Below are 118,508 nucleotides of genomic sequence, written 5' to 3' on the forward strand. Positions count from 1 at the left end.
GTGCAGCGGCAGACGCACCATTATATATGGTACTTTGACAAATAGGGTGCAGGGGTAGGTGTTTTGACGGGGAAGAAGAACAAACTATGTTTTTTTCCCTTTTCTTTTCTTTTCTTTTTGGATTATTTTTTTATCACCTTTTCTACTTTTTGGAACAAGAGCACTTAATTAAAAAAATAAATCCTTACTTTTTGTATAACTAATATATTTTTTCTCAACAAAACTTATTTTCAAAACGTAAAACTCTCTGATATATGATATATATAGATACCTAAATTACCTCTAACTCCTTGAAACCCTAATTCCCCAATTTTATGATTAAAATTATAATTTAGCTTAATTTCACTTCATAATGAACTTTGACCGTCACCGGCGTTGACTTTTTTTTTTGAAAGCATTTTAGAAAAAACAAATTCCGGCCGGTCGTTGCCATTGACCGCTGGTCTCCGGCATTAACTATTTTTTTAATTTTTGTTCTGGCCGATTTCCGGCTTTAACTTTTATTGAAACTTTTTTTTCGGTCGGCCGTCGTTGTTGAACCGTTAGTCTCCGGCATTGATTTTTTTTTTTTTTTACTGACTATCGCTGGCATTGTCTCTTTTTTTTTGCCGAACTCTTTTACCGCCGTAAAATAATATTAGAGTTAACACAATAATATTGGATTGCAATATTATTTTCTTAGACAATAATATTGTTATTAACACAGTAATATTACGGTGTTGGCCTACAATATTACTGCCCGAGACAAAAATATTGTTGTTAGCATACTAATATTATTGTATTAGCCTGCAATATTACTGTCCGAGACAGTAATATTGTTGTTAACAAAGTAATATTACACTTTTAATAATAATAGTATTGTTTTGACTTGCAATATTACTATTAGCACAATAATTTTACAGTGTTGGTTGTTTTAAATAAAAAAAAAAAAGACAAAAATATTTAATATTACTGTGAACACATTAATATTAATTACTGTGTAAGACAACAAGATTATTGTAATGTGTTCTTAGTAATCTTACTGTGTTGACCGGTCAACAGTGTGAACATAAAAGAATAAAAAAAAATCAGAAAGATAGTCAACGCCGGTGGCAGGAAAAAGTTGAAAAAAAAATATTTTTCATAAAAAAGAGAATAAAAATTAGCGCCGATCAGTGGCCGGAAAAGAAAATTCAAATACAAAAACATATTTCTTAAAAACAATGTGAAAGTGGGGGTTAATGTGATATATTTATTAAAATTTGAGGTTAATGTGCAATAGTTTTTAAGTTTAGACGTTATGGATGAAATAGATGTAAATTATAATGTGAGGGTATTTTGGGTGATTTTTGTAGAGGAGTGCAAATAAGTCTTTACCCCCCAGTCTATATCCAATTCGCCCTATTTTATTGGACCTCTGAAGATCTAATTAGTTACTCCCAATTAGTCATGATAAGCTATGATAAAATTATTTTTGCGGGTCAACCCGAGAAATAATGGGATTAACCAAATATCAAACTAGAACTTATTATTTAATGAATCCTAACAATCTTTCCAACCAAAGAGAGTCAAAAAGTATAAGCTTAGATCAAATAGCGTGTGCAGAAAGATGAAACAATCATTTTGTGTTAAATAACACATGAACCGATTCACCCAGTTTGTGTTGACGAACACGGAATTCCAACAAGGATATCATGCATAACAACAAGAAATGGCTAAAAAAAATGTAATATTTACCTCAAATTTGAAAACCTCTTCAACCAATTAAATGTTTTAAGACATGTCTCATTTTTGTACCACTGGTCACAAAATCCTCTTCTTTGTATGCATAGGCATAGGGGTACCTGTTCAACTGGAATGACACACAAGTGCAAGTCTTAGCATCCAAATGCAAAACATATTTTGCCATGAAACATTCAACCTCAAATGCTTCCTCACCACACCATATTGGGAAGCAATTTCTTGTTGTTTCATTGGTACTTGCTGATTTTCTTCAAAATGTTAGGACACATTGAACCATCATAATTCTCCATTCCTATTCTTTTTATTTATTGTCTACTTGTCATCCTTGTCCTAATCCACTCAAATATATTGATTATGGGCTTCTCCCTTATTTGAAGTTTCATGTTATTGAAGGACTCACACAAATTGCTCACTAAGTATCAGACTTGCAACTTGTAGTGAAATGTGATCTCGTTCAATGACCTAGTGGTATATTTCTTAAGCATGTTGCTGTTGCTCCATCCAATCTTTGGATTTCTGCCATCACTCTTTCAAAATCATTTCTATTTCGAGTTGAAGCAACTTTCCACAACAGATTCTTCTAGTCATAGGAATACCATTTATGCTTGAAATTTTGGGATACATGTCCGACACAAAATCTATGAGCACAACCAAGAGCCAAATCTTTTAGTGTCTCAAGAAGGTTTTTTTGTCTTTCATAAATAAAAGTCTACTTGCTTTCCTCTACCCCACCAAAATCTTCAAGCAATGAAGCCACAAACCAACTCCACATTTACCTATTCCCAACAGGGATAACAACAAGTGCAATAGGAAATAGATTGTCTTTTCCATATCTACCAATTGCCAAAGAAGTTGTCCCCCATGCAACGTTTTAAGAAAACATCCATCGGATCCTAACAGTGGTCTACATCCGTTAAAAAAAACCTTATCATTGCATCAAGATGAAAATACATTCTCTCAAAACAGGTGGCTCGAAGTACGGTACTCTTTTCAGCAGTATTTGTGATTCAGGATTTGTGCTCCTTATTGTTTCACAATGATCCCATAATAACTTGTATTATGCTGCATCTTACCCTCTTATCCTATCAGATGCTGCCTTTTTAGCTCTCATTGTCTTTCAATATTCAGCAGCAACACCAATTTTTCTTAAAATTGCATTTTGATGCTTCACTATAGGTACATATGGATTATCTTTTACCCCCTACTCCAGTTTTTAATCAATGTATATGACTTTAGCATGCTTGTTAATGTTTGTCCTGGAACATGTGTGCTCACCTTTTATTATTTTGAACTGCTAAATAAATAATGTATACGTTGTAAACAATATGCATGCTAAAAATATATTAAAAAAAACTAAAATATATATTGTACATGTTATAAATAATCTACATGCTGAGCATATATGAAACATTAAAAGATATAGTGTACAGGTTGTAAATAATGTAGATGGAACTTAGTGATTATATATATATATATATAAACTAAAACATATCATGTACAAGTTGAAAATGCCATTATACTTGAAACAGTGGACCACCTTGAATTATATAAGCGTGACTTCTCCAATTGCATCCATTTGCATTGCATTTTACAATCACTCATTTCCTTTCATTTTTCAGACACTCTAAATCATAGTCATTCCTCACAACCCAATCTTTCAGAGCATCTATGTAGAGATCAACATTTGGAAACTTCATACGAACCTCCAAGTTTTTGTTCTTCATACCTTGTCTCTTAGTATATACAGAAAATCTCTCATCAAAATCATCAAGGTTCTCAATATCATCTTCATCTTCTTTACTAATTCTACACTTTTGAATTGCTGGTGTAGGCCTCTTAACTTTTCTCAACATAGCCTTCAGTTTGTTGAATTGGTTTTTCTTGGTAGTATTTTTTCGAAAAATAATATATCATCACCCGAAGAGCCTTCAATGTCTTCCAGTTCTTTAGAAGGATTATCTGACTCAATGTTCCCATCATCCTCATGATTATGGTGGATGTAGTCGTCATCTGTTGAATCATCAAATTCCGAAGAACTTTGACGGACTTCATTTTTTTGGAGGCACGTCTATTGTTACAGGCTCTGGAGTTCTTAGAGCATCATCATCTACTTGAGTGTTGTACTGTTGTGAAATGCTAATAAAAATCAAATTGTGATACCCGTGCATTAAAACAATCTTGCTCCGGATCCTCATTCGTTGAAGGTGGTCTACATATGTGATTTATCCTACATAAACAACAAGAAAAATTAATTAAAAATGGACCACATTTATAGTTTAACGTAAATAACATTATTAAAACTTCAAAGTAACTAATTTAACTTTCAAAGCACCGTCCCACTGTAATCAACACAACACAATAAACTATTGTTCTTCATTCGGTTGGATAGGAACACATACGCTTTTTTTTTTTTTTCTTCCTTATGTTTTCTTTGCGAAAGAGATAGAATTAGACACGTTAAACTCAAATAATTGTCCCTTCTTTTTACTTGAGGGCATTTTAGCCTTTGTATGTCGGCTCAAAGCATAACTAGGTAATGGGTCGTGTGTGTTAATTATATTATTTCACAATGAAGGTTTTTCTAGTTTATTTATCGTAGGGTTTTTTTTTTGCTATTTTAAGATAACACAGGGGTACTTTTCACCATTAACTCATTCAACTTGTTTACAAACTTCTTTTTTGGACAATTTTTTTTATGCCATTAAATACTTATGAAAGTACAAGGGGAGATCGTTAATAACCTGGTGGGCCTAACACAAGGAAAAGATTACTCTTAATAAGACCCGAAAAAAACCGGACATAAAAGCCTTATTTTAATCTACTACAAAAAAGCTCCATAAATTAAACGTAAAAGCTCCATAAATTAAATACCAGTAATAGCTCCCATAACCGATTTAATTCTTATGACTATGTACATCACACTCCAATGCATTCTCATATCGGGTGTCAATAATTTTATAACCAATTGAGAATTCTCCAAAGTTACATTGGAACACATGCAGATTCGAGTAGCTTCATAAATCGCTTCCGATTATGTACTAAGAACGTCTTAATTATTGACTATCACAATTGACACTGCAAGTCCTAATGATGGCTGTTGGTCGAAAACCTACACGCAAGTGCACGTATCGTACAAGTAATATAGTGGACAATTAAGTCCGGATATCGAACCCACAGGGAATATTTAATTATCTAATCCTAGACGCGAAATTCTACCAATTATTATCAAGTCCACCCTACACAGTCGACTTTAGAGAGAATTAACTAAAATAAATTAAAAAGCAAATTAAAACGACAAAGAAAGAAAGCAAATTAAACACGAAGATTTATCAGAGTAAACGAGCCTAGGATTTTATTCTTCCCCCTATGTGATTATTATTCCCCCAATTCCTTCAATTATGCAAGCAATTAACCCGGATTATTAACCTGAGATGCTAAAATAATCATAACCCGCTTCCGCGTGTATTACAATTCTAATATTCTAGATTCAATTACTATATTCCTATGCAATTAATTCTAGAACACAGCATTAAGCACAAATCTCAATAATGGCTACCTAAGAGATTAACTATATTCCTATGTTAATACCACAAAGGCTCTTCTACCACAGTTCTAATTATTAACCCAATCTTCCGATTCATGCGATTAACAATAACATAAAAGCGCATAAAGTGGCCAGTTTCATGAACTTAATAAAACAAGTAGAAGAAATAATCCGGAATTAAAACTTGCATAAAATCATAGAATTGGGTTCATAAATCCCACATAGGGTTCCAAATAAAATCCTAGAAATAAGTAATTTAGCTACTCATGATTAAAGCAAAAACGCAAATAAAATAAATCATAGACGGTAAATCTATGCTTGAAGTCTTCGCATTCTTCGTCTTCGTTATTGCTTTGTTGCTCTCCAAATTGCGTAAAAAAAATCCCTAATTGTGTGCTTGGCTTGGTCTTATATAGGGTGAATAACTTGGGGAAGAAGGCAGTTTCCTTGTGCAATTAAAATTCCTTTACTGCGCAACTTCGGAGTCTCGGACGGGGGTCTCACAATTTGAACTAAAACTGGGACGGGGGTCTCAGCTATAAATCTTCAGAATTTTGATATTTTCACTTTTGACCCATATTTTCACCAAAATTGCAGTTTTGACCCCATATTTTTCCAATTCTTCAATTTGTACCTATAATACAATAAATCAACTTTTTAAGCACCAATTATCGTTAAAACACACCAACAGCTCAAATAAAAAGATATGATAAAGTGTAAAAATATACACTTAACACACCCCCAAACTTGAACTTTTGCTTGTCCTCAAGCAAAATTTACCAATAAGCAAATAACTCAACGATAACATCTCATCACATAGATCAATGACCAACTTCACGTTTTCAGAACTTGTAATTATAATGACAATTCTTAGACATTCGCAAGCTCAAAATTCAACAACACTTAGTCACTCACCATTACCAAAAACCACAATTCATACAATTGCTTCAAGCATCCAATATTTGCAAATTAAAGATAGAAAAAATTTATACTTACATGCATATGCTTGACTCCAAATACTCACCAAATTATTCTACTCTACTAATATCAAATATTAAGCTATTGGGATCATTGGGGCTTTGTGGCTTTCAATTGTTAGGCTCTTTGGTTCGAGGTAGGAAATATGAGTATGTGTGGCTATTCTTCTTGAAATTAGGTGATTACGCCAAAATTTGCAAGATAGGCGTTTGAAACAATGAATTCACCTCTACGGACTTTAATAAACTCGATTCTCAAAAGTTCAAAAGTCTCCACTTTTGCTTTTGAGGCAATGGATCGAGTTTTCAAAAATAATTCAACAACTAGTCCTTATTTCTCCCTTCTTGTCTCTTCTTCTTCTTCTTTTTCTTTTTTTTTTTTTGTTTTTTTTTTTTTGTTTTTTTTTTTTTTGAAGAAGAAGAAGGACCTTATAAAAATTTTCGACCGAACTCCAAGGGATAATTTTTTCAAGAATCTCCACCTATTCTACCTTACACATTGGCTAAAAGAAAGAACACATTTTCTCCGAGGCTCAAAACAAGGTTCTAAGGATAATTTCGATAAAAAGGTCGGCTTGAAAGGCTCAAACCGTTCAAAGAAGGCCCAAATCATATCCCAAATCACTCACTACTCAATACTTCGTATCATAACATTCCTAAGGTGAGTCTTAAAACCGAACATAGCATGATCTAGCACAAATTAATTCCAGATTTAAAATACAAAACATTCAACAAAAGCAATGCACAAAATGTGATTCCTAGCAATAATTCGCTTCTAAGTCACGTTGAATCGAAAGCTAAACAAACATCAAATCCTTATCACACAAAACAAGCAATCTCATCATCAAACATTGATCATCTCTCATCATCATAAATCATCGATGCATTCGACTCAAGCAATTTTTTTTTTTTTTTTTTTTTTTTTTTAATTAATCCGGAAAAACGAGAAAAACAATAAAAATGAATAAAATCTAATGCATGCAAACTAAAACAAATAAGCACAAAAATAACATGTTTTTCACCCCCAAACTTAAAATTTTCGTTGCCCTCAACGAAATTAGCACAAAGTTTAAGGATAGAAAACACCTGATTTATTCGGAGTCGATGTGATCGGGGTGCTCCTCTCTCGCTCTCTCACGCTCGTCCTCATCGGAAAGCTCGGGTACGGGCTCAAGAATGGGTGCCGGTAAAAATTAGACGAGAATCGACCCCCAAACTTGGTTGGAGCAATTTGTCGAACACCTTGTGGGCGTGCCTTGAATGAGTAGATTTTGTAGAGGTTGGCTTGATTCTCTAGCCTCCCTGTCAATACCAACACAAAATAAGAATCGGAGAGTGTGTGAGTGAATTATGTGTGTGGAATCGAAGAATTTTTGGAAGAGAAATTCAAAAAAATTTGAAAATTCGTGTGTGGAGTTAGGGAGAACGAAAGAGGAGAATTTAAGAAATAATGGGGGAGAAAATATAATTTTTGAAAATTTAAACGCCTCCTATTGAGGTCGGACGGCCGTCCCACGTATTTGCCTAATTCTCGGACGGCCGTCCGAGAATTAGTTTGCTGTCACTGGTTTGGGGACGGCCGTCCCGGTTTCAAGGCTAAAACTCGGACGGCCGTCTGAGGCTGCTGGTTCTCTTCTGGTTGTGGGACGGCCGTCCCATTTTTAAGGTATATTTTGGGACGGCCGTCTCAAATGCAGTGCTGCAATTTTTTTTTTTTTTTTTTTTTTTTTTTTTTTTTTTTTTGCGGACAGCCGACTCGACCCCCGATCATGTATTCGACCCTGAAAAGTAAAATTCAAATGAATAAATTAGAATGCATGCTTACGATATTAAAAACGAAACGAAAAAACAAAGAAAACTACGAAAACAATAAAGCTCGGGTTGCCTCCCGAGAAACGCTAAGTTTAAAGTCTTCAGCCGGACATTGCTTTGTTATTTTCAAGCAAAAGTGACCGAGGTCACTTGGCATTCTTCACTCGCTTCCCAATACGATTTGAGCCGGCTCCGCTTCACGTTGAACGTACGATTTGAATCGCGCTCCTTTATTTTGACCACCTCGTGAGGAAGAATTTCTTGGACAATAAACGGCCGCGACCACTTTGATTTGCGCTTCCTTGGAAATAACCAAAGACGGGATTTGCACAATAACACCAATTGTTCATTGTGCAATTCCTTTTTGATTTTCTTCTTACGACCACAATAGCTTGACTCATCCTTCTCTCGTGATTTGCTCGAGTCTTTGGGTGGCAACATCTTCCTTGCACTCTCATCGCCGTTAAGACTCAAACTCGTATGACTTTCTCTCGGAGGAGTTGAAATTGAGTCCATGAAGTAAACTTGCTCCTTCCGATTTTCGTTTCCGCCATCATCTCCTGCACTCAAAGATGCTTTCCCATTATCCAAGATCGAAACATCAAATTTTTCATTATTTGTAAAATCCATCAGCTCAATAGCAAAACAATCATTATTATCACATGGATTTTTATTAACACTAAAAACATTGAATTTGATTGTTTGATCATGCACAGTCATTGTAAGATCACCACTAGCACAATCAATGAGAGTTTTCGACGTGGCTAAAAACGGTCTCCCTACGATAAGAGGTATCTCCCTATCCTCATCTATATCTAGTATCACGAAATCAACAGGGAAGATAAATTTATTGACTTTCACTAGCACATTCTCTAAAATACCTTTTGGGTAAACTAAAGATCTATCGGCTAATTGAAGAGTTATAGCCGTCGGTTCAATTTCTCCTAACCCAAGATTTTTAAAGGTTGAATAAGGCATAAGATTAATGCTAGCGCCTAAATCAATGAGCGATCTAAAATTTTTACCTCCTATAGTACAAGGAATAGTAAACTTACCTGGATCGCCGAGTTTTTGTGGAAGAGGCCGAGTAAGAATTGCACTAATTTGCTCTGTGAGTTGGATCATCTCGTTCCCTTGCAATTTCTTACTTTTCTTCACGAGGTCCTTGAGGAACTTCACCCACTTTGGCATCTTTTGAAGTGCTTCACTGAAAGGAATATTTATGCGAATTTCCTTCAACTTGTCCAAAAATCTTTGATATTCGGCATCGAGCTTCTTCATTATAAACTTTTGAGGATAAGGAATTGGAGGGACTCGTGAAGGCACCGTTGATGGTGGCTCTTCATGAGTTGATTCTTTTTCCTCATTTACTTTCGGCTTCTCGATTACCGTGTTTCTCTTCTCTTTTCGTGGGGCTTCCTCCAATTGCTTCCCATTCTTCAAGGTGACTGCTGGGCACGTCTCGACCTCGATCTTTTTTGTTAGCAATCTTTGTGGATATGGGATTGGCTCAACCCATTCGGCTACAGTGTCTTGCGGCTTGACTTGAATTTCTTTCTTTTTCTCGATTTTGAAATCGATAGCTTGGCACGTCTCGAACTTTTGCTTTCGAGGATCTTCCGTATTCGATGGCAATGCTCCTTGCGGACGGTTCTCATGATTCAAAGCTAATTGAGCGAGTTGATTCTCCAAATTTCGCAACGAGGCTTGGGTAGCTGTCATGAATTGGGCCAATATCTCATCCGTGTTTGATTTTTGGGCCGGTGGATTGTTGCCTTGATAGCTTTGTTGAGGAGGGGCTTGATTTTGGAATTGACCTTGAGGTCTTTGATATCCTTGGCCTTGTTGATTTCCTCCATATTGCCCTTGTGATCTCCACCCTTGATTTTGGAATTGGCGAGGCGCGTTGTTGACATAGTTGAGCGACTCCACATCTTGTTGGCATTGGAGTGTGTAATGATTTCCCCCGCAAATTTCACAACATGGAGACTCAACGGCATGGACTTGTTGTGGTGGACTTGCTTTGATGTGCTTAAGAAGGAGTTGATTTTGTTGAGCAATTTGGGTCACTTGAGCTTGAAGGGCCGTAATTGCATCTAACTCCAACACTCCGGGAACTTTCTTGGCACCACTAACCGTCCTCTCGCTTGACTTGGCAAACCGATTTTGTGCAATTTGATCCAACATGATGAAAGCATCTGGTATCGATTGACTCATAAAATTTCCCCCGGTTGATGCATCTAAGACCGTTCGTGCATTCTCGTTAATCCCTTGGTAGAAGATGTGGATTTGCCGCCATTGTTCGACTCCATGTGTTGGACATTGCTGCAAAAGAGTTTTAAATCTCTCCCATGCCTCATATAATTGCTCGCCTTGCTCTTGGACAAAATTATGAATTTCTCGTCGGATTCTCTCGTCCTTCTCGGGTGAGCTATAGACTTTCATGAAAAGGTTGAGGAGTTGAGGCCACGACGAGATAGAGTGGGGGGCTTGGGACATCAACCACTGGCGAGCTCTTCCTTGTAGGGAGTGCTTGAAGAGAATTAATTGAAGCGCCTCTTGGGAAACGCTGTTTTAACGGTGGGAATTACAGGTATCTAGAAAATTGACAATGTGAAGATGGGGATCTTCACCTGCCAACCCACTAAATAGCCCGTTATTTTGGAGCATCGTCAAAAGGCCTTGCTTGATCTCAAAATTGTGCGCCTCAATGGGTGGATATTGGATGCTCGGGCGGAATCCGTCTAGAGTTGGGATTATGTAGTCTTGAAGTGCCCGTGGACGAACTGCTGGCTGTGCTGGAAGTTGAGGGGGAGGGTCTTGGACTTGGTTTCCGTTGGCCTCGAGTAAATTACCCGCGGCCCTGCGTTCTTCGTCCTCCATTATATTGTTTTCGCGTTGAAGTCTCCTAGCCGCTCGAAAAGTACGTTCGATTTCGGGATCAAACGGTTCTCTAGCAAGATCGAGTCTTCTACGCATACATAGTACCTTAAAAAAAATAAAACAAAAATTAAATGGGTGAATCGTGAAAATTGTTCAAATCTAGAGCTAGAATAAAATAAATAATTAAAATATTCTCCGGCAACGGTGCCAAAAACTTGTTGGTCGAAAACCTACACACAAGTGCACGTATCGTACAAGTAATATAGTCGACAATTAAGTCCGGATATCGAACCCACAGGGAATATTTAATTATCTAATCCTAGACGCGAAATTCTACCAATTATTATCAAGTCCACCCTACACAGTCGACTTTAGAGAGAATTAACTAAAATAAATTAAAAAGCAAATTAAAACGACAAAGCAAGAAAGCAAATTAAACACGAAGATTTATCAGAGTAAACGAGCCTAGGATTTTATTCTTCCCCATATGTGATTATTATTCCCCCAATTCCTTCAATTATGCAAGCAATTAACCCGGATTATTAACCCGAGATGCTAAAATAATCATAACCCGCTTCCGCGTGTATTACAATTCTAATATTCTAGATTCAATTACTATATTCCTATGCAATTAATTCTAGAACACAACATTAAGCACAAATCTCAATAATGGCTACCTAAGAGATTAACTATATTCCTATGTTAATACCACAAAGGCTCTTCTACCACAATTCTAATTATTAACCCGATCTTCCGATTCATGCGATTAACAATAATATAAAAGCGCATAAAGTTGCCAGTTTCATGAACTTAATAAAACAAGTAGAAGAAATAATCCGGAATTAAAACTTGCATAAAATCATAGAATTGGGTTCATAAATCCCACATAGGGTTCCAAATAAAATCCTAGAAATAAGTAATTTAGCTACTCATGATTAAAGCAAAAACGCAAATAAAATAAATCATAGACGGTAAATCTATGCTTGAAGTCTTCGCATTCTTCGTCTTCGTTATTGCTTTGTTGCTCTCCAAATTGCGTAAAAAAAATCCCTAATTGTGTGCTTGGCTTGGTCTTATATAGGGTGAATAACTTGGGGAAGAAGGCAGTTTCCTTGTGCAATTAAAATTCCTTTACTGCGCAACTTCGGAGTCTCGGACGGGGGTCTCACAAATTGAACTAAAACTGGGACGGGGGTCTCAGCTTTAAATCTTCAGAATTTTGATATTTTCACTTTTGACCCATATTTTCGCCAAAATTGCAGTTTTGACCCCATATTTTTCCAATCTTCAATTTGTACCTAAAATACAATAAATCAACTTTTTAAGCACCAATTATCGTTAAAACACACCAAAAGCTCAAATAAAAAGATATGATAAAGTGTAAAAATATACACTTAACAATGGCGCAATTAATTATACCAGGAAGAACACTAAAGGGTGGAAATCGACTATCTTAGATCATGAATTTTTGTATGTTAGATGTGTTGAAACTATTACATTTAGTATTCATGCATTTTAATATTCATGTACTTGGTAGTTTGAAAGTCCATTTTAGTTATCTAGGCAAGAGTTTTAACAGTCATTTTATTATCTATTTAAAGGGTCTTCACCTTTGCAATTATAACAAAAGAAATCAAGAATTCACTAGAAATAAAATTACTAGTAAGAGTTTTCCATAGCAACTCTTTCCTATATTTTTCTTGGTTTTCTTTTCATGCATTTCCGAAAAATATCCAACAAGATGTTGTGCGCATATTTTGAATCTCATTGTGTAGGATGGTTTAAAAGAACAAAATGATTCAATTCTAAAGATTCGAAATGCCATAAGATATGTGCGTTCATGTCCGATGTCTTGATATTGAAACTAGATGGACTTCTACTTATTTAATGCTAGAAGCTGCTACCAAGATAAACCTTTGAGAGGCTAAGAGAAGATGACCCAAGCTATTGGATGTACTTTACACTCAGTGACAAAGATAATGATGACGGGACCGAAATCCAAATGTTGAGAATGAAGAAACTTGTGAAAGAAGAAAAGCAAAAGATATAGAGAAAATATATTGGCCCGCCTGATGAAGATGATTGGAGTGTTGAGAACTTTTATACAGATTTTGAAACTTTTCTATGATGTTATTTTGCAAGTAATATCTAATATATTTTTTTTCAAAAACTTGTGGCAGTCAAAACTAGATTGAAGTTTTTGTCTAAACACCCCGATCCAAAAATATGTCTTATGGCACTTGAGATGCAGAAAAAATCAGGAAATACTAGGAAAGTCTTGATAACTTGAATTTTCTTGTATATTCTGCTATTGTATTGGATCCACGCTATAAACTGAGGTTTGTGAGGTTTTGTCTTAATCAAGTTTATGAGAAAGACACTACATCGGTTAGTGTTATGGAAAGTGTTGATTCGCTTGTACGAGTGTTATCAAAATTGTTCTCCCCGTCAAAATTCTAAAAGTAGGGTTGCAACCTCAAGTCAGGCTCCAACTGACGTGACGAACATGGATGATGATGTGGAGTCAGGTAACTCTTTAGCTTTTCAATTTGCAAAACAAATGGAGAAAGATCAATGTGTGCAGAGTTAGTCAGAACTTACTAGATATTAGGAAAAACAAATGGAGAAAGATCAATGTGTGCAGAGTTATTCAGAACTTACTAGATATTAGGAAGAGAATTGTAAAGAGAGTGTTGAGTCCTTCGATTTATTGAGGTGTTGGAAGAAAAATTCTATTAGATTTCCTATTCTCTCTCAATTAGCTAGAGATATTTTGGCTACCCCGGTCTATACAATGGCATCCGAGTCAGCCTGTAGTACAGGTGGTTGTATTCTTAATTCATATCAAAGTTCTCTTAATCCTTAAATGGTTGAGCCTCTTATATGTTTGCAAAGCTGGTTAAGATCAAAACCCGTCATGATTGAAATCCAAAAACTCATGATAGAAGTATCTTTTAAAAAAGTGGGGAAATATGATGAAATTGTAAAAGGTAAATTTATTGTTATTTAATTTGAAATTTTGATTATCATGCTTTTAGATTGTATTATAATTGTTGGCACCAGGTTTCTGTTAGTGAAGATTGAAGAAATCCGCCATACGTGGAAATTAAAGATTGGAAAAAAATTGTTTTCCATGTTTATTTTAGAATTAATTAGAGTCCTATTCTTGTAATATTTTTATTAGGACTTAGATTTATTTTCATGTATTATATTCTAGTTAGGTATCTTTTGTACTTATCTAGAATTGAAGTAGAAATCGACTAGGATTCTGTTACCTAGTTAAATCGATTTCTTAGGGCCCAAGTTAGGTTTAGGGTGGTTATTTCATGCCTATATAAGGCTCTCAACCTCATATGAGTCCTATGGAGCTTTAATAAGAAAAATCCCAGCATAAAGGCTTTGAAGGGTGCAACCCGTGTTGTAGCCCTGTCGGCACATCAGGTGTGGCAGCATAACAGGTTTCTTCTACCAAGCTAATTAAAAAGTCAAAGCAAGAAAGCAAATTAAACACGAAGATTTAATCAAAGTAAACATATGCCCCCTATGTGATTATTACACCCCCAATTCCTTCAATTATGCAAGCAATTAACCCGGATTGTTAACCTGAGATGCTAATTTAATCATAACCCGCTTCCGCGTGTATTACGATTCTAATACCCTAGATTCAATTATTGTATTCCTACGCAATTAATTCTAGAACATAGCATTAAGCATAAATCTCAATAATGGTTACCTAAGAGATTAACTATATTTCTATGTTAATACCACAAAGGCTCTTCTACCACAGTTCTAATTATTAACCCGATCTTCCGATTCATGCGATTAACAATAACATAAAAGCACATAAGGCGATCAAGTTGATGCACTTAATAAACAAGTAGAAGAAATAATCCGGAATTAAAACTTGCATAAAATCATTGAATAAGGTTCATAAATCTCACATAGGGTTCCAAATAACATCATAGAAATAAAGACTTAGCTACTCGTGATTCTTATGATAAAGAAAATAAAATAAATAAATTAAAGAAGAAAAACTATGCTTGAGTCTTCGTTGATCTTCGTTCCTCGCTTTTTGTGGTGTCAATTTTCGTGCTTATGGTGTAGAGACTTGTTGCTTTCATAGGCTTTTCTTGATAAGGAAGTAGTGGAAAGCTAATAGGAATCAATTTGCGCCACTTTCCCTCATCAGGATTTGTTCTTCTATTTACGCCACGTTGGAGTCCGAATTTTGGAATGTTGCGTAAATAAGAATTGTAGCCCTTGAAATTAGCTTTCCAATGCCGCCAAAATCAGCTGATTTGGAGTTCGTGTGAGAGAGATATGCTTGAAATTGTGGACACTGCCAAAGCTGTGGCGAGATTCCTTCTTCCAATTTGATTTATTTCCTTATTTGCAACTTTTTCCTTTTTTGATCTTTTTTCCTTCATGAACACCTAATTCTCGTTTTCACCTATAAAACACAAAATCAATCAATTAAAGCACAAATATAATTAAATCTAAACAAAAGATCTACGTAAAGTAAACGTATTGAGCGTAAAATCTACACTCAACACACCCCCAAACTTGAACTTTTGCTTCTCCTCAAGCAAAATCTAATCGTAAGCAAATAACTCAACTACCGCCTCATCACATAGATTAATGACCAACTTCACGTTTTCAGATCTTGTAATTATAATGAAAATTCTTAGGCATTCGCAAGCTAAAAATTCAAAAGCACTTAGTTACTTCCATAGCCAAAAACCACAAATCATGCAATTGCTTCAAGCATCCAATATTATATTTGACTCAAAATACTCACCAAATTATTCTACTCTACTAATATCGAACATTAAGCTATTGGGACCATTGGGGCTTTTTGGCTTTCAATTGTTAGGCTCTTTGGTTCGAGGTAGGAAATATGGGTATATCTGGCTATTTTTCTTGAATTGAGGTGATTACGCTGAAATTTGAAAGATAGGCGTTAGAAACAATGAATTCACTTAAGAGTTCAAAAGTCTCCACTTTTGCTCTTAAGACAATTAATCGAACTTTCAAAACAATTCAATAACTAGTCCTTACTTCTCTCTTCTAATCTCTTTTTTTTTTTTTTTTTCTTTTTAATATATATATATATATATATATATATATATATATATATATATATATAAGCATATATATATTGGTCTCTTTTTTTTTCTTTTTTTCTTTTTTTTTTAAATGAGAAGAAGAAGAAGGACCTTATAAAATTTCTCGACCGAACTCCAAGGGGTAATTTTTCAAGAATCTCCATCTATTCTACCTTATACACATTGGCTAAAATAAAGAACACCTTTTTTTCGAGGCTCTAATCAAGGTTCAAAGGAAAATTTCGATAAGAAGGTCGGCTTGAAAGGCTCAAACGGATCAAAGAAGACCCAAATCATATCCCAAATCATTCACTACTCAATACTTCGTATCATAAATTTCCTAAAGTGAGTTTAAAAAACCGAACATATAGCATGATCTAACACAAATTAATTCCAAATTTAAAATACAAAACATTCAACCAAAGCAATGCACAAAGTGTGATTCCTAGAAATAATTCGTTTCTAAGTTCCGTTGAATCGAAAGCTAAACAAACATTTAATCCTTAGCACAACAAAACAAGCAATTGCATCATTATAACTCATCGATGCGTTCGACTCAAGCAAATTTTTTTTTTATAAAGAAAACAATAAATAAACAAAAACGACTAAAAAAAATCCTAAAGCATGCATGCAATCTGAAACATATAAAGCACATAAAAAGTGTTTTTCCACCCCCAAACTTAAAATTTACATTGTCCTCAATGTAATTAAAACGAAGTTTAATGATAGAATACACCTTGATTAGTCGAAACGTCCTTCACGTGTTGCACTCCTCCATCTCTTCCTCTTCCAAGCAAACTCTTTTTTTTCTTTTTATGAACAGATGCAATTTGCAATTTTATGAACTCGCCATTGTTGGGTTGGGTTGATTTTTTCATAAACCCGCCCAAACCCGCTCGTGTTCTAATCTTCATAGACGCATTTAATGCCCTGATAGGCGCATTTATAGTACTGTCACGAAGATTTAATCCTTGGGTACGGTGTTCGCCAACAACAGAAAAATCGGAGCAACACTGATTCAGTACTTAGGGGTTTTACCTAAAACCATGGCCAGCGGTGTGTCACGCGCTAATTAGTTAGTCTATTCATGATGATTGCCCGAATTACCGTGAGACATTCGACGAGTGTACATGAACGGTGAGTTGACATATTTCAATCCGATTTTAGGGGGGCATTTGGGTGCTATTGAGGTAAGTATAAATAGGGGCCCACCCCTCCTACCCAGGGTAAGATTTACTAACACATATAACGCATTTTCATAAACACAGTATTACAAATCCTCTGACCAACACATCCTGATATCTACTGACTTGACCGTCGGAGTGCTAATTCCAGCGTCATTTTTGTTGTCTCTCAGTCGTCCCTTAAAAGGGGCCCCCATTACAATCGGTGTTTGGCGGACGGATTAGGTAGCAAAAGAACTTGTTCAAACGAGTCTAAAGAAAAAACTACGTCGCAACACACATTTGATTTATTTTCCAAAAGAACAAGCAACATTCATAAATATTTACTTGGATTTTTTTTAAGTTAAAGCAACGTTCATATTCATAAGAAAAAAAAAAATTGCACCACAAAGAAAGAAGGCATGATGTAACAAGTAATTCAATCATAAGAAACTAAGTTTAATAAAAGCAAAAGACAAATTTATTTTTGAACTTCACAAGGAAATCCAGAACAAGCTATTCTATATATGCAGCTATATATATATATATATCTAATTATTATGAATCTCATCATCCCATTAAATTAAAATTAATCTCAACTCAAGGTGTCCATTAGGACAAAAGAAGGGTCTCCCTTAATGCAATCTTCTTCGACAATGATCATATATAAGAAGCAGAAATCGAGCAAAAAGCGCGTTCTTTATCAACCTTCTGTGACCTCTTACAATGAGCAATCGCCGCCTGTATCGAACTGTCAATCTCCGAGCTCGAGCCACCACCGCACCTCTTCGAATCCGCAGTGCCCGAATTCGTCGAAGAAGAAGACGATTTTTTCGTCTTGGTCTTCGATTTCCTCTTGAAAGCTCCGGAAAACGATCTCCGATGATGATGACCCTCCACTAAATTATTAGTAGTGTTTTCTTTCTTGGCAATATTATTATTATTATTATTATTATAATCAGATGATGATGTTTTTTTCTTGGACTTAATTTGCCCAAACGCTTGCGGCGGCGGCGGCGCGTGAGTGTCGACCTTGGCGGAGGATTTGTGAGAGTAGTGTTTGACTTTTGGGAGGTGCTGGCTTTGGTCAACTGCAGCACAGCCGGAAGTGGTGAACAGAGATTTGAGGTAAGCCCACTTGAGCTTCGACCCAATGCCGATGCTGCTCGAAGAGCTGTTACTATTTTTGCTCTGCTTCGGCGGCCGAGATTTCTTCATCTGTTGGCCGAGTAATTCCGGCGACAAATTATTATTATTATTGTTATTATTGTTATAGTCGGCGAAATATTGTGCCGGGTTAAGTTCTCTGCTGACGTGGCAGGATTCCGCGGGGGAGATGTTGCATGATTGGAAAGGTGTGTTGGCCGTGGGAGTACTAAAGAGCGGGGTGCCGCCGCCGAAGGGATATTCTTCTTCTTGTTGTTGTTGTTGTTGTTCTTGTTGGTTGTTTGGGATTTGGTGGTGGAGAGGGAGGAGCTTGCCCATGTAGAAGAGGTCGTCGGCGGGGGAAGTGGTGGTGTGGCGGTCGGAGGAGCTGTTTGAGAAGCTTTGGAACTCGAATTCTTTATTATTAATAAGAAAGCTTTGGAAGGAGGAGGAGGAGGATGAATCCCGGTCGGGTTCCATGTTTATGTAACTATCTTCTGATTCCGATTCCGAAGAAGAAGATTCTGATTCTGTTTCTGTGTATGAGGTGTAAATGTTTGCTTCCATTTTGTTTCTCACTCTTTGTTTTCTGTAGGATTTGTTTGTTTGTTTGTTTGTTTGTTTAGGTAGGATGTCTGTAGCTGGTATGTGTAAGAAAATTAAGAGGGATGAAATGAAAGCTTTAAGTTTGGAATACTGCGTTCGAGCTTTCTTTATATATACTCGAAGATACCAATTTTTTTTTAATATTTATTTATTTATTATTATTATTTGTTTTTTCTCCTAGATTTTATGGGTTGGTTCAATTGATATTGGCCAAATTCAACAAACCAATTTTATTATTATAAGTGTGCTTTCTTATTTTAAATAAATTTTAATATTTGGTTTAATAAATTAATTTTTAAAAAAATCAAAATTTATGCTTACAAGTAGTGGTTGAACAAATATTATTGGTTAATAGTTTTTTTTTTCATGATCTTAGCAGCTATCTGCATATCCAAATATATATGAGATACGAAAGTATAAATTTACTCAGCAAAGGTTGGCTCAAGTCAGGAGTAGATCTAGAACTTAAAAAACAATCAATTTTTATTATACATAGTACAATAAAAAACAATCAATTTCTTTTTTTGGGGAGGAGGCGGCTGCCCCCTTGGCATAGCATAGGTACGCCTTGGGTTGGCTGCCGGGTCCCTTTGTTATACCCAAAAAAAAAAAAAAAAAAAAAAATTAAGTAACGAATTATTGAATTTTTTTCTTGGAAATTGTTTTCCGTGAAAAAAGATGAGATAGTTTGGGTAAAAATTTGCTATCAAACCTTAAGTCGTTCAAATCATTATATTAGTGAATCATATTTTCTTGTGATTGGTCCTAAACTCGATGATAATTCATATCGAAATTTCATAAACATATGCTTAGTTGAGCTCAACCGAATTAATTACTCATGTAGAAGAAATTCTCAAAATCACATAAACATTTTGTGAATTCAACTTGATGTAATCTACTTGCAATTTAGGCCAATGAGGTTTAAACTAATTACTTTTATGAAAAGCTTAATTAAAGGCTTCATTTAAAGTTTATTATTCTCAAAATTCACTATTTTGAGGGTTTATCCTATATTACATCGGGTGAAACAGATTGTGTAGATCTTTACCATTCATAAGTACACAAACACAAACCCATATTAGTGAGTTTGGACCAATGGTAAAAGTTTATGCGCTGTAATATTGACCGCATGTAGTATAAAAATTAAGCCTATTTTGAGATGTGTTTCTAGAGAACATTTTATTCTACTAGATATTTTGTTGTCGGCTTGAACATCGAAGGCAAATTATCAGAATAACTCCGACGAGTCATTTAGTGTTTATACTTTTTTATAAGCTTGCTTCTACATTTTTACTTGACACGTGAATTTCTACCCGAGATGCATGATATTGGACTTGGGCTTAGAAATTTGTAAGTTTTGTAAATATTTTTATAGTAACATCAACACTTAATTTTATTTTATTAAAACTATTTGAGCACGAGCCTTTACGAAGAAAACAGATCCAAATTATTATATACGAATTAAATCGCACAATGCTATTTACTTAAGTATTCTAAATAGAATTATTAGATGAAATTATTATAATCATCATTAGCACAACGTTATTCGTTGACAACTTGTATCGCTATAAATAAATGTATTTTGTGGTTTAATAATTGGGGTGTGCGGAGACCCGCAACTGTCCAGTAGCATCTCTAAAATTAAACCTACTAATATATAATGGTAGCAAGAACCCAGGATTCAAGGGACCAAAATAAAGTTATTCTATACTTTGGCATTTTTTATCAATTCAAAATTGTATATAGAGAGAGAGAGAGAGAGAGAGAGAGAGAGAGAGAGAGAGAGAGAGAGAGAGAGAGAGAGAGAGAGAGAGAGAGAGAGAGAGAGAGAGAGAGAGAGAGAGAGTAGATAGTCTGAAATTTCTTTTTTAGTTTTTTTATTAAATCTATGGTACGATGTAAATGTTGAATTTACTAATTGTTTTATAGGGTAAATTACAAACACCCCCTGAGGTATGACCAAATTACAAAAACACCCCTCTTGTTTAGATAATTACAACCACCCCCCTCAACTCATCAAATTTAGTGGAATCTTCGAGATTATATGGAATATTATCACTTTTGTACCCGTTTTATCCCATTCAAACTCTACATTATGAAGCAAGATGACCATAATATGTGATTTTTAGCTTGTATATATCAGTTTGTGGTGCATCGAAAACTGTATTTTTTACACAAAGAGTACAAACTAGAGCACATTTCACGGAATCTAGATGACTATGTTGAATTTGGCACCATAAAGGTAAGAAAAAATCATAGTTGATGGGGGTAGATGTAATTATTCAAACAAGAGGGGGGTTTTTGTAATTTAACCATACCTCAGGGGGTATTTGTAATTTACCTTTGTTTTATATTGAATGAATATTTGAATCACTAAGAAATGTGTTAAACATTGTGAACGATTAAGTTTATTTTATAATTAAATATCGATAATATTAGAACAATACTATTTTTCTATATCCCTACATAAATGGATATATATGTTATTGTTAATTTAATTGTGAGTAACATATATTGCTAAATATGATTTGCTTAATTAGTAAAATTAAAAAAAATTGATGAACATAAAACACTTCATGTAGACTAAGTTACATATATTTAACGTTGATATAATATAAAATCAAATTTAAAGTAAAAACTGGAAAATAACATTCTCAATTGTTAAAAATAAATATATATTATAAATTGAAAGTATGAAAATATATTAAAGTTGTTAAAAATAATCAAAAATATTTTTTTTTAGCTTGTCATATGATAAATTTTGCATATGGATTTTTTTTGACTAAGCTACTGTAGGATTCGAACACAAGACAATTCATTCGCCTTTTCCTCTTTCTTTTCATTTAAAATAATAAAATAAAAAATTACCTTATAAATTGGCTTACAACCGAACCTAAAGAGAAATAGAGAATCGAACATTTGACCTTAATACTACCCTCCCCACCCCAAAGCCACTCAAGCAATGGCTTCACAGTTAAACAAGATCGTTCGTATGACACGAATTCGATATCTTACTGAATAATCACCTCAATCAAAAACTTAAATAGTTAGTGAAGTTATATTTAATATTTATGTATTGCTCCAACACGCCCCCGATCACGCACAGTCGTATTATGTTTTTGAAATCTTGTATGCAGGGGCGGGCGTACCCATGGGTATACATGGGGTGGCCCCGCCCCCTAGATTTTCTTTTTAACATTTTAATAGGTATTTCTCTATTAGTTAATACACTTTCGCCTCCTCAAACTTTTAATGTTATACACTTTAGTACATAAAAATAAAAAGAAATCTTTTCTTAATTCATCCCATATTCTCGTCCGCCAAAAAAAAAACCCTTGGGGCGGCCTCTGCTTGTAAGTGAGATTTTTAAAATGAGTGACCATGGATATTCAAACACTTATTTGATATAACTGAAGATTAATCATGCTTGAATAATATAATTTTTCGAGTGTTATGAATTGTTGAACAAACACGTTATAAATATCGCACTCTTCAACATCAATAAAAAAAGAAATCCTACCTTCTTTTACTGAATTCAGGGATTAGCTTTTTTTCTTTTTTTCTAACCCAATTGTTTTTCTGTCTTTTGCGATGGTTAATATATATATTGTTGAGTGAGTACTCGTGTGCCATCTTTATCAATGATTTGTTTTCTAATAATACTTTTAAGCATTATTACATAATTATTTATTCAAAAAAATTAATATTTTATTGACTTAACATTTTCTATCACATTAGAAGATCCGACATTTCGTGGTGGAGTGATAGACCGTGAAGTTCGAGGTCTTTCTATAATATAACATATATTCTTTTAATTAAGGTTAAATAACACTTAACCCCACGTGGTTATAAACTTTTGCTGATGACCCCCTTGTACTTGTAATATCAGCACATTACCCCCTTGTGGTTGACGAGAGTAGTTTCCGTTTGTTTTTCTGTCAAACTTAATCGCATGTGTCAAACGTCAAAGTACTTTTTTCTGCAGATGAACCTTGTGCTTTCATTTTTCCTTTCATTTTTGCAGATGAGCACCTTAAAATTTGACGGAAAGACAAACGGAAGCTACTCCATAAACGACAAGCTAAGGGGGTTATGTGCTGATATTACGAGCACAAAGAATCATCTGCACAAATTTATAACCTGTCGTGGTCTTAAGTGCTATTTACCCTTCAATTAATTTGTCACATTTATATATTAATATATCTCTTAAAATAGTACTCTCCATTATATGCCTTCCCATATTGAGAAATAAGTATATATTTGAAAATATCTATTACTACTTAACTATAAATTACTTTGACTATTGTTGTTGGAAGATCATAGTATTAATACATTAAAGGTAACAAGCCATCATCCACATGTATTGGTTCAAACTCAATTGGATGCTATATTCTTGATCAAATGATAAACATTTTTATAATCCATTGCATATATTATCTACACACCTTTACTTGCGGTAATTAGACATGACTATTGAACTGGTTTGGCTCGAATGTGATTCTTAATCCGCTTGTAAATCAATCAAAATGGTCAATCGATTGAAAATTATAATAGACACGTGGGTATACAAATCAATTAAGAGTTGTATTGTTTAAAAAATATGACACGCCATGTAAATTTCACGTCTAATGGTCGATTTATCCATCATATTCGTTACATTTTAAGTTTTTGCTTTAACTTTGGTGCCTTGGTTGAGATCTTTCCACCATTACAAATTTTCAAGCCATTAAATATATTCGTTACACAATAAATTCGTATTAATAGTACAAATTAATATGATATTACGATCTTTCATCTTTCGACCATCATATCTTAGCTTGATTTATAACGAATTATATGTACTAGCTTAGTATTTAGTAAACTTTTAAAGTTATTGAAAAAATTTCATTACATAATTATTGTTGGTTTAGTATCCAACTTATAATCAAATTTTAAATGGAAGTATGAAAAGACACTGCCGATTTTAAATGAGTCATGTGTTCTTGCCATGAAAAAACATGTACTTTTAAACATGTTGCTAATTACTTTATTACTTAATTTGGCTTTCTAAAGCTAGATCAGATTTTCGAGTTACTACATAACAAGAATGATGTATATATGATGCTTTATCTATCATGGAACCTTCTTTTAATCCTTGATATATTGTACAAATGAAAAAAAAACAAGCAAATTTAAATGATTTTATATAAAACATGGAGAGGTTTTAGCTAGATTTACTCACACATAAATAAATAAGTAAATATAGACAAAATCAACAAGTTTTTTTTGGCGTCTTCGATTTTGTAGAACCTACACCTGGTGAAATACATTATATAGTTTTTAACCGTTGATCTACACATAATAACACACACTCGTGTGTATATGTGCTTAGTGAGTAGTTATTTATATAGACTATGATCTAAAATCACATAGTATATTTCACCAGGTATAGGATCTCAGAAGCCGACTTATTCCATTCTGGAAAAAATAGCATAATCAATATTCAAAGTATTTTGGGTACTTGTTGCCATTTTATAATCAAACATGTTTGGCTCTTAAGGTATATTTAATTTTGTCTTTGGGAAAACCCAAGAGCCAAGGGACCAAAGAAATTTCTCCAACTATAGAAAGAAGTGAACTAAGTTAGAGCCACAAATGCACTAAAATGACATAAAAGACCCACCACCACCACCCCATGATATCTGGATTTATTACAACCTTTGTATAGTTAACATGTAGACCCAAACCCGACTTTAATTTAATCCGATGATTGTCGGGAATCCAAACAGCACCTTATAGTGGGGAAAACGGACTTCACATACCGGACTACTCAGCTTTACTAGATTTTGAAGTCCACTAATCCACACCACAATTACTATGCCCTTACAAAGCCAAACACAATCATGCTTTCTTTTTACCAATCAACTTCAATTACCAATTTTCATATATAGTTTGATTGCTCGAGGAAAATTAAAGTTTTATCTTAATGAAGAAACATTAGACAAATAAAATTATTATTGCATTCTTATGTAAATACTTAATTTGTTTTTGATTGGATATTTATTATAAGATTAAATTCTGAGCGGATCAGCCGATATTTAACATAATTCTGATTCCACTAATTTTTTGACATGTGGCACTCTTAAGTCTTAACTCTTAATAAATCACGCTGATTATATTTAGGGTTAAAGGGTTATGGGTTATGCTGGTTTTTTTTTTTTTTTTTTTTTTTTTCAATTATTAGAATCTTAATTATATTTTTATTTATATTATTCACGTGTCAATCATCCTATGACATCCGATTTTCCTATTAAAACAGGCCATTCGGTCTTAATTTGCACCCTTTTATTATAGCATTTGTACCACTCTATCCCGCGTCCGATTAAATGTGGGATTGCGGGTCAACTTAATAGGTCCACTATTATCAGGCACCAAATACGTTCATTGACTTTTTGGGTGGACTTTTGGTAGCTAGGTGCTCTCGACCTTGTGCTTCAGGACCCCATAGTAACAATAAAGAATGCGCTAAACTATTAGCAGGAGTAGAAATTGCGGCCGTTAAGAAATTACAGCCTTCCAAATAGGAATTGGCCAATCCGTGGGTATACCATGAAGTTACAAAGGTTGTACATGTGAACCAACTCCCTAAAGAGAAATAGGCACAAGGAAAGAGCAATGGGCCGGACCAGCCCACAAAAACGAAACGGTCCCTCCGTAACCAGTCATCCATAATATCAAATAAATCATTTTCGTGATGCTCAACGATCCAGTGATTTGGCTAATGAACCGGGTTGAAGAACTCGATGTGTTTACAATATATGTTGTAAATCAATTAGCTCCGAGCTGAAAATCAAAATAGCTGAAGATACTTAGTAATCTTAATATTATTTGTTTTACATATAAAAATAATTATCTCTTCTAAATTTTAAATTATACCATATATCTTCTAAATTAATAAACAATCTACATATAACATGATATTTCTCTTTTTCTTTCGTCCACCGACTCTCTCCTACTTCTCTTTTTTCTAAATTCAAATAAATAAAATTATTTTTAAGATCGACGCGATGAAGATCAATAAAATTAATTTATTTATTGGTTAAAACATAAAAATGATAATATAGAAGAACTTCAGTGACAATGATTTATTTAAGAGTAAGATTCATTTTGCACTCCTATACTACGTGAAATGTATCATTTAACACTCTCTCGATGTATAGAGAACATCAAACACCCCCTATTGTTAGCCTTTTTTCCAAATTCCATTAGTCAAACGCTTTGACGGACTATTGCAACGAGCTGTTGGTTTTTTTTTTTCTTTCGAAAATACCAAAAAAAATCTCTATTATGAGTTGCTTCGTTTTGGCTATTTTTCGCTCTTTTTAGCTTCTTTATAACTTTATTTAATCATTTTACACTCTTTTTCAGCCCTTTTTTTCTTTTGCATCTGCATAAGAAATGAAAAATCAAATCAATAAAAATGAAGCTTTAGATCATGAATGCAAAATCCACAAAAAAATAATATTATTAATAATAAATAAAATAAATAAATGAATAAAAGGACCATAAAAACCCCTAAAATTGAAATAATCTGCTCATACTAGAGTTTCAACAAATTTCACGAAAACATTAAGAGAGGTAGAAATTTCATAAATTTTGTTTCTTTTAAAATCAAAGAGAAATAGAGAAATCCAAGGGTTACCGAGAGGGTTGTTTAGAGAGTGAAATAACCTAAAAAAAAATAGGGATTCTATGAAATATAAAGTGTGGTAAGAGAGTCAATGCACAATTTATAAAGTTAACACCGTTAAAAATTTGACCATGAACCGTCATAAATAAGGCGGTGTTTGATGTTTTCTATACATGAGTGTGGGGGTTTAGGTAAATGACACCTTTCCCATAATACAAGGGTCGTATGTACTAAAATTTAACTAAGAATAAAAAAAAAAAAAGGAGGCCTCTAGTTGGTGTATCGTCAGAAATTGATTTTGATAAGATACATGTTTTATTTTTCAAAAGAGAGAAAAACAAAGGACTTCTTGTTTTTTCTCAGTTATAAAATTCTTATCAGTTTCTCTTTTGTTTTAGCTTGTGCTCTAGTCATTAGGGCATCTCCAATGGAGTCTCCAAATCGGGTCTCCAAATTCTCTTTTGGAGACTCGGTAGAATCACTAAAAAATTCAGAATGGAGGGCTCTATAATTTTGAGTCTCTAAATCATGTTATGGATTAATTTATGTAGTAATTTGATTATGGCTCAAATTTTATTCATATACGAGATTGTAGACAATTAAATTTTATTTGAACAATTTTAATTATTTTTAATACATTTTTTGATCCAAAAAATGAAAAATTCTGAAAAAGATATGAAATATTGAACTACAATCGTTGGATATGATGTCAATTGATCTCGTCCATTAAATTATTATCTAATCATCTTATCCACATCTCCTCAATGAAAAATTCTGAAAATATCTGAAATATTGAACTAGAACCATTAGATATGATTTCAATAGATCTCGTCCATTAAATTTTTATCTAATCATCTTATCAATATCTTATTCAGATTTTCATCATCTTATCCAACTATTATCGACTAGATTGAATTTTCATGTTCAATCTCGGTCATCCAATTCTTATTTATTATCTATTCATTTTCTTACATAATTTTACTCCTCACCCCTTACACAATCACCGCACATTCTATATAGAATCTAGCTACATATTTATAAAATGAAAATGGCACAACAAGGAAGCGATGGCTCCTCTTCCAACATCGACAACCAAGGCCATGCAATGATGATGACGATGCACATGGAATACCTATCACTCATGTTGGCTTCACAGGGAAAGTCGAAAACACAACATGGAAGAACATCATCACGCCAGAATACGATAAGAAGGGACCGAATAGCTGCGCATGACGGACTTATGAATGATTACTTTGTAGATCGTCCTTTTATATCCTCTTGAAGATTTTCGAACTAGAAATCGTATGAGGCGTGAATTATTTTTACGAATTATGAATGGTATTGTGCATTTTGACGATTACTTAAGCAAAAGCCGGATGCCTCGGGAAAGATTTTCCACCCCATATCAAGATGGCAGTTGCACTTCGTATACTCGCTTACAGATATACTGTATATGCAACTGACGAGTATCTAACAATAACAGCTACAACATCCTTAGATGCTTTGAAGCATTTTTGTCATGCTGTCGTTGTAGTGTATAGAGAATAGTATCTTCGAAGACCTAACAATGCAGACATGTTTAGACTACTTAGAAAAACAGAGCAACGAGGATTTCCTAGAATGCTAGGAAGTGTGGACTATATGCATTGGGAATGGAAAAATTATCCAACCGCGGGCTGGTCCATATTCTGGGCGCCATGGAAAACCTACAATAATACTAGAAGTTGTAGCATCATATGATACATGGATTTGGCATTCATACTTCGGACCACCAGGCTGGAATTAATTAGGACCGGCGATTGAGCCGGGCCTAACCGAAGCCCGATGGTTCGGCCCGGTTATATTAGAGCCGGGCCGAGTTTGAGCCACTTTACTAAATCCGATCCTAGTTTGCCTACTATGGCTCACCCGAAAAAGTTCCGACCGATTAGGATAATAATAAAACATATAATATATTTATTATTTTAATGATATGACTCAACATACAAGTTACGACCATATTAGATTATTTTATTTTGCAAAATAAAATGAATTAAGTGGTGGCGGTGGCACTATGTAAAATATGAATCAAAAGGAAAATACCCACTGAAATTCAATTGTTGAAATTTATTACCGAGATTTGAGAATATAAAACATTTTCAATAATAAGAGTTACTAGTTTTTTTTTTTATTATTTCGGTCATGTTTTTCCAATACCTTGCGAAGATCGTTTAGGGTTATTTTTGATTGGTTTCAATGGAGGTAAATCTTGTTTATCACTTGTTTTTATATTTTTTTTTTACTCATTACAACTATATAGTCATAGGGCCCGATATAAACTCGAAACCCGAAAAATTACATGAATCGAGTTTGAGCCTACACTAATGAGGCCCGATGGTATGTGAGCTTGAGCCTATAGTAACGAGGCCTGATGATATGTGAGCTTGAGCCGACCCAAGCTCGGCTCACATGACCCGATTGCCATCCCTACAAGGAATATGATATAGGGTGGGCTTAAATTTTCGGGGATACGGGGGCAGCCCTTAAAAAAAAATAGGACTTTTTTATGACAAAATAAAAAAGTAGGGGGGAAAAAAAAAGAAGTAAAAAGGGCTTTTTGCATAATTTTGAATTTTGAGTGGACTAATTAATAATAATTGAGGCTTTTTTTGCATTAATTTGGATTTTAAATAGGCTAATTAATAAATATTGGGTGGGCTTAATAAATATATATGTATAATTTGGGGTAAATTTTATAATTTAAGGGTGGGCTTGAGTCCACCCTCCGGGAGGGTGGACTCGTCCCTGCCACCAGGTGCGTGTAATGATCATAATGTATTATATAGCTCACCTATATTCAATGATGTTGTCGAAGGTCTAGCCACAAATATTCGATTTACTATAAATGGTAGAGTATACAAGAAATGATATTATCTAACAAATGATACTTATCCACGTTGGTTCACTATTGTTCAAGCAATTCCTGATCCACAAGGACGTGTGTTGGAAATGGGCCCAAATGAGTTTTATACTCTGGGCCCAATTCTCAAACCACCTTGCAGCCCATCCTCCATGGAGTAAGCACATCACTTAAAAGCCCAGTCCAATGTGAGAGCTTCTTAAATCCAGGCCATTGATTTGGTGCATTAATCTTGACCATTGATAGAAGGTATAAAAAATGGGCTGCCATTTTTTTTTTCTCCAGTAGATTTTTTTCCTAACCCTACCAATAAACACGCCGCTGCTATCTCTATCTCTCTTTTCTGTTCCGATTTTCTCGTCGGAAATCAAGACCAGATCTTCGGTTTTTTCTCCGGATTCCTAGTAAGTCGTGGCTTTATAGTCTGCTTCTTTTGGTGAGAGTTGTAACGTGAAAATCTTGCTGATATCTGTCCAAATAATTCATGGGGTTACTCTCAAAACTTCTACCTTGCTTTGTAATATGGGTTGTGGGTTTATTCTGTGTGAACGAGAGTTTTTTGGTCAGATCTGTTTTTTCTTCGTGAGTTGAGTGGTTCGTTGGGTTAAAGGGAATTTGTGCTGGAGAACGTGGCTAAGTGAAACGAGGGCTTTATTCCGGTGGATGTTCGGAGGCAGTCAAGTGGGTCTTGGACGTGGACTATCGGGAATTCGAGGACTGAGCCAGAACGAGTCTCCATCTTCACTGATTTGTTTATCAAATCAGTCCGGTTAGATTTAATATTAGTTATAATATTCTGTAATTTTTATTTCTGATATTTTCTCTTAATTTATTAGAAAATTTGTATTCCCTAAACCCCATTTCCATAGGTATTTATTTGCTATTGAATAATTATTATTTGATCTGTAATAATTATTGAGTTCAACGGGTACCCAACAGTGGTACCAGAGTAATAATTTATTGTACCCGTTGAACTGGCGTATAAAATCCTACCATGGGTTTTGCTCAGGTATTGTATTCTAAACCCCCTATGGTTGGTTTTTATCTTCATGTTTATTGGTTGGTTGCGATTTTGGATATGTGTGTCCACCTTTATTAATTGTTGGATCTGTGTGTCCATTAAGTGCTGGATTTGTGTGTTCATTTGTGTTAATTTAGCTGAATCTGTGATTCAATCTTTGTGTGCTAAATTCTCGTTTTATTTATTCCGCTGCTTATTTAAATTATCTTAACGATACCAAGTATAGATTTATTTTTCGATTTGATTTAACCTCTTTCTCTACACAAAAACCCAGCTTGCGGAAACCGCTAGTGCTTCCTGACCTGGTTGGGGTAGTTGAGGGAGGACTGCCAGGTCTTCGTTACTTGCTTTACTTTAATTTTGGTGTCGTTTACTTGCACAATCGTGATTTTTTATCCTGTTGTGTGTTTTGGATAATGGCTTCTATGACTGCTTATTATGTGGCTCCTTTTGATGGAAAAGGTGATTTTTCAATCTGGCAACAAAAAATGAAAAGTATTTTAATTCAACAAAAATGCTTTAAAAAGTAAGGAGTTGGATTTAAAAGTGAACAAGAGCAACAAATCTTTTGGTGAGGTGGACTTTGTGAAAGGGAAGCAACAAAATCGTTTTCAAAACGAAAACCCGGTTTTCAATCAAAATGGTCAAAGTTCTTCAAATTTTCAAAACAAGAAAAATGGCAAGTGGAATGGAAAGTATAATGTGAAACCAAATACTCATAGGAAGTGCTATAATTGTGGTGATCCAAACTATTTTTCTAATGTGTTCCCTAAACCTAGGAGAGATCAGAAAATTGGTAATGTCAATCAAGTTTCTGATAATATTGGAGATGTTTTTATGCTAAGTGGTATGCATGCTTCTGTGAATTCTGTGTTAGCCTCTCTTAGTGAGAATGAATGACTTCTTGATTCTGCATGTTCATATCATATGACTCCACGTATGGAAGTTTTTTCTGACTATGTGCAAATGAAAAATTGTGGTGTTACTTTAGCTGATGGCACTAGGATAATTGTGAATGGTATTGGAACTGTATGCTTAAAATTTGTTTTGGGCTATGTGTTAACCTTGAAAAACGTGAGGCATGTTCCTACCTTATGTCATAATTTGATCTTGTGTGCTGTACTTGAAGATAATGGTTTTCGTGAGGATTGAGGAGATGGTTGCATGAATATTATGAAGGGTAGCCGTTATTTGTTTAAGGCTTTGAGAATGGGAAATATGTATGTTTGTACTGCAGAATCTTCTGTATCTGTGAATGTTGTCCAAAATGATTTATCTGAATTATGGCATAAACGGCTAGGTCACATGAGTAATAAAGGGCTTAGTTTATTGCATAAAAATCAGTATTTTGGAAATGATAAAGTGTCTTCTGTGACTCTATGTGATTCATGCATTTTAGGTAAACAAATGCATGTTCCTTTTCCTAAAAATCCTTCTCCCAATCCATCTAGATGCACGGAAATTTTAGAATATATTCATGCTGATGTGTGGGGTCCTGCCAGTGTTCTTACACATGGTGGGAACCGTTATTTTCTGTCTATTATTGATGATTATTCTAGTAAAGTGTTTGTTTTCCTGTTAAAGCAAAAATTGGATGTCTTTGACAAATTTAAAACCTGGAAAACGTTGATTGAAAATCAAACTGGTAAACGGATAAAAACACTTAGGACAGATAACTGTACTGAGTTTTGCAACCTAGAATTCGATAATTTATGTGCTGAATCTGGAATTAGAAGGCATAAATCTGTTGTTCATACCCCACAACAAAATGGTGTGGCCGAACGAATGAATAGAACCCTTCTCGAAAGAGTAAGGGCTATGTTAACTAGTTCTGGACTGCCAAAGTTATTTTGGGGTGAAGCAATTTTGACTACTACTTATTTGATTAATCGTTCTCCATCTGTGCCATTAAATGACGACTTACCCAAATCTGTGTGGTGTGGTAAGAAAGTAGATTTGTCAAACTTGCATGTTTTTGGTTGCGCTGTTTTTGTTCACCATAAAGGTGATAAACTTGAACCCCGTTCTGTGAAATGTATTTTCTTAGGTTACCCCGATGGGGTTAAGGGGTATAGGCTTTGTTTGAAAGAGGATTTTGGTTATAAAACCATATTTAGTAGAGATGTTATTTTTAATGAATATGAATTTCCTTGTCTTGTTGTCCCTAATGTGGTTATTCCTCAATCTACTCCAAATGAGGTGGAGCAATTGCCTATTAAATTTGATGATGTGAGTGATTCTGAATTATCTGAAAATCTGCAAGATCAAATTGTTGAAACGGATTTGCCTAACGTGGATGATTTGTGTGATTATCAACTTGCTATGGATAGACCTAGACGTGAGCATGTTAGGAAACCTAAACAATTTGATGATTTTCACCTTGCGTCACATGTTTTCAATGTGTTTGAATCATTAGATGGAAATGAGCCTAATTCGTATAAAGATGCTATAAAATCTGATAAATCTACCGAATGGTTAAGTACTATGAATGATGAAATAAACTCGCTGCATGTTAACCATACTTGGGAACTTGTGCATAAACCTGCTAATTGTTCTGTGGTAGATTGCAAATGGCTGTTTAAGGTAAAAAATGAGGTACATTCTATTAGGTATAAAGCTAGGCTTGTGGCTAAGGGCTTTACTCAAAAAGAGGGTGTTGACTACACCGAAAATTTTGCCCATGTTGTTAAATTCACTACTGTGCGTATTATGCTTGCTTTAGTTGCTCATTTTAATTGGGAATTGAAGCAAATGGATGTTAAAACTGTTTGCATGGTGAATTAGATGAGACGAAATATGTGAAACAGCCCGAGGACTTTATAGATATAAATAAAGGTGAACATGTGTGTTTGCTTAAAAAGTCTTTATATGGCTTGAAACAATCTCCTAGCCAATGGAATAAGAAATTTGACTCTTGCATGCTTTCTTTGAATTTTAAACGAAATGACTTCGATCCTTGCCTTTATTTTATGGAGAATGCTCGTGTTCCTATCTTTCTGTTAATTTATGTTGATGATATGCTCCTAATTAGTCCTTGCTTGAAATCCATTGATTATATCAAAAAGTGTCTAAGTGAACAATTTGATATGAAGTACTTAGGAGATGCCAAGAAGATTCTTCGAATTAATATTGATAGGGATCGTGGAAATAACACCTTATTTCTTAATCAAATTTCTTATGTTGAAAAGATATTGGAAAAATCCTCTATGAATTCTGCTAAATCTGCTTATGTGCCATTAGCTGCCCATTTTTTGCTAAGTAAAACTCAGTCTCCTTCTACTGAATCTGAAATAAATGATATGAAATATGTGCCTTACTCCAATGCAATTGGATATGTCATGTATCTTATGGTTTGTACTCGGCCTGATATTGCGTATGCAGTTAGTTGTTTAAGTAGATATATGTCTAATCTCGGTATATGCCGCATTGGGAAGTGCTTAAATGGCTTCTTCGTTATTTGAAAGGTTTGTTGAACTTGGGATTGAATTTTTCCAAATTTAATAAGGCTGTTGAATTAATCGGATATGTGGATTCTAATTTTGCTAATGATAGAGATAATATGAAATCTACTACTTCTTATGTTTTCACTTTTTGTGGCTCTTGCATTAGTTGGAAATCTCAATTGCAATATATAGTAGCTTTATCTACTACTGAAGCAGAGTACATTGCTGCAACCGAGGCTATAAAAGAAGCCATTTGGCTTAAAGGGATTCTTAAGGAAATTGGTTTTTTAAATGGAGAAGTAGTTGTCTATTCAGACAGCCAATCAGGTATTCAACTGTGTAAGTGTTAAGTGTATATTTTTACACTTTATCGTATCTTTTTATTTGAGCTTTTGGTGTGTTTTAACGATAATTGGTGCTTAAAAAGTTGATTTATTGTATTTCAGGTATAAATTGAAGAATTGGAAAAGTATGGGGTCAAAACTGCAATTTTGGAGAAAATATGGGCCAAAAGTGAAAAAAACAGAATTCTGGAGAATCAAGGACCGCGCGGCCGTGCGGATTTTAGGCATAAATCTCACACGGCCGTCCGGATGGGCGAGTTGGCGCAGTGAAGGAATCTTAATTGTACAAGGAAACTGCCTTCTTCCCCAAGTTCTTCACCCTATATAAGACCAAGCCAAGCACACAATTAGGGATCCATCTTTTTACGCAATTTCAAGAGCAACAAAGCAATAACGAAGACGAAGAATTCGAAGACTCTAAGCATAGATTTATCGTCTATGATTTATTTTATTTGCGTTTTTTGATTTAATCATGAGTAGCTAAACTACTTATTTCTAGGATTTTATTTGGAACCCTATGTGGGATTTATGAACCCAATTCTATGATTTTATGCAAGTTTTAATTCCGGATTATTTCTTCTACTTGTTTTATTAAGTGCATGAACTTGATCACCTTATGTGCTTTTATGTTATTGTTAATCGCATGAATCGGAAGATCGGGTTAATAATTAGAACTGTGGTAGAAGAGCCTTTGTGGTATTAACATAGGAATATAGTTAATCTCTTAGGTAGCCATTATTGAGATTTGTGCTTAATGCTGTGTTCTAGAATTAATTGCATAGGAATATAGTAATTGAATCTAGAGTATTAGAATTGTAATACACGCGGAAGCGGGTTATGATTATTTTAGCATCTCAGGTTAATAATCCGGGTTAATTGCTTGCATAATTGAAGGATTTGGGGGAATAATAATCACATAGGGGGAAGAATAAAATCCTAGGCTCGTTTACTTTGATTAAATCTTCGTTTTAATTGCTTTCTTGTTTTTGTCTTTTTAATTGCTTTATTTTAATTTAGTTAATTCTCTCCAAATTCGACTGTGTAGGGTGGGCTTGATAATAATTGGTAGAATTTAGCGTCTAGGATTAGATAATTAAATATTCTCTGTGGGTTCGATATCCGGACTTTTAGTCCACTATATTACTTGTACGATACGTGCACTTGCGTGTAGGTTTTCGGCCAACAAGTTTTTGGCGCCGTTGCCGGGGAATATTTTAATTATTTATTTTATTCTAGCTCTAAATTTGAACAATTTTCACGATTCACCCATTTAATTTTTGTTTTATTTTATTTTTCTTTTTAGGTACTGTGTATGCGCAGAAGACTCGATCTAGCTAGAGAACCGTTTGATCCCGAAATCGAACGAACTTTTCGAGCCGCTAGGAGACGACAACGCGCAAATAATATAATGGAGGACGAAGAACGCAGGGCAGCAGGTAATTTACTCAATGCCAACGGAAACCAAGTCCAAGACCCTCCCCTTCAACTTCCAGCACAGCCAGCAGTTCGTCCACGGGCACTTCAAGACTACATAATCCCAACACTAGACGGATTCCGCCCGAGCATCCAATATCCACCCATTGAGGCGCACAATTTTGAGATCAAGCAAGGCCTCTTGACGATGCTCCAAAATAACGGGTTATTTAGTGGGTTGGCAGGTGAAGACCCCCATCTTCACATTGTCAATTTTCTAGATACCTGTAATTCTCACCGTCAAAACGGCGTTTCCCAAGAGGCGCTTCAATTAATTCTCTTCAAGCACTCCCTACAAGGAACAGCTCGCCAGTGGTTGATGTCCCAAGCCCCCCACTCTATCTCGTCGTGGCCTCAACTCCTCAACCTTTTCATGAAAGTCTATAGCTCACCCGAGAAGGACGAGAGAATCCGACGAGAAATTCATAATTTTGTCCAAGAGCAAGGCGAGCAATTATACGAGGCATGGGAGAGATTTAAGACCCTTTTGAGGCAATGTCCAACACATGGAGTCGAACAATGGCGGCAAATCCACATCTTCTACCAAGGGATTAACGAGAATGCACGAACGGTCTTAGATGCATCAACCGGAGGGAATTTTATGAGTCAATCGATACCGGATGCATTTATCATGTTGGATCAAATTGCACAAAATTGGTTTGCGAAGTCAAGCGAGAGGATGGTTAATGGAGCCAAGAAAATTCCCGGAGTGTTGGAGTTAGATGCAATCACAGCTCTTCAAGCTCAAGTGACCCAAATTGCTCAACAAAATCAACTCCTTCTGCAGCACATCAAAGCAAGTCCACCACAACAAGTCAAAGCAATCGATTCTCCATGTTGTGAAATTTGCGGTGGAAATCACTACACGCTCCAATGCCAACAAGATGCGGAGTCGCTCAACTACGTCAACAACGCGCCTCGCCAATTTCAAAATCAAGGGTGGAGATCACAAGGGCAATATGGAGGAAATCAACAAGGCCAAGGATATCAAAGACCTCAAGGTCAATTCCAAAATCAAGCCTCTCCTCAACAAAGCTATCAAGGCAACAATCCACCGGCCCAAAAATCAAGCACAGAGGAGATTTTGGCCCAATTCATGACCGCTACCCAAGCCTCGTTGCGAAATTTGGAGAATCAACTCGCTCAATTAGCTTTGAAGCAAGAGAACCGCCCGCCGGGAGCATTGCCATCGAATACGGAAGATCCTCGAAATCAAAAGTTCGAGACGTGCCAAGCTATCGATGTCAAGAGCGAAAAAAGGGAAGAAATTCAAATAAAGCCGCAAGTCACTGTAGCCGAATGGGTCGAGCCAATCCCATATCCACAAAGATTGCTAACGAAAAAGATCGAGGTCGAGACGTGCCAAGCAGTCACCTTGAAAAACGGTAAGCAATTGGAGGAAGCCCCACGAAAAGAGAAGCGGAACACGGCAATCGAGAAGCCGAAAGTGAATGAGGAAAAAAAATCAACTCATGAAGAGCCACCATCAACAGTGCCTTTACAAGTCCCTCCAATTCCTTATCCTCAAAAGTTTATAAAGAAGAAGCTCGATGCCGAATATCAAAGATTTTTGGACAAGTTGAAGGAAATTCGAATAAATATTCCTTTCATTGAAGCACTTCAAAAGATGCCGAAGTGGGTGAAGTTCCTCAAGGACCTCGTGAAGAAAAGTAAGAAATTGCAAGGGAACGAGATGATCCAACTCACGGAGCAAATTAGTGCGATTCTTACTCGGCCTCTTCCACAAAAACTCGGCGATCCAGGTAAGTTTACTATTCCTTGTACTATAGGAGGTAAAAATTTTAGATCGCTCATTGATTTAGGTGCTAGCATTAATCTTATGCCGTACTCTACTTTTAAAAATCTTGGGTTAGGAGAAATTGAACCGACGGCTATAACTCTTCAATTAGCCGATAGATCTTTAGTTTACCCAAAAGGTATTTTAGAGAATGTGCTAGTGAAAGTCAATAAATTTATCTTCCCAGTCGATTTCGTTATACTTGATATAGATGAGGATAGGGAGATACCTCTTATCGTAGGGAGACCGTTTTTAGCCACGTCGAAAACTCTCATTGATTGTGCTAGTGGTGATCTTACAATGACTGTGCATGATCAAACAATCAAATTCAATGTTTTTAGTGCTAATAAAAATCCATATGATAATAATGATTGTTTTGCTATTGAGCTTATGGATTTTACAAATAATGAAAAGTTTGATGTTTCGATCTTGGACGATGGGAAAGCATCTTTGAGTGCAGGAGATGATGGCGGAAACGGGAATCGGACGGAGCAAGTTTACTTCATGGACTCAATTTCAACTCCTCTGAGAGAAAGTCATGCGAGTCGAGGTATTCACAACGATGAGAATGCAAGGAAGATGTTGCCACCCAAAAGCTCGAGCAAGTCACGAAAGAAGGATGAGTCAAGCTATTGTGGTCGTAAGGAGAAAATCAAAAAGGAATTGCACAAAGGACAATTGGTGTTATTGTGCAAATCCCGTCTTTGGTTATTTCCAAGGAAGCGCAAATCAAAGTGGTCGCGGCCATTTATTGTCCAAGAAATTCTTCCTCACGAGGTGGTCAAAATAAAGGAGCGCGATTCAAATCGTACGTTCAACGTAAAACGGAGCCGGCTCAAACCGTATTGGGAAGCGAGTGAAGATTGCCAAGTGACTTCGGTCACTTTTGCTTGAAATTAAAGAAGCAACGTCCGGCTGAAGACTTTAAACTTAGCGCTTCTCGGGAGGCAACCCGAGCTTTATTGTTTTTCGTATTTTTTCTTTAATTTTTCGTTTCGTTTTTAGTATCATAAGCATGCATTCTAATTTATTATTTGAATTTTACTTTTCAGGGTCGAAAAGGTGATCGAGGGTCGAGTCGGGCGTCCGAAAAAAAAAAAAAAATAAAAAAAAAAAAAAAAAAGTTTCAGGGGCACTTATAAGAAGTTTGTATTTTTCAGGGGCCCAATTGCAATTATGCACATGGCCGTGCAAGAAAAGGGCGTAAATCTCACACGGCCGTGTGAGATTTTAGAGGAGCTACTGGACAAAACAGGTGAATTGGCACGGCCGTGCGAAAAAGAGCTGTAATCTCGCACGGCCGTCCGAAGAATGGATTGAGCTACTGCCCAATTTCGAGAAACGGTGCGGCCGTCCGAGAACAAGGCTTAAAATGGGACGGCCGTCCCGTGAGCAGTGGTTAGGCAGAAGACTCGGACGGCCGTCCGAGAAATAGGGCAAAACGCGGGACGGCCGTCCGCAGCTGTTACTGGGCGTTTTAAATTTCCGAAAATTATATTTTCTCCCCCATTAATTTTTTTTAAAAAAAAACCCCCTCTTTCCTTTTCTCCACATAATTCACTCACACGCTCTCCGATTCGTATTTTGTGTTGGTATTGACAGGGAGGCTAGAGCATCGAATCAACTCCTTCAAAATCTCATCTTTCAAGGCACGCCCGAGTGCATCGAGCCGGCATCCACCGGCACCCATTCTTGAGCCCGTGTCCGAGCCGTCCGATGAGGATGAGCGTGAGAGAGCTAGGGAGAAGCACCCCGATCACATCGACTCCGACTAAATCAGGTGTTTTCTATCCTTAAACTTTGTGCTAATTTCGTTGAGGGCAACGAAAATTTTAAGTTTGGGGGTGAAAAACATGTTATTTTTGCGCTTATTTGTTTTAGTTTGCATGCATTAGGTTTTATTCGTTTTTATTAATTCCGGATTAAAAAAAAAAAAAAAAAAAAAAAAAAAAAAAAAAAAAAAAATTGCTTGAGTCGAATGCATCTATGATTTATGATGATGAGAGATGATCAATGTTTGATGATGAAATTGCTTGTTTTGTGTGATAAGGATTTGATGTTTGTTTAGCTTTCGATTCAACGGGACTTAGAAGCGAATTATTGCTAGGAATCACATTTTGTGCATTGCTTTGGTTGAACGTTTTGTATTTTAAATTTGGAATTAATTTGTGCTAGATCATGCTATGTTCGGTTTTAAGACTCACCTTAGGAAATTTATGATACGAAGTATTGAGTAGTGAGTGATTTGGGATATGATTTGGGCCTTCTTTGAACCGTTTGAGCCTTTCAAGCCGACCCTTTTATCGAAATATTCCTTAGAACCTTGATTTGAGCCTCGGAGAAAAGGTGTTCTTTCTTTTAGCCAATGCGTAAGGTAGAATAGGTGGAGATTCTTGAAAATTACCCCTTGGAGTTCGGTCGAAATTTTTTATAAGGTCCTTCTTCTTCTTCGAAAAAAAAAAAAAAATAAAAAAAAAAAAAAAAAAAAAAAAAAAGAGACAAATATCTATGCTTCTATATGCATATAAAAAGAAAAAAATATATAAAAAAAAAAAAAAAAAAAAAAAAAAAAAAAAAAAAAAGAAGAAGAAGAGACTAGAAGGGGGAAATAAGGACTAGTTGTTGAATTATTTTTGAAAACTCGATCCATTGCCTCAAAAGCAAAAGTGGAGACTTTTGAACTTTTGAGAATCGAGTTTATTAAAGTCCGTAGAGGTGAATTCATTGTTTCAAACGCCTATCTTTCAAATTTTGGCGTAATCACCTAAATTCAAGAAGAATAGCCACACATACCCATATTTCCTACCTCGAACCAAAGAGCCTAACAATTGAAAGCCACAAAGCCCCAATGATCCCAATAGCTTAATGTTCGATATTAGTAGAGTAGAATAATTTGGTGAGTATTTGGAGTCAAGCATATGCATGTAAGTATAAATTTTCTCTATTTTTAACTTGCAAATATTGGATACTTGAAGCAATTGTATGATTTGTGGTTTTTGGTAATGGTGAGTGACTAAGTGTTGTTGAATTTTGAGCTTGCGAATGTCTAAGGAATTGTCATTATAATTACAAGTTCTGAAAACGTGAAGTTGATCATTGATCTATGTGATGAGATGTTATCGTTGAGTTATTTGCTTATTGGTAGATTTTGCTTGAGGACAAGCAAAAGTTCAAGTTTGGGGGTGTGTTAAGTGTATATTTTTACACTTTATCGTATCTTTTTATTTGAGCTTTTGGTGTGTTTTAACGATAATTGGTGCTTAAAAAGTTGATTTATTGTATTTCAGGTATAAATTGAAGAATTGGAAAAGTATGGGGTCAAAACTGCAATTTTGGAGAAAATATGGGCCAAAAGTGAAAAAAACAGAATTCTGGAGAATCAAGGACCGCGCGGCCGTGCGGATTTTAGGCATAAATCTCACACGGCCGTCCGGATGGGCGAGTTGGCGCAGTGAAGGAATCTTAATTGTACAAGGAAACTGCCTTCTTCCCCAAGTTCTTCACCCTATATAAGACCAAGCCAAGCACACAATTAGGGATCCATCTTTTTACGCAATTTCAAGAGCAACAAAGCAATAACGAAGACGAAGAATTCGAAGACTCTAAGCATAGATTTATCGTCTATGATTTATTTTATTTGCGTTTTTTGATTTAATCATGAGTAGCTAAACTACTTATTTCTAGGATTTTATTTGGAACCCTATGTGGGATTTATGAACCCAATTCTATGATTTTATGCAAGTTTTAATTCCGGATTATTTCTTCTACTTGTTTTATTAAGTGCATGAACTTGATCACCTTATGTGCTTTTATGTTATTGTTAATCGCATGAATCGGAAGATCGGGTTAATAATTAGAACTGTGGTAGAAGAGCCTTTGTGGTATTAACATAGGAATATAGTTAATCTCTTAGATAGCCATTATTGAGATTTGTGCTTAATGCTGTGTTCTAGAATTAATTGCATAGGAATATAGTAATTGAATCTAGAGTATTAGAATTGTAATACACGCGGAAGCGGGTTATGATTATTTTAGCATCTCGAGTTAATAATCCGGGTTAATTGCTTGCATAATTGAAGGATTTGGGGGAATAATAATCACATAGGGGGAAGAATAAAATCCTAGGCTCGTTTACTTTGATTAAATCTTCGTTTTAATTGCTTTCTTGTTTTTGTCTTTTTAATTGCTTTATTTTAATTTAGTTAATTCTCTCCAAATTCGACTGTGTAGGGTGGGCTTGATAATAATTGGTAGAATTTAGCGTCTAGGATTAGATAATTAAATATTCCCTGTGGGTTCGATATCCGGACTTTTAGTCCACTATATTACTTGTACGATACGTGCACTTGCGTGTAGGTTTTCGGCCAACAGTAAGAACCCGGTTTTCCACGAGAGAACTAAACACATATAGATTAAGTACCACTTTATTCGTAACATAGTCGATCGTGGCAAAATTAGACTCGAAAAGATCCCATCCGAATTTAATCCGGCTGATATGGGTACTAAATGCCTACCCATCGAAAAATTTAGATCTTGTTTGGAGAATCTAAATTTCGAGATGAAAGGTTAATTTACTTTACGTATTTCATTTTTTATTGCTTTCGTAGTGTAATTTTATTTTATGCAAATAATACATATACCCGGCAATGATGACCTCGATTCCCTACAAAAGTCCCGATGACTCATTTGGCCCAGGTGGAGATTGTTGGAAATGGGCCCAAATGAGTTTTATATTCTGACCCCAATTCTCAAACCACCTTGAAGCCCATCCTCCATGGAGTAAGCCCATCACTTAAAAGTCCAGTCCAATGTGAGAGCTTCTTTAATCTAGGTCATTGATTTGGTGGATTAATCTTGACCGTTGATAGAAGGTATAAAAAAGGGGCTGCCAATTTTTCTTTTCTCCAGCAGATTTTTTTCCTAACCCTACCAATAAACACGCCCCTGCTATCTCTATCTCTCTTTTCTGTTCCGATTTTCTCGTCAGAAATCAAGACCGGATCTTCGGTTTTTTCTCCGGATTTCTAGTAAATCGTGGCTTTATAGTCTGCTTCTTTTGGTGAGAGTTGTAACGTGAAAATCTTGCTGATATCTGTCCAAATAATTCGTAGGGTTACTCTCAAAACTTCTACCTTGCTTTGTTATCTGGGTTGTGGGTTTATTCTGTGTGAACGAGAGTTTTTTGGTCAGATCTGTTTTTTCTTCGTGAGTTGAGTGGTTCGTTGGGTTAAAGGGAATTTGTGCTGGAGAACGTGGCTAAGTGAAACGAGGGCTTTATTCCGGTGGATGTTCGGAGGCAGTCAAGTGGGTCTTGGACGTGGACTATCGGGAATTCAAGGACTGAGTCGGAACGAGTCTCCATCTTCACTGATTTGTGTATTAAATCAGTCCGGTTAGATTTAATATTAGTTATAATATTTTGTAATTTTTATTTCTGATATTGTCTCTTAATTCATTAGAAAATCTGTATTCCCTAAACCCCATTCTCATAGGTATTTATTTGCTATTGAATAATTATTATTTGGTCTGTAATAATTATTGAGTTCAACGTGTACCCAACAATGTGATAAAAAAATATTTACGAGGTTGCAAGAGGCATATCAAAAGGATGTTGAAAAAACATTTAGCATTCTTCAATCTCGATTTGAGTTCATAACAGGACCTTATCGATTATGGCATAATGCCCAAATTGGTGATGTTATGAAATGTTGTATAATTCTTCATAATATGATCGTGTAAGACAAATGCAATCAAGAAGGTGACGATTTTGTCGAGGACCCATCAATGTACATGGCAGTGCAGCAACCTGTTGCGCTTAGTCGAGACCCGGTAACCATTGCATAATATTTAAGCAACCGTGTCAGGCAGAGATACAACTCACTATTTTATGCTCTTAGATGACCTTGTCGAGCATGTCTGGAAAGAGTAACGAGATGGAAACTTGAATGTTTAAATTTTATCGTTGTAATCATATTATAAGATGGTTATTTATTGCTTTGTTTTGTTCCTTGAATTTTAAGTGATATTTGGGTCAATCATATTAATTTGTTTTGATTGTTTATAAACTCAATATTTTAAATTATATATACAAAATTTACCATCAATATTAATAACTACATTACTAGAAATTCAGTACCAATTGAAAATAACGACATTTAAGATAATCAACGATAACAAGAAAAATAAATTATTAAAATAATATCAAGATACTTAATCTAATGGTGGCATTTCGGGGTGATAAGCATCATCGTCAAAATTCAATGAATGAGATGACCTTTTTGAAATAATTGCCTTTTGTTGTTCAATCAACCATGCTTTCCTCTCTGGAGTTTAAACTGATGACCTGCTCGTCATCATAATTTTGAAATCTGTTTTAATCTCAAATTTTTATTGGTAATCCCTCATTACTTTTGCCATTGAATGAGCTTGTCTCATGGTATCATTTACAATGTATTTGTCCTTTTGCTTTCTAGCCATCTTGTGCCCCATCAGTCTTACATTGGTGTTTGGTGATTGTGCTACATTTTGTGTCTCGGGCATCGAATCCCCTCCATCTTCACTCGGGCTAGAAAAAAGACGTGAACTTGAACTCTTATTTGCACTTTGTGAGAACTGAACTTCAATGATACACCTCCATTCTTTACTATCTTGTAAAATTGTCCAACAATGATCCAAGTTGATTTTTTTTTGCTCAGTGCTAACGTATAAGAGTCTTGCATCATCCATCTATGAAATTTTAAAATTAGCAAATAATTAATATAATAAAATATCAAATAATATATAAAATAGCATAACAGAGCATAGTAAATAAAACTCACATTGTCGATTGAACTTGCTCCGCTTCTTGGCCTCAAATTTATTTGAGCAAAACATTCAGCAAATCTTGTACCACTTTGACTGATTTTCGTCTAGTGAGATTTAAGACTTTTTGATATTCTCTTTTCACCTCCAACAAGAACGACCTCATAAAATTTATCTTAGATTCAATTTGACATTGTCCTCGTTGAGTGATTTTTTCCAATAAGTGGATCTTCACTAATTGCAATATAAACTCGACATAAAGCTATATCCTCGGGTGAAAAATTACGACCCCTTGAACTTCCTTCAGTATCCTCTATTCCTATAAAAAAATTTAATGGTAACAAATAAGAAGGAAAATATTAACACAATTATAGGTTGGAATATATTAAGAAATAAATATAATATAATTTTAAATATAAAATAAACTCTTCTAAAACCTAAAAGAAAAAAAAAATTAAACTAAAATAATAATTAAAAACTTAAATAGGAAAAGTCCATCACCACCCACATAACCCACCCAACGCTCTCTGCTCTCTGCAAAACTAAACTAAACTAAACCTAATTAATCACAAACAACCCATTCACCAAAACCCAAATAGATGCAGTTTATCCCACCGCCACCCCCAACCTTCGCGCATCGATTTATTGGAAGAAGAAAATAAAACAGAGCTAAAAAATTCTAACCCTAACCGGCGGTACATTGTTCATCCCATATACTGTCATCCAACTTCAACAACACACCCTCTCCCTCAATAATTATCTGCAAGCCATTGTCACACACCAAAAAAAAAAAAAAGATTTAACTCACATAAATTGAAGAATGTTTGGATGAAAGTATTGAAATTGAAGAAGTGAATCAAGAAGATAAAGCTCACTCAGGTATTTTTTTTAATTCAAAAATTTATTGATTGATTTATGGATTTCAGAATTATGGAGCCCTTTGATGTTGGACCCACGAAATTGAAGGGATTCAAATGAAATTACATGTTTAGGAAAGAATTGAAAATTTTGTGAATGTCTCTAAATTTACAAACCCACTAGAATCGTTGTTGTTGTTTTTTGTTTTTTTTTTTGTTTTTTTTTTTAATTTTATTTACACAATTTCTATAATTTGCAGCCCAATGGAGTTTGGAGCCTTCATCGGGGATGCCCTTATATTTATTGTTGGGCTAAAAAGGCCTATCCGCAATCCATGGATCCGCCTACCCGAAGCCCATTTCAAATTAGTCTAATTAATATAAATTGGTGTGGTCGAACCATTGCAAATCAAGTTATTCAAATCGAAATGGTGCACAACAGAAGTGGGGGTGTACATTTTGCTCAAAGGGACACTAATTTTTAAATCTTATAAATTGACTCTTTTTTTCCCATAATTCTTCACTTACAATCCGAAAGCCATTTCTTTCTTCTTCATTTATGACCTATTATTTCCAGATTCTCTCGAAAAGTTCCTAGACAAAGTACACTTCGTCGTACTTGAAATTTGTAGGGCTCCTATTGCAAATGTTGCCATTGTATCTTGGGAAATTTCTCCAGGATAAAGACAGTTCGCCTCGGCAAATTCATTCAAAGCAAATTTTCGACAACAAAACTAATTCAACTCTATTACGTATCAGATCCAAACCAAAGTAACACAAGCGGTAAGGCAAAGATATTGCAAAGTCAATTTCTCTACCATAATAATACCTTTATACAGAAGCTAAATATGTATGAGTTACACTTGTACGTTATCACATATTTGCCAGAACTTTTCAGCTAATAACAAATTTTGCTACACAAAAAAGATATTTTCAATTGTACCCCCACAATAAGATTTAGTCCTATCCAAGAAGTCATTTTGTCAGTTGATATAAGGGCGAGGCAAACCTGTACACATGCAAAAAAGAAGCTAAAAAACACATAAATGAATATCTGGTGGGCTAGTATATTAATTTTGCTTACAAAAATATTGTGGAGAATAATTTCAATTTGGTCCCTTTTCTTTCTCAAAATATGCAAGTTTTGGTCCCTTTTCGGATGTCACTTCAAATTGTCGTGGGCCAGTATATTTAATTTATTTATGAAAATGTTTTAGAGAATAGTTTGGAAAAAAGTTTGATCATAATATGAGATGATAATAATATGAGAGATAAATTAATGTTTTCTTCCCAAAATAAAATTTAAATTTAAAAAGTTCAACAATTTATTCTAGGAAGAACAATTTTTTTTTTTGGGTTTTGGTGCATAAGTCCCTGACTAACCATCTTTATTATTTTAGGTTTAGAGGTTATATATCTTTCGTCAATAAACTCATCCCTTTAATATTTATTATAAATAAATGAAATATAAATGTATATCACAAAATTAAGCCAACACTCAATTCTTAATTGTAACCTCAATTTAATCAATTTTGACCACAAAATCAGATTTTGACTTTTTTTTTTGAAAATTATTTTTTTGCCGCCGGTTTCCGGTGTTTACCTGGTCTGTATTTTCCCAAAAATACAACAATTTAGGTTTAGAGGTTATATATCTTTCGCCAATAAACCCATCCCTTTAATATTTATTATAAATAAAGGAAAAATAAATGTATATCACAAAATTATGCCAACCATTTACACTCAATTCTTAATTGTAACCTCAATTTAATCAATTTTTTTTACCACAAAATCCAATTTTGACTTTTTTTTTTGAAAATTATTTTTTTGCCGCCGGTTTCAGGTGTTTACCTGGTCTGTATTTTCCCTTTAATACAGTACAATTAGAGCCAACGACAATATTATTATTTTTTTGGTGTTTTTTTTTTGATTTGTTGACAAGTCAACGTAATTATATTAATGCCGTTGACAGTAAAATGACTATAAACACAATAATATTATTGTCAACCACATTAATATTATTATTTTTTTTGATTTTTTATTTTGTTTGAGTTGTTGATTGAGTAACGCGATAATCCAAAATAATTCAAAAAAGTCAACCCGAAGACTGACGGCAAAAAAATCATGAAGAGAAAGAAAAAATCGAAAAAGTCAACGCTAGTCAACGCTAGAAAAAGAGTCAACGGCGGCGACGGAGGAAATTGTACTCAAAATTGTGTTTTGGGTCCAAATTGAATAATTTGTGAAATTTGATGTCAAATTGAGGTTAAATTAAATTAAATGATGAAATTGGAGCATATTAAAATGTGAGGGCTATTTTAGTCTTTTATAAACCTCTTAAGAATGTGTTGACGTTTTTTGTAAAAGAGTTTTTTGTGTGAGCCTCTTTATGATTAAGTTCCATTAGTGGGCTTATTTGTAAAGTGTTCTTAATGTATATAGTATATACTTAATTAACTACATTTAATGTGATATATATTAATTAATTAATTTAATTATCGGTAATGTTTTTTTTCTTTTTAATTGTTGCACCAAAAGGCGAAATCCCTCGTCCTCAGGGCCCCCATCTCTTGGCCCGACAATTCAACCGCTATTTTTTTTGTTAGTAAAATTCTTAGCCATCATTATTAATCTCTCACGATTATGTTTTGCGACAAATTTCAGACTATAGGAAGAAGGGCAAATGGCAAATACACCCATCACAAGGGCACTTAATTAAAAGAGGGACATCCAACTTTTTTGTCTTTCAAATAAATCCAGCCCATTCAAACTTATTTGTAAATAAGGAAGATCCCTTTATATATACCAAAATTACCCCCAATTCATTGAAACCTATTTCAATTCCAATTTCATGATTTACATCCCAATTTAGCTCAATTTCATCAATTAACCAATTTTAACCCTAATTTCAATTTTGACCCCAATTTTGACCCGCCACCACCGGAGACCGCCGGTCGCCGCCGTTGACCTGCGTTGACTTTTTTTTTTTTTTTTTTGAAAAACTTTTTTTTCCCGAAATTTTTATTCCGGCCGGTCAACTGCCGTTGACCGCCAGGTCTCCGGTGTAAATTTTTTTTTTTTTATAATTTTGTTTTTTCTTAAAAATAATATTTTAATTAATATTACTGTCTTGGCTGCTAAATTACTGTCTCCGGCAGTTATTTAACTGTCGGAGACAGTAATTTAACTGTTAATTGATTTTTTTTTATTTTTTTTTTCTTCAAAAATATTTTAATTAATATTACTGTCTTTGCCAATAAATTACTGTCTCCAGCAGTTATTTAACTGTCGGAGAGAGTAATTTAACTGTTAATTGACTTTTTTTAAAAGAAATATTTTAATTAATATTACTGTATTCGTTGCTAAATTACTGTCTCCAGCAGTTATTTAACTGTCGGAGACAGTAATTTAACTGTTAATTGACTTTTTTTTTTTTGAAAATTTTTTTTTCTTAAAAAAAAATTATTTTAATTAATATTACTGCATTGGCTGCTAAATTACTGTCTCCAACAGTAATTTAACTGTCTTAGACAATAATATTACTGTTCGGGAAAATAATATTCATAATATTACTGTCCCAAACAGTAATATTAGTGTCTGAGACAGTAATTTAGTAGCCAAGCCAGTAATATTAATTAAAATATTTTTTTCTAAGAAAAAGAAAAAAAAAAAAGTCAACGCCGGAGACCGGCCGGAAAAAAATTTCAGGAAAAAAAAAATTTCAAAAAAAAAAAAAAAGTCAACGCCGGAATCTGGCCGGAAAAAAAAATTCAGAAAAAAAATTATTTTCTGAAAAAAAAAAAATTTTTTGGGGGGTTAATGTGATATATTTGTTTAAATCCGGGGTCAATGTGTAATTTTAAGGAAGTTAGAGCATAATGGATGAAATTGATAAGAATTATATTATGAAGGGTATTTTAGACTAAAGAAATGGGGATGAGTTTAATTGAGAGACTGTTTTTTTTTTTTTGGACCAAATTGCATTTAAGTCCCATGTGATGGACCTTTTTGCCATTCGCCCTAGGAAGAATAAGATCTGAGAAGGAGAGAAATAGTACGTAATAGAAACTCCCATTAATTTATGGGTTCATTAGCATTGAATATATATAGAGAAATATTACAAGGTAATAGAGTTTAACTAGGTAACTAAATCATAACTAATCTAGGTAACTGAATCATACTAGAATCTTAATATTACAAGAGATCTATAATATCAAATAATATAATATACTCTAACACGCCCCCGCATTCAAAACGTGACGACCGGACAAACACTTGCTAACACGTTCCTGCAGTCGGAACGAATAAACTCCAAACGTGAAGACTGGACAAAAATCCCCAAAACACAACAGTAGAGAAATTCTCTCTGAAAATATCTGCCAAATTGATAGAAGGAAGATATAACAGGGAGAGAAAATAAATTGCTTTTGCATAAGTTTTTTTTTTTTTTGTGTGAATCTGGAGAGAGAAGAATGATATTCACGATAAAAAAAGAGAGATTTGAGAGAGGGGAGAAGTATAATTAAAAGAAGGATAGAGAAAAAAGAGAGAAAATAAATTGTTTTTTTTTTTTGTGTGTGAATCGGGAGAGAGAAGATATGAGAGGGGGAAGAATAGAGATTAAAGACAGAGAAAAAATAGATTAACCGACTAAGAAGAAGAAGAAAAAAATGTCGGAAAGAAAAAAAGAATATATGTTACCACCATCGGGGAGGGAGGCAATTGGGGTGGTGTTCATGGAAAAGATAGAAAAAAGAAAAAAAAAATAGAGAGAAGAGTACCAGCATCCGGTGGGAGAAAATTGGGGTATGTAGTGGTCATGTCTATGATGCCATGTTAGAATTGAGAAGAGGGGCATGTGGAGGAGTTTGATGGTCGCCGACAATGGAGTTCGGCGGCAAAACCTAGGCTCTGATACAATTTAGGAAGAATAGAATTGGAAAATGAGAGAAATAGTACGTAACAGAAACCTCCATTAACTTATGAGTTGGTTAGCATTGAATATATATAGAAAAAGATTACAAGGTAATAGAGTTTAACTAGTTAACTAAATCATAACTAAACTAATCTAAGTAACTGAATCATATATACTAGAATCTTAATAATACAAGAGATCTATAATATCAAATAATATAATATACTCTAACACAGACAACTCAGTTCTCGATCTTGACTCGGCTTCAAGTTGCTCATGATATATAAATCTCTATAAATTAATACGGTTGGGATCATCAAAATTTCATTAATTTAGCGAAATATTAACTTCCATAAATTAATAACTTATTAATTTATAAAATTACTTTTAATATTATTTTCGATAAATGCATTTCTTTTACGTGTATATTATTCATTGCACCATTAGTACAATGCACTATATAGCTCAATTCACGAACGAAAGCTCTTAAAGCAGCAATAATATAGAACGACTATATGTTCAGTTATGAGAAAACTATATCGAAAGTTATAACCGTGTTAAGAAAAGTAATGGACACGATTAATGGTAATGTGAACTTCAACAAGAAACAAACGACAATTAAATTATATTGTATTAAGCTTTCATAGTTCTACAAAATATGTTTTGTACCATGTAGTTTAAGAATTATTTTTATGTATTATTAATTTATATATTATATGGGGCTTCTTAAAATTTTCGAATGTGTATTATCTTATAAATTTAGCGAATTATTAATTTAGCACGTTGTCCCCAAGTCGGGACCGGAGAAATTTATTATTTAAACGAGGTTACTAATTTATCGAGGTTCGGCCGTATATATGTTGTTGGTTGTAATACCTACACGCAAGTGCACTATTGTACAAGTAATATACTGGACTAAAAGTTCGAATATCGATCCCACAGAGAATATTTAACTATTTAATTCTAGACGCTAAATTCTACCAATTGTGATCAAGCCCACCCTACACAATCCAAAGAGGATTAATAAACTAAATTAAACTAAACTAATTCAAGCAAATTAAAAAGACAAGAGCACAAAAGCAATTATAAACGAAGATTAAATCAAAAAAAGCAAGCTTAGGATTTTATGCTTCCCCCTATGTGATTACTACTCCCCCAATTCCTTCAATTATGCAAGTAATTAACCCGGGTTATTAACATGAGATGCTAAATTAATCATAACCCGCTTCCGCGTGTATTACGATTATAATACTCTAAATCCAATTACTGTATTTCTACGCAATTAATTCTAGAATACATCATTAAGCACGTGGCTACCTAAGAGATTAACTATATTCCTATGTTAATACCACAAAGGCTCTTCTACCACAGTTCTAATTATTAACCCGATCTTCCGATTCATGGATTTACAATAACATAAAAGCACATAAAATGGCCAGTTTCATGAACTTAATAAAACTAGTAGAAGAAATAATTCAGAATTAAAACTTGCATAAAATCATAAAATTGGGTTCATAAATCCCACATAGGGTTCAAAATAAAATCCTAGAAATAAGAAAATTAGCTACTCGTGATTAAAGTAAAAACACAATAATAATTCATGAAAAGATAAATTATGCTTGTAATCTTCGAATTCTTCGTCTTCATTATTGTTTCGTTGCTCTTGAAATTGCGTCAAAGATGGGTCCTTAATTGTGTGCTTGACTTGGTCTTATATAGGGTGGAAAACATTGGAAGAAGGCAGTTTCCTTGTGCAATTAAAATACATTTAGTGCGCCTCTTTTTAATCTCGGACGGCCGTCCCGAATTTTGTACTAAACCTCGGACGGTCGTCTGGGCTATAAATCTTGAGATTTTTTATTTCTTCACTTTTTGCTCATATTTTCTCCAAAATTGCAGTTTTTAGCCCCATACTTTTCCAATTCTTCAATTTGTACCTAAAATACAATAAATCAACATTTTAAGCACCAATTTTCATTAAAACACACCAAAAGCTCTAATTAAAAAGGTACAATTAAGTGTAAAAATATACACTTAACACACACCCAAACTTGAACTTTTGCTTGTCCTCAAGTAAAATCTATCAATAAGCAAATAACTTAACTACTACATCTCATTACATAGATCAATGATCAACTTCACGTTTTCAGAACTTATAATTATAATGACAATTCTTAGGCATCCGCAAGCTGAAAATTCAACAACACTTAGTCACTCACCATTGCCAAAAACCACAAGTCATACAATTGCTTCAAGCATCCAATATTTGCAAATTAAAGATAGAAAGAATTTATGCTTACATGCATATGTTTGACTCCAAATACTCACCAAATTATTCTACTCTACTAATATCGAACATTAAGCTATTGGGATCATTGGGGCTTTTTGGCTTTCAATTGTTAGATTTTTTGGTTCAAGATAGGAAATATGGGTATATGTGGCTACTCTTCTCCTTTCGATCTTCTCATTGTTGAATAAAGAGTTGCACTAAGCAAGATGCTTATATTCTTTTCTTGAATCGAGGTATTTTTTGCCGAGATTTGAAGATTTGGCTTTTTGGAATAGCTTATTCACCTCTAAGGACTTATTATCCTACTCGATTCTCAAGAGTTCAAAAGTCTCCACTTTTGCTCTTGAGGTATGGTTCGAGTTTTTATTCAAATATTTGCGCATGTCCTCCTTTTCCCTTCTAGTTAGTTCTCTTCTTCTTTCTTTTTCTCTTTCTTTCTTTCTTTTTTTCTTTTTTCTCTTTTTTTTTTTTTGAGAAGAAGAAGAGAAACGTAACAAATTTTCAACCAAACTCCAAGGGATAATTTATCAAGAAATCACCATTTAATCTACCCACTTTATTTTGGCTAAAAGAAAGAACACCGTTTCTTCAAGGCACAATCAAGGTTCTAGGGAAAATTTCAATAAAAGGTCGGCTTGAAAGTTTCAAATGGTACAAAGAAGGCTCAAATCATATCCCAAATCACTCAATGACTCAATACTTCACTTTGCAAACTCCTAAGGTGAGATCTAAAACCGTACATCACATGATATAGCATAAATTAACTCCATGTGTAAAAAACAAAATTTTCAACAAAAGCAACACATAATTCATGATTCTCAACAACGACTTGCTCCTAAATTACTTTGAATCAAAATCTCAACAAAATATAAGTATAGCTACAACAAAGCAAGTAATATCATCATCAAACATTGGCCATCTTTCATCATCAAAATTCATTAATGCATTCAACTCTAACATTTTTTTTAAAGAAAACAATAAATAAACGAAAACGACTAAAACGAAAAAGAAAATCCTAAAGCATGGTCAGGGGGTCCAGACGGCCGTCCGAAATTGCAAGCAAAAACCTAGACGGCCGTCGGGGAAACATAAAGAAAAAATCAGCAGCATAGCATGTGGGACGGCCGTCCGAAAATTGCCTTAATTTTCAGACGGCCGTCTGAAATCCAGTAAGGGGAGAATAAATTTCGGAAGGCCGTTCAAAATTTAGTACAAACACCGGGACGGCCGTCCGAATTAAATATTGGGTGTATTAAATAGGAAAAATCAGATTTTCTCCCCCATTATTTCCCAAACCCTTCTCCTTCCTTCTCTCAAATCCCCACACACACTTTTCGATTTTTTTCGAATTTCTCTTCTAAAATTCATAAATTTCACACACATATTTCGATCACACATTCTTGAACTCTTTTATTTGTTGATATTGACAGGGAGGCTAGAGAATCGAACCAAATTCTCCAAAATCTACTTATTCAAGACACGCCCACAAGGTATTCGACAATTTGCTCCAACCAAATTTGCAGTTCGATTCTCAACCAATTCTCACCGAAGCTATTCCAAAAGCTCTTCCAACTATGTTGTCCAACAAAATAGGCCGCACGAGCGAAGCATCATCTTCCAAAGGGAAGGGAAAAGGCAAGAAATGTGCCACCAAAACGACGATCCCCCACCCCGAAAAGGAAGCCTTTATGTCGAAGGCGCCGCGGCTCTATTCGATAAACAAGCCAATAAAATCGTCATCAGGGAACGAGCTTTGACAATCACCTTACCACACTTCGCCGACCTTAATCAAGAAATTATGAGACGAGGGTGGCAAAGGTTATGTGAACCGGAGCCGATTTACAACATCTCGATCGTGCGACAGTTTTATGCGAACACGTTGGTACTCAAGCCTCCACGAGATTCCACAAGTGTGGTAAGCAAAATCTATGTTGATTGGGAGACGGACGATATAAATCAATATTACGGACTCCCGTATTTGGGTCAAAGTTGGCGAGAGATGAGAAACGAAGTCACCAAAGAGCAAATTGGTGAAGCGTTGAATGATGGGGATCCAACGTGGATAGAATACCCGAACAAGGGGACGTATGAGCTCAGTTGGAAAAGCATCAATTATGAAGGCAAGACATGGTTGACGTTCATTTGCGTCAACGTAATCCCGACTACTTCGTTTAGTCGGATCAACCACGAACGGTGTGCGCTCGCCTATTACATTATCACGGGTAAGCCAGTCGACATCGGGACCATTATGTACGATCAATTATGGCTGACCATGCACGACAATTTAAAGGGAATATTGTTCCCCAGCCTCGTCACGGGATTGTGCAAAAGAAAGAAGGTCCCCAAGCTGCCAAACGATATCGAACTCACCATCCGGAACCGACTTTGCGGCCTCGTAATTCAAAGAAGCAACCCATAACGAGCCACAAGCCTTGGCCGACATTGCAGCACCTCCTCAAGCCCGAAATGACCCCGAAGCCTCAAGCTCTCGTGCCGATCGACGATTCCGAAAGAAGATGGAGCGCGAGATGATACTTACGAGGAACCGGTTGACAACTGTCGAGCATAAAGTCAATACGGTGGAGGCACTTCAACGATGGTCGAGCAAAATGCTACAAGCTATTGTCCAACACATGGGATGCGGGATGCCCGATTGTATCGAGTCGGCACCCATTCTTGAGCCGGTACCCGAGCTTTCCGATGATGAAGAGCGTGAGAGAGCTAGGGAGGAGCACCCCGATCCAATCGACTACGATTAGCCAGATGTTTTCTATCCTTCAACTTTGTGCTAATTTTGTTGAGGGCAACGAAAATTTTAAGTTTGGGGGTGGTAAACATGTTTTTTTGCTTATTTGCTTTAGTTTGCATGCATTAGGTTTTTATTTATTTATTTTTATTGCTTTTATCGTTTTTCTGGAATAATAAAAAAAAAGTAAAAAAAAAAATCTTAAAGCATGCAATCTAAAACATATAAAGCACATAAAAAATGTTTTTCCACCCCCAAACTTAAAATTTACATTATCCTCAATGTAATTAAAACAAAGTTTAAGGATATAATACACCTTGATTAGTCGAAACGTCCTCCACGTGTTGCACTCCTCCATCTCTTCCTCTTTCAAGCAAACTTTTTTTTTTTCAGCTTTTTCTGAAACATCTCGATGGTTATGTTTTTTTTAAATTGCGGTGGCATGTCCTAAATTGCTTCCACCAGGCCTGTAAATAAGATCATTTAAATAATATAATAATAATAATAATAATAATAATATATATATATATAATATGTTTTTAAATTAAATTAATTATTGCATATTGTTCAATCTTTTCCATCATTCAAATAAAAATTTAATTTTAATTCAAATATGCACTGTATTTATTCTTTTATTAGCAATGAGGTTTAATCTATTGATAAATATATATCTACATGACATAATATATCACGAAAAAAACGGGGCCGCTGCCCCCGAATCCCTGTAGCATTTTATTATTTTGCCCCGGGCCTCCAAATATACCGGGATCCTTTTTAACTAGTAAACTTTTTGGGTTTTTTTTTTTCTTTCTTTGAAGTAGATGATTCCAATTTTCAGAATTCAGAGTTTCCCTGCACTCTTTCTTGAAATTTATTTTTCAAATACGTTCTCCCTCTCTATCTATCGCTTATTCTCTCTATCTCTCTTTCTCTCATCTCTCTATCTCTCTTTTTCTCCAGTAGAAGCATGAAGGCCGTCGCCGGCGGTGGCGGCAGGAACCAGGGGCAGTGGTGGTGGAGGGAGTCATGGTGGACGCTGTTGGTTGTAATACCTACACGCAAGTACACGTATCGTACAAGTAATATAGTGGACTAAAAGTCCGGATATCGAACCCACAGGGAACATTTAATTATTTAATCCTAGACGCTAAATCCTACCAATTATTATCAAGCCCACCCTACACAGTCGAATTTTGAGAAAATTAACTAAATTAAAAAGCAAATTAAAAAGGCAAAAACAAGTGAGCAATTTAAACACGAAGATTAATCAAAGTAGACAAGCCTAGGATTTTATTCTTCCCCTATGTGATTATTATTCCCCCAATTGCTTTAATTATGCAAGTAATTAACCCGGATTATTAACCTGAGATGCTAAATTAATCATAACCCGCTTCCGCGTGTATTACGATTCTAATACTCTAGATTCATTAACTGTATTCCTACGCAATTAATTCTAGAACAGAGCATTAAGCACAAATCTCAATAATGGCTACCTAAGAGATTAACTATATTCCTATGTTAATACCACAAAGGCTCTTTGTTGAGTGTATATTTTACACTCAATGTATACTTTCTTACGAGGATTTTTGTATACTTTTATTGATTTAATGATGCCTAATGAGTGGTTTATTGTATTTTAGGTACAACTTGACGATTTGGATGTTCCAAGGACGAAATGAGCCAAAAAAAGGTCAAAAACGGGCAAAAACGGAAGAAAGCAAAAATGCTGAAAAATTGGCTGAAAAATGCCCGCGCGGCCGTGCCAAATTTAGCCTATTTTTGGCACGGCCGTGCCAACTGCAGAAGTTGGGCAGAAGGTTTCGGCGACAGCGGGTTATGAGTAAATTAGTGTCTCGGGTTAATAATCATGAATCATATATTTCATAATTCAAGGGTTTTGGGTGAGCAATTCTTGCATATGGGGAAGATAAAGTCTTAGGTCCGTTTTTATTGATATCTTCTCGTGTTTATTTGCTTTCTTAATTAGTTTAGTTGTTTAATTGATTTAATTTGACAAACTTGCGTAGGCTGGATAAAAATCATAGTTGTTAGAATTTGGTACTTAGGATTAGATAATTTACGTATTCCCTGTGGGATCGACCTCCGACTCTTACGAGTCCACTTTTACTACTTGTTTGCGATACGTGCACTTGCGTGTTAGGTATTTAGCCCCAACAATTTTTTGGCGCCGTTGCCGGCGAGTACGGCTAAATTATCTATTTATCCTAATATTAAATTTGAGCAATTTTTCTTACTTCAGCCGTTTTATTTATTTTATTTAATTATTTTATTTGTTTTAGGTACTTTTTATGCGACAATGGAAGAAGAGAATAATCGTAGGGGAGATGACCAAGGGCGCCTACCGAATGCGGCAGAGAATATCGTCAACGAGCAAGAGCAACTTCAGCTATTTAATCCACCACCTCGTCGACGAGCATTGCATGAGTACACCGTTCCAACACTCAATGGGTTTCAATCAAGCATCCAACAGCCCCCCATTGAAGCTAACAATTTCGAAATTCGAGCGGGACTCCTTACTATGCTCCAAAACAATGGGTTATTCAGCGGATTAGCTCATGAAGATCCGCATCTCCACTTGGTCAACTTCCTCGACACGTGTGATTCGCATAAGATGAACGGAGTGTCACCGGAAGCACTGCAGCTCCGCCTCTTCAAGCACTCTCTCCAAGGAGCCGCAAGAGAATGGCTACAAACTCGTGCACCACACTCCATATCTTCTTGTTCCCAGCTAGCACAGCTCTTCATGAATACGTACAACTCCCCAACCAAAACTGAGAGAATCCGGAGAGAAATACAAAATTTCATACAAGATGCCGGTGAAGCGTTATTCGAGACGTGGGAGCGGTTCAAACAATTAATTCGGAGATGCCCCAATCATGGTCTTCAAGAGTGGCGGCAACTTCAAATATTTTATGACGGATTGCAAGATAATTCGAGAACGGTGCTCGATTCAGCAGCTGGCGGTATGTTCATGAGCTTGACCTATGACGAAGCATACGAACTTTGGGAGCGAATCGCTAGGAATAAATATATGCGGGCATCGGACCGGTCAAATAGCGGAGCCATAAAGACAGGAGGAATTTTGGAGTTAGACGGGGTCACCGCAATCATCGCCCAGTTAGAAAAGCTATCAAAGCAAGTAGCAGCTTTGAAGACTCAGCAAGTCCATGCAGTCCAAGGTCCGGACCGATGCTTAGAAGAAACGGAGTCTCTAAATTACGTGAATGACACCAACCGACAACAGAGGAACCCGTACTCCAACACTTATAATCCGGAATGGAAAGATCACCCCAACTTTGGATGGGGAGGAAATCAGCAAGGACAAAGGCCAGCTCTCGGATTCCAAAATCCGCCTCAAGCTCCACCCCAAGTAGTAGACCTCGCTGACATCTTAGCAAAATTCATGACGTCGACTCAAGCATCCATTCGGAACCTTGAGACACAAATGGGTCAACTTGCAACCCAACTAAACGCGAGGCCGTCGGGAGCACTGTCGTCGAATACGGAAGATCCTCGAAAGAGCAACATCGAGCAGTGCAATGCAGTAACTTTGCGAAATGGGAGGCAATTAGAGGAAGGTCCTAAAAAGTCCGTTGCACCACCGCCTATTGTAGAGGAGCCCTAAGAAAAGACCGAGGTCGGGCCAAGCAACACAAAAATCGCAGTACGTGAATCTACTCCCAAGGTACCCTTCCCTCAACGTTTTCAAAACTCCAAGCTTGATATGCAATTTCAGTTATTTTTGGATTATCTTAAAAAGTTGCATGTTAATCCTTTTGTTGAGGCACTTAAGCATATGCCAAATTGGGTTAAGTTTATAAAGGAACTTGTATCGAAGAAGATGAGGCTTCCGGAGTGTGCAGCAATAGTAGACCTCAATGAGCAAAGTAGTGCTATCCTTTCAAATAAAATCCCACCGAAGCTTAGAGATCCGGGGAGTTGTACCATTCCATGCACAATAGATACAAGGTATTTTGGGCGGGCATTGTGTGATCAAGGGGCGAGCGTAAATTTAATGCATTTATCAATTTATGAGAAATTGAATTTAGGAGAAATTAAGCCCACTTCCGTGACCTTGCAGCTAACCGATAGATCTTTTACTCACCCTTTAGGTATAGTGGAGGATGTATTGGTCAAGGTAGATAAGTTCATTCTCCCCGCCGATTTTCTAGTACTAGACATAGAGGAAGATGAAAATATTCCCCTTATCTTAGGACGCCCCTTCTTAGCAACCGGTAGTTCAATTATTGATGTAGGAAAGAGAGAGCTAACAATGAGGGTGGGGGAAGAAATAGTGATCTTCAAGGTGTACCGGGTGGATGAAAAGCCTATTACGGCTAATGGATGTTATCTTCTTGATGAGGTAAGTGATTCTAAACTTTTTCCTGTTAAATTACATGATTTAAAAAATATTGTGGAGACTAATGTGCATGTAGGAGAACAAAAGGCAAAGGTTGAGTTGGTTACAACACCTACTCAAAACACCGTGATAAAAGACGATGTTGCCAAGCCTCATGACATCAAGAAGAATAAATTCAAGGGCATTCCTAAGCGAACCAGTCGAAAGAAGAATCGGATCAACCCATTTATTCAAGACTTTCTTCAAAAGGAAGTAAGGAGATGGGTTCAAAAGCTAAGGAATTGAAGAGCAGACAAAGTCTGGCTGAAGACTGTAAACTTAGTGCTTCTCGGGAGGCAACCCGAGATTTTCGTTTTTTTTATTATTTCTTTTTCTTGTTTTATTTTATTTATTTATTTATAAGCATGCAAGCTAACAATTTAAACATGTTTTTAATTTTTAGGACAAAAAAAAAATTGCACCTCTGGAGCTCATACGGCCATCCCAAAACAAGGCTTAATTTCACACGGCTGTGTGAAAAATCTGGAAGCTACTGTCCAATTTTGGCTAAGGGCGCGTCCGCGCGAAAAAAAAAGACTACAATCTCACACGGCCGTGCGAGAAACAGAGAGCTACTGTCCAACTTTGACAATTCGCACGGCCGTGCGGAAAATAGTGCAAAAACTCATACGGCCGTGCGAAACTCAACAAAAGCGAGGGTGAAGAGCAGCTCGGACATGGCCATGTTGACTAGTCAGGTGTTTTCTATCCTTGAACTTCGTGCTAATTACATTGAGGGCAATGTAAATTTTAAGTTTGGGGGTGGATAATTACTTGCTTTTATGTGCTTTAATTTTTTAGTTTGCTTGCCTTAGGATTTTTTTTTATTTTTGTTATTTTAGTTTATTTATTGCTTTCGAAAAAAAAAATGTGTTTGAGATAAATGCTTCGATGAATCATGATGATGAAAGATGGTCAATGTTTAATGATGAAATTGCTTGCTTTATCTTGATTTTGATCAAATTTTGGTGAGCTTTCGATTCAAAGTGTTGTAGGAAGGAGTCCTTGTTAGGAATCATGAATTATGCGTTGCTTTGGTTGAAAGTTTTGAGTTTTAAAACGTGGAATTAATTTATGCTATATCATATGCTATTCGGTTTTAGAACTTGCCTTAGGAATTTACAAAAGTGAAATATTAAATTGTTGAGCAATTTGGGAAGTGATTTGGGCCATCTTTGAACCGTTTGAGCCTTTCAAGCCTACCTTTAAATTTTTATCATTCGAACCTTGATTGAGCGTTGGAGAAACGGTGTTCTTTCTTTTAGCCAATGTGTATAAGGTAGAATAAATGGAGATTCTTGAAAAATTACCCTTTGGAGTTCGGTTGGAAAATTTTATAAGGTCCTTCTTCTTCCTCTACTTAAAAAAAAAAAAAAAAAAAAAAAAAAAAGAGAAGAAAAAAGAGAGAGAAGAAGAAGAGACTAGAAGGGAGATGAAAGGACTAGTTGTTGAATTTTTGTTTGAAAGCTCAATCCATTGTCTTAAGAGCAAAAGTGGAGACTTTTGAACTTTTAAAAATCGAGTTTATTAAAAGTCCTTGGAGGTGAATTCATTGTTTCAAACGCTTATCTTTCAAAATTTGGCGTAATCACCTCAGTTCAAGAAGCATAGCCACCTATACCCATATCTCCTACCTCGAACCAAAAAGCCCAACATTTGAAAGCCATAAAGTCCCAATGATCCCAATAGCTCAATTATTTGATACTAGTCGAGTAAAGAAATTTGGTGAGTCTTTGGAGTTGAATATTATTATGTAAGTATAAATTTTCTCCATTTTTAATGTACAAATATGGGATACTTGAAGCGATAGCAGGGTTTGTGGTTTTTAGCAATGGTGAGTGAGTACGTATCTTTGAATTACGAGCTTGTAAATTTTTTAGAATTGTCATGATAATTGGAAGGTCTGAAAACATGAAAGTTGACCATTAATCTATGTGATGAGAGGCATTTGTTGAAAGTGTTGCTTTGATAGTTGCTATTTTTTGCTTGAGGACAAGCAAAAGTTCAAGTGTGGGGGTGTGTTGAGTGTATATTTTACACTCAATGTATACTTTCTTACGAGAATTTTTGTATACTTTTATTGATTTAATGATGCCTAATGAGTAGTTTATTGTATTTTAGGTACAACTTGACGATTTGGAAGTTCCAAGGACGAAACGAGACAAAAAAAAGTCAAAAACGGGCAAAAACAGAAGAAAACAAAAATACTGAAAATTGCCCGCGCGGCCGTGCCAAATTTAGCCTATTTTTGGCACGGCCGTGCCAACTACAGAAGTTGGGCAGAAGGTTTCGGCGATTCTCGTGCGGCCGTGTGAGATTTTGACTGATTTTCGCGCGGCCGTGCCAAAACACGCTAGAGACAATTTTGACTTTTAATCACACAAGGAAACCTAGAATCATCTACCAAGTTGGGACATCTATTTAAGGGCAAACCAAGCACGAATTAAAGAACTTTTGACACAATCTTGGAGCAAGAGGAGCGAGAGAACGAAGAAACGAAGACGAAGACCTGACGAATCTTCATCATAATTCTTCTTTCACCTATCTTTTCTTAATCTATAACTTTTATTACTTTTATTATGTTTTTCGTTATGAGTAGCTAAGTTTTTAATCTAGGATTTTGTTGGAACCCTTTGTGGGAATGGTGAACCCGTTTTCTTGAGATTATGCAATTATGATATTATGATTATTTCTTCTACTTGTTATGATTGTTAGTGCATGAACTTGATCAATTTATGTGTTTTATCAGTGATTATTGGGATTGACTCGACAGAGCTATTTTGATAATTAGACGGTAAGTATAAGAACCTTCGAGTAGTTTTCACCGGATGAGTGTGTCAATTGCATGTGGTGTCGTAGACATACAGATATCACCTTAGGTAGCCATTTACGAGACTTGTTAGTTAATGCTTTATTCATAATTTGTTTGCATAGACATATAGTGAACCGTTTATGAATAATAGACTCATAATACACGCGACAGCGGGTTATGAGTAAATTAGTGTCTCGGGTTAATAATCATGAATCATATATTTCATAATTCAGGGGTTTTGGATGAGCAATTCTTGCATAGGGGGAAGATAAAATCCTAGGTCCATTTTTATTGATATCTTCTCGTGTTTATTTGCTTTCTTAATTAGTTTAGTTGTTTAATTGATTTAATTTGACAAACTTGCGTAGGCTGGATAAAAATCATAGTTGTTAGAATTTGGTACTTAGGATTAGATAATTTACGTATTCCCTGTGGGATCGACATCCGACTCTTACGAGTCCACTTTTACTACTTGTTTGCGATACGTGCACTTGCGTGTTAAGTATTTAGCCCCAACACTCTTCTACCACAGTTCTAATTATTAACCCGATCTTCCGATTCATGCGATTAACAATAACATAAAAGCACATAAGTTGATCAAGTTCATGCACTTAATAAAACAAGTAGAAGAAATAATCCAAAATTAAAACTTGCATAAAATCATAGAAAATGGTTCATAAATCCCACATAGGGTTCAAAATAAAATCCTAGAAATAAGAAAATTAGCTACTCATGATTAAAGGAAAAACGCAAATAAAATAAATCATAAACGATAAGTCTATGCTTTGGAGAAGAAGGTAGTTTCCTTTTGCAATTAGGATTCCTTTACAGTGCCTTTTCGTCATCTCGGACGGCCGTCCCGAATTTTGTACTAAAACTCGGACGGCCGTCCCAAAACTAGAGGTTGTTTCTGCTTCTCAGACGGCCGTCCCATGCTAATTTCTTCAGATTTTTTTTTTCACTTTTGGCCCATATTTTCTCCAAAATTGCAGTTTTGACCCCATACTTTTCCAATTCTTCAATTTGTACCTAAAATACAATAAATCAACTTTTTAAGCACCAATTATCGTTAAAACACACCAAAAGCTCAAATAAAAAGGTATGATAAAGTGTAAAAATATACACTGAACAGATGCGCGACGGTGGGTGGGGTCGTGGTGGAGGCGGCGACTGCAGGGGCTGTGAGGCGAAAGGTCATAGTTATAATTGTAATGTTATTGAAAGCATATTTTGAATGAGGATGTTTGAGTTGTTCTTTTACTTTTACATTCTACTATTTTTCTCTCACTTTATTTTAGAACTTTTCCATTTGAAACATCGCTTCATTCCCATGTACTCTTTTTTGTAGTTTTATACAAGTAATGAAATTAATTTCATTAAAAGATCTTCTATTTGATCTCATGTTATGATATTTTTTTAGATATTTTAATTTTAGGTTTACATATTTATTATATTTTATATATATATTTATAATATTAATTTAGGATAAATGTGCCGAGCACACTATATAAAAAAAATTTACAAAATAGTTAAATAGTCACCTGCAACACACTTGCATCTTCCATGTAGGATTAAAAAAAGAAAAACTGAAAAAAATGAACTACCCAATCCTTTTTGGGTACCCGACTAGCATATACCGGATTGTATTTTTTGGATCGGGTTTTTGAAAACCCGAGCCACTGCCCACCACATTGTTACAAATTGGGAAAGTAGGGGAAGTGACCAGTATTCGAACCCTAGATCTCTACTCTTATAGTAGAAGTTAGGAACAAACTCGTCGGTTGATTGTAATCATTCCGAACTTGACTATATATATAGATGGAATATATACATGTTTCGGTTTAGTACAAACCAAAAAGAAGATGACAACAATGTCAATAGTAGTAGCAGAAGAAGAGCCCGCTAGCCCAGGTGCTCGATTAATGCAGACACCAGGCTTCGGCATCTGTACATACGCAATCATGTGTTACATGACAATAATTGATATCGATTTATTCAAGAATGAGTTGGTGCAAACCCTCGTTAAACATCCTCGTTTCTCCAGCCTCCTCGTAAGCACGTTGTTCAATTTCATATAATATATAATTTAATTTGTATTGAGTAATGGATTTTTTATTTATTTTCTTTTCGTGTCTGAATTTATATTAAAGATTGAAAAGGATAAGAGGCTTGGTAATTAGTATTCGTGGAAACGAACAAAACTAGACATTGAAAAGCACGTATTATTTGCTCCGGATTTGGATCCGGACATGGAATCGCCCGATGAATTTGTGGAGAAATCTATAAATCCCAAAAATATCATAAAATTCCCAATTTATTTTCAAAGATATGAACCTCTATTTGAAATCTATAAATCCCTCACCAATTTATCTCATAAATCTCGTATACAAATCGTCAAAGCACAACTAGAAAGTGTGCGATTCAAATTCCGAAGGTTCTTCATCAAAATTAGCTAATTTGAGCACCTTGGGAAGCGGATTCAAAGTACGTGTATTTCTCTCTTCATCTTTCCTATGTTTGCAATCTTGAATCACAAAGTAAGATTTTTTATTATTTTTATTGGCGAATGCAGTCTGAAGGATGAGTCGAACAATTGACTATAACTACGGAACACCATCTTTAATTAGTTACAAGTGAAGCATCTTATTGTGAATGTGGAATTGAGTTGCCATTGGTGATCACCTCATGGAATCCTAGCAACCAAACGAGAAGATATTGTGTGTGTCCAAACTGCGGGGTACATTTTAATATATTTATTTTTGGTCTTTACTTTTTTTTTTCAATATTATTTCCCAGAGTTTGCATTTCTTTTGGTTTAGCAGAAAGTAACATATTGTGGTGTATTCAAATGGTATGATCCTAAAATATGTGCTAGATCAAAGAACATTATCCCCGAGTTTCTGAGAAACGTCAACAAACTGGAAACTGGAACCACCAACATAGTTTTATGCATGATTGGATTTGGAAAAGGTGTAGAGGAATTTCAAGAAAAAATTAGAGAAACTTTTTATTCGGCCATTTATTAAAGAGGGGGGGGGGGGGGGGGTGATTTTTGTGTATCACGTGCGACCCACGAGTTGCTTACCATGCAAACTAACCAGCCGAATCGACAGAGGGACTAAAACAATAGAAAATGGCATGTTTAGGGACGTATAATAAAACTTCATTTTGAGTATAGGGATGAAAAATGTAATCATCCCTATTTTGAGTATATAGTTTTATTTAAAAATAAGAAAACTAATTGGAATGAGTTATAATCTATTTTTTTCTTCTAAATAATCATCTTATTTTATTTTTTATTTGAATTTGTAACACTATCGATTTAATAACTTAAGTGAGCTTGTATTAAGTGATGCATTTGTTTATATTTAATTGAGTATTCTTTATATTTTTAAATAGTGGAGTATATTAATTTATATAATTAATAATAAATGTTTGGGGAGGATATTGAACCGCATCTCTTTATACTTTTTTTAACTTTATTATATTAAATTTGTTAATAATTTATTTATAATTATTTAATAATAATGAATGTTACATTTAATAATCTATTTAATATTATTTAAATATTTATATTTATTATAACTTTACAATGTGTCTTGCCAATATATAAAATGATTGTTAAAAGTATTTATATAAGTTAATGTGCTCTAATAGTCAATAGCGTACTAGCATTGAATGCAGTAGAAGGTCTCAAGTTCAATACCCAACTAATGATTTTTTAGGCAATTATTATTCATCAAATAAAACTGAATAAGTGAGTTGACCCGGCTTCATCAAATGAAACTGGGTCCAGCTTCATCAAACGAATCTGGGTTACTGAGTTGACCCGACTAGAATTTTTAAAACATATTTAAATTAATTATTTACTAAAATATAGTCAGAAGTAAATTAGACAATTCAGTATTAATCTATTTCATATTATTTTTAAAACATATTTAAATTAATTATTTACTAAAATATAGTCAGAAGTAAATTAGACAATTCAGTATTAATCTATTTCATATTGGTTTAATAACAAAAAATAATTGAAGGATATTTTGGTAAAATGCTTCATTGTTTGTAACACCAGCCATGCTATTTTCTTAGGGTCAAGATTTAATTTTAGAAAATTAATGGTGATTGAAACATATCTCATATAAGTTTAGCACACGGTCTATCTCACCCTATACAAATCATAGTCTTAATTATAATCAGTGTTCTAAAAATCGGCCGAGGTGGCCGATTAATCGGTCTCCGAGGCGGAGGCGGTCCCAAACCTTTACGATTTTAGTGTAAAGGTTTTAAAAATTGGCTTTTTGCCTGTGAGGCGATTTTAGGCGGTCTAAGGCGGTCTGAGGTGGTCAAACCTTTAAAGGCGGGTCAAACTCGGTGGCAAAAATCGGTCAAAAATCAGTCAAAAAATGATTTTTTTTTATAATTCAAAATAAAAGTTGGGATTTTAATAAAAGAAAAATATGAGTTTATGCTTTATTTTTTTATGTTAATTGTTAAAGTACTAATGATGTATGCCATGAATCTTCAAAAATAAATGTAAATTAAAAAAAATTGCCTTTTTTATTTATATTTTATAAGGATATTTATGTATTATGATCGTAAAATATTATTAAACTTTTATTACTCCCTCCATTCGAATTTAAATGTCGTTTTGGGTTGTTTTGCACGTATTAAGAAAATCAATAAATGTGCATAGATTATAATAAAAAAACAAATTAAATTATTAAAATATCCTCGATATTAATTGATCCTCAACTAATTAATTAGGAGTGATTAATGGTAAAATTGAAAATAATGCAATTAATGCTTCATTGAAAATCTAAAATAACAAATAATTTGGGACCAAAAAAAATCTTTAAAAAGACATATAATATGGGACAGAGGGAGTATATTATTAAGATATATACATGATGCAGATATAAGTATGTTTAAATATCTTTTTATATATGTTTTGAGGATTTATAGATAATATCTAGAAATATATTATATTAAATTTTAAAAATTGATTTATTTCCGATTTATTACCGATTAATCACCGCCGCACCGATTAATCGTAAGTCGGTGTCTGACCGCCTCCGACCCGATTACCGCTTTTTACAACATTGATTATCATACTATACATACAAATAGTGAGCTTATTACAAATACCACCCTTGTGTAATCTCTAATTGTCAAATACTCCCCTATGAATAAAAAAACTCACTAACTCCCCCATCTATTAGCATTTTTGAAGCACAATGCACCCGTTTTGATTTTAGGCTTTAACTAATGGTGAATAGACAAAAAATGCCCTAAAGGTTTTTTAGCAATGAGTAAAGTATAATACACCAAATTTTAGAATCACTTTAAATTTGTAAATATTATGTATTTATTTAATTATTAAGAATAAAAAAAATATAAACAAAAATAAATATATATTGTAATAGTAAATTCTTATATGTTTTTATAGTGTTTTTATATGTTTTGTAATTGTTTATGTTACATTTTATAATAAATAATAATAATTATTAAAAAAAATGTCTTCTTCCCTTTCTATCCACCCACTCGCCCACCGCCACCGGCTCAACCTGCTGCTGTCCTGCTACACCACCACCACAACCATCTTCTTTAGATCCACCACCACAACAACTGTGAAAATGGTAGCTATAAACACACAACAAATCAATTTGCTTTTGCTTTTTAATGGTTTGTTATTATTATTTTGTAATTTTGGAAATTACAATTTAGTCCTATAAATTTAGATTATTTATAATTAAATCAATCTGGTTTTTTTCTTTTTCTATAAAGGGTTATTACTGCCATTTCACCCTGAAAATAGAATAAAAACATCGCACAATCCGCGAGTGAGAGACACGATTTGCCTTCCGGGGTCCGGATGCCTTGACTTTGTTAACACAAGGGGGAGTTAACAAGTTTTTCTTTAATAGGGGGTATTTGGCAATTAGAGATTACACAGGGGTGGTATTTGCAATTAACTCTACAAGTAGCTGCCAAAATTGCAGTTTTCTAATGTAATGGGCCCACAAGAAGTCCTCTATGGCTTACATTGCTCCCATTGTTTCTCTATTTCCTCAAGTGGAATTACTTATTTAATTCTTCTTTAATTGTATATAGTTGATTAGCTACATTTAATGTGATATATATACTGAGTTGGGTGGAGAAATTATAATTATGTACAAAACCCTGTCATGAGTATGACCGCACACAGCTAGGGCCGTGCCGTGTTCTTTCATTCAAATAATTAATTATATGAGACCCCACAATTATAAATTTGCCCTAAGTTGCACGGCTAGTTTTGACTCGCTTCGTAAGATTAAGATATATAAGATGTTTTTGGTAGGGGTGGCAATTTGGATCCGGTTCCATGGATCCGATTAGATCCGGTTCGGTTCATAAGGATCCGGTTTAGATTAAGTTTAGTTGAAATAAATCGGATCCGATCCAGTTGATATTTTTTTAAAACTGGATCCATGCGGATCCACTTTGAATCCATTAAAAGTTTAACCACAAAATAAAGTGGATCATATTGGATCCAATCAAAACCCAATTAAATACCAAAACAATTTTCTCACAAAAAAAAGTCAAAATATTATTTTAATTAAAAGTGTATATGAGTGTGTGTGTGTGTGTGCGTAAAATAGTGTGTGTGTGTGTGCGTAAAATAGTGTGTGTGTGTAACACAGTGTGTGTGTGTGTGTCTGTGTGTGTGTGTAACACAGTGTGTGTGTGTAGAAATTGTGTGTGTATGCGTGTGTGTGTGTGTGTGCGTAAAATAGTGTGTGTGTGTGTGTGTGTGTGTATGAGTGTGTGTGTGTGTGTGCGTAAAATAGTGTGTGTGTGTGTGTATGAGTGTGTGTGTGTGCGTAAAATAATGTGTGTGTGTGTGTGTGTAGAAATTGTGTGTGTATGCGTGTGTGTGTGTGTGTAAAATAGTGTGTGTGTGTGTGTGTAAAATAGTGTGTGTGTGTGTGTGTGTGTGTGTGTGTGTGTAGAAATTGTGTGTGTATGCGTGTGTGAGTGTGTGTGTGTGTGTAAAACAGTGTGTGTGTGTGTGTAAAACAGAGTGTGTGTGTGTGTGTAAACAGTGTGTGTATGTGAGTGTGTGTAGAAGCTGTGTGTGCATGTGAGTGTGTGTGTGTGTGTAAAACAGTGTGTGTATTTGAGTGTGTGTGTGTGTGTGTGTAAAACAGTGTGTGTATGTGAGTGTGTGTGTATATGTAAAACAGAGTGTGTGTGTGTGTGTAAAACGGTGTGTGTGTTTGTGTGTAAAACAGTGTATGTGTGTGCAAAACAGAGAGTGTGTGTGTGTGTGTGTGTGTGTGTGTGTGTGTGTGTGTGTAAAACGGGCTGTGTGTGTTAAACAGTTGTGTATGTGTGTGAGAGTGTGTATGAAAAGTGTGTGTGATAATGTGTGAGTTTGAAAGTTTATATATTAATTATTAAACCACATAAAATGAGATATTAAATCCTAAAAGTTGAGATATTAAACTACATAAATTGAGATATTAAATCCTAAAAGTTGAGATATTCAACCTTATAAGTTGAATTAAAAATGAAATGGATCCATTTGGATCCAATCGAGATCGGTCTAAATTCGATCCACATTAAGTCTATTCATATAGGTTGATATTGGATCCGGATCCTTTTGAATCCGATCCACATGGATCCGGATCGAATCCGGTCCAAGTTGAGAAATTGCCACCCCTAGTTTTTGGTAGTGGCATGCATATTAAAAAATTAAATAAATATGCATAAATTGCAGTAGAAGAATGTAGAAAATTGCTAATTTACCATCGTCATTAATTATTTAGTAACTAATTAATTAAAAGTGATAATTAGCAAAATTGAAAATAATGCAATTAATAATTTATTGGAAATATAAAACCACAAATAAGGAAAAAAAAATTCTCCACCGAAAAGACATATTACGGGACAGGGACAGAGAGAGTAGTAATAATAATGAATACACACTAATTAATGGCTTAAACCTACTTTACACCCTTGAAATATGACATTTTGGCATTTTGCACCCTTGAAACAAATTAATAGCACTTTGCACCCTCGAAACATAATATATAATGCACCATACGTGAAGTTTTAAAGCTAATAAAGGTAATTTAATTTTTTTAGTATTATTTAAAAATTATATTTTTTATCAAAAAAAAAATATTGTACGAAAAAAAAAAATCTTTCAGCTATTTTATTATCAAGTTATCTGAAAATCATATTTTCTTTCAAATATTTCTACCTAATATTTCCACCAATTACAATAAAAGATCTATCAATGGAATAATTTAGTGATAAAAGTTTATTTGATTTTATTTCGTAAGAAAATATATTCTTTTCAGTTTTCCGGTGTGATTTTTTTTTTTTCGCACTTTGTCCGCTCGAAGTTAGGTTGAATGTTGAAGAAAATAACCATTTAATTTGTTAATTTGCACTTCAAAAAAAAAATGAATTACCCTTTTATTTATTCAATTAAGGGTGCAGTGTGAATTTTTATTGTGTTTTGATGGTGCAAAGTGCTATTATTATTTTTCAAGGATGCAAAGTGCCAAAAGACTCTATTTCAAGGGTGAAAAGTGGGATTAAGCCCTAATTAATTAATATATTGGGACTTGGGGTTGGTTACTCTACTCACTAGTCAAAATTGCCAGGGCTTTGAGTTAATTAATTAACATTCAACACTTGGCTACTATGATGCACGAATACAGAAATGTGGACACAACGATACGCGAACATGCGTCGGCGATACAGTATTTAAAAAAAATAGGATACGGGTATGCAGGGATACATACATTACCTTCGATCTCCACTTGACTTTCTGCCGATGTGTCATCTCCATCTTCACCCAGAATCTTCATGTGGGGGTGGGTGGGGGGGGGGGGGGGGGGGGGGGTTTGGTTTGTACAGTTGAGGATTTAATTTTAGGGTAAATTACAAACACCCCCTGAGGTATGGTCAAATTACAAAAACATCCATCTTGTTTGGATAATTACAACCACCCCCTCAACTCATCAAATTTAGTGGAATCTTCGAGATTATATGGAATATTATCACTTTTGTACCCGTTTTATCCCATTCAAACTCTACATTATGAAGCAAGATGATCATAATATGTGATTTTTAGCTTGTATATATCAGTTTGTGGTGCATTGGAAACTGTATTTTTTACACAAAAAGAGTACAAACTAGAGCACATTTCACGGAATCTGGATGACTATGTTGAATTTGGCACCATAAAGGTGGAGGTCTAAGAAAAAATCATAGTTGAGGAGGGTAGATGTAATTATCCAAACAAGAGGGGGGGTTTTGTAATTTGACCATACCTCAGGGGGTGTTTGTAATTTATTGTAATTTACCCTTAATTTTATTTGGATTTGGGGGTAACAATCACATTTATGTATAGTAGGCCAAAGCAAGCCTTATTCTATCTCCTAGTTACATTTAAAGTCTGAATGTTTTCTTGTGATTCCTATATTTTGCCTTTTTTAGTAAGTTAGATACTATGTAGTATTTGTGGTTTTTTTTTTGAGTAAATTCAAGTCCATTACAAGGGAAAGTAGGGGAGGGGGGACTCGAACCCTAGACATTTACCCTATTAGTAAAGGCTAGGTACCAACTCTCCTAATGAGTATTTGTGGTTAATTAAGTAAAATATTTTGATATTTCAATTAATACATCCAATCAATATATTTTATTTATTATTTCATGAATGCATATCATTTTCATTCATATTTGCTCCCAGTGGTTCTGTAATAACAAAAAATAATTATGTAATGATTAAAATGCTTACTTTTTATTTTTATATATATGGGTAAAGGTAAAAGTTAAACCATGACCATAAAGGTAAAACCATAACCATACCAAAACCATGACGGTTTTCTTTTCTTTTACCAAAACCATTACCAAACCCTAATGGTTTCGATAACGGATTTTAAACGGAGCGGATACCCGCGGATAGCTAGCGGTTCGGATTTTTTTGCCATCCCTAGGTCGAACCCTGCACAAACGATTAGCATAACATTTTCTACAACTTGAGCTACCTCATAAATCATAATTACGAAATAATTTCACTTTTGTTTTTATATAAATTATATATATATATATATATATATATATATATATATATATATATATATATATATATATATATATATATATATATATATATATATATATATATATATATATATATATATATATATATAAATTTTTTTTTCTTTTTTCCCAAAATTCAATCTTGCACTCAAGTGGATCCGCCACTAATCCACCATACCATGAGGTTTCTCTCTCATAAAAAAACCCATGCATGAATGTATCCGTATTTCTTCTTTAATATTTACCTACTTTTTTTCTTTATATATAGTACGATAGATCTCCTTTTAGAAATAAATTTTAAATTTTAATTTATTTTAGCAACATTTATGCATAGTAACAAAGCTTTCATTTTGTTGTTCCCCCACATTTACTAGAAACAAAGCTTTTTGTCGTAAGAAGAATTCTACATCGAAAAATAATCGAACAATATGGTAAGTACTAACCGTATCTCTTTCTTTTGTTAAATTTACTAGGACCACATGATAATTATAGCTAACAATATAATATGCATGTCAAATTATTATATTATTCTTGTACTTAATCATTTACCCTAGTTCATAATTTCCAAGTAATTTTAGTTACATTATATTATAATGTTTGGAAGCATTTTGTGACTTATTTCCAATTTGTTTTGGGAAAAGTTGTTTAATTTTGGAACTCAGACTAATCTATTTAATATATATCAAACTCAATCGATTAGAATTAAAAAAAAAAATCAACGGCATATGAAGTTTGTCTTGCTCTGAATAATACGAGCACATACGGTAGAAATAGAAGTAGTATGTGAATAATATCTTATCGGAATTTCGTGTATCGGGAAGTTGTAGATTATTTCTTTTGTTGATTTGTGTATTCATGCAATTTGAATTTCAATCTAATAAAAAAAAAATTGAATTTCAGAACTAGGAATTTGAAGGGGCCTTTTCTAGATCGGGATATACAAATTCATACTATCAATTTGAGGCAGGTGCATGATTCTTAAAATTCAAGTAACTCCTACCTAGCTTTTTTTTTTTTTCATAATCTATTTATATATATGGCGAATGGCAAAAAGGTCAATCACAAGGGACTTAAAATGCACATTGATCTATAAAAAAAACAGTCTTTCAAATAAACTCATTCCCATGTTTTTGGTCTAAAATATCCTCTATAATATAATTCTTATCAATTCCATCCATTATGCTCTAACTTTCTTAATATTACACATTGACCCGGATTTAAACAAATATATCACATTAACCCCCAAAATAATAATTTTTTGAATTTTTTTTTTCTGATTTTTTTTGGCCAGATTCCGGCGTTGACTGCCGAAGACCGCCGGTCTCCGACGTTGACTTTTTTTTTGAAAACTTATTTTTTCCTAAATTTATTTTCCGGTTGGTTAACCACCGTTGACTTTTTGTTTTTTTTTTAGTTTTGTTTTTTTCTTAGAAAAAAATATTTTAATTAATATTACTTTCTTGACTGCTAAATTACTGTCTCAGACAGTAATATTACTGTTTGGGACTGTAATATTATGAATATTATATTTCAAACAGTAATTTTACTATTATTACTGTCCCAAACAGTAATATTACTGTCTGAGACAGTAATTTACCAGCCAAGAGTGTAATATTAATTAAAATATTTTTTTTTAAGAAAAAACAAAATTTAAAAAAGAAAAAAGTCAATTAACAGTTAAATTACTGTCTCCGACAGTTAAATAACTGCTGGAGACAGTAATTAAGCAACGAAGATAGTAATATTAATTACAATATTTTTTTAAGAAAAAAAAGGTCAATTAACAGTTAAATTACTGTCTCCGACAATTAAATAACTGTTGGAGACAGTAATTTAGCAGCCAAGACAGTAATATTAATTAAAATATTTTTTTAAGAAACAAAAGTCAATTAATAGTTAAATTACTGTCTCCGACAGTTAAATAACTGCTCGAGACAGTAATTTAACAGCCAAGACAGTAATATTAATTAAAATATTTTTTAAGAAAAACAGAGTCAATTAAAAGTTAAATTATTGTCTCCGACAGTTAAATAGCTGCTAGAGGCAGTTATTTAGCAGGCAAGACAGTAATATTAATTAAAAAAAAATAAGAAAAAAAAAGTCAATTAACAGTTTAATTACTGTCTCCGACACTTAAATAACTGCTGGAGACAGTAATTTAACAGCCAAGACAATAATAGTAAAAAAAAATTCTTTTTAAGAATAAACAAAATTATAAAAAAAAAAAAAAAAAAAGTCAACGCCGGAGATTCGGCGGTCAACGGTGGTTGACCTACCAGAAAAAAAATTCCAAAAAAAAAAAAAGTCAACCCCGGTCAACGGCGGCTGACCTGCGGTCTCCAGTGGTGGCGGATCAAAATTGGGGTCAACATTAAAATTAGGGTTAAAATTGGTTAATTAGTGAAATTTGACTAAATTGGGGTGTAAATCATGAATTTGGAGTTGAATTGAGTTTCAATGAATTGAGGGTAATTTTGGTATGTATAAAATGATTTTCCTTATTTGGAAATAAGTTTGAATGAGCTAGATTTATTTGAATGACAAAAAAGTTGGATGTTCCTCTTTTCATTAAGAGCCTGTTTGGCTAAGCTTATAAGCTCCTAAAAACATCTTATAAGATGTTTAAGAGCTTATAAGTTGTTTAAAGTGTTTGGTAAACAAATTAGAAAAGATCTTATTTTTACCAAAAATAAGCTGTTAGGGAGCTTATAAGATGTTTTAAAAAAAGTACCCCCACCCCACCTTTTTTCTTTAAGATCTTATTTGATTATTTACTAAAACACTCAAAATACAAAATTACCCTCAAATATTTTATTATATTACATGAATACTAATAACGTTTATATTTTATCAAAACAACGTATTCTTATAATCAAGATTAATTATTAGTTAAAATATAATTATCGTAATAATTGTAAAAAAATTGTTCTATTTACATTTTATATGAATAAAACACCCGAATATTCTTATTATCTCAATAATAAATTATATTTCGTTCATCTATATAAAAAAATACATTTGTTTTACAACCTTTATTTTATATTAATATATTAATTTATATTATTATTTTTATTTGATAAATTAATTTGTAAATATTATAATAATATTTTAGGACTAATGTATTTGAGTCAAATAAGTTCAACAGTTATAATGGTGCCATGTACTTTTTGGTCATTATAGTGATAAACAGATCTTTTATTTCCAAACACCTAAACAACTTATAAAAACTAAAAGTAGCTTATAAGCTACATATCCAAACACCTTAAAAAATAATTTTTAAAATAAAATGTAACAGCTTATCAGCTCCTAAAACATCTTATCAGATGTAGGAGCTTATAAGATGTTTTAAATAAGCTTAGCCAAACGGGCTCTAAGTGTCCTTGTAATGGGCCTTTTTGAGATTAACCCATATATATATATATATATATATATATATATATATATATATATATATATATATATATATGGGAAAGTAGGGGAAGTGGGCAGGATTCGAACCTAGACCTCTACTCTAATAGTAGAAGTTAAGTACGTACAAACTCATCGATTGATACTTTCTGTTATCATTCCGAACTTGACTATAAATGGAATATTTACATGTTTCAGTTTAGTACAACACCAAAAAGAAGATGACGGTGGACGAAGAAGAGCCCGCTAGCCCAGGTGCCCGATTAATGCAGACACCGGGCTTCGGCATCTGTATATACGCAATCATGGGTTACATGACCATAATCGATATCGATTTATTCAAGAATGAGTTGGTGCAAACCCTCGTTAAACATCCTCGTTTCTCCAGCCTCCTCGTAAGCACGTTGTTCAATTTCATAATATATATAATTTAATTTGTATTGAGTGATGAATTTTTTATTTATTTTCTTTTCGTGTATGAATTTATTAAAGATTGAAAAGGATGAGAGGCTTGGTAAGTATTCGTGGAAACGAACGAAAGTAGACATTGAAAAGCACGTATTCGCTCCGGAATTGGATCCGGACATGGAATCGCCCGATGAATTCGTGGAGAAATTCGTGTCGGCTCTATCGAGACAAACACTGGACCCCACAAAGCCACTTTGGGAAATCCACATTCTAAATGTGAAAACATCGGACGCAAATTCGACCGCGATTTTCAAGATTGACCATTCGATAGGCGACGGCGTGTCACTAATTTCCCTAGTCCTGGCTTGTGCCGCCATGAGGAGGAGTAATAATAACTCCGGAGTCGAATATTTACCAGTTATGCCATCCAAGAAACAAAAAACCAATATTGGAATATTGGTGGTGATGAAGAGGTTATTCTTGTCTTTTTGGACAGGATTTTTGATTATTTACTACACATTGATTGATTTAATAATGGTTTTGGCAACAATGTTGTTTCTCAAAGACACGAAAACTCCCATCAAAGGAGAAAGAGGGGTCGAAAACTCTCCCAAGCGATTTGTTCATCGGATTTTCGATCTCGACGATGTTAAGCTTGTCAAGAATGCAATGCACGTGGTATGTTAGTTAATTCTTTAACTCCTAAATAATGCAATACGTGTAAATTAATTTATAATTTTATTTAATTCATAGGGTACTTAAATGAAAATTGTACACGAACGACGATATAATACTCACAATTTCTTATTATCATGTGTTGTATTATACAGAGCGTTAATGATGTTTTGATGGGCGTAACAGAAGCTGGTCTCAGTCGTTACCTTAATACCAGATACGGTAAAACTTCGACTCATTGCCTATGATATATATATATATATATATATATATATATATATATATATACATATATATAATAAAAAAAAATTAAAGTTGAATTATAAGTTACACTCTCTCTCTCTCTCTCTCTCTCTCTCTCTCTCTCTCTCTCTCTCTCTCTCTCTCTCTCTCTCTCTCTCTCTCTCTCTCTCTCTCTCTCTCTCTCTCTCTCTCATAGGTGCCACCACAGAGAAACATACAGAAAATGGTGGTGAAATCATCAAGAAAAGTAATAATACTTTACCGAAAAATCTCCGTATTAGAGCAGGCATTTCTTTTAACCTCAGGCCATCACCTTCAGTTAAGGTAAATGTGTTAATGTGTAAATCTTTAATTTCTTTTTTTCAGAAAATTTTATATTATATATATATATATATATATATCTTTTTTGGTGAAATTAAAAATTTAAAATAAAAAACAAATATAGGATTTGATTGAGGTTATGGATGAGAAGAAGGAATTAATGGGAATGTGGGGAAATTTGGTAGGCGTTATCCTCGTACCACTAACTATTGCTCTGGAAGATGAACCCTTAGCTTATATACGTAGAGCTAAGTCAACTATGGATCGAAAGAAGCTATCACTTGCACCGTATTGTATTTACGTGCTGCTCAAGCTACTCATCAACTTATTTGGAACAAAGGTATTTTTTTTTCTTTTTTTTTTTCATTCTTAATTAGTAGCTCCTCCCATTAATTATGCTAAATAATTAATGGCTAAATTACAATCACTCCTGAGGTATGATTAAATTACGAAGACCCCATTCTGCTTGGGTAATTATTACAGCCACCCCCTCAACTATAAATCTTCTTACACGTCCACCTTTGAGGTTTCAAATTTAGTGGAATTTTCGAGATTATATGGAATATTATCACTTTTATACCCGTATTTTTTTTCATTCGAACTCCACATTTTTGAAGCAAGATGATCATAATATGTGTTTTTTTGGTTTGTAGATATCAGATTATGGTACACCAGAAACTGTATTTTTACACAAAACGAGTACAAACTAGAGCACATTCCATGAAATCTAGATGATTATGTTGAATTTGACACCATAAGGGTGATGGTGTAAGAAAAAAATCATAGTTGAAAGAAGTAGATGTAATTATCCAAATAAGAGGGATTTTTTCGTAAATAGACCATACCTCATGGGTGGTTGTAATTTTTTCCCTTAATTAATTAATTAATTAATATATTATGATAATCATAATACACAGACAGCTGTTCTAGCGGCGAGGAATGTTTCCTACAAAACTACAGTTGGTTTCTCAAATGTGGTCGGCCCAAAGGAAGAGACCAATTTATTTGGTCATCCTTTGTCTTACATTTCTCCAACTGCTTCTGGCTTTCCTCTAGTAAGTACAAATTTTCTTCATCAGCTCATATTATTACACGACTGCTCCTAGGTAAGGTCAAATTACGAAAACACTCTTCATGTTTGCATAATTACATGCGGCACACTCAACTATGTTATTATATTACGAAAAACCGTACTCCTCCAGTTGATAAATTTAGGGGCGTTCATTCGGTAAAATTGTACATAAATTGCGGCGAAATTTCATACGATTTAACGTTTGGTTCCATAAATAACTTAATTACCAAAAATTTTTAATAAAGATTTTTAAATTTTTGATTTTTTTTAATTAATTTTAGTAATATTACATATATAAATATATATAAAAAATAAATAAAACTGAATACCACACCGAATTAACGATTCGGTAATCGGCACGTACGAATGTTCGTTCTGTTCGATTCGAACGGTTTACCGACCAAATGAACACCCCTAGATAAATTGACATTGTAAGGATCGATGTGTAAGACAATACACAATTAATGGATTGTTTGTAATTATACAAACAAGAGGGGTTTTTTCGTAGTTATTCCTTACGTCAGGGGTGGCCGTAATTTGCCCCTATACATCATGATATATACTTTCTGAATGAGAAATATATAACTTGTTTATTTTATTTAATTTTATTTAATTTATTGGTGTTGTAGGCATTGGTTATCAATTACCAAAGCTATGGTAACAAGCTAGTAATTGCGGTAGCTGCTGATGAAAAATTGATTCCAAATCCTCATCAAATTTGCGATGATTTGCATAACTCACTTCAAGTTTTCAAAGAAGCTGTAATAAAAAAAGGGCTTGTCAAGGACGCCTCTCATCTATGCTGATATTTTCATTGTAATTTGTAATTTGTACCTCCAAACTATATATTAATTAATTACAGCGTCGAATAAATTAGGATTCAATACAGTTTGCACCTTTAGACCATGATAACACCTACTCTCTTGAAATAACAAATGTAATAGTTGTCCCCTTCAAGTATCAAATACAACGCTTACTCCTATCAATTGATAAATCTATAATAAAACTTTGAATTTAATGACATGATATTTTTTCTTCTCATAACCATTACATAAATGAAGAATATGTAAGAAAATCTATGTTTCAACATCTTTAAAATCATTTTTATCATTTCAAAATACTAGTTTTAAGAAGAAAAAGTTTAATTTAAATGTTTTTTTTTTTTTTTTTTACTTTCCCATCATTGTTAGTGTAAACATTTGATTATATAAAGGCTTAATCCCACTTTGCACCCTTAAATAGAGCCTTTTGGCACTGTGCACCCTTGAAAAATAATAATAGCACTTGTACCCTCAAAACACAATAAATCATTCACAATGCACCCTTAATTGAATAATAAGTGATACTTCATTTTTTATTGGGTTTCTTTTCTAGCGTACAAAATAATAAATTAAATTGTTCTTTTCTTCAACCTCCAACTTATTTTCAAGCGCACAAAATGCGAAAAATAAAAAATCACATCGAATAATTGAAAAAAAATGTTTTCTTACAAAATAAAATCAAATAAACTTTTATTGCTAAATCAAATATCCAACATGTGCCGAGGAATTCTAACTTCTTGGGAGTGAGAGAATGAGACGATGGAGAAGTAGTGAGGGTATAAATGTATTTGTTATAGATTTATGTGTTATGTTAAGTTAAAATCTATACGAGGGGTTATCAAAAAAATGGTAAAAAAAATTGTTTGGGCATGCAAATGTGTTTTTTGAAATTAATTTTGCACCCCTATACTATGTGAAATGTATCATTTACCCCATGAAGTATAGAAAACATCAAACATCCCCCCCCCCCCCCCCCCCCCACCCCCTTTTGATGATCAATGATCAAACTTTTAACGGTATAAAATTTGAGCAAGAAATGACTCTTTTACCCGACTTTATGTATGATATAATCCTTAATTTTTTTAAAGTTTATTTTTGTGGACCGATAACAAATTTGAGCATTCATTTAAATTAGAATTTTTTTATCGATTTTAGTGTTTGATTTTAGGGCTTTTCAATTTTATTTTTTGGGGGGTTTTCCGATTATAATATAAAACCTTTGTTTTTTATTTGCAATTTTCTCAAAATGTTTTATTACAATTTTAGAGTTTCTTTTAGATTTCAGGGGTTTTCAGTTTTTCTTTTTTTTTGTGGGTTTTGCATTCATGATCTGCAAAGCTTCATTCTAATTGATTCGACTTTTTTTATGCATAAAGAAAAGATAAAAAAAAGTTGAAAATAGTGAAAGAAAATGACTGAATAAAGTGAAATAAAAAGGTTAAAAAAAGCAAAAAATCTGGTGAATAGTGGCCAAATTTAAGCAACATATATATAGAGATTTTTGGGGTATATTCGTAAAAAAAAAAACCATCAACTGTTAGCAACAGCCGGTCAGAAGTTTTGACTAACGGAATTCGGAAAAAAACTAATGGCAGGGAGGTGTTTGATGTTTTTAATACATCAGGGGGTAAATGATACATTTCGCATAGTACAAGGGTGCAAAATGAATTTCATCCTATAAAAAATATATAAAATTAATAAAAATATATAAACGGGTTGGATACAGGGCTTTTAAGAGTCCATGTGTTAAAAATCCGTACTCACTACAGGTGAAATTTTTAAAAAAATCGTACCCGTCCATTAGTAAACGGGGCGGGGCGGGTTAAATTGTCACCCCAAATTTTAATTTTGATGGATGGGATACAATCATTACCAAAAGTAATTATTTTTAGGGTAAACTTCAATTTACCTACCTGAACTATACCCAAGGTGTAAAATACCCCCTTCAACTTCAAAACGTACCAAAATAGCCCTTGTGGATTTTGGGTCAACGTTAAAAGACGGCAGAAAAGTAACACCGTTAGTTTTTAAGTGTTTTTACATTTTTGTCCTCCAACCTTTTCTTCTTCTGTTTTTTTCTTCATCTCCTTCCGCTTCTTTCTTTTCTTTTCCTGCTCTGAATATTTTTTAGACAAACCCAGAAATTTCTTCATCAATTTAAAAATCTCAGAACCTTCAAATTTTTCTTCCTCAAATTAAGAATCTCAGAATTTATTTTTCTTCCAATTGCTAGCAACTTCATACTCCATCCAAAAAAAAACTAAGAATCTCAAACCTTCAATTCTACCCACAGTCCCATACAATCCACCAAATTAAATCTCGAATTTTGCTTCGAAAGTCCATAGAGTAACCACAAGTGACTAGGCGGTGGAAAGAATCGATGGCGGCCTTGGCTGTGAAAAGGGGCGGCGGAGACGATGGTGGTGGCTGAGCAGGAAAAGAGGCGGCAATGGAGTTTCTTCCGATCAGCTTCATCGGGCCGCACACACGACGGAGTTTCCTCTTCTTCTTTAATTTTCTCTGTTAAAATCGATTTTCTCTAGGTTTAAACTTTGTTGAAATAGATTTAAAATTGATGATGGGGAGGATTGAGGAAAGCATTTTGGTGGCCTATACAATCAAATGAGGCCTTTTTTTTTCCAACCGGCGAAGAAGAGGTGTAGAGGTGACGGAGGTAGTGCAGAAGTTCTTTTTGGAGAAATTGCAATCAAGTCCTTATTTAATTTCAGAAATTTAATATAAATTGCAACTTGGCCTCTATTGAGTTTTTGCAATTATTTACTTATAAACATATATATTCAACAGAGGTTAAATTAGTCAAAAAAATAGAACAGCTGGAATAAAGGTAGTAATTAAAAAAAGTCAACACGCCACATCAGCAATGGTGGACGGATACTTAACGGAGGGGTTGTTTTGGTTCATTTTGAAGTTCAGGGGGGTATTTTACACCTTGGGTATAGTTCAGGTAGGTAAATTGAAGTTTACCCTTATTTTTATATGATTATGCTTTATAGTGACAATATCAATTTTGTCACAAGTCAACCTAAAATAGTAAATTAGATGAATAGTAAACAACATCATTTCGTCTCATAAATAGTAAATAAAGTGTTCAAAAATTGAGAGGGAAAACTCTAGGGGAATTGATTTTTTTTTTTGATAAATAGAAGGAAACGAAATTAGATGAATTATTTTTAATGACGAATTAGTCTTCGTCACAACACAAAATTAATTATGAAATATCAGATATCGACCAATAGAAGTAAAATATGTCGCACCACAGTACACACCAATCCCAGAAATCACCCGCATTCTTTCTTGTGACAAATTGTTATAATTGTCATATAATCACATTTTATGTGACTAGATGTAGTTTTGTCCGGTAAACTTTCTGGTTATGTACAACTTTGTATTTTTTTTCACAATAGCTTGTTATACTACTATGACAAATTCGCAATTCGTCACAAGATGATTTTTTTGTAGTGGTTTAAATTATATGATCTGACCTTCTACTTCGTCTATTTATTAAAATCGTAAATCACGTGCGTAGCACGTGGTACTTACTAGTACGCAGTATATAAGTTGATGTATACGTATGCTTAATATATAAGAAATATATTTTAATATCTTATTACTGAAAGCCTAAGAAATTGTAAATTGAGAGAGAATGGGGCAAATGACGAATTGCTAATGTTAAGACCAAATTATCATCTTCTCATCTTCTAAAACCCACAAAAATCGTTCTTCGTTTTCTTCCATAGACCCATAAAACATCAATATTCAAAATCCTCATAACTCAACAAACCTTAAAAGGATGACAATTATGGAATCAAGAGACATCAAAATAGAAAATTTTATGGTGGAAGAACCCAAAGAGGTATGCATGCATTTATGTATTTTTTTAGCTAGATTATCTTTTTTCAAAAAATTCCGCGCACACGCGATTCGACATTTGCAGGTCGAATTTTGTATCCGAAAAATGACATTAAGATGTCGATACATGAGCAACAAACTCGACATAATAAGTCTGATGTCAATTTTTTTGTATAACTATCGACACCTTAATGTTGATTTTGTTCTATATTTGATCTTGCAGCAACAAACTAAGACAATTTAACTAATTGGTATATTTGTCATCTCATGGTTTTTATCTTAGTAAAATAAGGATTTTTTTTTTCTTCTTTTTAGTTGGTCTTCCACTTAGAAAAGGGAGTATTTCGAATAGCCACGGTCTTTATTTTATCGTATAGCCTAGGGAGCGGGAGCAAATTTTCAACCGATGGCCTGTTAATATGAGAAAATCAGATGCCATTATATGAATGACACGTGGAAATATTAAATAAAAAGTAGGTTTTATCAATGCCCTCTTAAGTCTTCCTACCTCCGTCTCATATTACATCTCGTTTTCGATGGTTGCGCACATATTAAGAAACTCAATAAATATGTATAAAATAACCGAAAATAACATGGTAAATACTAAAATACCTTTGTGCTTAATTATTTTTTAATTAATTAATTAAGAATGATAAGTGGCAAAATTGATAAAATGCAATTAATGTTTTATTTGAACTCTAAAATAAAACAAATAATTTGGAGAAAAAAAACACCCAAAAAAAGAAAAATAATATGAGAAGATAAAATAATTGGTACCGTCATAATATAGAATTCCTTAACTGCGATACTTAAGGCTCTGATTGGTTCATAGAAAATACTAGGTAAAAAGGTGAAAAGTCTTAAGTAATTTGTTTTTCCAATTTGGTTAAAAAGTAAAATAGTGAATTTAGAGAAAATATAATGGTGAAAATATTTTAACTAAAAAGGAAGAAAACCTATTTTCTTCAACAAAAAATGGCAAAGTACAGTTCACACCACTGAACTATGGGGCTGTACCAGTTTGCCCTCTTGAACTACAAAACGTTTCAAATACCTCCCTTCATTTATATTTTATTCGTAAATACTGATGTGACACTTTGATTTTATAATTTCTAGCTATTTTTTCCACCTTTGTATATTTAATGAAGGGCATAAACAAAAAATGCACAAAATTGAACAAAAGGACAATCAACAAACATATTGAATCCAAAAATTAAACACAATTAAGAAAATCATGTAAACCATAAATTCACTTCAATCACAAATTCATAACAAAATCGACAAATACAACACGTATTAATTATATAATTATTAAGTTTCTTACAACAAATCCCCAAGGGCAGAGAAGTAATTGCATATTTAAATTTAAGGTGTTGATAATTTAATGGTTGACCGTAAACTCGAGGGAGGTGTTTGAGACGTTTTGTAGTTTAGGGGGCAAACTGGTACAACCCCTATAGTTCAGGGGTGTAAACTGTACTTTGCCCAAAAAAATGAGGAAAATGAGGAAAACTAGTCGGGCTCTCTTCCCCCATTCAACTATCGACTGGCTTTCACCAACTCTCTGTCGACACCTCCGCCACCACCACCGGCCCCTTCACCGTTGGCCTCCGCCAACAAATTATCTGTCGGCGCTGTAAGTATCCTCTCCATCTTTCCTGCTTAAGAACTTTTCGGCCGTCACAACCTCTCTGCCACCGCCAGGAACTCCACCGTCGCCGCCGCTGCCATCAACCCTTTCATCTTTGTTCCGGTTGCGAACTTTCCGGCGATATTACTATTGGTCTGATGATTGGATTGCAGGGAGATAATGGTAGATATTTTCTCCATGTTGGGGGTTGGTGGGTGTGGCCTGGATCTGGAGAGACGGTGGGTTTTGGGCGTAGGGGTATCTGAGCAAATTTTTTTTTTTTTTGAAATTTAATTTAAGTTTTATCAATAATATAACAATATATTCATTTTACTTAATATTTTTCTTGCCATTTTTCATAGGAATCAAACAAAACAACGGAAAATGGTTTTCCAAAAAATCATTTTCATCAACATGTTTTCTAGTAATCAAACACAATTAGGATTTTTAAAAGTCTTTAATTTCCTCTTCCTTTACATTTTCATTTTCCTTATGTTGAAACTTGAAATACATGAACCAATCAGAGCCTAAGACTTTAGAATTTGGAAATTTCCGTCCATTAAGGTTTTTTTACCTGTTTTAAATAATTTATTTTAGGATTAAATACACTTTGCACCCATATGTTATAACCAGTGTTGTATTTATCTCCCTAAACTTTCAAATGTGACGAAATGGCCCCTCCTTTTAGCAGTCAACCACTCAAGTTCTTACTCCATTAAATTTTATGTTGCAATTACATTTATACCCTTATCTAGTGAATAGGTTTCGTGACCATTCTTTGTGACGATCCAATAATCATTTTGGGATGTAAATCAATTTTCCCATTATCATTATTTATGTTGGTTGTATTGCACTAATTAAAGTTACGGTAGTTTATTACAATCAATAAAATTTAACGATTGAATTATTCTAATTACAATTCTTCGGAAGTGGCAACTTTAGTTAATTAATCCAGAATATCTAAAATATTTTTCAATTTATTGCATTTTGTAATCAATAATTGAATTTCAATCCATGGATAATGATTGTGTATTTTCAGAATATTAAACAGTGAGGAAAACATTTCTTTTATCCCTAAAAAAAAATCATTTCTTCTAATGCGAAAGAAGTATATATAAGTAAAGGGTAAATCTGTCCAGAAAAGTACAAATATTTAGTCAATGCTTCAAACTAAATGTTAGTGCATTGATTGTTAACGTAAGTAGGGGTGAGTTCGGGACGGGATTTTGGGAATTCAGGATTTTCGGGATTCGGGATAGAAATTTTAAATCCCAATCCCGTCCCATAATATTAAATCCCGGTAATATCGGTATCCCTAAATATTTCGGGAATTCGGGATTGGGATCGGGAATCCCATATTTTGCCTAAAAACTAAGAAATATTGTTTTTTTTTTCCATTAGTATTATTTTATACATTAAACCAACTTGAATATATTATATACATACTATTATTATTACACTATTTATTTTTATCACAAAACTTGGAACAAATGAAATTTGAAAAATTTAAAAATAAATTGAAACGATATATTATATTGTATTTCTCATCTCCTTAACAAATATATATATATATATATATATATATATATATATATATATATATATATATATATATATATATATATATATATATATATATATATATATATATATATATATATATATATATATATATATATGTGTGTGTGTGTGTGTGTGTGTGTGTGTGTGTTTATTAGTTTTTTTTTTCTTTTTTCCTAATTCGGGATTAAAATATCCCGATCGGGATTGAACCAATTCCTGAATCCCGATCCCGTATTTGTTCCTAATCCCGATCCCGAATCCCGTAATCCCGAATTCCCGAATTTTTAATCCCAAATAGTAAAATTCTAATCGGGACGGGACGGGATCCCGAATCCCGATCCCAAAGTCCCAGCCCTAAACGTCAGGGCCCATTTCGTCGTATTTCATAGTTCAGGGAGGTAAACGTGACTATGGTGATAGTATAAGGATGCATAATGTATTTAACCTTTTTTTTTTCTTTTTCTTCTAACACATGTATCTTGGGGTAGATACTGAAACCAATGTTGTTAAATCGGACTGAATCGGCCGATCGGACTGGTTCGACCGTGACCCGACAATAAAGCGGTCCGGTGTGACATCTAAAACCGGGATAATCGAAAATCAGGGTCAAATGATCAAAATTCGGTTCGACGAGGTAAAATCCGAGAATCGACGAGTCAGTCAAGGAACACGGTTTTCGGCCAAAACGTCTCGAATCACCGCTGACTTGGTTATTTGGGGCTAGATTTGAACGATCTTTCACAGATTTAGTAGTGGGTGGTCTGATCTAGTCATGAGTAGTTGAATGATTGTCGGATATGATCTTGGGTGATCGAATAGGGGTGGCCGATTGCCGAATTTGAAGAATAAAAAATAAAAAAATATATAGAGTATAAGCAATAAAATATAGTAAAAAGTGAGGTGAAGTAAATAAAAGTTAAAATAATAAGTGAGAAATTAAAAATATAAAGAAAATACTATTTTCAAAACATTAAATTTAATAAAATAATGGCATATTAAAAAAATCAAAAAACCGGTTGAACCGGTTCAACCTTATAAACCCATGACCCAAATGGTCGTCTGGTTCTATAGCCAGTCCGGTTCTGAAAACATTGATTGAAATACGATTTTTGATTTTCGCCAATCCAGTTAGAAATTGTATGAATTTGGAATAACTATTCATTTTGAATTCCATTTTTTTTCAAAATTGAGATAGGGATTAACTGCAAAGAGACCCATGACAAGGGCACTTAATTAAAAAAAAGACATCCTACTTTTTTATCTTTTAAATATTTCCAGCCCATTCAAACTTATTTGCAAATAAATAAAACCCTTTTATATACGAAAGTTATCATCAATTCATTGAAACTCAATTCAACTCCAATTTCATGATTTTCACCCCAATTTAGCCCAATTTCACCACTTAATCAATTTTGACCATAAATTCAATATTGACCCCAATTTTGACCCGCCACCACCAGAGACCGCCGGAGACCGGCGTTGACTTCTTTTTTTCTTTTCAAATTTTGTTTTTTCTTAAAAAAATATTTTAATTAATATTACTATATTGGCTGCTAAATTACTGTCTCCTGCAGTTACTTAACCGTCGGAGACAGTAATTTAACTGTTAATTGATTAATTATTTTATTTATTTTTCTTAAAAATATATTTTAATTAATATTACTATCTTGGCTGCTAAATTACTGTCTCCAACAGTTATTTAACTGTCGGAGAATGTAATTTAAATGTTAATTGATTTTTTTTCTTAAAAAAATATTTTAATTAATATTACTGTCATAACTACTAAATTACTGTCTCCGGCAGTTATTTAACTGTCGGAGACAGTAATTTAACTGTTAATTTATATTTTAAAGAAAAAAATTAAAAAAAATAAATTTATTTTAATAAATATTACTGTCTTGGCTGCTAATTTACTATCTCCAACAGTAATTTAACTGTCTGAGACAGTAATTTTACTGTATTAATTAATTTTATTGTCTTGGCCTGCAATTTTGCTGTCTTCGATTGTAATATTACCGTCACCGACCGTAATATTATTGTCTCATGCGATAAAATAATTGTTTGAGACAGCAATATTAGTAATATTACTGTTCGGAAAAATAATATTCATAATATTACAGTCCCAAACAGTAATATTACTGTATGAGACAGTTTTTTAGCAGTCAAGACAGTAATATTAATTAAAATAATTTTGTCTAAAAAAAATGCAAAAAAAAACAAAAAAAAAAAGTGAACGCCGGTGACCGACGGTTAATGGCGGTTGACCGGCCGGAAAAAAATTTCAGAAACAAAAAGTTTAGAAAAAAAAAAGCCAATGCTGGAGAACCGTCTGGTCAACGCCAGAATCTTGCTTAAAAAAAATTTCAGAAAAAGAATTATTTTATGAAAAAAAAAAATTCAAAAAATTATTAAAATGGGGGTTAATATGACATATTTGTTTATATTCGGGGTCAATGTGTAATATTAAGAAAGTTAGAGTATAATGGATAGAATTGATAAAAAAAAAATATTATGGAGGGTATTTTAGACTAAAGACATGGGATGGATTTATTTGAAAGACTGTTGTTTTTTTGATACGATTTTCTGTTGGAACCACGGCTGCAATTTGACGATTGATCATGAACTTTGTGGATGAGGCTTGGACTCCATTTTGTTCTCTAATTTTATAGGTAACAAGTTGCTGCAATAAAAACCACGATAATATGGAGATAGGCAAGGTGAGGCGCGGACTAGGTCGCTTTCTTAAGACGAATTTCACGACCCCTTCTCTAATGAGGTGCAAAAAGGTTCCGATCGTGTCGCCTATGGGATACAACAGCCCAGCCTATCTCTCCGGTGTAACTTCACTGAAATTGCACGTTCGAGTGAAGTAGAAGCTTACACCCAACACACAACAAGAGCTCAACATATATGTATATAATATAGATGAAAAGTGTTTGTTTTTCTCTTCTCTCTTCTATCTTGCAAAACCACAAAGTCCCCTTTTTATAGTGTAAAACATGACCACCATAAAACCTCTATTTAATATAGAATTAAAGGAAAATATTGAGGTTTTATGAGACAAAATAATGTCTTTGGAAGTTTCAAAAGTTTGCTCTAAATGACCTCATAAATTGGTCAAATAAAATATTTAATAAAATATTATTTTTATTAAAAAACCCAACATTTTCGATTCTTAATTTTGATACGATTTTCAATTCATAAAAAAAAAATCCCAAAACTTACACAAACAATTCTAGTATATTTATGTCTCTTATATTGATTGGAACAACTGTATGTTTTACGACTTTTGAATTTTATTATAATATCCAATTGTTTATATTAATAGTGATAATGATATTAATACCAGGGTTGAGATTGAGTTGGTTTTATCCACCAACAGATCCCTTACCGATCATATTTTTAAGTGTATAATTAATTTTTAACCGACCTATTGGATCGGTTCGAAAAATTCAACCAACCCATCTATAATGGATCGATTGGTGGTTTCTAATATTATAAAAAGTTGATTGACCGATAATTATCTATCATCCAACTATATTATTAAAATTTATTCAAAATATAAAATAAAGGCCGTGTTTTCTTAAGTGATTATTGAAATTATCAAAATAATTAATATTTTAAATTTTAAAAACAATCAACAAAGGAAAAAAAATGACCTAAATCTTGCATCAGTTTCTTTATGCCCAAGTAGGGGTGGTAAACGAGTCGAGCCGGCTCGACAAAGGCTCGAACTCGAGCTCGAGCTTCGGACGAGCTCGAGCCCAATTTTAGGTGTTCGACAGCTCGCGAGCCGCAAACTGCCTTTTTTCATTTATATATTTATATATATATTATTAGGGAAAATTATACAAAACCGCCTCATCTAGGAAAATGAGTTAAGGAAACACCCCTCCCAAAAATAATTAGAGAAAACCCCCTTAGCTAATATCCCACCTAAATGCTAATTTAATAATTCCCAAACCACCCTTATTAATATTAAATCTCATTTTCATGTTTCGGAACCCTAACCCATTTCATTTGTCGTTCTTTCTTCTCATTATCTCATCTTCTCATCGTCTCGCTTCTCTCTTCTCTCTTCTTTTCTCGACTGAGATTCGGAGGGAAAGCAAGACGTCGACCGATGGTGGTGGTGGTGGAAGAGTATTTGTCGCCGCCTCCCGCCGCCGCGTGAAGGATGGTGACGGATAGTTGATGACGGGGGTTTCCACCGACGACGTTGAAGTTGATGACTGGGGCTCGTCGTCGAGGACGCAGTGGGTTGTCACCTTGAATCGTTTTCTGTTTTTTTTTTTTTGGACATTGAAATGCTAATTTTGTGTTTTTTTTATGAATTATTTATTTTATTCTTGTTATAAATTGGTTGAATAGTCTGGTGTGGCAACGATGTAGTGATAATGGGGAGGTACATTTAGGGTTTTTTGGTGGATCGGGCGGAGGACGGCGCGTGTAGAGAAATTTACGCAGGCTGCAATCTTAATCTACTATGTACATGTTCAATCGTCGATTAAGTTAATCGACTATGCTCTAGTAGTCGATTAAGGTTGATCAACTCCAGTTTTTAATTTTTTGTTTATTGATTGCATAAATCAATTATAATGTTGATATATTTTTTGTTTTTGTAAAATGTAGTTGATTTTGCATTTTTTTGCAGTTATGATTTGTTATTTTTTTTAGCAGATTCTTAATCGACTATGCTCTGGTAGTCGATTAAGGTTGATCGACTCCAATTTTTTATTTTCTTTTTGGATTTTTTGTTTATTGATTCCAATTGTATAAATCAATTATAATATTCTTATATTTTTTGTTTTTGTAAAATATAGTTGATTTTGCATTTTTTGCAGTTTTGATTTGTTATTTTTAGTAGCAGACTCTTAATCGACTATGCTTCATCATAGTCGATTAATATACTGATATTTCTAAAAAAAAAATTAATATACTGACATAGAAAAAAAATGAAAAATAAAGAAAATAAAAAAAAATAAAAATTAAATAATTTCCTTACTCGACTATGCTTCATAGTCGATTTACCTTAATCGACTATGCTTCATAGTCGATTATTAAAACTGATACAGGAAAAAAAAACGGAAAAAAAAACAATAATAAAAATAAATTCGCTGATGACCAGCGCGTGACGCGGTGATGATATGGCGGGCGGGGACAAAACTAGAAAAATAATAGCTGGAAATAGATGTGGCCTTATCTCAAATGGAGAGAAATATTTTTGGCCTCTCTCCGTTAAAAGAAGTAATGAGGGGGTTCCTCAAAGAGCCCCTATATTATTAACTAAATAGTAAATTTGTATAATAATAAATATTTCTAGTATTTAAATAAAAACAAGGGCGAACCACTGTTTTTTTTTGAAAACTTTTTTCCAAAAACACAATAATATATTATATTTCTCAGTTTACAAAAAAGTACATTAAGCTTTTCATTTTATGGAATAATTATTTTTAAATTAAAATAAGAACTTTTGACTTGATAGGGGTAATTTAGTCTTTTCTAGTTTTCTATTCAAGAGGGTTATGTGCTAATTTCATACCATAAGGGGGTCATGTGCAAAATCTCAAAACCACAAGGGGGTTATGTGCATAATTTCATACCATAAGTGGGTCATGTGCAAAATTTCAAAACCACAAGGGAGTTATATGCTTAATTTCATACCATAAGGGGGTCATGTGCAAAATGTCCAAACCACAAGGGGGTTGAGTGCTATTTAACCTTAATATTACTGTCTTGGCTACTAATGAGCCAGTAATATTACTGTTTGGGACAGTAATATTATGAATATTATTTTCCCGAACAGTAATATTATTAATATTATTGTCTAAGACAGTTAAATTACTGTTGGAGACAGTAACTTAGCATCCAAGGCAGTAATATTAATTAAAATAATTTTTTTTAAGAAAAAAAAAAGTTAATTAACAGTTAAATTACTGTCTCCGACAGTTAATAACTGCTGCAGACAGTAATTTAGCAACGAATACAGTAATATTAATTAAAAATATTTTTTTGAAAAATAAAAAAGTTAATTAACAGTTAAATTACTGTCTCCGACAGTTAAATAACTGCTGGAGACAGTAATTTAGCAACGAATACAATAATATTAATTAAAATATTTTTGAAGAAGAAAAAAAAAATCAATTAACAGTTAAATTCCTGTCTCCGACAGTTAAATAACTGCCGGAGACAGTAATTTAGCAGCCCAGACAGTAATATTAATAAAAATATTTTTTTTAAGAAAAAACAAAATTATATAAAAAAAAAATCAACGCCGGAGACCCGGCGGTCAACGGCAGTTGACCGGCCGGAAAAAAATTTCAGGAAAAAAAAAGTTTTTCAAAAAAAAAAAGGTCAACGCCGGTCAACGGCAGCGACCGGCGGTCTCAAAATTGGGGTCAAAATTAAAATTAGGGTTAGAATTGGTTAATTGATGAAATTGGGCTAAATTAGGGTGTAAATCATGAAATTGGAGTTGAATTGGGTTTCAATGAATTGTGGGTAATTTTGGTATATATAAAAGGATTTTCCTTATTTGCAAATAAGTTTGAATGAGCTGGATTTATTTGAAAGACAAAAAAGTTGCATGTCCCTCTTTTAATTAAGTGATATAAAATATTATAATAATAATATAAAAATTAATAAAAATATATAACTATAGTTCATTGTTTATTTTATAATTTTTTTTTTTCATTTTACTATAAATATTTTTTAATAAAAAATAAAATGATTTTAATAAAAAAATAATAAAAAGAAAAAAAAAGAAAACCTAATTGAGCCCGAGCTCGGCTCGTTCACAACCCTATGCCCAAACTTAAACAAAAAGCCCACAAAATCCACTAAGGGCCTGTATGATAGGATTAAGTAGGGCTGGGCATTTGGGATCGGGATTCGGGAACCCGTCCCGTCTCGATCGGAATTTTACTATTTGGGACTAAAACTTCGGGAATTCAGAATTACGGGATTCAGGATCGGAATTAGAAACAAATACGGGATTGAGATTCGGGAATTGGTTCAATCCCAATCGGGATATTTTAATCCCGAATAAAAAAAACTAATAAACACACACACACACACACACACACACACACACACACACAACACACACACACACACACACACACACACACACACACACACACACACACACACACACACACACATTATATAAAAGTTTTTATATATATTGTCAAGGAGATGAGAATACAATATAATATATCGTTTCAACTTATTTTTAAGTTTTTTAAATTTTATTTGTTCCAAGTTTTGTGATAAAAATAAACAGTGCAAGAACAATAGTATGAATATAATATACCAAGTTGATTTAGTTTATAAAATAATACTAATGGAAAAAAAAATGCAATATTTCTTAGTTTTTAGGCAAAATATGGGATTCCCAATCCCAATTCCGAATTCCCGAAATATTTAGGGATACCGATATACCGAGATTTAATAGTATGGGACGGGATTGTGATTTAAAATTTCTATCCCGAATCCCGAAATCCCAAAATCCCAATCCCGAAAATCCCGAATTCCCGAAATCCCGTCCCGAAACATGGAAATATTAATAAGATTCAGTTTCCATGCTTACATAAGTCAAACAAAAACAATAATTTCTATTGAAGAAAGACAAAAAGAAAAAAAAAAGAAAGGAAAAAAAAAAAAAGAAATAGAGGGTAATAAAGTTATATAAATAAATATATAATAATAATAATAAATAAATAAATGAAAACGAATTGAAGTCGAATTGAAGTTGGACCCAAGTCAATCCATCGAGAATGAAGAATTGAAAAGGTTAAAATTGAATTGATTTGTTTTTTTTTTATATATATATTAATAAAATACATATTTGTTATCGAACCGAATTTGATAAATTACAAATTAATAATACTATAAAAGACTGAGGAATCCAAAGTCGAATCAAACAACATCTCCCCAAACACCCTCTTATATATGTAGACCCTAATACCCTATCCGCCACCTTTAATTTACTCTCATACTAAAAAAATAAACTTTTAATTTTCTCCTCTTGATGGAGCAAATCAACTCCGGCTACATCAACAATGTTCTTCTTTACGGTCAAATAATCTCCGACACCAAACGCGATCACCCGGTCCCATCTCAGCCTGAATTCATAATCGGTATCCACTTCTATCTACAACCGATCTCGCAATCTTACGTTGTAAACGTAGATTCGGGAGAGGCGGAGTTAACCGGAAGTTACCCTTACCCTACCGTGGAAGATCAAGTCTTCCTGAAGCTGCGCGATTTCTTACACCATCGGAGGGCAATCGACATCATCAGAGAGAAACTCAACCAATCGTTCATGATCGGGGATGAACTCCTGCTGGAGTGGATCGTGTCGGTGCTCGAGAAAACGAGGGCGATTATCGGGTCCATGCCGGCCGAGCACAACATCGTGTTGGTTGTGTCCCCGGCTAGGTTTAGCTGCCGGTCCGTGTACGATCCCAGGTTGGCGGCATTGGAGGAGGAGGCGGCGGTGGAAGAATATTACGAGGATATTAATTATATGGTTCCTGCGGCGGATGAGTGGATTGATCGGGTCTTGGTGAAGAAGGCGGTGACGGGATATTCTTGTGACGATGATTTCGGGACTTGTACGGTTTGCTTGGAGGGATTTTCCAACGAAGCTTATTCGATGCCGTGCGAGCATTATTTTCACGGAGATTGCATCCGGGAGTGGCTGAGGACTAGCCACTACTGCCCCGTTTGCCGTTACGAGATTCCGACGATGACGACGACGATAGAGATTTTGTATTGATTAAATTTTTTTCGGCTGGAGATTTGTTATTTGTTTAGAATTCTAATTAACTCCTGGGACTAGGAAGAAAGTGTACGTAGTTCTTTTCAGATTGATCAATAAATTATGTTTTTATTGCATCTTTAGATTTAACCCTGTACAAATGATTGAATTTAATTTATGATATTTTTTATAAAAAAAGACACTTATTATTTCTAAATAAATTTACCATAAAAAAAAGGATATAGAGAAGGTTGAAGTTGAGCTGGGAAGGACTCATAGATATTTCCAAAGAAAATTACCAACAATAAAGGTTGAATTGGACGAAATTAGGACTCTTTATATAAGTTATATTATAAAAGGCATGAATTGGTCGTTTAATCGGTGTGATGGTAATTAATTGAAAATATCAATTTTTCATATATAATTAACATAAATAAAATACAGCATAAATTCATTTTTCTATTACAAGTCCAATTGCTTTTATCGGATTCAAAAAAGAAAACCTAGATTTGAAAACTATTTTTTACTACTAATGTTTGACATGCGTCCAAGGTTTGATCGTCTCAAACCGCCTACAGGTCAAAATCTAATATTTCAAAAATTTACACCAAACTCGTGAAGGTATTGGATCGCCTCCACCTCGTAGGCCGATTAATTGGCCGTCTCGACCGATATTTAGAACAGTGAATATAACACATTATAAATTTGAGGATGTATGTATCTATTAGGCATTGAAAAGGTTTTCTTTCTAAAAAAAGGGTGAATTACAACCACCCCTGAGTTATAGTCAAATTACGAAAACCCCCCTCTTGTTTGGGTAACTACAATCACTTCCTCAACTATAAAATTTCTTACACGTCCACACTTGCAGTTTCAAATTTAGTGGAATCTTCGAGATTATATTGAATACTGTCACTTTTTTACCCGTTTTATCTAGGGTTGTTCATGGGTCGGTTTTACCCGACAACCGACCCATTATCGGCCCGACAATTGCGGCCGATAATTACCCATCAACCGACCCGTTCTGGTCGGGCCGATAATATCAACCGACCCATGCATAGTCGGGTCGGTTATGGTTTCTGAAATATTGAAAAGTCGGTTGGCCGATATTACCCGACCAACCGACATTTTTTTTTTTTTTTCTTTCTAGCCTTTTGACTCTACATTTAATTTTTGGGCAATAATGTTTGAGTTTTTGGGAGATGCTAATATTTAGAATGTGTTTTTGTATTTGAAGTAGTTGAATAATTGAATCAGACCTTTTTTTTTTCAAATATTAGAATCTCATTGATTGTCCAGGAAGAATTCTCGTTCTTTTTTTTTTTTTTTTTTTTTTTTTTTTGTATATTTTTTTGTATATCTCACATTAAACAAAGATCAAAGAAGCCAAACAAGAAGAAACGAGCCAGAATATATCTATAACATAAATATGTGGGATTCTTTATATTTGTTAGAATATTATTTATGAGTGAAAAAAAAATGAAGTTTTTCTCGAGAATTATTTAATGAGAATAGTATTTTTTTTTCCTCATAAATTGAAAATCTGATTTTTTTTTAATGTGGCCGATATCGACCGATAATTTGCAACCGAACTGTTTCGGCAACCGACAAAGTCGGTTGCCAACCGTTACCCGACCCACAATAGTCGGGCCGGTAATAGTTTTGCATATTTAGAATAGTCGGTTGGTCGGGTCGGGCCGATAATCGGCCGATATTCAACCGACCCGACCCATGAACAACCCTAGTTTTATCACATTCGAACTCCACATTTTGAAGCTAAATGATCATAATATGTGTTTTTTGGCTTGTATATATATATCAGATTGTGACGCATCAAAAAATTTATTTTTAAACAAAATGAGTACACACTAGAGCACATTCCACGAAATCTAGATGATTGTCTTGAATTTGACGTCTTAAGGGTGGAGGTGTAAGAAAAAAATATAGTTGAGGGGGTATATATAATTATCCAAACAAGAAAAGTTTTTTCGTAAATTGACCATACCTCAGCGGTGGTTGTAATTTACCCAAAAAAAAAAGATCAAGGAGCTTTTTCTTTCTAAAAAGAAAAGATTAAGGGGCTTGTAGTCATTTCTCAATTTTACAGGGAACTATTTGTCACCATAACTATTTTATTGAGGTTAAAATTGCCATTTACTCCAAAATTTCCTATTTTGGCAGATTTGTTTCTTTTTAATAACGGTCCTGTCCTTAAAAAACTTAATAATGTGATAGAATAAAAATTGTATCTATATAATATATAAATTGAAACCCTCATACTCTAGAATTTCTAGAATTACGACATGTGTCATCCATGTAAGTATCCATGTAGGAATCCTATTCATCGCCTATGTGTCAATATCAATTTAATTCATTTGAATAAATTATCAAATATCTTATATCCTAATATAACTTATATCATAATTTTACTATTTATGGCTTCCAATATTTACGCCATTACATATCAACTATTTAAGGGAAATATATTACTCATATATTTAATATATTTTAATATGAAGCTAATTAAGAGATAATTATTTAATGATATAATATAATTAAGGCAATTATTTAATTGCATCCAAGGACTATTTTTACTGAATATTAATATGAAGCTAATTTGTATATTAATTAAGACTTTTGGATTATTTTAAATATCATTTACGTGATTTTTTTTCATTCGAACCCTATTTTATTTTTGAACTCCAACATCTTTTTTTCAAAATTCTCATAATTATTTTATTTTATTTTATTTCTATTAATGTTCTAATTTATGGTAATAATTTAATTAACATTTAAGGTACAGTTCAATCTATTTTTGTTTAATATTTTCTCATATTCTTTAAATATGGAACATAATTATCCAATTTTTTAATATATCTATTTTTTAGGAATTTGATGATTATGCTACAACTATCATTGATTATATATTACATAAAACCATAATTTTTTTATTGATTTAACCATAAGGAAATCATCAATCAATCCGTAAAAAAATCTCCATTAATAATTACCTAATTATATTAATATTAATAAGAATATAATAGCCTAATTTATCTAAATCTACAAAGATCTTCTTACATTTCATCCAAAACACTATAAATACTCCATCATTTTCATTCATCCACATCATCGGCGCACCAAACCATACTATAGTTTGTAAGTTTTTTTTTTTCGTTGTTTCGTTTGATTTTCTTAGTCTATTAAATATTTTATCTTCCTTCTAATATTATTATGTTGTTCATATTGATATTTTTTACAATGTTATTCGTTGTTCTTCTATTATTATTATGTTGTTCTTCTTGATATTTTTTTAATTCACTGTTGTTATTTTCGTTTGATATATCCTCTCATTCTATTAATATTCGGGTCGTCATTATATTATTCTTTTTGATAATTTTTTCAATGTTATTCGTTTGTTGTATTTTTTTCCTTTATTGGTTGCTATTTTTTATTGATATTGTCATATATTATCATTTGATCTTCGTGTTATATAGATATTGAAATTGTTATTTTGATAATGCTTATTTTGCATTGTCTTATGTTTTATAACGTTTTTATTATAATTTTTTGTTGTTCGTTCTTTTGATGCTGTAGATATATGGATATCATCAAGGTGCGTGTAATAGATACAATGTAATTCAAAAATTGTATCATTTATAATATGGTATTTTTATGTCTTTCGATACGGGTCAACTTTATTTTGTTAAATCATATTTTGTTTATGGTGAAAATTCGTAAACAAATTTGTTTTAAATTTCTGATTCATTTTATTTATGTTATTTGCTTTGTTAACATTTTTTTATTCCACCATATTTTATTTCATTTGAACGCTTAGTTGTTCTTGATGATTTCGTTGTTATTTTGTCATTCTTGATATTAATTTTTCATTATTAGTTGTTATTTTGTCATTCTTGATATTAATTTTTCATTATTATTCATTGTTGTTTGTTTTCAATGTATTGTTGTTTCCTTAATATTTTGGCATTTCGTTGTTCTTATTTTTTATTGGTATACACTTTTATATGTTCTTATTGTTGTTTTTATGTTATTCTTGATATTTCACTTTTGTTTTCATTTTTTAATTCATTTTTTTGTTATTAGTTGGCCGTATCTTTGTATTAGTTTATAAATGACTTTTAATAGTTTCCTTTGATCATCTTATTTATTTTCCATTGGTTTCATTTGAATTATTTATTTTTTATTTGATTGATGTTGAATACACATAGATATCATATCGGTGTATATAATATGCGGTAACATCGGAATAAAACGTCAAATTGCAATGATAGCAAAGATTGCTGCTCATAATGTTATTAAATCCATGAATATAATAGTCACAACGTGCTAAATTTTTTGTAGAGACTCATGGAGGTAACATACACAATTTTACTATTGTTTTTTTTTTTTTTTGAGTTTTCGAATCCATTAATGAATTAGGACTTGATTTTCGATGTAATCACATTAATTATCATATTTATCTTTATCAATTTTTAATTTTGTTTTGCTTTTTTTGTTGTATAATTATTGCCATCACATAACTATTTTTATTAGATAGTAATAAAAAAGAAAAAGTCAAAGTATTTTGTTTGTTTAGTAAATTGATAAATAAAAATACCCTGTATTTTTAACAATTAAGTTATTAGGGGTCTTAGGATACAGGTCCCTGGTGACAAAATTTATCTATATAATATATAAATTGAAACCCTTATAGATTAAGAAATCGACATGTGGCATATCTATGTGGCATCCTACTCATATCCTACGTGGAATTAATTATTCCATATACTTATACAAAGTCTTCATTAATTGTAAATCTTCATTATTTGGTAACATTTTTAATGCATATTTCCAAAATTATTAAAAAATTAAAACATTTCCTTATAAAATTTGCCATAATTTAGAAACTAATATTATGGCAATATAATTAGTTATTTTAATATAATTCGTTACATTAATATTAACTAATCTTTTAAATTTACAAATTATAAATATTTTTAAACTAATTATAAATATGGAGTGCGAAATATTGTAATTAAAAATAGAAATGTAATTATATCTTATATATATAATATATATTTATATATGAAATGAACTTTATATTATTTTGTAATATACTAAAATTATTTATCAGATTATTATTTGAAAAACTCAACCCGACATAAAATCAATTATTCGAATTTGTGTATTAGATGGTGTCGATTTTTTCAGTATAGATATTTTGAATCCCATCAATTTGCATTGATTTTAATATGCGTCAAATATATATATATATATATATATATATATATATATATATATATATATATATATATATATATATATATATATATATATATATATATATATATATGTGTGTGTGTGTGTGTGTGGGTGTGTGCACGGTTGTTGAGGATGATTTTAATCACTTGATTTGATTTTTTCAATTAAATTTTATATGTTTGGCTTTATTTTACATACGGATTTTGTGCGTGTGCTGAAATGATAATTAATTAAATCCACAAAATGAAATTTAATGTAATTGAATACCATGGTAAATAAATGCACAATAACGTAAATTGTAATACTATAAATATGGCAAATAAAATAAACCATATAAGAATCTTATAGTTAACCATATTAACTATAATTTTGGTCAAATATTAACCATATAATTTCATGATCTACTTTCATTAATTATTACAATAAATTACAGTTTCCTTAATATCCTTTCATTAACTTATTTAGTATGTTAAATTTAAGTATAAATACTCTTGATCCTAACTCATTCATCTCATTCTTCTTTCACACGTTTTGTTATAATCACATCAAACCACGGTATTTGCCTAACAGTTTGTTCTTTCGCCTTTTTGTTTTGCAATTGTATTTTAGTTTTCTTAATCTTTCGGCATGTTGATCGGAAACATGTCATTTGTTGTCTATTGTTTATTCTTTTATCTGTTGAAATATATACATATATATATAACAATCTAACTCATGTTTTTGTTTTTGTTTATTGAAAACTCATTGATGGCATTGTCTATGTCATATGCAGCTACATCGGCAAGAGAGAAATCATGTAACATTGTGTATCCTGCAAAGATATGATCAATATTTATGGTATGGATGTATTTTTACAAAATTTTATCTTTGTTTTTCCATCTTTTGATTATACATGCGATGATTGTAAATTTTATTTCGACAAGGAAAAAGTTAAGGTTAATGAAGTTGAGTATGTAATAAAAACTAAAAAAATCGAGTATTTCTTGATTTATAATAGAGATTCATATATATTTTATTCAATGTATTTGAATAAATTTTATTTTATATTTATAGCCAAAAAACTTTTTTAACATGTTTTGCAAATTATTTGTCTTTCTTTAATTTTTTTCGGTATTATTATGTTTTACATGTACTTTTATTATTTCCTATAATAAATTGTTTTATGCTTATTTAAACATATACATGTTTTTAGTCTAACATGTTATTTGTTATTTTTGTATTTTTTAGATACATAAATAACATCAACATATGTGTTATGTATGGCGACATCGTGCATCGAAGCATTGGAAAGAATTTTGTGAATCTCTTATGAATTGTTCGGGGAAAAATATTCATTTATTTTCGTTCCTATAAAGAAGTGATGAATGTATAAAAATCTAACCAATTTTTTTTTTAAATATTGTTTCATTACATTCATTTAATATATATATATATATATATATATATATATATATATATATATATATATATATATATATATATATATATATATATATATATATATATATAATTCCGCCATTTAAGGTTTTATATATGTGATTTTATAATGTACATTACAAATTGCATCCCCTATTTCTTTTTATATTTTGGAATATTCATTGTTTACGGCTTTCTTTTTATCTGTTTCAATTTATTACATTGAAATGTGGACTAATGTTAATAATGTATCATCTCTAAATTAATAGGGGCAATTTGTTATAGAAACTCTTCTATATTATAATTTATGTGTGCATATTCAAATTAAAAATTTTATGTTCTAATAAATTAATAATATTTATTGTGGCAAAAATACCCTTAGTTAAAATCAAATTAAATCCCAAAAAATCTCTTATCAAAACAAATTCCAAAAAATCTCACTTCCAAATATTAACTAAAAAGTTAAATTAATTCATAAAAGAAATATACAACTTATTTTACAACCTCATACTCTAAAAACGCTACTGATGACTCCGGGAACTGTGACGCTACCTGCGACACCAATGACTCTGTGAACTGCAAATAGCAAACTAAAAATTAAATTTTGTATTATTGAATTGCAAACAACGAAATACCTATGATTTCGTCAAGTGCAAACAGCGAACTAAAAAAATTCTGAATTTGCATTATTAAATTGCAAACAAAAAATTAACTATGACTTCACCAAATGCAAACAACAAACTGAAGAAAAAAATTCCGCAGAAGTTGCATTATTGAATTGCAAGCCATAAACTACCTATGACTGAAAAAGAAAATCATCATCATTAAAAACACCAGCAAAAAAAGTTGTTTATGGAACACGTTGCAAACAGCAAAAACACTAAACAAAATGTTTGTAAAATATAACTTAAGGCGTACCTTGCAAATTGTAAACCAGAGGAATCGAATCTCAACACCAAACGCAATTCTTCAAACAACAGGCGAAGTTAAACCAACCTGCAAACGGAAATTGCTAACAACAAACGATGGGAAAGTTCTACATACGGGAGACACAATGCGAATTTTGTCTAGAATTTTGGATTTTTAATTTTTTTTAGGATAGGGGAGCAGATGTTTGTTGTCCTCTTAAATTCTTTCACCAAGAAATTATCTCATAATCTAAAAACATCCCTGTTTTTCCTTCTCTACAATATTTCTTCATAAAAAAATAAAGAAAAAGAAAAAAAAAAAAAAAAGGAGAGAGAAGAAGAGAGAGAGAGAGAGAGAGAGAGAGAGAGAGAGAGAGAGAGAGAGAGAGAGAGAGAGAGAGAGAGAGAGAGAGAGAGAGAGAGAGATGAGGGATTAAATATAGGGTGAGAGGAACATGAGATTGGAAAGTATATATGAGATTTGTTTCTTATGAATTAAGGGTGTTTATGTCCATGTACTGATTATTTAATTTTATTTCTATTATTTTTTTTGTCCAAGAACATATGCATATATTCATCTAGCAACTATGATCTCTATCTATATAAGTCCAAAATAAGAGGTGTCTAGCAAATTTCCCCAAATTAATATAGTAATTTCATGTTAATTTATAACTTTAATCACATTTCATGTCTGCTATAAATGTGTTTACTATTTTAAAAATGAAAATATACAAATAATTACAATTATCTATTTTTTTCTTTAATAAGTGCATTTTTAATTTATTTACAAAAATCGTAAAATATTTCAATATAATTTTCACAAACCAACAAAAATTTGAATGAATAGATTATTAGATATCAATATTTGGACTCTGTTTAATTTTTCAATGTTTTCCATATTTTATTTATAGGTAAATTACAGGTACCTCTGACGTAAAAATAAATGTCTTACAAATCCCTATAATATTGGTAACTATATATATCCACCTGAGCTATTTATTCATCTTACAATTACACCCTTATAACTTATGAGTAATGAAATATTGAAAGTTTCATAGAATATACATTATGAATTTTCAAATATACTTCGAGGTAGTAAATGTAATATATCCACAAGGGTGTAAATGTAATATTTTTTTTACCGCATGGGTACCTGTAATTTACCCGTTGTTTGTTTGTTTAATAAAAATGTAATTTAGATAATTCATTCATTCCGTTAAGGTCCATAACATATTGTTACTTTTAGGGGTATTTGTAATTAACAATGCCACATGTTTTTGTTAGACCATTTTTTATGTTTTTTTTTATATTCTTACCTCTATGCAATGGTAGTAGCAAAAACCAATTGAAATATTCACTTCGTCGACCAATTTATTTTTGTCCATTTATTTATTGTATATAGAAGTAATTCGTATTAGTATTAGTATTAATATTAGTGTTAGGATTAGGATTAGGATTAGAAATACGATTTCGATTACGATTTCAATTAGATATAATTATAATTAGCATTAGGATTATGATTAGATTTATTATTAGTATTATAATTAGGATTGGGATTAACATTAGCATTAGTATATTATAATTATTATTAACATTAGTATTAGTATATTATAATTATCATTAGCATTAGCATTTTATGATTATATGATTCACATTAGCATTAGCAGTATAAATAGGATTAGCTTTACGATTCTGATTAGAATTAGAATTAACATTAGTATTATGATTATGATTAGTATTACGATTAATATTATGATTTGGATTAACATAAACATTAGCATTACAATTAGCATATCTGGATTAGGATTAGCATTAGCATTAACATTAGCATTAGCATTAGCATATTAGGATTAAAATTACCATTAACATTAGAATTACGATTATGATTAGGATTAGAATTTGTATTAACATTGTGATTAGAACTAGGAGTATGATTACGATTAGCATTAGCATTATAATTGGCATCAACATATTAGGATTATGATTAACGTTAACATTTCCATTACCATAAGCATTAGTATTAAAATATTAGGATTATGATTAACATTAGCCCTAACATTAGCATTAACATTTTAGTATTATTGTGTTGGGATTAGCATTAAATTTAGCATTAGCAGATTATGATTAACATTTGTATTAGCATTAATATTAGGATTAAGATTCACAGTAACATTAGCATATTAGTATTAACATTAACATATTAGTATTAACATTACTATTAGCGTATTAGTATTAGTTTGAGTGTTATGATTAGGATTAGAGCTAGGATTATGGGTATGATTAGTAGTAGTATTAATCTAAGATTATGGTTATTATTAGGATTAGAATTTGGATTATATAATTAGCATTTAACATTAGCCTTAATATTAACATTAACATATTTTAATTAGTAGATTAAGATTAGCATTATCGCATTATGATTAGCATTAGCTACATCATTAACATTAACATTAGATATATGATTAGCATTAGCATTAAAATATTAGTATTAACATTAGCGTGTTAGTATTAGCATTATCATTAACGTATTATTATTAATATTAGTGACAGTGTACTTATTAGGAGTATGATTAGTATTAGGATTAGGCTAAAGAATGTGATTAATATTATGAATAGGATTTGGATTAGCATTAGCATTAACATTAGCATATTATAATTATGATGAGCATCAGCATTATGTATTATAATTATGATTCGCATTAACATTAACATTAACATTAACATTAGTATTAGAATTAGGATTAGCATTAGGATTGAAATAGGAATTAGAATTAGAATTAATTTTACCATTAGGATTAGTATTAGGTTTAAGCTGATGATTAGGATTAACATTACCATTACATTAGCATGTTAGGATTAGAATAAACATTAACATTAACATTAAATTAGAATTACGATTAGTATTAGCATTATAATTATAATTAATATTAAAATTATTATTAGCATCAACATATTAGGATTATGATTAATATTAGCATTAGCATTACCATGAGCATTAGAATTAATATATTAGGATAACGATTAGCATTAGCATTATCCTTAACATTAGAAACGTGATTAGGATTATGATTGGGATTAGTATTAACATTATCTTTAGCATTATTGTTAACCTTAGCATATCAGTGTTAGCATTAGCATAATACTATTAGTAAATTACAATTATAATTAGCATTAGTAGATTATGATTAGCAGTAATATCAGAATTATGATTAACATTAGTATTAACGTTACCATTAGCATTATCATTAGTGTGTTATTATTAGTAATAGTGTTAGGACTAGGATTATAATTATGATTATGATTATGATTAGTATGAAGATTAGGCTAATGATAATGATTAATACTAGGGTCATAATTTGGATTAGGATTAACATTAGTATTAGTATTAGCATATTATAATTGTCATTAATATTAGCATAGTAGGATTTGCATATTATAATTGTCATTGGCATTAGGCATTGGAATATCAGTATTAGGAAATTATAATTATCATTAGCATATTAGTATTAACATTACCATTTGTATTATCATTAGAGTATTAATATTAGTAATAGTGTTATGATTAGAACTTGGATTGTAATTATGATTAGTATTAGCATTTATCTAAGGATTATGATTAATATTATGATTATCAGTATCATTAGCCTTAGTATTAGCCTATTGGTATTAGCATCAACTTATTATTATTAGCATATTACGATTAACATTAACATTAGCATTGGTAGATTATGGTTAGCATTAGCATATTATTATTATCATTACCATTAGCATTTTATTAGTGTATTATTATTAGTAATAATATTAATAATAGTTGTTATGTAGGATTAGGGTTATGATTATGATTAGTATTAGGATTAGATATAGCATTGTGTTTAATATCTGGATTATGACTATGATTAACATTAGCATTAGCATATTATATTTATCATTAACATTAGTATATTAAGATTATGATTAGCATTAGTATTAGGAGTAGGATTAGAATTACCATTAGGATTATAATTAGCATTAACCTTACCATTGGCATTCGAATTAGTATTAGCATTCACATTCACATTAACATTAGCATAGCATTGGCATTAATATTAGCATTAGCATTAGCATTGGCATTGGCATTAGCATTAGCATTAGTATATTAGTATTAGTATTAGTATTAGTATTAGTATTAGTATTAGTATTAGTATTAGTATTAGTATTAGTATTAGTATTAGTATTAGTATTAGTATTAGTATTAGTATTAGTATTCGTATTATTATTAGTATTAATATTAGTATTATTATTAGTATTAGTATTAGTATTAGTATTAGTATTAATATTAGTATTAGTATTAGTATTAGTATTAGTATTAGTATTAGTATTCGTATTAGTGTTAGTGTTAGCATTAGTACTAGCAAATTAGTACTAGCAATAGAGGTGGCATGGATATGTCGCAATGTCGAGAGTTAAGAGTAGATGTGGCATAAAGATACTCATCAAGTCGGAATCTAGGCTCTGATGTTAATTGCAATATTGTCTACAAGGAAGCTTTTCAGGGAATATGAATTTAGATCATACAAAATGTACATTGTGATTCAAATACACATTTTTTTTTTATTATTTATATGAATAATTGTATTTTTTCTTACACTTTTATGTTATCATTTATGTTTCAGTAATGCATATTACTGATTGCATATGAACAACAAAAAATGAGCAGGTTACTCGCAAGGTATTAGATGAGTTATAGGTGATGTCATGTTATAAAACACTTTCTGATAATTAAGTTTCATGTTAAGGATCAGAGTGCATCAGATGAGATAATTGTAATAATTGGGTTAACTGATATATCTTTTTTGCACCCATTAATGAAAGTGTCAGTTTTGTGAATAATCATTTTTTGTCGATCATACCTGGAGTGGAGAAGGTCTATTTCAGCTCCAATAGTATGTGCAATGAGGAATTATTATCGGATGTTAACGCAAAAATATATTCTCCGGAGTTTCTCAACACCATATCATGCACCGGAATTCCACCACATAAGTTGACATTGAAAAAAAGTGTTCCCGTTATGCTCATCAGAAATATTGATCAGGTCAGAGGATTGTGCAATAGAACAAGGTTTCAAGTTATTAATATTACTCATTTGTAGGTAATTATACTACGAACTTGCTATGGACTCCGCCCACTATATTTTATGAAGGTAATCTTTTTACAGTGATTTTATGCCATTAAACAGTTATATTGGTATTCCTTTGGTAATAATTTACCTATTTTTGTATGATCATGTACAACATATGCAGATCAGTTGCATTGTATTGAATTTGTTCCATGCGCTTAGGGCGGTTGGTATGAAACAAAATAACATTGATTGTTTGGATCAAATTCAAAATTTCAACGTTCATATATCATTATGGTTGTACAAATTTGGGACCAATGATATATTCGTTCTTATTGTGAGGAAATTAAACTTTCAATATTTAGTTTTTTTCATTTATTCCGGCTTATTTCATCTCTTATACCATACAAATTAGTTTTTTTTTTTTTAATATTTTCTACTTCTTTGTATTACATATCAATAATTGATCTTACTATTTTGAGAACCTTTTTATTACTCAATATTTTATTTACGATGAATACCCCGTGCATCGCACGGGTGTAGTACTAGTTATATTAGAATATAATAATGAACTGAATATTATTAATACATAAGTTGATGTATACGTATGCTTAATATATAAGAAATATATTTTAATATCTTATGACTTAGACACGGCCACGGGCCGGTTTTGGGCCCGGAACCGGCCCGGAACCGGCCCGTTGACGGCCCAAACCGGCCCGTTGACCGAGTGAACCGGCCCGGACCCGTGAACCGGCCCGTCCTACACGGGACGGGCCCGGTTCTCAGAAATGGTGAACCGTGAACCGCCGGGCCGGCCCGGCGGTTCACCCGGATTTAAAAAAAAAAAAAAAAAAAAAATTCAAAAAAAAGGCAAAAACGGCTAGTGAACCGGCCGTTTTTGCTTTTTTTTTTAATTTTGTTTCCCCCCCAATTTTTCCTATAAATACCCTCACACCCCAAATTTGCTTTTTTTTGAATTTTTTTTGCCCCCCAATTTTTCCTATAAATACCCTCACACCCCAATTTTTTCTATAATTTACTTATTCATCAAATATTTCAAACTTGTGCTTCTAAATTGACTTTTCATTTCTTTCCTTTTCCCTTTTCTATTTAAAAGTACTTCTTTTAATTTACTTATTCATCAAATATTTCAAAAAAAAAAAAATTCATAATTTCCGGGCCGACCCGGAACCGGCCCGGATAGGCCCGGAACCGGCCCGAACCGACGGGCCGGCCCGGCCCGCTGAACCGTCCATACTACGGGCCGGTTCCGGTTCCGAAAAATGTGAACCGTGAACCGGTTTCAACCGGCCCGTGGCCGTGTCTATTATGACTGAAAGCCTAAGAAATTATAAATTGAGATAGAATGGGGCAAATGAGGAATTGCTAATGTGAAAACAAAATTCTCATCTTCTCATCTTCTAAAAGCCACAAAAATCGTTTTTCGTTTGCTTCCATAGACCCATAAAACATCAATATTCAAAACCCTCATAACTCAACAAACCTTTAAAGTATGACAATTATGCAATCAAGAGACATTAAAACAGAAAATTCTACGGTGGAAGAACCCGAAGAGGTATGCATTTATGTATATATTTTTAGCTAGATTATCTTTTTTCAAAAAATTCCGGACAGACACGATTCGACATTTGCAGGTCGAATTTTGTACCCGAAAAGTGACATTGAGATGTCGATATATGTGCAACAAAATCGACATAATGAGTCTGATGTCGATTTTGTTGTATAACTATCGACGCCTTAATGTTGATTTTTAGGTACAAAATTCGACATCTCCTTATGTCCATTCCCTTTGCATTATGTCTAAGCTACATGTTACATTATTTTTCGATATTGTGTTGTCTATTACGGCTGTCTCAGTTTTAAAAATTTTTCCCACTTATTCTTTTGAAGATTGAACAAAATATGGATTACTCTAGTGAATTTACCAACCACATTACCTTTTCAACAAGGGGTTTGCAGCGGCGGAGGTGCTTTCGCGACGGGGAAGGGTTTTCACAGGGTGGGGGTTGTTGGTCTGCGTTTACGTTCTTTTTCTTTTTCCTTTTTTTTTTTTGGTTTTGCAAATATTTGTTCTATATTTGATCTTGCAGCAACAAACTAAGACAATTTAACTAATTGGTATACTTGTCATCTCATGGTTTTCATCTTATTAGTAAAATACGGATTTTTCTTGGTCTTCTTTTTAGTTGGTCTTCCACTTAGAGAAAGGAATACTTCGAATAGCCACAACCTTTATTTTATCGTATAGCATAGGGAGCAAATTTTCAACCGATGGCCTGTTAATATGAGAAAATCAGATGCCATTATATGAATGACACGTGGAAATATTAAATAAAAAGTAGGACTTATCAATGCCCTCTTAAGTCTTACTCCCTCCATCTCATATTATATGTCGTTTTGGATGGTTGCCGCATACTAAGAAACTCAATAAATATGTATAAGTTAACCAAAAATAACATGGTAAATACTAAAATACCCTTGTCCTTAATTATTTTTTAATTAATTAATTAAGAATGATAAGTGGCAAAATTGATAAAATGCAATTAATGTTTTATTTGAACTCTAAAATAAAACGAATTATTTGGAACAAAAAAAATCACCCAAAAAAGACAAATAATATGAGAAGATGAAATAATTGGTACCGTCATTATATAGAATTCCTTAACTGCGATACTTAAGGCTCTGATTGGTTCATAGAACTACGGAAAATAGTTTTCCACAAAATCATTTTCATCAACATTTTTCCTATTAATCAAACACAATTAAAATTTCAAAAGTTCTTGATTTTCTTTTCATTTTCCTTTGCATTTTCATTTTTCTTATTTTAAAATACATGAACTTATCAGAGCTAGACTTTAGAATTTGGAAACTTCTGTCCATTAATTTTTTTCCCTTTATTCTTTAAATAATTTCTTTTAGGATTAAATACACTTTAAACCCCTGTACTATAACCAGTGTCGTATTTACCTCCCTAAACTTTCAAATGTGACGAAATGACCCCTCCTTTTAGCAGTCAACCACTCAAGTTCTGACTCCGTTAAATTTTATTTCGCAATTACTTTTATACCCTTACCTAGTGAATAGGTTTCGTGACCATTTCTTTGTGACGATCCAATCATCATTTTGGGATGTAAATCAATTTTCCCATAATCATTATTTATGTTGAATGTATTGCACTGATTAAAGTTACGGTAGTTTACCACAATCAATAAAATTTAGGGTAAATTCCACTTTACCCCCTTTACTTTGGCTGGATATCATTTTATCTCCTTATACTCTCAATTGCATCGATTTGCCCTCTTATACTTTGGTTCGATATCACTGGGAGGGGTGGTTTTTTGGTAATTTTCAAACTTAGATTAAACGGTGTTAAGGTCAAATGTCTGAAAACTAACGGAGAGGGCCACATTGAGATAATTTTTCAAGTTCAAGGGGGCAAATCAATGAATTGAGAGTAGAAGGGGGTAAAGTGATATTGAACCAATGTACAAGGGGGCAAATCGATAAATTGAGAGTAGAAGGGGGTAAAGTGATATCGAACCAAAGTACAATGAGGCAAATCGATGCAATTGAGAGTAAAGGGGGTAAAATTATTCAGGCAAAATACAAGGAAGTAAAGTGGAATTTACCCTAAAATTTAACGATTGAATTATCCTAATTACAGTTCTTCGGAAGTGGCAACTTTAGTTAATTAATTCAGAATATCTAAGATATTTTTCAATTTATTGCATTTTGTAATCAATAATTAAATTTCAATCCATGACTAATGATTGTGTATTCTCAGAATATTAAACAGTGATGAAAACATTTCCTTTATCCCTAAAAAAAATCATTTCTTCTAATGCAAGAGAAGTATATATAAGAGCATCTCCAAGAGTGTTATGTAAACTCATATTTTACCCAATATAAACAAGCAACAGCAAAAATGTGAGCTCCAAAAGCAAAATGCATAAGTAATAAATTGGCTAAATTTTAACTTTGACTTCTCAAATTTGAGAAACCAAAACTATAATTTAGCAAATCTAGGAAATATTAAAATAATATTATATTACACTTTATAATATATTTATCATTAAAAAATATTTTATATTATCTTGTTTTTTTGCTATTAGATGTACTAAAGATGAAATTTACTATTTTACTTAGTATTAATAATAACTAAAATAAAAAATTATCATATTAATTAGGATAAATTACAAACACCCCCTGAGGTATGGTCAAATTACGAAAACCCCCCTCTTGTTTGGATAATTACAACCACCCCTCAACTCATCAAATTTAATGGAATCTTCGAGATTAAATGGAATATTATCACTTTAGTACCCGTTTTTATCCCATTCGATCTATATATTTTGAAGCAAGATGATCATAATATGTGTTTTTTGGCTTGTATATATCAGATTGTGGTGCATCAGAAACTGTATTTTTACACAAAACGAGTACAAACTAGAGCACATTCCACGAAATCTAGATGATTATGTTGAATTTAATACCATAAGGGTGGTAGATGTAATTATCCAAACAAGAGGGGGTTTTCGTAATTTGACCATACCTCAGGGGGTGTTTGTAATTTACCCTTTTAATTAACATAAAAAAATATTTCATAAAGAATTATTGTAACACCCCACATTTTCGAAACCCTAATCCCTAACCAAAGTTCCATAACCCGAAAATTCTCACGTAGAAATCATTAGGAATTTCACTAACTTAAATTCCTTAAGTGCCTTATATTGCCTATACTAATAATCCTTATATGCCTATTTGATTATATGCCTTATGTGCTAGGAAATTATTGGATGATTATGTGCCAATTTTATTTCGATAATTATGTGCTTGAGAAGATTAATTATTGATAATTATGTGCTAGATTAAATTATGTGACTTATGTGTATAAGTAATTTATTTATATGATTTCATGACTTGATCATAATCACATGCATAATACATGCATATATACGTACATGTATGCATACATATATAGCTATATGCCTATACATGCTAGACCTACATAAGTGAAATACATATTTAAATGTATGTGTGTGTGTTTTCGGATATATGTGTGTTTGTGAGAGTTAATTAGTGAATTTATTAATTAGTAAATAATTTAAAAAGATGCATGACACTTGGCAAAGAGTGAGGATTTACACTAATCCTACACTCAAGCATGCTAAGTCATCCCAAGAGACACCCATCTATCTTCATCTTCTTACACCTATACCCCCACTTGTCTTCTCTTCACCATCACCACCGAAGCACCACCTCCTCCATCGGCCAACACCTCAAAATTCTTCAAGAAAAAATAGAGAAAATCAAAATGCGAATCCGCTATATAAGCTTCACCCTTGAATATGCCAAGAACACCATCAAAAACACTTGCCCTCTTACGGGAGAATTAAACTCCTCCCAACTTGATATCAAAGCTCTTACCTTCTCCATTCAACTAGCTTGGTTCAATATTGGATCCACTTCTTGAAGGAGGTAACATTGTATCCTTGTGTTCTTCATTTTCTTCATCCTCCTTTTCTTTCTCTCTCTAAAAACCCTCTTTTCTTTTGAAGGTTTTCTTTCTTCGGCCAAACACTCTTGATAGGTAAGAAATCTCGAATTTCTTGCTGCAATCGAAGGGTATCATAGTATGAAAAAGGATTTTTGAAATTTCCTAAAAGATTTCTTCACTTTTCGAAAAATTAGGGCTTTTTGTGTAAAATCCGAAATCTTGTGCTAATCTTGTTATTTGTGTTCTTGCATGTCTAATCCATGTTATAATCTGTGAATCTAAGCATTTTGTGTTTAAAGGTTTAATATTTCGAATTTTTAGAATTTTGGAAAAAGAAAATGAGTTTTCAAGATTTTTGGGGTTGCATGTGTAGATCTATGAATCTTTAGGACTAATCTGCAATTTCTTAAAATTTTGGCATGAAAAATGTTTTCATCTTTAAAATCTCAGTAGGGGTAAGTGGAATTTGATTATTTGCTATTTGGCCTTAGTTTAGAATTAATATTTGTTGGGAAAATCGTTTTTGGCTTCAATACTACTTGCCGAGTATTTTAATTTTTATAAATCCGATTTTTGAGGAAATTGAAAATTTCTTTTGCATATGTTAATTTAGTCAGTTAGGCAGCCTCTAATTAAATTTGAGAATTTTTGGATGCTATTTGCTATTATTTCGAAATATTGCTTGTGCATGTGTCATAAATAGAACTCTTGTGTGCTAATCATTATGCCTTGTGTATTAATTGTGGGAAGGTGAATTGATGGTTAAAAATATGTGGCTGAACTATGTTAAGGGGCTGTAAGAATTTTAATTCATTAAATGAGTAAAGGGGGAGAAATCCCATAAATGAAAAGATAGAAATGTTGGTGCTTTAAGAGCATGGTTTGCTAATTAAATGCTAATTAAAGTGTGTGTGTGCGCTGCATGTTATGTGTGTATGTGTGTGCCGTGTGTGTGTGTGTGCTGCTGTGTGTGTGTGTTTTATATAAATACATAATATGACAATAATGTGAATTATGTGATATGCTTAAATGGCTATATGTATATGTGTGTATGATATGTGTGTGATTGCCGTGTATATGTGTGTATTCTGTGGATAATTGAATTTTATTTGTATGCTCGTTGATTGATATTTGTGATGTCATAAAGTTGTCATTTTTTTTAGAGTCTCATTCGTCTCATGGTCTTGCATAAAAAGAGATTTCATTTTTACGAAAGGAAAGGTTAATGGAATGCTTGGGGTTGGATAAGTCGGGATACGGGGGGCCGGTATCCCAACCATAGTTACTATAGATAAAGGGGTGGTTTGATTCCACCGAAAGAACGGGCTCAGAATAATAGGCTTATCACCCAAGTAAGGAAGTTAATACTTCGCGGATCCGAAAGACAGAAAATGTTTTCATTCATGCATTTGCACGAAAAGGGTAAATTGGTAATTTCCATGCATTTGAGTCGATAAAAGGGTAAATTGGTAATTTTCAGTATTTGCGTCGATTTACGTGCTTAACTGAAATTTCTTGTTTGTGTGTGTGTGTTCGTTTGCCGACGAATGGTAAGGTGTGATGCTTATGTGTATTAATATAAGTACGTAAAACCATATTTTAAAACATCGTTACCCATTCGGATTTCTTACTGGGCTTAATAGCTCATATAGATACTTCTTTGATTGCAGGTAGTAGTAATCCCGCACCGGAATGGATCGAGTAGTGAATCGGAGTCTTGGCCGAAGCTTTTGGAGGGTCGTACGAGGGGTCTATAAACTATGCTTATGTTATTTTTGGTGATGTAATTTATAAACGATTTCCGTAATTCCGCTTCCTTAAACTCTAATATTTCCCCATTAGGGAAATTAAACCCTTATCTAGTACGGGCCTTATTTTGATAATAATATAGTTGGTCCGTTTATTTTCGATAATTGCATTTCTTACCCGAAAAATCCCTATTCACCAAATATTCTAAAACTCTGATTTCTTCTCGAACCCGATTAAGAACCTATAGTTAGATAAATGTAGCACTCGAATAATAATCTCCATTTCCCAAGTTTTCTTTTAAAACGAAAAAAAAAATTTAAACGACCAAATTCACCCTAAGAAGTTTCGAAATTCTCAAGGCTTTTAAAAGACCCAAAAGAGGTTTTTATAAATTACACTTTGGTCCTACTCGAAAGTTTTAAAATTTTCAAAGAGATCCCTTTTGCTTCCGCTATCTAAATAAAGTTTCCGATAAACCAGTTCGATTTATCGCCCGACCCGAGGGGGTGCTACAATTATAAAATTTTAATGTTTATTAATATATATCAATTAAATTATTGAAATTTATTTTATCAAATTTAAAATTAATTTTGTATACTTATTAATTAATATTATTAGTTATTAGTATATTAACTAAAATAAATGTGAAATAAATTTGTAAAAAGAAAATTATTAAAGATTCAACATATAAATATATAGTTTTGAATAATACACATTTTTATTAATATTTTATAATAATTGAATATCATGTAGAAACTATTTAATAAAAAATAATTAAATATAATATAATTGTGTAAAATCTAAACAATGCTATTTGGAGTGTAGTGTTAAAAGTGGAGTGCTAAAACAATGTTCATTGGTTATATTATAGATATAGATAACTGTTTTTAGACAAACTGTTGTAGATGACCTAAGTAAAGGGTAAATCTGTCCAGAAAAGTACAAATATTTAGTCAAGGCTTCAAACTAAATGTTAGTGCATTGATTGTTAACGTAATGGGCCATTTCGTCTCATAGTTCACGGAGGTAAACGCGACAATGGTGATAGTACAAGGGTGCATAATGTATTTAACCCTTTTTTTTATCTTTTTCTTCTAACACATATATCTATATTGAAACCAATGTTGTTAGAACCGAACCGAACCGGGTGATCGGACCGGTTCCACCGTGACCCAGCAATAAACCAATCCGGTCTGACATCTAAAATTCAAGAATCGATGAGTCAGTCAAGAAATCCGGTTTTCGGCCAAAACATCTCGAATATCCGTTGATTTGGTTATTTGTGGCTAGATTTGAACGAACCATCACAGACTTAGTAGTGGGTGGCCGGATCTAGTCATGAGTGGTTGAATGATTGTTGGATATGATCATGGGTGATCGAATAGGGGTGGCCGATTGCCGGATTTGAAGAATAAAAAATGGAAAAATATAGAGTATAAGCAATAACATATAGTAAAAAGTGAGGTGAAGTAGATAAAAGTGAAAATAATAAATGAGAAATTAAAAATATAAAGAAAATAATATTTTTAAAACATTAAATTTAATAAAATAATGGCATATTAAAAAAATCAAAAACCCGGTTGAACCGGTTCGACCCTATAAACCCAAGGACCAAATGGTCGTCCGGTTCTATAGCCGGTCCGGTTCTGAAAACATTGATTGAAACACGATATTTGACTTTCGCCAATCAGTTAGAAATTTTATGATTTTGGAATAACTTTTCATTTTGAATTCCATTTTTTTTTTCAAAATTGAAATATGGGTTAATGGCAAAGAGACCCATGACAAGGGTACTAAATTAAAAAAAGGACATCTAACTTTTTTCGTCTTTGAAATATTTCTAGCTCATTCAAACTTATTTGCAAATAAGGAAAATCTTTTTCATATACCAATATTACCCTCAATTAATTGAAACTCAATTCAACTCCAATTTCGTGATTTACACACAAATTTAGCTCAATTTCACTAATTAACCAATTTTAACCCGCCACCACCGGAGACCGCCATTCTCCGGCGTTGACTTTTTTTTCTTATTTTTTTTATAATTAATATTACTATCTTGGCTGCTAAATTACTGTCTCCAGCAGTTATTTAACTGTCGGAGACAGTAATTTAACTGTTAATTGATTTCTTATTTTATTTTTTTTCTTAAAAATATATTTTAATTAATATTACTGTCTTGGTTGCTAAATTACTATCTCCATCAGTTATTTAACTATCGGAGATAGTAATTTAATTGTTAATTGACTCTTTTTTTTTCTTAAAAAAAATATTTTAATTAATATTACTGTCTTGACTGCTAAATTACTGTCTCCAACAGTTATTTGACTGTCGGAGACAGTAATTTCACTGTTAATTGACTTTTTCTTTTTGATTTTTTTTAAATAAATTATTTTAATTAATATTATTGTCTTGGCTGCTAAATTTAAGTGTCAGAGATAGTCATTTTACGGTATTAATTAATTTTATCATCTCGGCCTACAATTTTGCTGTCTTCAACTGTGATATTATTGTTTCCGACCCTAATATTACTGTCTCATGCAATAATATTAGTGTTTGAGAGAGTAATATTAGTAATATTACTGTTCGGAAAATAATATTCATAATATTACTGTCCGAGACAGTAATTTACCAGCCAAGACAGTAATATTAATTAAAATATTTTTTTCTAAGAAAAAACAAAATTTCAAAAAATAAAAATCACAAAAAAAATAAAAAGAAAAAAGTCAACGCCGGAGATCGATGGTTAATGGTGGTTGACCGACCGGAAAAAAATTTCAGAAAAAAAAAATCAACGCCGGAATCTTGCCGGAAAAAAAAAAATTCAGAAAAAAATTATTTTTTGAAAACAAAAATACTTTTTTCAAAAAATAATTAAAATGGGGGTCAAAAAAATAGAAAAAAAATATATCCCTCGTTCGTAAAAACTAGACTTCTTCGGTTTTGTCTTCTTGGTGCGGCAAGTGGTACTTTGCATAGCCAATATTTCCGACGTCGTACTCAACCACCAGGACTTGTTGGGAAAATTGGTTAAAAATTGAGTCATGAACAATTTTTTATCAATGTTATTGTACGGTCTAATTGAGTATATAAATGAATTTTGGATTAGAACCAATTTTGTGGTGAATGAAAAAATTACTAGTCCAAAACATAAGGAAAGTGGGATTTTGAGTTATCCCACATTGGAAAAGTAGAGAAGTACTGAGCTGTATATATATAAAAAACATTGGGTCATGGGCTT

At 33.0% G+C, this 118,508-nt stretch overlaps 3 protein-coding genes, 3 long non-coding RNA genes and 2 other non-coding genes across 8 annotated transcripts; 5 read left to right on the forward strand and 3 right to left on the reverse strand.

Moving 5' to 3' along the window:
* Positions 1-10,360: 10,360 nt before the first annotated feature.
* On the forward strand, positions 10,361-10,467 carry LOC148770211 (small nucleolar RNA R71). The gene has a single exon (XR_016031955.1). It is a non-coding gene; the product is annotated as a small nucleolar RNA R71 (small nucleolar RNA).
* A 7,180-nt stretch (positions 10,468-17,647) lies between these two features.
* LOC105962687 (putative membrane-associated kinase regulator 4) lies at positions 17,648-19,026 on the reverse strand. Its single transcript, XM_012987002.2, has one exon. It carries the CDS (start codon positions 18,917-18,919, stop codon positions 17,867-17,869), a length of 1,053 nt encoding a protein of 350 aa, XP_012842456.2. The 5' UTR covers positions 18,920-19,026; the 3' UTR covers positions 17,648-17,866.
* A 24,688-nt stretch (positions 19,027-43,714) lies between these two features.
* LOC105962720 (uncharacterized) lies at positions 43,715-45,220 on the reverse strand. The gene is made up of 3 exons (XR_001173240.2): positions 45,091-45,220; positions 44,424-44,725; positions 43,715-44,331 (listed from the first exon to the last, which is right to left on the reverse strand). It is a non-coding gene; the product is annotated as an uncharacterized LOC105962720 (long non-coding RNA).
* Positions 45,221-58,011: 12,791 nt separating this feature from the next.
* Positions 58,012-58,118, reverse strand: LOC148770212 (small nucleolar RNA R71). The gene has a single exon (XR_016031952.1). It is a non-coding gene; the product is annotated as a small nucleolar RNA R71 (small nucleolar RNA).
* A 958-nt stretch (positions 58,119-59,076) lies between these two features.
* On the forward strand, positions 59,077-63,680 carry LOC148770213 (uncharacterized). Its single transcript, XM_088819052.1, has 3 exons — positions 59,077-59,241; positions 59,317-59,598; positions 63,579-63,680. The coding sequence occupies exons 1-3, from the start codon at positions 59,077-59,079 to the stop codon at positions 63,678-63,680; spliced, it is 549 nt and encodes a 182-aa protein (XP_088675178.1).
* A 568-nt stretch (positions 63,681-64,248) lies between these two features.
* Positions 64,249-65,340, forward strand: LOC148770214 (uncharacterized). Its single transcript, XR_016031853.1, has 3 exons — positions 64,249-64,497; positions 64,597-64,930; positions 65,019-65,340. It is a non-coding gene; the product is annotated as an uncharacterized LOC148770214 (long non-coding RNA).
* A 10,829-nt stretch (positions 65,341-76,169) lies between these two features.
* Positions 76,170-79,555, forward strand: LOC105962641 (medium-chain-alcohol O-fatty-acyltransferase). Its single transcript, XM_088819053.1, has 7 exons — positions 76,170-76,347; positions 76,445-77,038; positions 77,191-77,257; positions 77,475-77,602; positions 77,724-77,939; positions 78,517-78,654; positions 79,301-79,555. The coding sequence occupies exons 1-7, from the start codon at positions 76,174-76,176 to the stop codon at positions 79,475-79,477; spliced, it is 1,494 nt and encodes a 497-aa protein (XP_088675179.1). The 5' UTR covers positions 76,170-76,173; the 3' UTR covers positions 79,478-79,555.
* A 33,647-nt stretch (positions 79,556-113,202) lies between these two features.
* Positions 113,203-115,431, forward strand: LOC148770215 (uncharacterized). The gene is made up of 3 exons (XR_016031854.1): positions 113,203-113,499; positions 113,580-113,611; positions 115,189-115,431. It is a non-coding gene; the product is annotated as an uncharacterized LOC148770215 (long non-coding RNA).
* Positions 115,432-118,508: the final 3,077 nt, after the last annotated feature.

This window comes from Erythranthe guttata, chromosome 6, assembly GCF_056151865.1.
Source record: "Erythranthe guttata isolate IM_541 chromosome 6, IM_541, whole genome shotgun sequence".
NCBI classification, from domain to species: domain Eukaryota; kingdom Viridiplantae; phylum Streptophyta; class Magnoliopsida; order Lamiales; family Phrymaceae; genus Erythranthe; species Erythranthe guttata.

Coding starts and splice junctions, on each gene's coding strand:
- LOC105962687 (XM_012987002.2), bottom strand. CDS start 18,919: ATGGAAGCAAACATTTACACCTCATACACAGAAACAGAATCAGAATCT.
- LOC148770213 (XM_088819052.1), top strand. CDS start 59,077: ATGAGGCTTCCGGAGTGTGCAGCAATAGTAGACCTCAATGAGCAAAGT. Junction 59,242..59,316: donor TGTGTGATCAAGGGGCGAGC/GTAAATTTAATG, acceptor GTGACCTTGCAG/CTAACCGATAGATCTTTTAC. Junction 59,599..63,578: donor GATGTTATCTTCTTGATGAG/GTAAGTGATTCT, acceptor TACACTGAACAG/ATGCGCGACGGTGGGTGGGG.
- LOC105962641 (XM_088819053.1), top strand. CDS start 76,174: ATGACGGTGGACGAAGAAGAGCCCGCTAGCCCAGGTGCCCGATTAATG. Junction 76,348..76,444: donor CTCGTTTCTCCAGCCTCCTC/GTAAGCACGTTG, acceptor AATTTATTAAAG/ATTGAAAAGGATGAGAGGCT. Junction 77,039..77,190: donor TCAAGAATGCAATGCACGTG/GTATGTTAGTTA, acceptor TGTATTATACAG/AGCGTTAATGATGTTTTGAT.